We start from the raw sequence: 124,996 nt of genomic DNA, 5'->3' as shown, positions 1-124,996 counted from the left end.
GGATTAAAGCCACTTCTTAGCCCCTTCTCAAACTTTCTCCCCCCCCCCCACCCACTCTTCCAGACGAATGGCTCCAACCACATTCACAGTGCCAGCAGGTACTGCGTGGATCTCACCATCTGGCTAGACTCTCCCTTCCCCATTCCCCTCCAACAGCCAGGATTTTGAGATTTCTGAGGAAGATCTGAGCCACCTCCCCCACTCCCTGGCCTTTCTTTACAGGCCCACCCATCGTCCTCCCCTCATTTTCTCTCCAGTTACACATCCCCCTTCCTTAGCTCAGTTCCCAAGCTGAATCTCTTTTTTGCGCTCTCAGGATTCTGGGAGCCTGTGGGTTGGGGGAAGAGGGGGCTTAGGCACCTGCAATCAAGAACTCAGAACCCAGGCGCCTGGCCCGGGTCTTTAATTAAGCACGGAGGCGGCAGCCGGTTGCCGGATCTTTCATCTTAGGCGCCAGGGAACTTCCTCCACCCCGTTATAGACAGCTCGGTCACTTCCCACCCTTCCCGGTACCAGGGAGGAGCCGGGGAGAGGGAAAGGGGAAAAAATAATTCAGCTATGGAGTCCTGCCAGTGCCCTGCCTTCCAGCCTAGCCGATCTCCCGGTTGTTCCGGCATGGACAGGGGTCTGCTGAACCCCAACATGGGGAGTGGGGGTTATGTAGGATGAGGTCTCGCATTGTGGAGTCATCGTAGTTGGATTCCGTGAGGACTTGAGGAAAGGGCTCCACGGGGACTGAGAAGGATCATGGCTAAGGAACCAGAATTAGAATCAAATATGAGAAAGCCTAGGCATTCGATGGCTAGACATGGGGCAGCAAATAAGACTACTTGGAATGATCTGAAGGCTAGGCCAGGCTTCACCAGAGGATGCGGCTGGGGGGTGGGGTGGGTCTGCGCTTCCTAGCATCTCTTCCCATCCATGTCTATCCTCATCTGGATTTTAAAAAAATAAACACAGAGAAATCAGAGTCGAGCAGACTAGGTGATTGAGGAATTTATTTGAGGGAGGAGAAGTACTCATATTTGTTCTTCCTCTAGGAGAAGGTCTTCAAACAATACCGAAGGGAGCAAGGAAAGGGGAGGTCTGGAGAGGAGAGGGAGGGGCCACAGCCAGACAAAATGGCAACACACGATCACAGGCACTACCGACATCACAGACACAGCAGAGGGTGCAGGAGAGGGGCTCCAGACCCAGCCTCCAACCACCCAGGCCTGGTGGGAGGGGTAGAGAGTGGGGGCAGGGAAGGAGGCAGAGGGATGGGCCAGCCCCACAGACCAGATGACTCTGTTTTCTGTTTAGCTGTCTTTTCAAGGGAGTGGGTAAGGGGTACTTCTCTCTGGATCCCACCCCTCATCCTCTAAGCCATATCTCTCAGATCTCTCCTCAAACCTCAATCCCCAGCTATGGTCAGGGGTACTCACTTACCTTAAGGCTCTTAACCAAGCTCCTCCCACAGCTACCACCCAAACCTTGTTCACTTTGAAACCTACTTTCTTCACTGCTCCATTGGGACAGGGGCTGCCCCTTGGGAAACCACCATGCACTCTCAACACTATCTCCTGCCTGGATTCCTGACCAGGACCTCACCCCAAGTGTAGGCCATTTCTGAACCTCACTTCTTGGCCTGCTCAAGATCCTTTAGAATCAAGTTCAGACATTGGAATGTTCCAGGACACATACCTTCTAGAGCAGCAGATCTCAATTCAAGCCTGCCCGCCCCCCCCCCCCACACTAGAGGCCTCACTTAAAGCCCGCCCCCTCTAGAGCCATGCCCTCCGCCCCCTTCAGAGTTGCACTCCAGAATGCTTTAGGCACCCCGTTCATCAGGTTCCAGATCTAGGATATCTGGAACCTAGCTTCCTGTTGTCTAGTCCTCTCCACTCCAGAGCTCCCTCAAAGAACACTTTCAGTTCAAAGTTGTCCTTACCCCAAGTCCCCTCAATCTGCCTTTCTCACACCTTGGGGTTGAATTTACCCTTCATGGTCTGTTCAAATATTGCTGGAGGAACAAGGCCAGAGTTAGAAGGGGGAAGAGAGAGAGGAGAGAGTCTGAAGTTACCCCACCCTCCCCATACAACCAAGGTCTGGTCCCCTCCCTGTCCCCTTTCCAAAGCCTCCTAACTTCAAGGGACAGGGCCAGGGAACAGATAGGGGCTGAGGGGTGCATGGGAAGGGGTAGGGCTAAGGAGGAGCCCATTCAAGGCTGGGCCCATAGTGCATGAGAGAGGGGAGTGGATGTGGGGAGGGCTCAGACAGATAAATAGATATTTATATATAATATATATATATAAACAGCAAAGACAATTGAGGGTCTCCTGGCTTGAGGGGTGGAGACCTAGGGTACAGGGACAGGAAGGGGGGCAGGCCTTCTCTTGAGCTCTTGCCCACCCATGGGGATGGGGTCCTCCCATCTGCACTGACCTGTAGAGACAGAAAACAGGAAGGAGAGGAGTCTTGATATGGATTATGTCTTCAGGGTCTTCAGGGTCACTATGCCTTTGCCCTGACTTTTCAGTCTACCTGCATGTCTTTTTTGCTTCTTTCACTCACAACCTCGAGTCAGCTTCATCTTAGCTGCCCACACTGAGAAGATATTCCTGATCCTGTTCCCACTGGGTACCAAAGCAACAGTTAAGGTCCCCATCTCCTAGTCCCAAAAGTCCATTAACAGGTACTGTTTTGCCATTGGCAATAGCCTATATTGAGTAAAAGGAAGACCTCTGTCTTTGTAGCAGGTGATAAAATGTCACACAATGAAAGTGATACCTAAGAGAATTATCTAGGATAACACAAGGTGACAATACATGAAGACAGATACATCAAATGGAGTGAGGAAGGAAGAGGAGTGTAGAGGTGATGTCAGAAGGTGGGAAGTGAAGTCCTAGCAAGCCTGTGAGGACTGCAGGTTTACTTCTGGATGAAGCCTAAGGCACTAGGAACAATTTTGTGCAGAGAAGAGTAGAAGGATTGTAAAATATCTCATGCTGTCAGATGCCAGTGGCTCACAAATGTAAATCCTAGTTACTCAGGAGGCTGATATCTGAGGATCATGGTTTGAAGTCAGCCTCGGTAGGAAAGTCTGTGAGTCTCTTATTTCTAATTAACCACACACACAAAAATCTGGAAATGGAGCTGTGGCTCAAAGCGGTAGAATGCTAGCTTTGAGTACAAAAGCTTAGGGACAGTGCCTAGGCCCTGAGTTCAAGCCCCAGGACTGGCAAAAAAAGCAACATTCGTCTACACAGTGTATACTCTGCAAATCTCCTAACATTCCCTTCAGGTTCTGGGGCTGCATGGTCTGAATGCCATTATTGTTTCAGGTAAACTTTGTGGACACCCACACTAAGAGAAGTAAATTGAAAGTGTTAATCACTCCATGTCGGTTCAGAGTAGGCTTGAGCAAGAAAGCTCAGGGATAGTGCACAGGCCCTGAGTTCAAGTCCCAGTACCAACACATACACACAAAAGCCTTATGCTATGTTGGTTCCATTACTTAATAAAGTGTTTCTTAATATTGAGTGCTCTAAGTGATGTATATACAGCCTAAGTCATGGTTACATTCTATAGATTAGTGGAAGACACAGCTAAGAAACCTGTAAACAATGATGATAAGGAAAAGCACAGAGAGAGATAACAAGGGGGATTTGTTAACAGGGTAGTCAGACAAGACCTCATGAGCAAGTGACCGAAAGTATGAAAAGGAGTTGTCTAGGCAAAGATATGTGTGTGGCGGGGGATGGGGGCAAGTTCAAAGGCCAAAGGCCCTGAGGTCAGCTTGTGCCTGGTTTACTAAGATGGACAATTGGACTGAAACAGAGAGAATGGGGGTAAAGGTGGGAGGTGTACTAAAAAAGTGGGAAGGGGCTAATTGTGAGAGTGACTCTAATGAAGACTTCTACCTTTTCCTGAGATGGGTGCCACTATGTAGAGGAGGGCTGTGGCTTGATTTAGCACTCAACAGAATGTACTTATACTGTAACTAAAACAGAATAGGAAAGAGTGGGCACCTGTGAAGAGGTCCAGAGGAGATAAGATGTTGAGAAACTGGAAAACCATAGAGCCAATAGGATTTTAAAATGAATGGGGGCATGCGATGCTTTATCAGACTCCCTGCTCTCTGCACCCACTGACAGAACCTATTTGTTTCTTCCATTTACCTTATTTCTTTTCTCCCCGCCAGTCAACCTTCACATCTTCCCCCTTCTATGGAAAATGATATGTCTGTTACCTTTTAATGAGACAGGACCTCACTGTATACACAAGGCTGGCCGTTTACCACACTGACATTCAGGGGCAAGGGGTGGTCCCGGGGTTTGAACTCAGGGCCGGAGTGCTTTCCCTTAGCTTTTTGCTCAAAGCTAGTGCTCTATCACTTGAGCTTTCGGTGGTTATTTGGAGATGAGAGTCACAGCCTTTCCTACCCAGGCTAGCTTCGAACAACTATCACTCAGATCCCAGCCTCTTGATTAGCTAAGATTACAGCCCTGAGCACCAGCGCTGGGGCTCAGTTGCGCTGTAGGGAGTCTGGCTTTAAGGTTGTTAAAGAATTTGCAGCTTAACAGCTTTAACACAAACAAACCAGTTCCTGAAACTTAAGCATACTCAGGGTCATTTAGATTTTGATATAGACAACAAACTGACTAACACCTCAAAACAGAGTCACTTTAATTTAACCCTTCATTTTCACCACCCAGCGAGAAGGACGGCAAGTCTTTCCCATGTCTCTGCTCCACCCCTTTTCCTCCTTTAAAATCCTATACCATCTTCTCAGAGTTGGGGAAAGGTGACGGACCTACAACTTGTTTCAGCATTGGAAACTCTGCTGATCTTCAAGATCCATCTATTAGCCTTGTCACCTATTGGCTTAGTAATCATTTCGAAAAACCCACCTCCCTTTCCCTTCCTACACTCCCCGACTCCCTTGATATTCCTCACTGCCCATGTCCCCTTGATATCCCTTCCTTTCATTGGTTACTCTGTTCATTTCTCCCTCCCTCTCCCACAGAACCGTGCTTCTACCTTTCTTCCATTGGCTGACTGCTCTGCCCATCTTCAAGCACCAGGCATCAATCTCCATTCATTGGCTAATTTGTCGCTCGTCAAGTAACTCTGCCTCTCTATTAGTTCCTTCAAACTTCCGCCCTTACTCGCCTGGCAAACGCCCTACATACTCCTGAATCTTATTGGTTCACTGGCCCGCCCATCTCAATTTTTGTACCTTCCTTGGCTGAAGCACATGCCCATCACTCACCAGATTACATCTGATTGGAGAAGGAGGTGGGCGCACCCTGTGGGCCGTAGCCTTGCTGCCCGTAGTCGCCCTGAGGCCCGTAGCCACCGCCGCCAGCTGGCTGCCCGTAGTCGGGCTGGTAGCCACCCTGGGGCCCGTAGGAGTCCTGGGGCCCATACCCTCCGGGGCCCTGCCCGTAGCCTGCGTCCCCGTAGGCATCTCCAGGTGCTGGTTGTTTCTCAGGGGCGCCAGGAGGTGCGCGCAGAAACGGGGCAGCCCAGCCGGTCTCTTTGAACACGAACCACAGGTTGCCAACCCAGAGTACCAGGTTCAGGAAGCCAAACACCTGCAGGGAGACAAGACCTGGCTCTTTTCAGTCTATTGCCTTTGGAGCCTCAGGGGCCACTGTGACCTGGCATGTGGAATGGGAACATAGTTCATGAATCTGTAGGCCCCCCTCCCCCCCAGGGTAGTGATTTCTGAAACCTCAGCCCTCTACATATGTTTTTGTTAAATAAACATACACATGCATGTAGTTGCAAGTTTTCCCAGCAATGCAAGTATATAAAAATATGCTCTTGTATTAAAGCATAAACATGTAGAATTTATATATAAAATATATTTTAAAACAAAACAGGGGGCTGGGGATATGGCCTAGTGGCAAGAGAGCTTGCCTCGTATATGTGAGGCCCTGGGTTTGATTCCCCAGCATCACATATACAGAAAACGGCCAGAAGTGGCATTGTGGCTCAAGTGGCAGAGTGCTAGCCTTGAGCAAAAAGGAAGCCAGGGACAGTGCTCAGGCCCTGAGTCCAAGGCCCAGGACTGAACAAAACAAAACAAAAAAAAAACACACTACACCTGGCACTGTATATCATACGTTTTTCTATGCTTAAGTTACTTATATGGCATTCATTAACGTTTCATTTTATAAATTCCATTTTTGAATAGGAAAATTTTCCTCCTCCTCTCCTTCTCCTTCCCTCCCTCTTTCCTCCTCCTCCTCCTCCTCCTCCTCCTCCTCCTCCTCCTCCTCCTCCTCCTCCTCCTCCTCCTCCTCCTCCTCCTCCTCCTCCTCCTCCTCCTCCTCCTCCTCCTCCTCCTCCTCCTCCTCCTCCTCCTCCTCCTCCTCCTCCTCCTCCTCCTCCTCCTCCTCCTCCTCCCTCCCCCTCCCCCTCCCCCTCCCCCTCCCCCTCCTCCTTCTCCTCCTCCCTGTCTCAACCTCTGGTGTACTTGGGACTACAGACTTCCATACTTGGCTGATATTCAGGGTGTGTGTGTGTGTGTGTGTGTACTAAGTACACACCAGTACTAAGCCTTAAACTTAGGGCCTGGCTGCTGTCACGTAGCTTTTTGCTCAAAGGTATTGGTCTACCACTTGATCCACAGCTCCACTTCTGGGTTTTTTTAATGGTTAATTGGAAATAAGAGCCTCATAGACTTTTTTGCTTGGGCTGGCTTTGAACTGTGATCCTCAGAACTCAGCTTCCCGAGCAGCTAGGATTGCAGGTATGAACCACTGGTGCCAGGCAATATCTCCATATTAAAGCTGATGAAATTGAGGGCTCAAATAGCTTCCTTTCACAGAGGTTCTCACACCTAACATGAGAGTTGGAATCATTGTGTGTTTGTGTGGGTGCCAGTCCTGGGGCTTGAACTCAGGGCCTGGGCACTGTTCCTGAGCTGTTTGTCCTCAAAGCTAATGTTCTATCCCTTGAGCCACACCTCTTCTTCTGGCATTTGGTGCTTAATTAGAGATTAGTGTCTCATAGACTTTCCTGTCCCAGCTGGCCTTGAACTGTGATCCTCAGATCTCAGCCTCAGTGCCTGGCCAGAGTTGGAATCTTTTTTTTTTTTTTGGCCAGGCCTTGGACTCAGGGCCTGAGCACCATTGGCTTCTTCCCGCTCAAGGCTAGCACTCTGCCACCTGAGCCACACAGCGCCCCTTCTGGCCGTTTTCCATATATGTGGTGCTGGGGAATTGAACCCAGGGCTTCACCAAAACAGCATGAGAATTTTTTTTTTTGGCCAGTCCTGGGGCTTGGACTCAGGGCCTGAGCACTGTCCCTGGCTTCTTTTTGCTCAAGGCTAGCACTCTGCCACTTGAGCCACAGCGCCACTTCTGGCCGTTTTCTATATATGTGGTGCTGAGGAATCGAACCCAGGGCTTCATGTATACAGGGCAAGCACTCTTGCCACTAGGCCATATTCCCAGCCCCAGAGTTGGAATCTTAACCTCTGCAATACTAGTATGTTACTTACCTTGTGCTGTTTTCTAAGTACTTTGTACACTATTAATTCATTAAATATTCCATGGTGGAGCAGGATCTATTACTAGTCTTCACTTTAAATGCTCAAACTGAACCCAGAAGAGCTTGGTGACTGGCTTCAGTTCACAGAGCTTGAAAGGGGGTAGAACTAGGATTTTATTTATTTATTTGTTTGTTTGGTTTTGTTTTTGTTGCCAGTCCTGGGGCTTGAACTCAGAGCCTGAGCACTGTCCCTGGCCTCTTTTTGCTCAAGGCTAGCACTCTGCCACTTGAGCCACAGAGCCACTTCTGGCTTTTTCTATATATGTGGTGCTGAGGAATTGAACCCAGGGCTTCATGCATGCTAGGCAAGCACTTTTACCCCCTAAACTGCATTCCCAGGCCTCGGGCTAGGATTTGAGCTCAAGACAGTGTAATTCTCAGCCAGTAGGGGGCGTCCAAGTTGGGGGACAACATTTCAAGCCATAAGGAAATTGAGGTGCTAAGAGGATACTGTGTTACATGGTTAAGTTGGGTCTAGGATCCAGATCTCCTAGGTCTAATCTGGGTAGAAGGCCTTGTATATTGGGTCACAGTGTCTACAATTGAAATATTCTGTTGTTGGCCTGCTTCTGCCAGGGAGCCCCCTTGGATTTCTTTTTGTTTTATTTTGCTTTTTGCCAGTCCTGGGACTTGGACTCAGGGCCTGAGCACTGTCACTGGCTTCCTTTTTGCTCAAAGCTAACACTCCACCACTTGAGCCACAGTGCCACTTCCGGCTTTTTCTGTTTATGTGGTGTTGAGGAATCAAACCCAGGGCTTCATGCATGCAAGGCAAGCACTCTACCACTAAGCCATATTCCCAGCCCCCCTCCCCACCCCCCTTGGATTGCTTTTGATTTTCTTCTCATCGTCTCTTTCCCCCACTCTCTATACCAGACTGTATGTTTCCAAGCCTCCCTCCTCCAGCCCAAACAGCTACCACAGAAGGACTTACCACCGAGGTGTTGAGTCCTGAGGTCACAGGGTCTCTCAGTTCCTTACATGTGTTTCCTGTCTGGCGACACACAGTCATCTGCTTGATAATATTCTCTGGGTCTGTGGCCATCTTCACATCCGACAGCCCCTTGGCCCAGGCAGAGGAACTAACTAGCCACATGAAGGCGAACACTGCTGTAGCCAGAAAATCCTAGGATGGGCAGGAGAGAGAAAGAGGGCACCATGAATGGGCTGCTTTGAACTGGCCCTGGGGTTTCTCTGATCATAGACTCTCTTGGGAGGGGAGGTCTCCAAGAAAAGGTTTCTCTCTTGCCTTTCAGGCTCTGAAGCCCACAGCATTTTCCCCTGAAGGTGACCCTCCCAGCCTGAGCTTGTATGATTGTGCGTGACATAGAAGATGTGGGAGTGTGATTGTGTTGCGGGAGGAACTTCGTGGGCTGTTTCCGAATCTGTGAGAAGTGGTGTGTGTGTTTCTACTTTTATCTACATGTGGGAATTTATGTCATTTTATGTCTGGGTTGAGGGTGTGGGAATATAGTTGTGTAGGAATCAGTGTCTGTGTGGCAGGATGACATGCATGCTTGTCGCAGTGAACCTCTGAGTGCTCCTGCCTTTGATCTAGACTGCGTGGTCGTGTGAGAGTTGGCAAGTTTACAGATTGTGGTCTGGTCTGCGATTCTGTGTGGGCTTCGAGCTGAGTTTGTCCCTGTGACTCTTTGACTTTAGGTCTCTGATGCTCAGTGTGGACTCCTAGAGACATTAGTAGCAGCAGCTGCCATCACAGGGATTCTTGGCTGGGAGTTGGGATGGCCTAGAAGCCAAATGAACTGCGTCCATGAGGCCTCCCATCTTTAGTGTCAGGGCACAGTGGGCTGTGAAGACTCACCATCATGGGGCCTTTGTTATTCTCTCGGTACTTGTTCTGCAGGAAAATGTAGGTGGCCAGGGCCCCCATGGAATAGAGGAAGGCAAACACAGCCACAGTGACAAAGAATTCAGCTGAGGAGGAGTAGTCCCCCACTAGGAAGACCTTGGTGGTGCCTCCTCGGCAGTTGGGTGCATCAAAGTACACTTGGTGCAGCCTGTAAAGAGAGGTGGGCAGATAGGCTCCAGCCCCCCAAAGTCCCCTCCCTCTCCCAGATATGGGTCCCCCACATTTAGACTGGGTCCCAGAGAAATAACCATTCACAGAGCACCTACGATGTACCATTCACATGTTGTGGATTGTGCAGAGCATCCTGGTGAGATCGATATTAAGTCATCCAATCCAGCCACTTTTTCTTGCCTCTTATTTATTACTAGAAGTCACCAGGCATATTTCTACCCCAGGACCATTGCATTGATTTTTCTCTTTGCCAACAGGGATGCTCTTTCCTTGGATATCTCCATATATTAGCCCCTTATCTCATTTATGTTTTGTTCTGCTGTCACCCTGAATGAGGCTGTCACAGATCTCACTGTTTACGAATCACTGAACCATTCCTTCTTGGCACACCTTAGCTCCTGTCTTCCTCCATTTTCCTCTAAAGCAGTGATTTACATATGGCACAGCAGGGCTAGAAGAGGGCTTTTCCCTCTGTTTTGTTCTATTTATTAATAGATCCTCTGTGTCTAGAACCATGTTGGTATATAGTAGGTGTTCAGGCAATGTTTGTGGAATGAAATGTAGAGAGGTGGAAACAGGCTTAGAGGCATGTATTCACTTGCAGAAAATCACACAGCTGCCAAGGGAATGACAAGGTTGGGGTCCAAACCTTGTTTTTTCCCCACATTACGTCAACCCTTCCCATCCTACTTCAAGTCCCTGAGAAGAAAAAATTGTTTGCATAGCAGAGTCCAGTGGCTACAAAATAGGAAAAGACAGAAGACAGACAGAATGGAGATGGGGAGGTGAAAAGGACCTTGGAACAGATGTGTGTGTACGAGGTGAGAGAGACAATCTGAGGTGTCTTGTGATAAGGCCTGTACCATGGTGTGATGGAAGAGGGGGATGTGTGTGTGTGTGTGTGTGTGTGTGTGTGTGTGTGTGTGTGTGTGTCAGGGGGAGTGGAGGGTGGAGGAGAAGGATTGGAGTGGGGGCCCCAGAGCTCCGGCCTCAGACTGAGGGTTGGGCAGGATCCTGAGACTCAGAATAGTGCTGACGATCTTTTTGCCAGTACTGGGGCTTGGATTCAGGGCCTGAGCTTCTTTTTGTTCAAGGCTAGCACTCTACCTCTTGAGCCACAGCGCCAATTCTAGCCTTTTCTGTTTATGTGTTGCTGAGGAATAGAACTCAGGGCTTTGTGCATGCTAGACAAGCACTCTACTGTCAAGCCACATTTCCAGCCCACTGATGCTCTTGTATAGCAAAGGCCTTTACATTTATCAGTTATCTATTAAGCACTCTATGTAACTGTCAGAGTTAATGACACCTAACCACTAATTCTCTCAAGTGAGTATTATTATACCTATTTTACAGATGAAAAAGTAGAGGATGAGCAAGGCTAAGTTATTTGCTCAAGGCTGTCCAATGCATTGAATTTAAATTTGGGTTTCTGTTTCTAGTGGGCTAGGTTGGGAGAGGGAGTGTTCAAGGGGGAATGAAGAGGCACTGGGGGATATCATGGCAGTGTCAGAAATTTGCTTGTCAGGATTCAAAGCTCAGCCTTATTTTTTCTAGAAGACTTGTGGGTAAAGGGAAGATCCTCTGGTCTGTGGCCTTAGACTCAGGAGGGGGGGGGGCGTAAGCAATCCATCAGTTTTGTTTTGTTTTGTGGATTCCCAAAGGGGCAGCTGCCAATTGTCCCTCCTTTGCCAAACCCTCTTTAACTGGTTATATCAACAGCCTCGTCCCTCTGCCTCTCAGGCCATGTTCTTCCAACCTCCTCTTTTGTCCATCATTGCTTTGGGCTTGGGCTGGGCCTCTCGGTTTCCACTTTTCCCCTCTCCAACTGAGTCATCTTTTGGGCCTACATTTACCCCTTCTGCTCACAAACCCACTTTCAGCTGGATACCTGGCCTCTTTTCTGAGTCCCCGACACCAATTTCTTTCATTCATTAATTATTAATTAATTTGCAGTGGGATTTGAACTCAGGGCCAAGTGCTTGCTAGGCAGACACTCTACCACTTGAGTTTTTGCTTTAGTTGATTATTTAGATAGGCTCTTGCATTTTTGCTTAGGGTCTTGATCTGCCTTCTGAATAGCTTGAATTAAAGGTGAACACCACCATTCCTCTCTTATTTAACACATACAGTGGAGGGTACGTCTGACATATACCAGGCACTATGCTAAACACTTTACAGATGAGGAAGTTGAGACTTCAGCAGTCCTGTGAGTCGTGGGGGAACCTCAAATGAAATTGTGTTGGTGATCCCATCTTCTCAACCCTCAGGGGGCAGCATCCCCTCCAGCCTCTGCTCACTCTCCTGTAGTAGTACCCAGCACCCATGGGCAGCACACAGCAGGACCCCAGTGAACATTAGGATGGTTCAACTGGGTTTCATCATTCCTAATATCTCAGCAGCACCTTCTCATTGTTCTCTATCACAAATTCCTGTGTGAGGAAGGGTCTCTTCCTAGAATTTCTGTGCATCTGCAATGATCTTCTTTATTAACTGTTGTGTTTGCCATAAGGTAGGCTCCATGAGGGTTGGAAGCTTGGTTTGGCTTTAGTTTCTGTTGTGTCCCCAAGCCCTTTGGGCAGTACTAGCAAACAACAGGTTCTCAAAAAATATATTTGGAACTATTGCATGAATGAGGCTTAAATATTAATTATTGACTAACACATTTTTTGAGTTTTTGAGGCAAGGTCTTACTATGTAGTTTAGGTTGGCCTCAAACTCACAATTCTCCTGCTTCAGTCTCCTGAGTACTAGGATTAGAGGCATGCATCACACCCAGCAACTAACATTAATTGGGCATATACTGCAAGCAAAGAGGGGTGTGTGTGTGTGTGTGTGTGTGTGTGTGTGTGTGTCTTAATTTTCTTTTTTCTCTTTCTTCCTTCCTTCTTTTTTTCTTTTCTTTTTCTATGCAAGTACTCTACTATTGAGCTACTCCCCCAACCCTATCATTTTGTGTGTGTATGTTGGTACTGGGGTTTGAATTCAGGACCTCACACTTTTCCCGAGGCTTGAACTCAGGGCCTGGGCACTCTCCCTGAGCTTCTTTTGCTCAGGACTAGTAATTCTACCACTTGAGCCACAGCGCCACTTCTGGCTTTTTCTGTTTATGTGGTACTGAGAAATCGAACCCAGGGCTTCATGCATACTAGGCAAGCACTATACTATTAAACTACCTTCCCAGTCCAAGGCCCTCACAGTCTTCATTGGCTTTTTCTACACAAGGCTGGATCTCTACCACTTGAACCACAGCTCTCCTTCCAGCTTTTTGCTAGTTAACTGTAGATAAGGGTCTCTCAAATTTCTCTGCCTAGGCTGGCTTTATACTTGTAGCTAGGGTTACAGGAGTAAGCCATTGGACTACCTGCCCTATCCTTTTTGTCTTGTCTATAGCCTGCTCTCTTCACTAGCACAAAGCCAGAGGGTGACAGCTTGTGTCTGTCGTGCTCACCACATGGTCCTAGACATCCAGAACAGTGCCAGGAACACAGCAAATGCTCAGTGCATGGACAGCCATCCCACTGGCCTCTTGAGGTAGGGGCTTGTCAGAGAATAGAGGGAAGGAGGCCAGACCCACCCTGTCCCTAGCCAGGTCAGTTGGGATACCAGAAGGGGGACACACCTGAAGGGATACTCAAATTCAACCTCGATGCTGAGGTCACTCTCGGTCTTGTTGGCACATTCCACACTCAGCCGGAGCTCCCCGTCGTAGCTGCCGCATGTGGCAAAGGCGAAGATGGCAAAGACCTTGGGTAATGGGGATGGGAATGGCTAAAGTGAGCCTGAGGCATGTGGGCGGGGTGCCCTCCTCTGGGCAGATTGGGGGCCCAGCACAGGCAGCAGCAGATGGAGAGGTCTCCCCCCCCTCATCCCCTAATCAGGGCTCATCGGGTCCAAGTACAAGCTGATTACAGGGGTGTGGTTGTCTCTGTGCTTCTGTTCTACCTCTCCATGCTCTGACCTTCCTTCTTTCTACTTGTCCCTGCCTCCCTGTCCATCTTTGTGATTCTCTGTTCTCAATGTTCCTCGACCAGTAATTTTGTCTCTCTATGTATCTTTGTCTTCCCCAACCCCAGAGGTCTCCTATCTCTGATTCTCTGCCTCTCCCTCACCTCTAGGTATCTATTTTTCTCTCTCTGTGAATGCATGTCTTTCTGTATCAGTGTCTTTCTGTTTCTTGATCCTTTTGTCTCTCTATGCTATCTGTCATGCAGGCTCTGGATGTTTCTCTGTCTCCTTTGTGCCTCTTTCTTTTTTTTCCTTCAGTGTGTTGTCTTCTCTCCCGCCTATTTTTTCTTCTGAGTATCTCTTTCTGTCTCTGTCTCTCTCTCTTTCCCACCTCATTTTCTTGCCTCTTTCACTGAGTCTATTTCCCTCTGGATCGCTGTTCTCTGTGCTTTGCTCTCTCCTTTTGCTTTATGTGTTTCTTGCTTCTCTCTCTCTCATCTCTAGATCTTTTTATTTTCTCAGTATTTTCATCTATCTTTACCATTTCCTGTCTCTCATTTTAAAAATATCTCCTTTGCTGTCTCTGGGTTTCTCTAGCTTTGCATTTCTCCCCCAGAAATTTGGCTTTTGGCTCCACCTCCTCCCTTTACTTCAAGAGGGGAGAGGTAGGACATCACAACCTACCACTTCACCACAGGAGGTACCCCTCACCCGTATGTGACGTCACAGCCCATCCATCTTCTGGTCTCCAACCCCTGGGACTTCTTCCATCTTCATTTATTTCTTGCTCCCTGCCCTTCCCCCACCGCTGGTCTTCCAGCTCCCACGACCCTTTTCTCTTCTGAATTCCCCCCCCCCCCATGACCCAGACCACACTCACCCATTGCAGCACCTTCACAAAGCCAAGGGGCTCCTTGACCACCCGGAACTGACCCCCAGCCACGAGCTGAGGAGAGAAACAGTGGGGAGGGGGTGGGGTAGAGGGGAATAGAGAGGGAAGTGAGGGGCAAAGCTGCCAGGCAATGATCCCTGGACATGGGGCCTGTGACCTCCAGGAGGGTTGACATTTGGAGAGGGAGTGAGAAGGAGAAAGTGACACCTTGGAGAAAGAGCAAGCACTAGAGTCTCGGAGAGAAGACCCCCTCCCTCACAGATTCAGGAAAGGAGAGGTCTGGGGCGATGATGAATCAGATAGTAGAAGAGGTCAGAGGTGCAGAAGATGGGGTTGGGAGTCTGTTCTAGTTAAGGTAGGAGGATCTGAAACCCCTAATGGTGAATCAGATAGGGAAGAAGGTTGCGTGGAGAGCGTGAGGAAGGAATTGGGGTTCAGGAGAGTGGGGGAGGGGGTCTTGAGTGGTGAAGGTGAATCATAACAGGGCGGGTTGGTTAGAATGGGGGAGGGGTCTGCAGCGGTAAAGGTGAGTCAGATGATGGTGGTGGGTCTTAGGAGATGGGGATGGGGAGGGGTTGCTATTGGTTAGTGAGGGGCGAAGGTGGTGAAGGATGAGATGGCGGAGAGGGTCTGGATTGATTAAGGTTGGGGAGAGCTAGGACATGGCTCCAGTGGGGGGTGGGGGTGGGGGTGGGATATGCGTTGAGGATGAGGAAACTAGGGATTTTGGAGAGGCAAAAATCGGATCGTTCCCCCACATCTCCTCTCGAATAAGAAGAGGTGGTCAGCTATCGGGGTGCAGTCTCTTTGGGAGGGGCTGGTGTCAGCCCTTCCCCACCCCACCCCCACACCTTCTGTCGCTCTATTTCCTAGCTCATCTGCAGCCCCCCTCAATCTTCCTTCCATTCTCCCCATTCTCTATCTTTTTGCCCCCCTCTTTCCCCAGCCAGCCCCGAGGTTCTTTCTGCTCCTTTCGAGATCGTAAGTACTGAGCTAGGCTTCTGGCGGTCCCCGCTGCGGCAGTGAGGACGGACGGCCCTCGCTGCGGCAAAGAGCGCACTCCTTTTTTTCAACTTCCCCTTTCCTCCCTTCGCCTGCCACAATTTCCCCAGCCCCAGCTCCAGGGAGCAGGTCTCAACTGCCCCGACACCATCTCTTAAAATTAGGGAGTCTAAGTGACCCCCAGGTCCGGTAATCAGGAAGCAGTGGACTCTGTCCTCGGTGCTGAAGCGCATACCTGATTCACCACGTCCATGTCTGCCAGCAGCAGCATCAGCAATGCAGGGGGCGGGAGGTGCTTGCTAGCAAGGGCGGGCGCGGGGCGCAGCGGGGGCGGTGCGCGATCGTTGGAACAGCCCAGGAGGCGGCAGCTCCGCCCCTCGCATCCCGCCCCCCCCCCACCCTGCGCGACTGCGCACAATGAACTCTTCCCCAGTCTCTGGGGCCTTGCTGGTCGCCATACCAGCCTGGAGGCTGGATCTGGGAAATCGTGCTGGGGATATCATTGTGAAAAAACTGCTAGCAGTCTAAGGTGAGGAGGACCACTCATCCCTAAAGTATGACACCTTACTAGGCCTTTAAATTTTTTTTGTTGATTTGTTCACTCATTTAATTCCTATGCAGTAGGGACTGTTAGCCCTGTTTTTACAGATGTGGTAAATTAGTCCCCCAGAGAGATGAAGTGATTTGCACTAGTGACTTGCACAAGGTCACACGGTTAGTAATTGGCAGTGCCCAGAATCTCTGCAATTAAGACAGTTCAAGAACATGAAGTTCCTTCTTGAACATGCACTTCAAACACATGCAAAAAAGTCTCTTCTTCGTGTTACTAAATCTAGGGACATGATGGCTGTCTTGTTGCAAAATACAATAGATAAAATTCAGCTCAACTACACTCATACTGTGAAAAATGCCCATAAAAGTTACTAAGACAGTAAATGCCTGATAACTGCTTTCAGAGGACAAAGAAACTTTTCACTTTCTACGCGTTAATCTTTTCATTTGAAGCACTTGAATGTATGCTTTTTTGTGCTGTCCCTGAACTTTTTTTTTTGCTTAATGCTAGGTAGCACTCTACCATTTGAGCAACAGCTCTACCTCCATCCTTTTTTGGTGAGTCTCACAGGATTTCCCACTCAGGCTGGCTTTGAACTGTGATCCTCAGATCTTAGCCTCCTAAGTAGCCTCCTGCATACCTATTTTCAAAATGAATTGCACAAATATGTAATGAATATTTCCCAGTTGCTGCCTTACTGGTGGAAGCAATACACTGGCAGGATTAAGAGCATGAATTTTGGCATTTAGTTTGCTTGAATTAGAATTTCATTTCTTTTTAAAAAAATTTATTTATTTATTAAACAAAAATTTTTTGACAAGGTGTTGTGCAAAAGGGGTACAGTTACATAGTAGGGCAGTATGTACATTTTAGAATTTCATTTCTAATGTTTGATCTTGAATGTGTAAGATGGTTTAAGATGGTATGTATAAGGTCACTGTACAGATTAAACAAGACAATCACTGTAACAGACTTAGTGAGCACAGGGCCCAAGAAATGGTTTCTTTTAGCTCTTTCAGTTCTCTCGAGTGTAATCACTTCTTACAATCTCCTCTGTCACCTTCTCTGGCTAAGGGACCATCATTTCTGCCAGTTTTAGCATCTCCAGTCTCTTCCCCCTCCCTTCTGTTTTCAGCACAGCTATGGGAGTATCTATTTAAAATGCAAAGTTAACTATGTCATTACCCTACTCAAATCCCTATGATCTCTCATTGTCATACAAACAAACCCCTATCTTGGGGGCCAGTAACCAAGGCTCTGTATGATCTGGCCTCAGGTGGCTTCTTTCCCTTTATTCCTCAGCAGTCTCCCTTCTCCTTTCTTCTGGCCGTTTTCTATTTATGTGGTGCTGGGGAATTGAACCCAGGACTTCATGTATACGAGGCAAGCACTCTTGCCACTAGCCCATATTCCCAGCCTCCCTTTTCCTTCCTTTAATTTTTATTTTTTGGTGAGGGTGGGGTGTGAGTTGGTGGGGGTACTAGGGCCTGGAAGCTGTTCCTTAGCTATTATTATTATATTGTTATTATTAAGGTGATATATAGAATGGCTATGATTTCCTAAGTCAGGTAATGAATACATTTCTTTTTTCTTTTCTTTTTTTTCCCCTGCCAGGTCTGGGGCTTGATCTCAAGGCCTGGGCACTGTCCCTGAACTTATTTCGCTCAAGGCTAGCACTCTACCACTTGAGCCACAGCACTGCTTCTGGCCTTTTATGTTTATGTGGTACTGAGGAATCGAATGCAGGGCTTCATGCATGCAAGGCAAGCACTCTACCAAAAAGCCACATTCCCAGCGCATGAGTACATTTCTTTTTGGACAATGTCACCCTTCTTAGCTTTTTGCTCATGACTAGGTACTCTACCACCTGAGCAGTACCTCCAGTTCTGGCTATCTGGTGGTTAATTGGAGTTAGGAGTCTCACAGGCTTTCCTGTCCAGGCTGGCTTTGAATGGTGATCCTCAGATCTCAGCTGCCTGGGCTGCTAAGATAACGCTAAGATAACAGGCGTGAGTTCCCAGCCTCTGGCTTCCCCTTCACTCTTTTTTTTTTGGGGGGGGGGGAAGTCCTGGGCCGTGGACTCAGGGCCTGAGCACCGTCCCCTGGCTTCTTCCCTCTCAATGCTAGCACTCTGCCACCTGCCGTTTTCCATATATGTGGTGCTGGGGAATAGAACTGAGAGCCTCATGTGTAGGAGGCAAACACTCTTGCCACTAGGCCATATTCCCAGTCCCCCTCCCTTCACTCTTTAACTTGCCCATGACTTGCTGTCCTACTATAAACCAGCCCAGCCACTTCAAGCATGTGTTTCAAGGCTTAGTGTTACTCTCCGAAGTTCCAGTCTTTATTGTGGCTTCCCGGTCAATTTCAATGTGGCTTGACTGACAGAAATGAGAAACCACTGCTGAGTGAGGAGGTGACTTTAAGTTAGACTCTCCTCAGTAGTGGCCCCATCCTCCATCATCCACTACAGTGAGCCCTATTCCTTTGGAGTGGAACTAACTCACACTTCGGGTAAGCCTTGTCACATGTTTAAACCAGCTCAGTTTGCCTTGAGGAAAGCCCGGCATAGCTCCTGGAACACAATAAATGTCTGAGAAGCCCTTACACGAAGGAACAAGAACCCAAAGGTGAGATGATAAGCAAAGGTGGAGCAAGAAGCAGAAAAGGGGTATTGGAGGTTGTGGCTCAAGTGACAGAACTCCAGCCTTGAGCAGAAGAGCCAAGTGAGAGCAGAAGGTTCTGAGCTCAAGTCCCAGTAGTGGCACTTGGGCAGCTATGTGAGAGGAGAGTGGGTGACTCTTCGGAGGTTTCAGAAAGGCCAGGAGGACTCTGAGCAGGTTCCCAAGGGTGATGAGCCCCATCTTTTGTTGACACCTATATTTTCTACTAATGGATTTAGGTTTTTATCTCTTTATCAGGTAGAAGATAGGAAAGGGGAGACAGGGTCATCTCAACTTAGCCTCCTTGAAATTCCTGATACCATAAGACCCTTCTTCCTAAAATACCTCTTATACTAGCCACCTCCAACCTACAGGCCTTTCCACTCTCTTACAGGCTTCTTTATCTATCTTTCCCTTTCTACCTGTCTGTCCTTCCTTCCTCAGTCTGCCCTGACTGACTGAGGAATTTCTACCTTTCCCTGCCATCAAAGCACCTGCCACATCCTCTCCCTCTCCCTTCCTCCATCTCTGCCCAGTGCCCTCCTCCTCCCCCACCACCTCCGCTCTGTCTCCAGCTTTTTTTGGCTGCTGTCTCTTCTTCCTCCTCCTCCCTCCTTCCCTGACGCTGAATAATCAGGCCTAGCTGTCCTGGTTTCTGGAAATACCCATGTGTGGGCAGTAGCTCAGGGCTGGAACTAGGGAAGGAAGGAAGAAAGGAAGGTAGGAAGGAAGAAAGGAAGGTAGGAAGGAAGGAAGGAAGGATAGATGGATCCAGATAACTGGGCAGTCCTAGGCCCCTCAGGGCAAAGATACCCAAATACAACAATGTCTGCCTCCCCCTGGAGAGGGGAGATACAAGATTTATTGAGCATTGGAGGAAGGGTTGGGAATTCAGATGGCGTGAACACAGGCCATCTCATCTCGCAGGTCCTCCTCATCGAAGCGGGAGAGGATGGATTCTTCATCACTGTACAGTGAGTTAGTGCCCTGTGCCAGCAGGTCACTGGCAGCACTGTCCATCTCATCCAGTGTCAGACAACATGCATCTGCAATCTCCTGCTTGGCTAGGGCTACAAAGTGTGGGTCTTGGGCAAAGAGGCCTAGGCCCTCGGAGATGAGTACCTGGGGATGCAAGTGGGATCACTGTTGATCAAGGGCATGGTATGCACAGATGATATGCCTGACACAGAGCATGGAGACTCTTTTACTACCACTTCCCCTTACACCCCAGCCTTCTTGACTACAGCCTCCCTCCCCAGACTTACAGCCTCCACCAAGCTGTCGGCACTGCCCCTCTTGCGGTGGCTAGGATCTGGGTGAGTTCCAGGCACGTGCAGACAGGTAAAGGTGCGAAGTGGACCACCGGATTTGCCAAGGTATCCCTCCCCCGCTGCACCCTCTTCCACCAACAGTAGTGGGGCATATAGGAGTCGTCCCCTCTGAGGAGGGGTAGCCCAGGAACCCTATATCAGAATAAACAGCAAAGGGGCAGGGATTTACAGGTGGTTGTGAGGGTCTGGGACTCCCTCTTGTGAGTCCTATCCCTCTCCCTCAATACACAAATGGAGTAAAACAGAATAGATGTGTGTTGGATCCATTGGCTTACACTTGTCGTCCTAGTTAATCAGGAGGCTGAGATATGAGGATCCCAGTTCAAAGCCAGCCAGCCCAGGCAGGAAAGTCTGTGTCACTCTCCAAATAATCACCAAAAAGCCAGAAGTGGATCTGTAGCTCCAATGGTAGAGTGTCAGCCTTGAGTGAAGAAGCTAAGGGACAGCACCAAGACCTTGAGTTCAAGCTTCTGTATTCACACATTCTTTGCTGGTCTTGGGGCTTGAAATCAGGGCCTGGGTACTGTCCCTGAACTCTTTTTTTTCTCAAGGCTAGTGCTCTACCACTTGAGCCAGAGCACCACTTCCATCTTCATCTGAGTGGTTCATTGGAGTTAAGGAGTTTCACTCACTTTTTTGTCTGGACTGCTGGCTTCAAACTGTGGTCCTCAGATCTTAGTCTCCTTAGTAGCTAGGGTTATAGGCATGAGCCACCATGTCCTGCCCATTTTTCTGTTTTTGTTTTTTTCCAGTCTTGGTGCTTGAACTCAGGGTCTGGCACTGTCCTTGAGCTTCTTTATGCTCAAGGCTAGCACTCTACCATGTGAGCCACAGTGCCACTTCCAGCTTTTTCTGTTTAGGTTTTACTAGGAATCGCATGCTAAGCAAGTACTCTACCACTAAGCCACACTCCCAGCCTTCATCTTTTCTTTATTTCTATATTAAGTGTAATTTAAATTTATTTTTATTATTTTTCCTTTGTTTTATTTTTGGAGACAAGGTCTCACTATATAGGCCTGGCTGTCCTGGAGCTAGTGATTCTCCTGCCTCAGCCTTAGAGGCATACACCACCATGCCTAGCTTCTTTTCCCTTCCTTCCTTCCTTCCTTCCTTCCTTCCTTCCTTCCTTCCTTCCTTCCTTCCTTCCTTCCTCTTCCTTCTTTCTTTTTTCTAGTACTGGGTCATAACTCAGGACCTCCCTTGTTCAGTTAGTTTTATTAGCTGGAAGTCTAATACTTGAGTCATGCCTTCAATCAAGCTTTTGCTGGGTATGTTGGAAATGGAGTATTTCAGAGTTTTCTGCCACGACTGGCTTTGAACCATGATTATCAGGATCTCAGCCCCCCTAAGTAACTAGAATTATAGGCATGAGCCACAGGTGCCCAGCTTAATTCTCTTTTCTTTTCTCTCTTTCTCTCTTCCTTCCTTCCTTCCTTCCTTCCTTCCTTCCTTCCTTCCTTCCTTCCTTCCTTCCTTCCTTCCTTTCTTTCTTTCTTTCTTTCTTTTCTTTCTCCTCTCTCTCTTTATCTTTTTTTCTTTCATATCTGGCTGCTTTCTTATTTGTATTGGTGGAGATGGTACTCAGGGCCATCTTTTACCATATAAAGCAAGTGCTCTACCACACTGAGCTCCACTCCTAGTTAGAAGCTTCATTCCCTTCACATGGCCTGGATTTAAATGTCACCTCTGCTACCTAACAGCTGTGTGATCTTGGGTGGATAAAGTTCTCTTGGCTTCAATCCCCTCATCTGTAAAATTGGAGCCATAACACCTATCTCACAAATACAAAGAGGATTATGTGCCCTCCTTTACATGTGTCCCATTCCGCTGACAGCCTGATGGGTAGTGTGTTCGATAAGTTCAGCCTAGGCTTCCCCACCCATGTAGACCCCAGCACCTCACCTGAGCTCTGCCAGGCCCTGCGTTCCGCCCACGATGATAGGTGCCTGGGATGGGTAAATCTTCACAACTTCCCTGGCGCTGCAGACACTGGATGGTGAAGGAGGGCTTCCGGCCTGGCAGCAAAGAACAAGGTTAATGCCTCTTTAGTTCTAGTTCTGATAGTCCGTAGGACCTGTAGGACCTGCCCATACTCTTTTATTGTGCCAGACCTGAGGCTTGAACTCAGGGCCTGGGTATTCTCCCTAAGCTTTTTTTTGCTCAAGGATAACACTCTATCTCTTGTGCCACGGCTCCACTTCCAGCTTTTTTGTTTTTTGTGGTTAATTGGAGATAAAAGTCTCAGGGACTCTTCTGCCTAGATTGACTTAGAACTTTGATCCTCAGGTCTCAATCTCCTGAGTAGCTAAGATTACATGGGTGAACCATTGGCATCTGGCCCCTCATTCCTACACTTACCTGCAGGTGTGGGGGGCAGCAGACGTCGACGTGGTACGTGGTGCCCATTTACATATCTCTGGGATCGGTGAGGTGGCAGAAGGACTGGGGGTGACATAATACCTGTCTGCTCATCTAGGTAGGAGAGCCTGTGCAAAAGGGACAGCCAAGTATGAACCGAGGTCTGGGACTCAGAGTTGGAGGTTCCACCATAGTCTTGCCCTCCCTGCGTGGTTTCTTATGTGACATTCCCAGGGTACCGGTCAGGGACTTCCTCTTCTTCATTCTGACTGTCTTGACCTTTAGTAACCTTGGGCTGAGAACTTCCTTCTTCTGGAATAGTGAACATGAGAACCCCAGAGTTTCTTCTGGAAAAGGCAATGTACATTAAGCAAATCAACCCAGTCAGGCACCAGTGGCTCACACCTATAATCCTAACTACTTAAGAGCCTGAGATCTGAGAATCTAGGTTTGAAGTCAGCTTGGAAAATCTATGAGACTGTTATATCCAATTAACCAACAAAGAAGCTGGACTGGAGTTGTGGCTCAAGTGGTAGAGTGTTAGCCTTGAGGGAAAAAGCTAAGGACAATACCTAGGCCCTGAGTTCAAGTCTGAGTAGTGGCATAAAATAAAGCAAGCCAGATTTCCCCTTCCCCCAATACATGTTTCTGGGTTTCTGTTTCCCATGCTGTATTCATTTTAATGTGAATATGGAGCCAATAGTGGTAGTTTGCCCTGTAATCCCAGCACTCAAGAGGCTGAGGCAAAAGGATCTTGAATTTGAGGCCATCTTGGGTTACATAGACCTTTTCTCAAGAACAAAACAAAAACAAAAAGCACCTGACACCAGTGGCTCATGACTGTAATCTTAGTTACTACATAAGGCTAAGATCTGAGGATCAAAGTTTGAAGTTAGCCTGGACAGGAAAGTCCATTGGACTCTTTTTTGTTGTTGTTGTGGGCCTTGAACTCTGGGCCTGGGAGCTGTCCCTGAGCTCTTCTGCTCAAGGCCAGTGCTCTATCACCTGAGCCACCGTGCCACTTACAGTTTTCTGATGGTTGATTGGAGATAAGAGTCTCACAGACTTTCCTTCCCTGGGCTGGCTTTGAACCGTGATCCTCAACCTCCTGAGTTGCTAGGATTATAGGCATGAGCTACCAGTGCCCAGCAAAATCAAGATTAAAAAAAAATTGCCAGTCCTGGGGCTTGATGGACACTAACTTTGACCAGCAAGAAAAAGTCAGGGCCAGTGTTCAGGCCCAGAGTTCAAACCCCAGGACCTGCACACATACCAAGACAGCAAACATAGCTAGGTGCTGGTGGCCCAAGCTTGTAATCTTTGCTACTTAGGAGGCTGAGAGCTGAGGATCGTTATTCAAAGCCAGATTGGGCAGGAAAAGTCCATGAGACTCTCATCTCCAATTAACCACTAGAAAATCGGAGGGGCATTGCAGTCAAAGTAGTAGCAGACTTGAGTGAAAGAGCTCAGGGACAGTGCTCAGGCCCTGAGTTCAATCCCCATGACCATAAACCAAAGCAAAATATGGGCTTAACTTTCAATAGATATTTGTCTCATTGAAAAGACCCAAGTGGGCTGGGAATGTGGCTTAGTAATATAGAGTGCTTGCCTAGCATGCATGAAGCCCTGGGTTCGATTCCTCAGTGCCACATAAATAGAAAAAAGCCAGAAGTAGTGCTGTGGCTCAAGTGGCAGAGTGCTAGCCTTGAGCAAAAGAAGCTCAGGTTCCTGAGTTCAAGCCCCAGGACAGGCAGAAAGGAAAAGGCCCCAAAGTTTCAAAAAAGAACCTTAAAGTTGGTCTGTTGAAGAGACAGCATCAATGTGACAATCATAAGTGTTTGCAGGGAGCACAGGTAGGTATTTGGTATATACTATGTGTCGCGCGTTATGCATTTCATTATCTTATGAAGTAAGTGCCATTCTCTGTTTGTTTGTTTGTTGCCGGTCCTGGGGCTTGAACTCAGGGCCTGAGCACTGTCCTGGCTTCTTTTTGCTCAAGGCTAACACTCTGCCACTTGAGCCACAGCGCCACTTCTGGCTTTTTCTATCTACATGGTGCTGAGGAATCAAACCTAAGGCTTCATGTATATGAGGCAAGCACTCTTGCCACTAGGCCATATTCCCAGCCCAAGTAAGTGCCATTCTCATCCTCATTTTTCAGATGAGGAATTGGAGATTGTTGAAACAAAATGTCTAGCCCAAGTTCACTTAGCAAATGACAGCCACTATTTAAGTTCAAACCCAATTGGCACTATACCATATGCTTTTTATTGCTCTTTTCATGATTCTCTCACTCAAGTCCTCTAAACAATTTCATCCCTCCTACATTTTCACTTTAAGGCTTCTATGCCCTCATTCTAAGTCCCCCAATATGGTGTCTAGCTTTTGTCTACCCTCACCCCCTTTCCCAGATGCTTGACTATACCTGTGGGGCTGTGATGCAGCCTCAGGCATACTGGGCGGTCTGGAATTTGGAGCCCCCACATCATCATCACTAGGCCCGGGAGAGAGTGAATCTGGGAGACCTTCCCCAACAGGCAAAGACACAGAAATCCTGGAGCTCCGGCGAGATGGAGATTGAGAACCCACAGGGGCCTGCAGAAAGGCATGAGACTGAGTTCTATATCAGTGTTACTTCTAAGTCACTTGGTTGGTGACTTGTCTTTAACACCACTCCATGAGTTCCCCAGAATTTTCCAACAGCTAACGGTAGGTACTCAAAAAAGGTTTTTTTTCAGCCAGATGGTGGAATCATAGCTATTCAAGAGGCTGAGATCTGAGGATTGTGGTTTGAAACCAGCCCAGGCAGATAAGTCTTGCTATGGCTTAAGTGGTTACAGCACTAGCCTTGAGCACAAAGGAGCTCAGGAACAGTGTCCAGGCCCTGAGTTCAAGGTCTACAAGTGATGAAAAAAAAGTTTTTTTCCATTGTGAGCCAAGTACTGGTGGCTCATGCCTATAATCCTAGCTACTTAGAAGCTGAGAGCTGAAGACCATGGATCAAAGCCAGCTTTGGGAAGACAAATCTCCCGAAACTCTTATCTCCAATCAACTAGTAAAAAGCTGGAAATGAAGATGGGCATCAAGTGGCAGAGTCCCACCCTTGAGTGTAAAAGCTATTTGAGAGCTTGAGGTTCTGAGTTCGAGCCCCAGTACCCAATATGTTTTCATTGTGAAGGGGATTCCTTTGGGACACAGTATGAAAGTCATGTAGGAGTTACAAGGAATATTTTAAACAATTTTTTTGTTTTGATTTATTTTCCTTCTTTTTTTTTTGGGGGGGGGCAGTCCTTGGGCTTAGACTCAGGGCCTGCGCACTGCACTGTCCCTGGCTTTTTTTGCTCAAGGCTAGCACTCTGCCACTTGAACCACAGTGCCACTTCTGGCCGTTTTCTGTATATGTGGTGCTGGGGAATTGAACCCAGGGCTTCATATATATGAGGCAGGCACTCTTGCCACTAGGCCATATCCCCAGCCCTACAAGGAATATTTTTTTTTTTTTTGCCAGTCCTGGGCCTTGGACTCAGGGCCTGAGCACTGTCCCTGGCTTCTTCCCGCTCAAGGCTAGCACTCTGCCACTTGAGCCACAGCGCCGCTTCTGGCCGTTTTCTGTATATGTGGTGCTGGGGAATCGAACCTAGGGCCTCGTGTATCCGAGGCAGGCACTCTTGCCACTAGGCTATATCCCCAGCCCTACAAGGAATATTTTAAACTCCAAAGTTCCTGGGGAAATTAAAACATGTCCTCACTTTGTATGTTTCTGGATCTTTCTGAGCCTCCTCCTCGCCTTCATGTCCCTCTTCTTCCTCCTCTTCTTCCTCCTCTGTGTCACAGGTGAGAGCTTGCCGAATCTCAGGACCCAAGTCCTGTAGGCTCCTTAGACCAGCCTATGGGGGTGAAAACAGCCAATAACCCAGGGAAATTGGCAGCTCAGGGTCTACATTTTCCTGCCATGATTAAAATTTATATGCATACAGGGGCATACATACAATGTGGGTTCTCAACCACTCCTGACTCTCTATTGGGTCTGGGGTCTGACTTTCCTCATCTATGACATAGGTTTCATGAGATCAAGAAATAGGTCAGTCCATCACTGGTGGCTAATTTTTGTAATCCTAGCTTCTCAGGAGGCTGAGATCTGAGGATCATGGTTCAAAGCCAACTCTGGCAGGAAACTGTGATTCTTATCGCCAATAAACTACTCAGAAAGGCTGGAAGTGGTGGGGTGGCTCAAGTGGTTTGAGAAAAAGAAGCTCAGAAACAGTGCCCAGGCCCAGAGTTTAAACCCCAGGACTGGCATAAAACAAACAAATGAACAAATAAACAACAAAAACAGAAAAAAAGAGATGTTAGCCTGCACACTCGCACAGTCATACTATGCCTTGTCCTGAACACCTGAAGGACAGAGGATGTGCTGGGTGGGGCTTCTGTTCCTAGTAGGCCCTTTTCTTTCCTCCTCCGGAATTTTCGGAAATAATCTTGGATCAGGAATGTGGCATAGAATTTGCCCACAGTGACCTCCTCCTCTGGGGACAAAGGAGAGAGGACAAAGTTACACAGAGATCCACTGCCCCTCCACTGCCTCTCCAATTCCTACTCAAAAGCAAGAATTGCCCCTTACCCTAGGGCCAATGCTCGTTTTGTGATGGAGAGCAGACATCTGACGATATGAGGAACCGCCCAGGATCACGGATTAGGGTGGGCGGGCACTCACCGTCTGGAGGGGGGATGACTTCATCTAACAGCTTCTGCTTTATCCGCTTCCAGATTTTTTTGATGACCATCCGTAACTCCTGGTTGGCTTGCTCCAGGTTCCCTGCATCGGGAGCAGAATGACATGCAGAAGACATAGGAAGAAACTTTGTAGTTGCCCCTAAGTGTTAGTGGGGGCTTGATAACTTTGTTCAAAACTGACCATCACCCCCATCAGAAAAGGTGGGGACATCAGGCCCGGAGCAGCCAAGGTCAACCATTTTGAAGGTATCAGAACTAAGGTTTGGGTCCTTTACTTTATGAGTTTGCTCCAAGGACTCTTCTACTCTTTTATCTCTACTTTTCCTCCGATTTCCCACAGTTTTTGCTTTGTTTCCCCCACCCCCGACTTTATTTCTTTGTACTGGTATTAGGGCTTAAACTTGGGGCCTGAGCACTGTCTCTGAGTTTCATTTGCTCAAGGCTAGCTTCACTTCTGGCCTTTTGGTGGTTTATCACAGATAAGTGTCTCGCAGACTTTCCTGACTGGGCTGGCTTTGAACTGCGATTCTCGGATCTCAGCCTCCTGTATAGCTATGATTACAGGTGTGTGCCACGCTTTTATCTTCATTTCTTATCCATTCCCCACACATTCTGCCTTTTTTTTTCCTTTTTATGGTGCCACCCCTGAGGTTTGAACTCAGGGTCTGGGCACTGTTCCTTAGCTTTTTCATCAAGACTGGTACTCTTCACTTGTGCCACGCCTCCACTTACAGCTTTTTGGTGGTTAATTAGAAAAAGAAGTCTCACAGACTTGACTGCTTGGGCTGGCTTTGGGCCATGATCCTCAGATCCTCAGATCCTCAGCTAGAATTACAGGCTACTTATGCTGGTAAGCCACCAGCATCCAACTCACCTTCTGTCTTGATCTTCAGGGATGTTCGCACCAGGGCAAAGAGTGTGGCATTGAATGTCACCGTCCCATCAGAGTTGAGAGGCACATTCATTGCCACAAGTCTCTGCAAACACCAGAATGCATTCTGAGAAAATGCCAGTTATGTAGACAAGAGTGCCTAGGCTCAGAAACCTTAGGGGATGTGAGCAAACAGCTATCCCCACCCAATCCTTGTCCCACCCTATCTAGTACAGAACCCTCCCAAAGACCAGAAGTGGACAGGAGAGGTGGAATACAAACCTTACAGGCTACTCGGTGTGGGCACAGCTTCCCAAATCCCAGGGGGGGCTGGATACGTCTTAGCAGGGCAACCACATCCAGGTGCTTGATGCGGCCCCTGGGGCAATTGGAGGAGGTGCCACTGAACTGGCAATACCCACTCCAGCCCTTTCTCAGACCCAACTAGCTCATTATCACCTCCCATACTAACACACTAAAAGTCTTTCAGGGAAGAACGGGAGGATAGTTGGAGAGGACACAGGACAGGCAGAGTAGAGATCTGGTGGCATCTATTGGCTAGGTAATAGGATGCATGGTCAGAGGTTCTGGAGCTAAGGGACTATGAAGGGCATTGCAATGTCCCCTGGAGATTCTAGGTAAAAGGTTAAAGGGCATACTTGGCCCCAGGATCATATTCAGACCAGATCCTCTTGAATTCATCAAGGTGATGGGGGCCCAGGATGGACCAATCTCTGGTTAAATAATCAAAGTTGTCCATGATCACAGCCACGAAGAGATTTATAATCTGTGGGCCAGTGAGCAAGCAGGGGTTAGATGCACTGAAGAGTCAGGTCATGGTGGGGGTGTGTGGAGGGAGGCTGGGACAATCCTAAATTATCAGTAGGTCATGAGTTTCTGGGCGGATTGTATTATCATGCCAGTCCCCTCAAGATCTGGGATGCTTGCCTCACTTGGGCATCCCTGGCCCCCCTGGAGGCTAGCCCCATGGCAGTGGTGGTGGCTGTGGGGGAAATGGTTCTCACCAGGAAGGCACAGAGCATGAAGAAGCTAATAAAATAGGCAATGGCAAAGTTGCTACCACAGGTAAACTCCTCGCCAGGACCAAAATCCGACTCTGGGTCACATCGGTTTCCAGGAAGGCTGGCGAGCATTATCTCCTGCCATGCCTCACCAGTGGCACACCTGGAGGGTGGAACACAGGAGTGGTATTTTGTTGGAGAGGTTATGCAATCATGGAAAGTAGAATTATTGGGGATTGGGAGAGTGAGTTGGTAGCCCACTTCTCTCCAGGGGTTACACCTGGCACCCACATTATGATACTTTAACAGCTAGCATGACCATGTTGATCATAGTGCTTTTGGGGGGGGTCGGTCCTGGAGCTTGAACTCAGGGCCTGGGCACTATCCCTGAGCTTTTTTGCTCAAGGCTAGTGCTCTATCACTTGAGCTACAGCTCTATTTCCAGCCTTTTGGTGTTTAGATGAAGATAGGAGACTCATGGACTTTGCTGCATGGGCTGGCTTCGAATCAGGATCCTCAGATCTCAGCCTTCTGAGTAGATAGGATTGCAGGCATGAGAAACTGGTACCCAACTGATAGTAATTTTTTTTTCAGTTATCTTGCCTCTTACAGATGAAGGCACTATGGATTCAGTGGGTGGTTGTATCTTCCAGTCAGAAAAGGAATGTCTTTGACCAAAATAATTTAATGATTTTACCCAAATCATACCATGGAAAGGTTGCAGGCTATGTGGAACCCAGGGCTGCCCTATTCAAGCAGTCTGGGACCCAGAGAGGGTGTATGGAAACCTAGAGGCATGCTGGTGACCAAAGTGGCACAGGGGAGTGGGAAGTTGTCACCTGAACAGAAGTAGCACAGCCTGTGGGAAGGTTTGGAAGTTGTTGTTCCGGTTGATCTGTGTGCCATCCTGAAGAGCCACCTTGCCAAACATCTGTAGGCACACATGCGCTATGTCAGGGGGTGAACATATGCCTCTACATGTTCCCACCCACTTTGCACCTGCTAATAGGTAGAAAGTCCTTATAATGCTTACAAGCAGGCATGGAAGATTTATTTCAAAAGTATGTTATAGACTGACCATCTGGTTTGTCTGTTCTCCTACCCACCACCTCTGCTTTGGGGCTATTCCTACCCAATTGCTCCCCTTCCTACAGAAGGGGGCCAGAAGATGTTACCTAGGGTCTCCTCTTACCTGCATTCCAATGACAGCATAGATGAAGAATATCATTGCTATGAGAAGAGCCACATAGGGTAAGGCCTATGGGGATAGGTAGAGGATAGACACTTAGGTTCAGGCCAAAAAATATGTCTCAGAATTCATTGTTTCCCTAGCCTAGGCCTGTTGGGAGATGAGTTCATCATCAAAATATCTAGGACTGGGCTGGGTATAGTGGTGCACATCTCCAATTCCAGCTACTTGGGAAGCAGAGATCAGGAGGATTGAGATTCAAGGTTAGCTCTGGCAAATAGCGAATGAGACATCATCTTGACAAGTAAGCTAGACATGTGCTGGACACTGGTAGCTCATGTCTGTTATCTTAGCTACTCAGGAGACTGAGATCTGAGGATTGGCATTCAAAGCCAGCCTGGGCAGGAAAGTCTGTGAGACTCTTATCCCCAATTAACCACCAGAAAACTGGAAATGGAGCTGTGGCTCAAAATGATAGAGTGCTTGCTTCAGCAAAAGAGCTCAGGGACAGCACCCAAGCCTTGAGTTCAAGCCCCACAACTAACAAAAAAAATAAGCTGGACATGGATGTACCCCCTTTAAATCTCAGCTACATAAGAGCATCATAATCCAATGCTAATCGGGTAAGACCTCGAGATCCTATCTGAGAAATAACTAATGCATAAAAGGACGGGAGTATGACTCAAGTGGTTGAGCACCTGTCTAGCAAGCCCTGAGTTCAAACACATTACCAATAATAAATAAAGTATCTAAGACTACCAATTAAATAGAATATAGTAAAGTTATTGAAGCCAAAGGCATGTTGGGAATTGAGAGCCCAGGAAAAGAGAGAAAGCTGGAAATAGTAGAGTGAAGTGGGTATTGCATGCTGGAAATGTAGTTCTGAGGTAGTAAAGGGTCAGGCTGAGGGGTGTAGAGGCAGAATATGGTCAAATAGATGGGGTTGAGGATTACCTGGAAGGATTTGATGAATGTCCAGAGCAGTGTGCGGATCCCTTCTCCTTTACTGAGAAGCTTGACTAGCCTCATGACTCGGAAGAGGCGAAAGAAGGTGATGGATATACGTGAACTGTCCTCAGAGCTCTGTGAGTCAGGATACAGCAGTGATGCTTTGGTCACTCCTATCCCCACTCAACTCCTTTATTTCATGCTTTGGGCCTCCCAACTGCCAAATCCCTCAGAACCCAGATCCCAGAGTGGTTATGGAGTATTTCTAAGAAGGACTCTTAAGACAAAAGGGAGGGAAGGTAGAATAGCAGAACAAGAGAGTGTTTCTTTTGGGGAGACTACCTCTCCAAGGTGGCCACCATTCTGGAAGGACATATGGCCAAAACAGGGATGACAGAGGAGATGATGGGAATAGATGTTCAGTTGTGCAAGGAGAGAATGATGGACCAGGTACAGGGGATGATGGAGGCGGTTATGTGGTAATGGATCAAAATGATTGTGGAAATAGTTGGTAATAGGGGTAGAAGGGCAAGGATTGTGTAAAGGAGGTAAGGGAGGAATGACATTGAAGGAAATGATGGAGCCAGTGTTTCACAGAGATGATGGAGATGAGAAGGAATGGACAACCCAATGTAGAGATGGAACCAGCAGCATTGTCAGTTGAGGTGATTCGGCCATGGAGTACCCAGTGGAGAAGATGTTGGAGTCAACAGTGTAGACAGTGGTGATAACATAGCCAGGAAAGAGCCAGTATTAGAGACGATGGAATTGATGGAGGAAATGGAGCCAATGGAGTAATCAGAAGTGACGATGGAGCGCAAGGCAGAAACCAATGCAGATGATGCAGCCAATGGAGAGGGTGATAGAGATGATTAAAAGAAAACAAAAATAAGAGAAGAAGCATTGCAGGAGATTGTACAACCAGTGCATACATTACAAAATAGTGGAAGGGAGTTGGTAGAGGAAGGGAAGCTTCATCTGAGCCCAACATGGATTCTAAAGAGATAGAACTAGAATGAGGAGTCCTAAGTCTCCAGGAGTGGGGAGGATGTGAATGGGAGCCACCTATCTAGGTGAAGGAAGGCCCCGAGGTAGAGATGGGCAAAGGTTGGTGTGGGGGGGAGTGGTTAGTAGAGAGGGCAATTCTCACATTGACTTCGGTGACGGCGATGTCCACTACACTGCCCACCACAATAAGAGCATCAAATGTGTTCCAGGCATCAGCAAAGTAATGCTGTGGGTAGAAGGAAGACAAAGCATTGTCTTTTCTCAACTATCTTCCTGGGGTAGGGGGTGGCAGCTGTGGCAGAGGGAATTAGTGAGGTAGAATCTGGCTTGGGCCACATGATAAGCATGAATCTGGATCCTTCTTTCTTCCTAGTCCCATGATTACCTGATTACTGCCTCCCTGAATGTTCTGCGATGAGCTCCACTCCTAAGGAATACACTACCAGGGTAGGGGTGTACCTTGGGTTTGAAGGCAATGATTTTGAGCACCATCTCGATAGTGAAGAGGCCAGTGAAGACCATGTTGAGGATATCCATGGCGTAGTTGAAGGGAGCAGTCTGTTCATAGTGCTGGGAGAGAAAAGCAGATGAGAACAGAGACTGAAGCAGCTATTTGGTAGGAACGAAATAATCCTTGTATTATATGCTTGTCATTATAGATACTGGAAAGGCTGCTTCTTGATTACTTTTCTTTTTTTCTTTTTGTCAGTTATAGGGCTTGAACTCAGAGACTGGGTGCTGTCCCTGAACTTCTTTTTTGCTCAAGGGTAGTGTTCTATCATTTGGAGCCACAGCACCATTTCTAGTCTTCTGGTGGTTCATTGGAGATCAGAGTCTCATGGACTTTTCTACTTGGGCTGGCTTTGAACTGCAATCCTCAGATCTCAGCCTCTTGAGTAGCTAGGATTACAGGGTGTGAGTAGCTAGGATTACAGGCATGAACCACCAGCACATGGTCTGCTTCTTGATTTCTAACTATTCTTACAAACTGGCAAGGCAAGTTTTGTTAATGAAAAATAAACGTAAGTTGGTTGTTGTTTGACAGCTTCTGTGAAAAATATTTTGTCTTTCATTAAAATACTCAAATGAGGATAGTGAGCTCTCTTTCTCCTTTTTCCTGCCTTGATTGTGTTTTTGATATCTGCAGCCGCTGTCTTGAGAGCAAAAAGCAATAAGCATATAAATGACAGCCAGCTTGCCAAGAATGGTGGAGTAGAAACATGGCCAGAACCTGTATCTTTGGCTTGCTGTCCAAAGGAAAACAATCTTTCTCTAATGCTTCTCATTATGTGAGAAGCAAAATTCATATCCTATTTCATTCACTCCAAGTGTGTGTGTGTGTGTTTACATTTTAGAATCTCTGAAATTGGTGGGGTGTTTTACAATAATGACCATGAACCATTGTTTTCACAATGCAGTGTATAATTATTGGCCTTTGATTTGGAAAAATGTGGTAAATGTCTTAATATCACAAGTCTCTATCAGTTGGGAGGTTTTGTTACTTGCAGCCCAAAGCATCCCCAGTTACTTGTAGCCTAAAGCATCTTCAAGGGTTACCAGTGGAGAGAAAGAACAGGGGCAAGTATGACAAGGATCAGGATGGGGAGCTCAGACCTGCATGGCTAGGGCAACCGTATTGAGTAGGATGAGCAGGAACATGAGGTACTCAAAGGCAGCAGAGTTCACAGTGGCCCACACCCGATACTGATGTGGGTTCTTGGGGATGTATCGGCGAAGTGGCTGGGCCTTGAGGGCATACTCCACACACTGGCGCTGCATGATGGTAGAGGGCATGAGTAAGCAGGGGAGTCTCAAGGTATGGGGATAGGAGTTGGTAGTCATGAGGAGGGAGTGAGAGGTCACCTGGTTCTTGTCCAGCTCACAGTTTTGATATTCTTGCTCTCCCTGGGCACGGAAGGTGATGATAACAAAGCCCACAAAGATGTTCATCATGAAGAATGCAATGATGATGATGTAGACAATGAAGAACACCGAGATCTCCACGTGGTAATTGTAGATGGGGCCTTCATCTTCTGCATGTGCATCAATGGCCTTGTATAGCAGTCTGTGGGAGTGAGCATGGAGGAAGGGGAGGAGAGTAGGGGTGGGGACAGGTGAGGGAGTATCTTAACCCCATGCAACCTGCTTCTAGACCTCACACATACATCAGAATCTTCCATGTGGCACCGCAAAGGCTCCTATGTTCCCCACCTAACTATTTGGGACTCCCATACATGTTCTAAATACCTCTACCAAGCCCCCAAAGGTCCCCAAATCTCTGTCATAGCCCCCTTAAAAATCTCAGAAACCTTCATACAGCCTTCTAAAGGTCTCTAGCTAGACTCTCAAAGATCCCACAAATCTCTGACGTTTCCATAGAACTCCAAATACCCTTACTCAGCCACATGGCAACCCCTATGAGCTCCCCCAGGGTTCTCCTATAAGTCCTTAAAGATCGCTAAATTGGCCTATTGTCTCAGATCCTCTGATCCATCTCCCCTAGAAATCTCCAAGTAGCACCCTGAAGACTTGGACTGTTCACAGAAACCCATGAGCCCTCTGCTATATCTCTTGATGGACCCCCTCCCCATCTCCCATCTCTTTTCAACCCCCCATAAATCCTATCCAGTCATTTCTAAACTTCCGTTTAGTCTTTCAGAGACTTGTATTAGGTTTCTGTAGACTCTTACCCCAAATCCTCAAAGCATTTCCAGTCTGCTTTAGGGAGACCTGCCCTCCCACCTCCCATCAGTCCTCTGATACAGCCACCAGTCTCTAAAGACCTTTAGTACATGTTTCCATACATTCCTACGAGATCCTCAACCTATTTCTCAGACTTTCACCCAGTCCCTGGCCATCCCTAGGGCCCTGCTCTCACGCAGGCCAGCCTTCGAAGGTGGATACAGTGAACAGGGCCATCATGGCTGAAAGGACATTGTCAAAGTTGAAATCACTGTTGACCCAGAGCCGCTCCCGAACCAGGGGCCGTGACACATCTCCATCAGGGTAGATGAGGAAGGAGCCCCTGTGGATGTTGCAGATAGAATAGGTGAATGAGGAGAGGTGGGGGTGGGGAGGCTCCAGTAAAGGGTCTGAGGTTTCTAGCATGAAGGCAGCAGGCATAATGATAGAACTACACAGTCTGGATTCAAGTCCTATCTGCCATTTCCTACTCTTTGCTCCACATCCAGCCTGTTGCTGGTTATTTAGAGATAACAGCCCTTTGGATTTGTCTGCCTGGGCTGGCTTTCTCAGATCTCAGCTTCCTGAGTTGCTAGGATTATAGGCGTGAGCCACCTAGCATCCAGCAAGTAGCTACACACTGTGCTGGGCTTTCCACACAGGAAATTTAGACTGTAATACACTTTTCAAGCAGGCACTTGGCTTCTTCTCACAGCAACTCTAAAAGATAGGCACCTCTTCATCCCTGTTTTTCAGCTGAGATGAACTAGACGCCACAAGGCTAAAAAATGCTATGAATCACATTAATTTCAGCAATATCTGGCTTCATGGATCTTTTTTTCTGGGGGGGTGTACTGGGGTTTGAACTCAAGGCTTGGGTGCTCTTTTTGGGGTTTCCCCCTCAAGACCAGCCCTTTACTCTTTGAGCTACAACCCCTCTTCCTGCTTTTTGGAAGTTGATAGGAGATCAGAGTCTCATGGACTTTCCTACTTAGGCTGGCGATCCTCAGATCTCAGCCTCCTGAGTAGGTAGGATTATAGGCATGAGCTACTGCTACCTGGCCCATAGTTTCATTTAAAAATATTAATAAATTGCAGTACAGAGTGTTTGTACTCAGGGCCTCATATTTGCTAGGCAAATATTCTATTCTTGAGTCATGTCCCTAGCACTTTTGCTTTTAGATTCTTTTTTTTTCCAGAAAGAATCTTATGCTTTTTGCCCAGACAGGCCTCTAACTTCAATCTGCCTATCTACAGCTTGCTGAACAGTAGATGTGATAAAATCACATGTCTTGGTTTTTTTTTTTTTTTTTGCCAGTCCTGGGTTTGGACTCAGGGCCTGAGCACTGTCCTTGGCTTCTTTTTGCTCAAGGCTAGCACTCTGCCACTTGAGCCACAGTGCCACTTCTAGCCGCTTTCTATGTATGTGGGTCTGTGGAATCGAACCCAAGGCTTCATATATATGAGGCAAGCACTCTTGCCACAAGGCCACATTCCCAGCCCACATGTCTTGTTTTTGAGACAGGATTTTGCTAACTTTGCCTGAGATGGATTCATACTGTGATCCTTCTATTTCCACCTCCAGAAAACAACCCATGCTCTGGAGCACTGCCTACGAGAGATGTCTCTAAAGAAAAGAATTGAAACAGAAAAGACATTCCTAGGGGGCCAGGAGTGGTATGTAGGTAACTCTGAGGAATATAGAGAGGGATCTTGGGAGCTCATGAGGGTGGCTTTTTAGGCTTGATGACATCAGAAAGTCTCTGTAATTCTTTTTTTTTTTTGCCAGTCCTAGGCTTGAATTTAGGGCCTGGGCACTATGCCTGGCATAGATTTTGCTCAAGGCTAGCACTCTACCACTTGAGCCACAGTGCCACTTCCGGATTTTTCTGTTTATGTGTTACTGAGGAATCGAACCCAGGGCTTCATGCATGCTAGGCAAGCACTCTATCACTAAGCAACATTACCAGTCCCTGTAGTTCTTCTTCTTCTTCCTCTCTCTCTCTCTCTCCCTCCCTCCTTCTCTCTCTCTCTCTCTCTCTCTCTCTCTCTCTCTCTCTCTCTCTCTCTCTCTCTCTCTCTCTCTGTACTGGTCTTGGGGCTTGAACTCAGGGTCTGGGTGCTGTCCCTGAGCTTTACCATTCAAGGTTAGCTCTCTACCACTTGAGCCACAGCTCCTCTTCTGGTTTTCTGGTGGTTAATTAAAGATAAGAATCTCACAAACTTTCCTTCTCAGGCTGACTTTGAACCACAATCCTCAGATCTCAGCCTCCTGAGTAGCTAGGATTACAGGTGTGAACCATAGGCATCTGGTAACCACTCTAGTTTTTGGAGAGTTTGGGGTGGTATTCTGGATTTTGGGGGGAATTTGTGGATCTTGAGGACTTAAGGAAATCTAGAGGTTTCTATAGTTTTTGGGTAGAGGCTCTATGGTTTTCAGGGACAGGACCTATGGCCTCTTGAGGGGTTCTGGGTTCCATGGAGGCAAGGCCTTTGGCACTCACTTGCATTCTTTGGGGGTGTGTTTGGCTTCATCAGTACAACTGTAGAATTTCCCCTGTAGGGAGAGAATCACATCTGTCTCAGCAGGTTCCCCCTCTCCCCTGCATTGACCCATAGCTGGGCCTCCCCATGGTGTTTTCCCCACCTTGAAGAGTTGCACACCAATGCAGGCGAACATGAATTGCAGGAGCGTGGTGACGATCATGATGTTTCCAATGGTCCGAATGGCCACGAACACACACTGTACCACATGCTGCAGGCAACCCCACACATGGCCCAGTGGGTACCATAGGCTGTGGTGACCATGTGGCAGAGCTTCTGGTTATAGATACAGCTCAAGGACTTGGGTTAAGGACATGCAGTGACTAATCAGAGATGTATGGTCAGAAACACAGGGTCAAAGGTAGTGAGTGACATGGACTCACTCATGCGGGTACTAGCTAAGAACAAGTGTTTCCTAGGCCAATGTTAGCGACCTAAATTAGATAAATGTGACCACTAGGAAGGAATATATGGTCCAGCACTTGTAAGGAACAAATCAGCCCTCAAAGCCAGTAAAGAATGTCTGGCTAAGTCGGGTACCCGTGGCTCACACCTGTATTCCTAGCTACTTAGGAGGCTGAGATCTAAGGATCACAGTTCAAGGCCAGCCCTGGCAGGAAAGTCATGAGATTCTTATCCCCAATTAATCACCAGAAAACCTATAGTGGCACTGTGGCTCAAAGTGGTAGAGTGCTAGCCTTGAGTGAAAGCTCAGAAACAGTGCCCAATCCCTGAGTTCAAGCCTCATGACTCACAAAAAAAAAAAAAAAAGAATTTCTGGGTTACAAATTGTGTCCAGACTATATGGTCACACATCAATACAAAGGGCCACTTAGATGAGTGAACCTGGCTCCAGGGGCAGGGTAGGGCCTGGCTGAGGTGGGCTTACCTTGAGTCCTTTGGCCCTATTGATGGCTCGGAGGGGCCGCAGCACTCGGAGAACTCGAAGAATCTTCACTACTGAGATGGCGCTGGAGCTGGAGAAGGGGAGATCCTCAGCCCCTGATCCAGGCTGGTCTTGGTTATGGGAGAAGTGGAGTGGCCAAGGGGATGTGTTACTTACTGGATGCCAAAAGAGATGAGAGATACACTGACCACAAGCAGATCCAACAGGTTGAACCAGCTACGGCAGAAAGAGCCACGGTGCAGGAAGGCCCCAAACACTGTCATCTGAGAACCAGAGGACATTGGGTTAGACACCAAACCTAATGATCATTAGGGGGAGGAGACAGGAATTAGAGTGCAAGGCTTTGAGGGTAGGTGAGGAGTGTGATAGGATGACAACTGAGGATATATTGCGGGGGAGGTTCTTTAGTCACCTTTAGTAGAATCTCCACAGTGAAAATGGAGGTGAAGGCATAATCAAAGTACCCTAGAATCTGGGGAGAGGGTGAGAAAGGGGGAAGCCACTGTAGTGACAGAAGAGGTTAAAAGTGGATTATGTGTGTATACACCTCTTTATGTAAGCTTTGCCTTTTTTGTGTGCCAGTCCTGGGGCTTGAACTCAGGGCCTGGACACCATACCTGAGTTTTTGTGCACAAGGCTAGTGCTCTACCACTTGAGCCACAGTTCTACTTCTGGCTTTTTTGTGCTAGTTCTGAGGCTTGAACTTAGGGTCTGTACACTATCCCTGAGCTTTTTTTGTTTAAGGCTAGTACTTTATCACTTGAGCCACAGCTTGACTTCCAGCTTTTTGGTAGTTAATTGGAGATAAGAGTCTCATGGATTTTCCTGCCTGGGCTGACTTCACACTGAGATCCTCAGATCTCAGCCTCCAGAGTAGCTAGGGTGCAGGTGTGAGCCACAGGCATCCGGTTAGCATTACCTTCTCTACCTCTCAACATCCTGAAGACTTTTCTACAATCCAAAAGATTTTCCCATCAGAGTTGACACCTTCAATTTGAACTCCTCTACCCAATTACATGAATGCCCTTGTGCCTGCTTAATCTATGAGCACAGATCCTTATCCTTCCCCTCCATCCCTAGTTAAATCCTGATTCTCTGTCTGGTACTTTCCCAAATGAGCTGCATACATGATAAGGGCTACTGCTTCAGTAGTCACTATTATTATTATTGTTACTACTACTACTATTGCCAGTCCTGGGGCTTGAACTCAGGGCCTGGACACTGTCCTTGAGCTTCTTTTGCTCAAGGCTAGCACTCTACCATTTAATCCACAGCTCCACTTCTGGCTTTTTCTGTTTACGTGTACTGCGGAATTGAATCCAGGGCTTCGTGCATACTAGGCAAGCATTCTACCACTAAGCCACATTCCCAGCCACCATTATCATTTTTTAATTTAAGTTTTGTTTTTTGTTATCTTTAATCAGTTGTGCAAAGGGAATTCAATTCAACATATCCTTTTATGAGTATAATGCCTCTTGATCACTGTCACCCCTTTAGTAGCCATCGTTATTGATTCTCTTTCTCAGTCCAGTGAGGTGGTTTTTCCATGTATCCACTATGGCCCTGGCTTGTATCTCTCCCTGTCCTCCCACCAGCTCTTAGCCCATAGGCTTACGTGGTTTCGGAAGGAGTGGGCTCGGATGGGATCCTCAGCTGCTAGGGACACACTGCTGAGGATGATGAACACCAGGATAAGATTGGTGAAGATGTGGTGGTGGATGAGGGTGTGACAGGCCTTCCTCAGCCTGAGGAGTGGGGAAAAGGCTGTGGTTAGAAGCTGAGACCACATTGCTGACTGAACCTAAGTGATACAGCAGTGCCCCTTTGCAGCCTCAGTAGCTCTATGGCCCTCCACCTGCCCTACCCTCTCCTGCCTTGGTCACACTCTGCTCTCAACACTCACGGGTTGGTTTGGCTGAGGCAGAAAAAGGCACTGCCCTCAGGGATGGGTACCACTTTCTCCTTGGGTACAACTTCCTGGAGGAGTTCCGCATGCCCTGCACCCTCTTCTTCCTCTTCCTCATCCTCTTCCTCTTCCTCCTCTACACCTGGCACTGGACAAAGAAGCAAAGAGCAAATTCATTGAGAGTACTTGATGTAAATCAAATGGAATGGTGCTTGTCAAACTCTTGCCCTTCCTTGCCATACTGGCAGCTACTTGGGAAAGGGATTTTAGTCTGTTTTGTTCAATGCTATGTGTACATCCCAGAGAAAAGTTTCTGGGACACAGCTGGAACTTGGTACATCCATGTCCAGTGAATGTTGTTTATACACATACTTCGATAATAAAGGTTCTGAGAACCAGGTGCTGGTGCCTGAAATCAAGCTATTCAGGAGGCTGAGATCTAAAGATGTAAAGGCAGACAAATCTCTGACACTTTTATCTCTCATTAACCAGTAAAAAGCTGGAGGTGGTGATGTGACTCAAGTAGTAGCAAGCCATTGTGGAATGGAAAAAGCCAAACGAGATCTTGAGTTCCAGCCCCATTATCCAGTACAAATATATTTTTTATTTAGTTTTTATTTATATTTATTTATTTATTTTTGGCCAGTCCTGGGCCTTGGACTCAGGGCCTGAGCACTGTCCCTGGTCTCTTCTTGCTCAAGGCTAGCACTCTGCCACTTGAGCCACAGCACCCCCTCTGGCTGTTTTCCATATATGTGGTGCTGGGGAATCGAACTGAGAGCTTCATGTGTAGGAGGCAAGCACTCTTGCTACTAGGCCATACTCCCAGCCCCAAATATATTTTTTAAAAAAGCTCTGAATAGGTAAAGCAAAAATTCTCTTCTTTAACCTCAATGTTTAAAAGTGTTGGTGACTACGAAGTAAGCCTGTTTATTATTTTTTTTTCAGGATGACCTTTTCATGTTGGAGATGAAACACAGGCTTTTCTACATGTCAAGCAAGCACTATGCCATTGAGTTGCACCTTAGTCCTATTTTTGTGCCAGTTCTGGGCCTAGGTATTACCCCTGAGCTTTCTGTTTTTTTTTTTTTTTTTGGCCAGTCCTAGGCCGTGAACTCAGGGCCTGAGCACTGTCCCTGACTTCTTTTTGCTCAAGGCTAGCACTCGCCACTGGAGCCACAGCGCCACTTCTGGCCATTTTCTGTATATGTGGTGCTGAGGAATCAAACCCAGGGCCTCATGTATGCAAGGCAAGCACTCTTGCCACTAGGCCATATTCCCAGCCCCTACCCCTGAGCTTTCTGTGCTCAAAGCTAGCACTCTATCACTAGAGCAACAGCTCCACTTCTAGCTTTTTTGGTAGTTAATCGGAGATAAGAGTCTCTCCTGCTTGGGCTGGCTTTGAACTATGATTCTCAGATCTCAGCCTCCTGAGTAGCTAGGATTACAGGCATGAACCACTGATGCCCATAGCCTTTTTTGTTTTGTTTTGTTTTGGTTGGTCATGGGGCTTGAACTCTGGGCCTGGGCACTTCCCTGAGCTCTTCAGCTCAAGATGAGTGGTTTACCACTTGAGCCCCAGCACCACTTCTGGTTTTCTGGTGGTTCATTGGAGTTAAGAGTCTCATGGACTTTCCTGCCTGGGCTGGCTTTGAACTGTGATTCTCAGTTCTCAGCCTCCTGTATAGCTAGGATTACAGGTGTGAGCTACCAGCACCCAGCTAGCCTGTTTTTATTTTTTATTTTTGAGATGGGTTCTTGCTATGTAGCCTAATTTGGCCTTGAACTCAAGATCCTCCTGTCTCTACTTCATAAGGAATGGAATTATAGGCATGTGCCACAACACTTGGTGCCTTCAGAATGATCTAGGAAAACTTGTTCCCCAGAGAGGAGGGTGTTTGAGGTCAGGAGCTATCTGCCTGTGTTCTATTCTGAAGAGCCACACATCCTCCACCTGTCTACTTGCCTGCTCCTTTACTCTTTGCACCATTCTCTTCTTCCTTTTCCCCACCAGGCACCTGAAGAGAGGAAGATGGGAGTCATTCATGGTGGGGAAAAATTTATAGGATGCAAGGGAGGAATGCAATAATAGAGTATAGCTTAGGGAGAGCATAGGTATTAAGGCCAACACACAGAGACAGGTATGGGGGAGGGGAGGTGTCGGCAGAGCCCAGTCTTCTAACTCACCAACCCGCCATTCTCCTTGGGGGCATTCCCCTCACTGCTCTTCTCTCTGTGTGAAGAAATAGGAAGGTTGTTTTGAAAGGGTAAGGGGAGGGATAGAAATGGAGGGAGAAAGGGTGAACAAATGCAGCAGTGGTACTCAGGGGACACTATGTTGAAAATGAAATATACAACTTGTGGGTGGGGCTGGGAGGGAAAAACTGGGAGAGAGCAAAGGAAGGGGTGACATTGTCCAAAAAGAAATGTACTCTTTACATGAATTATGTAAACTGTAACCCCTCTGTACACCACCTTTAAAATAACAATAAAATGTGGTTTAGTGGTAGAGTGCTTGCCTAGCATGCATGAAGCCATGGTTCGATTCTTCAGAACCACATAAAGAGAAAAACCCGAAAGTGGTGCCGTGGCTCAAGATATAGAGTGCTAGTCTTGAGCACAAAGAAGCCAGCAACAGTATTCAGGCCCGGAGTCCAAGACCCAGGACTGGCAAAAATAAAAAAAAATTAAAAAATAGGAAAAAAAAGAAATGCCTGTTGCATACACAAGTGCTAGAAGCTTGTATGTTAAAGTGTGGATTACTAGGGTGATTGGAGTTATCTCTGGTGGTGTGGGATGTGTATGAGGCTCCTCAGTCAGGGAAAGACTGGTTTAGAGGCAGAGCCAGAGCTCACCTGCCCTTGTCCTTGGTAGTGCCTGCATCCCCACTGGCCAAGTTATCCACAGCAATGGCAAGAAACACATTCAACAGGATATCTTGGATGAGCTCAGGCTGCAAAGTTGGGAAAGGAGCCTCCCTGCAGACTTCCAAGGACCCCCATCCACTTCCCAGCCTGCTCCCAGCTAGCTCCTCAGAGCCCCAAGGATACAGTTTCCACAGATGAAGAGAATGATGAAATAGACGCACACCAGCATCCCTGGGAAGAAAGGGCCACCGTAGGCCATGATACCATCATACATGACCACGTTCCAGTCCTCCCCTGTTAGGATCTGGGAGGGGATGAGAAGTCACTGTGAAGTTCTTTGGGACCTTCTGTAATTCCATGATAACCCTCCCCACCCTCCAACACACCCATCTCTGAGTCTCCAGGCTTCACCTGAAAGACAGTGAGGAGAGCCTGGGGGAAGGTGTCAAAGGTGCTTCGCTTGGTGTGTGTCTGGTCAAAGTTGAACTTGCCCCCAAACAGTTGCATGCCAAGAAGGGAGAAGATGATGATAAACAGGAAGAGGAGGAGCAGCAAGGATGCGATGGATTTCATGGAGTTGAGCAGGGATGCCACTAGATTGCTCAGAGATGCCCAGTGCCTGCAGCAGGGATACACAGGGCAGAGCTGGCATCCTGTCCACTGAAAGCCAAGAGCCAGGGTAGTGTTCCTGGGTCAATCTAGATAGGTCATGGGAATCTGGGCACTAGTGGCTCAAGCCTGTAATCCTAGCTACTCAAGAGGCTTAACATCTGAGGACTGAGGTTGGAAGCAGTCCAAACAGGAATGTCTGTGAGACTCTTATCTCCAATAAACCACCAAAAAACTGGAAGTGGAGCTGTGGTTCAAGTGGTAGAGCAACTGTTTTGAGTGAAAAAGCCAAATGAAAGCATAAAGCCCCAAGTTCAAGCCCCAGTATTGGCACATGCATACAAAAGTAAATAACTAGGGGCTGGGAATGTGGCTTAGCGGTAGAATGCTTGTCTACCATGCATGAAGCCCTGGGTTTGATTTCTCAGTACCACATAAACAGAAAAAGCCATAAGTGGCACTGTGGCTCAAGTGGTAGAGTGCTAGCCTTGAGCAAAAGAATCTCAGGGTCCTGAGTTCAAGCCCCAGGACTGGCAAAAAATATAAATAACTAAAATAAGCTGTGGGGTCAAGGTTGAAGGCAATTTGTGGGCTGGAGTGTGGTGAGAGTGAAAAATGAGGGCACTGCTGAGCTTGGGGTTAAGGTTAGCATTAGGGTTGTCATGAGAGCTTAAATTAGGATGCCTGTGTAGTTGGAAATTGGTACAGCTAGAATTGGGTTTCAAGCTGTGGATGGAATGGTGGTTTGGGGGTATGCATATTGGATATGGAGCTGGGATAAGGTGTGGTTGAGAGTTGATTTAGGAGAGGGAATGAGAGGAGGTTGGGGGGCTGAGGCAGGAAATGCACTTGGAGATAGGGTGAATGTTAGGAACTAGGGACTTGTTTGAGGCTTGAGAATGACATTGTACTTAGTAGTGATGGTTGAGGCTGGGAGTTAGGGATGAGGTGAGAAGCAGGAATGGGCTTAGAATTGGATGGTAGGATTGGAAATAGACCTGTGAGTGATGCATGCTGGGGAGTTGAGGTTAGAGAATGTGCTATACTTTGGGAGTTGGGGATGAGTATGGAGTTGAGTTTGAACATAGCCGTGGGAGTAATATTGGAGCAGGAGTTGATGTTCAGGAAAGGAATGGAAATGTAGTAGATTTTTCTTAATGGACTCTCCTGTCCACGAAGGGAGAAACTTTCACTTACTATTTATTTTTGTGTGCCAGTATTGGGATTTGAACACAGGGGCTTAAGCTCTTGCTTAGTTCTTTCTGATCAAGGCTGATACTCTACCATTCAAGCTACATTTTCACTTCTAGTTTTTTTTTCTGGTTAATTGGAGATAAGTCTCTGGAATTTGTCTGCCTAGGCTGGCTTTAAATTTTGATCCTCAGATCTCAACCTTCCTGAATATTTAGGATTACAGAAGCGACCCACCAGCATCTGGCTGAAAGCAGGAACTCATGTCCACTTTGATTCCTGGTGTTTCCCTAGGGCACAGACCCAGCAGGCAGTGGATTCTCAGTGTATGTTTGCTAAATAAATGGTGAGGCAGATAAAATTCTCACTGCAGATGAGGTACTGCAAAGCAGTCTGCCTATGGATTTGTATTGGGATCCCAGTCTCCCCGTCCCTGAGTACACACCTGGTGACCTTAAAGATCCTGAGGAGACGCACACATCGGAGCACGGAGATACCAAGGGGCTGCATGGCCCCTACTTCCACCAAAGTGGTCTCCAGGATGCCCCCGCAGACCACGAAGCAGTCAAAACGGTTGAAGAAGGAGGAGACATAGACAGAGGGCCCCAGACCATACAGCTTGAGGAGCATCTCCACGGTGAACAGACAGAGCAGCACTTTGTTGGCATACTCTGTGGGGAGAGTGGCTGGGTGACTAGGCTGGCCAGCTTCTGGGTGACAAGGGGAGAGTTGGGGCCATGGATGATCTTGGGGCAACTGGTATCAGGCCAGTCACAAGCTGGAGATGGGGATGTGGTGAGGCTTGGAAGGGCCTAGAGCTGGGGCAAGGAGCAGAGGTAGGCTTGGAGTGAGAGTTAGCCTCTGAGAGTTCAGGAAAGCTTCAACTCAAGGGTCAAGCATTTTCTAATTTTCTGGTATGATGCTCTATCTCAGGGCCTGGGCACTGTCCTTGAGGGTGTGTGTGTGTGTGTGTGTGTGTGTGTGTGTGTGTGTGTGTGTGTGTGTGTGTGTGTGTTGCCAGTCCTGGGGCTTGAACTCAGGGCCTGAGCACTGTCCCTGACTTCTTTTTGCTCAAGGCTAGCACTCTGCCACTCGAGCCACAGTGCCACTTCTGGCCGTTTTCTGTATATGTGGTGTTGAGGAATCGAACCCAGGACTTCATGTATACAAGGCAAGCACTCTTGCCACTAGGCCATATCTCCAGCCCTTTAACTTTATGTTTTTCTTTGTATTTTTTGTGCTGGAGATGGATTCTAGAACCTGATGCTTGCTAAGTACATGAACTACTGAATTGCACTCCCAGCCTGGAGTCCAATGTTTTGTTGGGACTGGGGCTGGCTTAAGGGCTGGAGGTACAAACAAGTTCAGTAGTCAGGTTTAGGGGTCCTAAGGAATAACATGACTTATTAAACATTCACTTACTTATAAAGCATTTGCTTTATAGGGGCCCTGTGACACACTAAGCACTTTCCATTTGAAGCTACTTCATCCATGTTGTGGATGAGGAAACAGGCACAGAAGAGTTACCTTGCTAGGACATCATGATGTTAAAGGGCTTGGATTCTTGGGCCAGACTGCCTGGGTTCTAATTCCAGGTTTGCTTTCCTTCCTTCCTTCCTTCCTTCCTTCCTTCCTTCCTTCCTTCCTTCCTTCCTTCCTTCCTTCCTTCCTCCCTCCCTCCCTCCCTCCCTCCCTCCCTCCCTCCTTTCTCTTTCTTTCTTTCTTTCTTTCTTTCTTTCTTTCTTTCTTTCTTTCTTTCTTTCTTTCTTTCTTTCTTTCTTTCTTTCTTTCTCTCTCTCTCTCTCTCTCTCTCTTTCTTTCTTTCTTTCTTTCTTTCTTTCTTTCTTTCTTTCTTTCTTTCTTTCTTTCTTTCTTTCTTGGCGCTGTCCCTGAGTTTCTTCTGCTTAAAGCTAGCACTCTACCACTTGAGCCACAGGGCCACTTCTGGCTTTTTCTGTGTATGTGGTACTGAGGAATCAAACCCAGGAGTTCATGCATGCTAGGCAGGCACCCTACCACTAAGCCACATTCCCAGATCCCCAGATCTGCTTTTGAACAAGCTGAGTTTCAGGACTTAATCATCCAGCATCTTGACGATCAATACTTTGACTCTTAGTACTCAATTCACACAGATTGTAGTGAAGAGTTGAGGCATGTGAAATGCTGAGAACAGAGGTCCATGAAGACAGCAAGTTCATCTATGAGTGTAAGTGACAAGGTAGGCTGGGACGGACTAATGTTTCTGTATTTATGTTGGCAGGAAGACAGTGGGCTTGGAGGCTTCCTAGACAATACTGCATTTGAACTTGTAGATTGAAGGAAGCAGGGGATAGGAGAGAGAGAGTTGGCAGGCTGAGGGGGGCACCTTGAGTCTGGGTGAGCCATAGGGGTTGCCCATGGTGCTCTGAGGCAATAGTCAGTGTGTTGAGGAAGACAAGCAGCAGTACAGCCCAGTAGCAGGCATTGGATTTCACAGCTCGCCGGCAACGAGCCCGGAGGCCCCGATTAGCTCTGCGGAGGCGGCGGCTGGGAGGAAGAGAGTCCACCATTAAGATCACCTACATAAGCCTGAGGAGCCTGGGTGGGGGAGCCAATAGGCCTTGGAGGACTTGGCAGTGGGAGGAGTCTCAAAATCACAAGGCTAAGGAGTTGTGTAAAGTTCCCAACTCACCACACCCTGGTTTTCATGATCTTGTTTCTGGAAAAGAAAAGAAGACAAGGGGCTGTCATAAAGGGATGAAAAGAGTCAGCAGGTGGGCCCAGAGGTCATTGGCTGAGGTCTAGGCTTGAAGCTAAAGCAAGGACTAGGGTCAGGGTCTTGACTGGCCTGGGATCAAGTGCTGAGGATTGCTAGGCACCAGTGGTTCACGTCTGTAATCCTAGCTATGCAAGTGGCTGACATCTGAGGATCTTATACCAATCCAGGTAGACAAATTTGAGAGATTCTTTTTTTTTTTTTTTTTGCCAGTCCTGGGGCTTTAACTCAGGGCTTGGACACTGTTCCTGAGCTTCTTTTACTCAAGGCTAGCACTCTACCACTTGAGCCACAGCACAACTTCTTGCTTCTTCTGTTTATGTGATACCAAGGAATCAAACCCAGGGCTTCATGCATGCCGGACAGGCACTATACTGCTAAGCCACATCTCCAGCCCTCTGAGAGATTATCTTCAATTAATCAGCAAAGGTCCAGAAGTGGAGCTGTGGCTCAAGTGGTAGAATGCCATCCTTTGGTGAAAAAGCTCAGGAATAATGCCTAGGATCCTGAGTTCAAGTCTCAGTATAGGTGTGTACAGGTGCACACATGTGCACATACACACATATACACAAGCACATGCACACACACACAGCTGGAGATCCTTACAGGCAGCGTGTACAACTGTCCAGAGTCCCTTCTTCTTCATCCTCATCTCCTGGAGTGTCTGCCACTGAACCAGTGTCACTGGCCGGGAGGCTAGCTGTGGGTAAAATGAAGACAAAGGTCAGCACCTGAAAACCATAGGTCCTGCTTTTTCCTTTTCTCCTCTGCCTTCCCATCTCTGCCTGGGCTCCCACCATGGCTGCTGGTGGAGTGGGTTGAGCGAGTAGAGTGACTAAACCAGCGCAGACGTCCACGCCTCCTATTGGTCAGTTCAGATAGCTGTGGTCCTGTGGGGACAAAAAGGAAAGTTGAAGAGGATGACCTGGGATAGAGTTAGGACTATGTGTAGGGGAGGGGGTGCTATGGGGTGCATCTGAAGCTTGGAGTTCTGAGCTAGAACTGGGGGAGCTAGAGTCTAGAGGTGGAGCTTGACTCTCAGGCAGCATTTCAGGAGAGTGGGCTAGAGCTGGGGCAGGAATGGAGTAGGGGATGAGCCAGGTTGGGATTGCCTACGATGGCCAGCTCGGCCCTCTTCAGCCACAGAACCAAAGTTGCCCTCTGCTGAGGGATCCTCAAGGTCCAGCTCTTCAGCCTGTGTGATCCAGTCCAAATAGCCTCGCAAGTCCTCTTCCATCTGCTGCTTCTCCCGAAGCTTTTGGAAATCACCTCGTGCTTTTGCTTTTTCTCTCTCCTTGGAGAACTCCCTGAAGGAGGAGGTGGAAGTGTAGGTGAGGGAGCCACCTCAGCACCCTCACCTTCACCATTCCGGCTACATGAGATTCCTAGCTGTTCATTGAACATGCCAAACATATTCTAGCCTCTGAGCCTTTGCACTAGTTGTTCCTGTTGCTTGGGAGGCAATTTCCTGAAATAGCCACACGGCCTACTCCCTCAACATTGTCTCATTTTTATTCATATGTGGCTTAGTGGTAGGGCGCTTGTCTAGTATGCATGAGGCCCTGGGTTCTATTCCTCAGTATCACATAAACAAAACAAACAAAAAACATATTCTTAATGAATCCTGTTTCGGTGCCTGCCTCTCTCTCTCTCTCTCTTTCTCTCTCTCTCTCTCTTTCTCTCTCTCTCTCTCTCTCTCTCTCTCTCTCTCTCTCTCTCTCTCTCTCTCTCTCTCTCTCTGTGCTGGTACTGGGGATTGAACTCAGGGCCTCACTTGCTTTTTCTGCTCATGGCTGGCATTCTGCCTCTTGAGCCATACCTCCACTTCTGTCTTTTTGCTGGTTAGTTGGAGACAGAGTCTTGTGGATTTGGTTGCCTAAGCTGGTTTCAAATTGTGATCCTCAGACTTTAGTTACTGAGTAGCTAAGATTATAAGTATGAGATACTAGAGCCCATCCTGATGGCTGTTTCTGATGGCAACATCTTCACATTCTTTTATTCTTCTTTTCTTTTTACAGCACACATTCCATATGTCTGTGTATATAATCCATATACTTACTTATTATGTATGATGTGCTTGTTTATCTCTCCCCACCAGAATGTAATATCCAGCAAGGCAGAAGTTTTTTTTTTTGGGGGGGGGCAGTCCTGGGGCTTGGACTCGGGGCCTGAGCACTGTCCCTGGCTTCTTTTTGCTCAAGGCTAGCACTCTGCCACTTGAGCCACAGCACCACTTCTGGCCGTTTTCTGTATATGTGGTGCTGGGGAATCGAACCCAGGGCCTCATGTATACGAGGCAAGCACTCTTGCCACTAGGCCATATCCCCAGCCCAAGGCAGAAGTTTTTATGTCCTCCCATTACATTCCTTTAAATTTTTTTGTTGGTTATAGGGCTTGAACTCAGGGCCTGGGCACTGTCCCTGGGCCTCTTTTTGTTCAAGGGTAGTGCTCTACCACTTGAACCACAGTGCCACTTCCAAATTTGAGTGGTTAATTGGAGATAAGAGTCTCATTGGGACTTTTCTGCCCAGTCTGGCTTCGAACTGCTATCCTCACAACTCAGCCTCCTGAGAAGCTAGGATTACAGGCATGAGCCACCAGCACCTGGCTTCTGTTACATTCTTTCAGTGTGTATGTGCTGGAACTGGGGCTGAACTTAGGGCCTTGAACTCTCACTTGTCTTTTTCATTCAGGGCTAGAACTCTACCATTTGAGTCCTACCTCAACTTCTGGCTTTTTGCTGATTAATTGGAGATAAGAATCTCACTGATTTTTCAGCCCAGGCTGAATCTGAACCCATATCATCAGACCTCAGCCTCCTGAGTAGCCAGTATTGTAGGACTCTACCAGTATCTAGATTTCCTACTACATTACTTGTAAGCCAGTCCTAAGGATTGAACTTAGGGCCTAGGTGCTGTTCTTGAGCTTTTTTTTTGTTCAAGGCTAGTGCTCTACCACTGTAGCTACACTTTTGGCTTTGTTTGTTTTTGGTGCTTAATTAGAGATAAGAGTCTCCCAGACTTTCCTGCCCAGGCTGGCTTCGAACTGCAGTCCTCAGATCTCAGCCTCCTGAATAGCTAGGATTACAAATGTGAACCACTGGTGCCCAGCAGCTATTACATTCTTAAAGTAATTTCTCCCATTGTAGATGTTTAAGATTAAATGAAGGTGTGTTTCAGGATGTTTTTGAACACATAGGGGTGTTAGCTTAGTGGTAGAGCTCTTGCCTAGCATGCATAAAAAAAAGAAACCAGCAAGCAAACTTCTTGCTAGATGGGTTTTAAAGATGCCTAGGAGTTTTCTGACACACACACACACACACACACACACACACACACACACACACACACACACAAAGCAAGGGAATGGGCTATGGTGGGGAGTGGACTGCAGAAGTGGAAAAATAGACTGTCTAGGCTTCTTACCCACTCAAGACACCAAGCACAAGGTTCAGGACAAAGAAGGACCCAAAGATGACAAGGCTGACGAAGTACACCCAGGGTAGCTCATAACCCATGGCATCTTGCATCTGGAAAGAGAGAAGAGAGCATACATCCCTGAGGGAGTATAGACAGCCCCCTCTCCAACTAGGGAGAATGGCCGGGTCCCCTTTTGAGCTGTTTGCTTGCTTGTTTATCTCACCCAGTAGAGGACATCAGTCCAGCCTTCCATGGTGATGCACTGGAAGACGGTCAGCATGGCAAAGAAGAAGTTGTCGAAGTTGGTGATGCCACCGTTGGGCCCAGGCCAGCGCCCTCGGCACTCTGTCTGATTCAGCATGCACACCCGACCAGAGCCTGAAGATGCACAAGGTGACGGATCCTCCTCTGCCTCTACATCTGTGGGAAAAGTGGAGGTCAGGGTTATGAAGCACGGCCACTAGCAGGTTATGAGATGAAATCCCTGGCATTCAGGAGCCTCTCACATAAAGTTTAAGTCAGAAGTGAGGAGCTGGTGGATCACACCTGTAATCCTAGTTACTCAGGAGGCTGAGATCTAAGGATGGAGATTCAAAGCCAGCCCTGGCAGGAATGTCCGTGAGGTTCTTATCTCCAATTAACTACCAGAAAACTTGAAGTGGCACCATGGCTCAAAGTGGCAGAGTGCTAGCCTTGAGTAAAAAGAGCTCAGGGACAGTGCCCAGGCCCCACATTCAAGCCCCATGGAAACAACAAGAAGAAAGCAAATGAAAGTTTGATCAGGATCATTGAGTTTTCTTTTCCTTTTTTTTTTTTCCAGTTCTGGTGCTTGAACCCATGGCCTGTGTACTGTCTCTGAGCTTCTCTTTTGCTCAAGGCTAGCACTCTGCCACTTGAGCCACACAGCATCACTCCTTGGATTTTCTGTTTTTGTGTTACTTAGGAATTGAACCCAGGGCTTCATGCATGCTAGGCAAGCACTCTATCGCTAAGCCACATTCCCAGCCCAATCCTAGAATTTTCTAAGGCATGGGCAACTCCTAGCTCCTCCTCTGGAGCCAAATTCTCTGAGGGACAGCTGAGAATCTCACCAGCAGGGACCTGCTGGGTGCTGGTGGTTCACATCTGCAATCCTAGTTTCTCAGGAGGCTGAGATATGAGGATCTTGGTTTGAAGCAAGTTCGGGCAGACAGATCTGGGAGACTCTTATTTCTAACTAACCAGCAAAAATGTGGAGATGTGGTTCAAGTAGCAGAGACCCAGCCTTAAGAAGAAAAAATTAAGTAAGAGTGTGAGGCCATTGATTTCAAGTCTCAGTACAAATGTGCATGCATTCACACGCACCTGTCCATGTGCATGTGCGCACACACATACACAACACTTTAATGGTGAAGCATGTACCTGAACCATAGAGTATTGTGAATTTCGAGAGTCTCTTAAAAAGAGGACAGAGTTTAAACTGAAGCCTGAATCAAGGGACGGTTATGAAGGATAATGTCTTAAATGCAGAGCAGGGTCTTGGCTACTTCTTGAGTCATATCTCCAGCTCTGTGTATTTCTGGTTGTTTTGGAGATACTCTGGTGAACTTTTCTACCTGGGCTGGCCTCAGTCACTGATCCTCTAGAGATCAGCCTCCTGAGTAAGTAGGGCCTGAACCACTTGTGGCTGGTTTAGAGCCAAATCCTCAATATAGGGGTGAGGCTTGGTTATCTATGGGTAGAACCTGAGCCTGATGTATGTGTGTGGGAGGGGGAGGGGAAGTCTTGTGAATTTCAGCGTGTTTACATCAAAGAAGTGAGGGCCTAGGATTCAGGGATGGTGAGCTGACTGACCAGATCCCAGGAAGTAACATGTCTTGTGCATGCGTCCGAGGAACAGCTCCAATCCAATAATGGCATAAATGATAATGACGAAGAGCACCAGTAGTGCGATGTGCAGCAGGGGCACTAGCGCCTTCATGATGGAGTTGAGGACTATGTGCAGGCCTATGGGGAGGGAGAGGTGGGGTCAGCGCAGCTTCCTCTTCAGCACCATCCACACCTACAACCATGAGGAACCTGCCACTTACTCGGGACTCCAGACACCAGTCTCAGTGGCCGCAGCACCCTAAATGCCCGCAAAGCTTTCACATCGAAGCCCCCTGGCTTCCCCCCAGTATGTGGCGCGTCGCCTGGCCGCCCGGATCCCTGTTCCAGCAGCACGCTAAACAGCCTGATGGAGAAGCATGGGAAGGGCAGGGAGAATATCAGGTCTTGGACTTCCTCTTCATCCCTCCCTTCTCATCAAAAGCACAAATCCCAGCTACTGGAAGAGCAAATGACTTTAAATATGCTAATATTCCTCATTCTGGCTACCAAATAGGGGCTCTCTGATGCCAAAGCTTCCCTGAGTTTGGAATTTAATGGGGTTAGGCGTAGGAAGTCCCCACGCTCTGAAGATGCACACCCGACCACGACGATGATGAAATCAAGTAGGTTCCAGCCATTGCGGATATAGGCGCTGGGGTGGAGCACCAGCCCATAAGCTATGATCTTGAGCACAGTCTCCACGGTGAAAATGACCAGAAATACGTATTCCACTTGTTCCTGGGGGCGGAGACAGTGGCGGGGAAGGAAGTCCAGGAGTTATTTGGAAGTGGAGTCAGACTCGGTTCAGGTAGAGGATGGAGGCGCATATTTTGGAGGGTGGGATCAGTAGATCAGAGAGGGGCGGGACCTGGCTGGAAGGCTAGAGGTGTGGCTCTAATAGGATATAATCTGTTGTGGGACCATGAGGGATGGGACTTACCAAGTTGTGGTTGGCAGTGTTGGAGTCATCCTCAGGGAAGGGGATGTAGACTCCCAGGGCCACACAGTTGGCAAAGATGGTCAGCAAGATGAGGATGTCAAAAGGTCTCAGGTAGACACAGTCAAGGACCCAGGCAGACCAGCCTTAAAACAGCCACCTTCCCTTGGAGCCCTTCCCACCTGGTGCTGACCCATGACTTGTAGGTTACTGGTTATGATTCTCAAAAGCTTGACTAGAGCTTTGACTTTGACCACCTTTCCCCAATTGCAATAGAAATTCCCAACTCTTGCTTTAATTTGATCTTTGATTTTCTTTTGCCAGTCTTGAACTGAAGATCTGGACACTGTCTCTAAGCTTATTTTACTCAAGGCTAGTGTTCCACCACTTAAGACATAACTCTACTTCAGGCTTTTTTTGGTGGTTATTTGGGGACAAAGAGACTCATGGACTTTCCTTCCTGGGCTGGTTTCGAATTGCAATCCTCAGATATCAGCCTCTTGAATATCTAGGATTGTAGAAGTGAGCCACCAGAGCCTGGCATTCATGAGTGTGTGTGTGTGTGTGTGTGTGTGTGTGTGTGTGTGTGTGTGTGTGTGTATGCCTATGTAGTCCAGGTTGGCTTTGAACAGGAAGTCCTCCTGTTGCAACTTCTCAGGAGTTGGAATTACAGGCATACAGGCCTGCACTACCATATCTGGTTTAGTCCTTGACTTGATCCCTCCCCCCCGCCCCCCCCCCCGTTTTTTGCTATGCTGGGGATGGAATCCGGAGTATTTATTTGTAGGTAAACATCCTACCACTGGATTATAACCCATTCCAGGAATTCTCAGTCCTCAGCTTTTGACTCTTGACCCCTGGTGACTTGGCCCCTTTCCATTCCAGTCCTGATCCAATGTTTGACTCTTGGTACACTGATGACTCTTACCCTTGAATCTTTCAGGATACTTCCACTCCACTATGCTGATGCAGGACTGACGAAGAGGATTGGCTAGAGTGAGGCAGAAGAGTGCTCGTGGTGACCTCTGGGCACTGGCCACTGCCACTGTCTTGTGCTTATTGTGCTGTGTCCTTCGCTTAGGAGTCTCTAGGCCTGAGGTCCCACTGACATCACCTCTCTGGGCTGGAGGCCCTGGGCACAATCCCCATTCTGGACCAGGGCCTATCCCATTGGCTGGACTGGGTTCGGAGGCGGTATCTGTGTAGCGAAATAAAATCATAGGGGGATAGGACATTGAGGCAATCAGCTACTTCTTACTTGATCCTACTCCTCTATTTGAAGGAGAGAGAGAGAAGAGCATGCAAAATTAGGGAGAGTTGATATACTTGGGCTTAGAATTGAGTGGTAAGACTCAATGTTGGGGCCAGGTGCCAGTGGCTCATGCCTGTAATTCTAGGTACTCAGGAGGCTGAGTTCTGAGGCTTGAGGTTCAAAGCCAGCCCAGACAGAAAGTCCCAGAAACCTTTATCTTCAGTTAGCTAGCAAAATGCCCAAGGTAGAGGTGTGGCTCATGTGGTAGAGTAACTGGCTTGAGGGAAAGAGCTAAGGGACCATGCCTAGGCCCTGAGTTCAAGCCCCAATACTGGCACACACACACAAGAAAGAGTTAGTGTTGGAATAAAGATTAGTATGCTGGGAATGTGGCTTAGTGGTAGAGTGCTTGTCTAGTATGCATGGGTTCGATTTCTCAGTACCAATACACAGAAAAAGTTGGAAGTGGCATTGTGGTTCAAGTGGTAGAGTGCTAACCTTGAGCAAAAGAAGCTCAGAGACAGGCTGGAAATGTGGCTTAGTGGTAGAGTGTTTGCCTAGCATGCATGAAGCCCTGGGTTCAATTCCTCAGTGCCACGTAAACAGAAAAAGCCAGAAATGGAGCTGTGGCTTAAATGGTAGAGTGTTAGCCTTGAGCAAAAGAAGCTCAGGGACAGTGCCCAGGCCCTGAGTTCAAGCCCCAGGACTGGAAAAAAAAAGATTGGTGGGGTAGCCAGGTACTGGTGGCCCATACCTCTAGTTTTAGCTGCTCAGGAGGTTGAGATCTGAGGATTACAGTTTGAAGCCAGTCTAAGGAGGAAAGTCTGAAATGCTTATCTCAAATTAACCACCAAAATGCCAGAAATAGAGTTGTGTTTCAAGTGGTAGAGTGCTAACCTTGAACAATAACAATATCAACAACAAAAAGCTGAAGGAAAGGGCCCAGGCTCTGAGTTCAAGCCCCAGGTGTGGCATGTGCATGCACACACACACAATATTATCATGTAGTGGGTATAAGTTTATATAGCTGAATACAAATTTAAAGTTAAATTGTAGTGGCGTATTTTAGATTGGTGGAGTTGGATTTAAATGTAGCTGAGAGTGGAGTTTGATTAATATTTAGGCATAGGACTACATATTTGAATGAGTTGATGAGTTGAGATTAGAATCAGAAACAAGGATAGAGTTGAAATTGAGTTTTGAGTGGCACTTGAGTTTTGCTTTGGGATCATCAGCTAAATCCATCTCCATTTCCCATGACCTTGTTTCAGCCTCTGAGTGTCAATACTTTAGCCAGGTTAAGACTCCTAGCTTTGTAGGAAATAAGCTATCTGAGTTTATATCCTGACTGTACCTTTCAGATGCTGTTTGTTTTCTTGAGTAAATATGCTATCTTTGAGCCTTTTTTTTTTTCCTGCCAGTCCTAGGGCTTGAACTCAGGCCCTGGGCACTGTCCCTGGCTTCCTTTTTGCTCAAGGCTAGCATTCTACCACTTGAGCCACAACACCACTTCTGGCTTTTCCTATATAAGTGGTGCTGAGGAATTGAACCCAGGGCTTCATGTATGCAAAGCAAGTACTCTACCACTAAGCCATATTCCCAGCCCTCTTTGAGCCTTTTTTCTTATCTGTATAATGGATATGATAATACTGGTACTTGCATTATGGTGGCCATAAAGGGATTAAATGAGTTGAATATTCAAAAGAATACCTGGCATGCAGTATTATTATTATTATTATTATTATTATTTTGGTCGGTCATGGGGCTTGAACTCTGGGCTTGGACACTGTCCCTGAGCTCTTCAGCTCAAGGACAGCACTTTATGACTTTGGGCAGCAGTGCCACTTCTGGTTTTCTGGTGCTTAATTGAAAATAAGAGTCTCACAGACTTTTGAGCCCGTGCTACTTTGAACCGTGATTCTCAGATCTCAGCCTCCTGAGTTGCAAGGATTACAGGCCACTGGTGCTTATTATTCCTATTTTAAAGATTAGGAATGTGTCTATGAAGTCTAAGCTAGGCAGCCACTTGGAGTCATAGCTCACACCTGTGATCCTAGCTATGCAGGAGGCTGAAGCCTGGAGGATCCTGGGTTGAAGTCCGGGCAGAAAAGTTTGTGAGACTTATTTAATATGTAAAATGCTGGACAGGAGACATGGCTCAAGTGGTAGAGCACCAGCCTTGAGCAAGCAAGCTGAGTGAGAGCTCATGTCTCTGAGTTTAAGTTTGGGTAGCAGCACAAATAAACAACCCCAACAGCACAAATAAACAGAACAAAACCCAGTAGTCAATGTGACTCCCAGAGCCCTCCCTGATTACTATTATATTCAGGTGTGGGTTCTTGTTCTATATGCCTTTTTTTTTTTTTTTTTTTTTTTGCCAGTCCTGGGCCTTTGACTCAGGGCCTGAGCACCATCCCTGGCTTCTTCCCGCTCAAGGCTAGCACTCTGCCACTTGAGTCACAGCGCCACTTCTGACCGTTTTCTATATATGTGGTGCTGGGGAATCGAACCCAGGGCTTCATGTATATGAGGCAAGCGCTCTTGCCACTAGGCTATATCCCCAGCCCCTGCCTTTTTTTTTTCTTTTTGCCATTCTTGGGGCTTCAACTCAGGGCCTGAGCACTGTCCCTGGCTTCCTTTTTGCTCAAGGCTAGCACTCTACCACTTGAGCCACAGCACCATTTTCGGCCTTTTCTGTTTATGTGGTGCTGAGAAATCGAACCCAGGGCTTCATGCATGCAAGGCGAGCACTCTAAGCCATATTCCCAGCCTCTGTATGTCTTTTGTAAGAAGGGTCTTTGCTCTTTCTGGAAAGTCAGAGACCATTCTTACTAGCAGTAGTGGCATCTAGGTGAGGTGTTGAGGTAGGAGTTAAGTCAATTTAGAGTTCATGATAAAGTCTGAGCCATGTGCTAATGGCTTATACCTGTAATCCTAACTAGTCAGGAGACTGAAATCTGAGGATTGTGGTTCGAAGCCAGCCCAGGCAGGAAAGTCCATGAGACTCTTATTTCAATATAACCAGCAAAAGCTGGTAGTGGAGCTGTGGCACAAGTAGTAGAGTGCCAGCCTCAAGCAAAAACGTTAAGGGATAGAGAAAGAATACGAGGCCCTAAATTCAAGTCCTAGTACTGGCACACACACACACACACACACACACACACACACACACATACACACACGCACTAACAACAACAACAAAGTCCCTAAAATAAAAGATAAAATCTGTAGCCACAAGAAAGGTTTGAATGCTCAGGGGAGAGGATGGTTCTTGTTGGTAGGGCTTGTATTAGGGTACACTTTGAGGCTGAATTTGGTGTTAGAGTTGGTGTGGGCGCTAGGAGAGGGGTCAGGGTTAGGCTTGATGTGGGTTTCACTTAGGAACAAAGGCTGTGGATGGGACTGAGGAGACATGGGGGACAGAATCTGGGTCAGGCTGAGTGTCCTGGCTCAGGTGACTATGAGGCTGTGTTTGGGACTGACAAAGCTTTCTGAGGGGTAGGCTCCAGGAGGGTGGGTCGGAAGGATGAGGATAGAGCAGAGGCTTGCTCCAAGGGTCTACATGGTTGGATGGCTGCTCTCACCTTTCCTGCCTTCGGATTCCGACATCCTCCTCTCCAAGTTGAAGGGCCATCTGCATGGAGCCCCCCTTTCCTCCCCCAGCTTTGAGGGGATTAAGGTCATGGGGCGGGGCACTAATAGTGCCAGTTGGGAGTGTAAGCTGGGCACAAATGGGACATGATTAAATGTTTACCGACTACCTAGCCACATTAGTCAGAAACTAGAATCAAAGCGTATGATTTTTCTAAGAGTATTTGAAATTTGAAGTAGGGAAAAATCTAACATATGTGCAATAGCTCTGGAAAAAAGCATCCCTTACTAAATATTAAAGGAGACCTAAGTAGAGGAAAAAATATATAACATGTTCTGATTGAAGTACTCATTATCATGAGATGTCAATCCTTTCCAAAGTGATGTAGAGATTCAATGTAATTCCAAAGAAAAGTTGAAAGAATTTTCCAGTGGGACATGGCAAACTAATTCTGAAATGTATATCAATGTAGGAAAGAAAGCCAAAATCCTTTGAAAAAGATCATGATGAGTAGATGTCTGATATCAAGGCTCATTATAAAGCTGCAGTAATGAAGAACAAAATATAGTTCAGAAATGGAGACATATATATATATGATATATGATGAGTGTTGACACTACAGAATAGTAGAGAAAAATAGGCTTTATTTACTTGCTTATTTTATGCCAGTTCTGAGGCTTGAACTCAGGGCCTCACATTCTCTCTTGGCTTTTTTGCTAAAGCTGGTGCTGTACCACTCGAGCCACAGTTTAATTAATTGGAGAAGAGAGTCATGGACTTTTCTGCCCCTGACTGGCTTTGAACAGGGGTCCTTAGATCTCAGCCTCCTGAGTAATTAGAATTATAGGCACGAGTCATCAGTGTTAGCCTTTTTTCCCCCCTGCCAGTCTGGGGCTTGAACTCAGGGCCTGGGTGTTGTCCCTGAGCTGCAGTTTTTTGCTCAAGGCTAGCTCTCTACCACTTGAGCCACTTCTGGCTTTTTCTGTTTATGTGGTACTAAGGAATCGAACCCAGGGCTTTATGCATGTGAGGTAAGCACTCTGCCACTAAGCTATATTCCCAGACCTAGTGTGAGCCTTTTAAATCAGCAGTGAAGTTTCTTTTTTTTTTTTTGGCCAGTCCTGGGCCTTGGACTCAGGGCCTGAGCACTGTCCCTGGCTTCCTTTTGCTCAAGGCTAGCACTCTGCCACTTGAGCCACAGCGCCACTTCTGGCCGTTTTCTGTATATGTGGTGCTGGGGAATCGAACCCAGGGCCTCATGTACATGAGGCAAGCTCTCTTGCCACTAGGCCATATCCCCAGCCCCAGCAGTGAGGTTTCATTGTGACCTTTCCACAATGTATACAATGTATTCTAATCAATGGACCCCCCTCTATCACTCTCCCTCCCCAATTTCCAAAAACAGCTGCCATGTTTTTCATTGTCCCATTTTCATACATACAAACTACTGCTTCGATTATATTTATCTTCCTTCCTTCTCCTCAGACCAACCCCCTGCCACTAGCACCCATCCTCCCAACTCAGCATATAAGCTTTTTAATACATAGTGATTGCAAAATTACTATTCTTTGGAATGTATATGTGTAACACACAAAAATAAAACATGTATTAACTGGCTGAATACTAGTAACTATAACTCTCAGTGTTTTGTTTTTTTTTCTTTGAGACAAAGTCTCACTGTGTATCCTAGGCTGACTTGAAACTCATAATTCTCCTGGGTCAGCCTCCCCAGTGCCAGGATTACAGGCATGTGCCACCACATAAGGCTTATGTAGTGCTTTCTTATTGTACTATGTGGAAGGCACATAATACAGCATGCTTAGCAGAAGGAAAACATTGTTTTTTTTTTGTTGTTGTTGTTTCGTCAGGGTCTTTGTGTGCAACCCAGGCTAATCTTTCTGCTTCAGCCTCCCAAGTGCTGGGATTCCAGATGTGTACCACCACACCCCGTTTAGTAGTTGTTTTAATCTTAGGAAGGAGGTACTAGCTACTAGCCAGAGTCCCTTGTTGCTAGATAAGGAAAGCAAGACACAAGGTGCAAGCCTTCGATTTGTGATAAAACTCCAGCCCCTCATTTGGGCATTTTTACAGCCTAAAAGACGAATGCTGCCTTAAATAAAACCCTGCTAGGTCCCGCTCTTGCCCTCCCAGCACAGTTCCTTTTCCGCGAGGAAGAACCCAACTAAGGCTTCCAGCAGTGATTGCGTCTCAAAGCGTGCGCGCGCACGTTCACACCCGCCTCCAGGCAGCCTGCCTCAGCCCGGGTTGCTCAATGGAACTACACTTCCCATTCCTCCCTGCGCGGCCATCGCGAGTCCCGAGCACCGAGCGGGCTTGCTACAGCTGCATTCTACTTTCTCAGATCCGGTCCTGGACCGGGCCCCGACACTGAATCAGCTCCACCATGGAGGAGGCAGACCGAATCCTCATCCACTCCTTGCGCCAGGCTGGAACGTAAGTACACAATCCCCACTGGTCTCCAAATGCTTACATCCGGGACTTCAAAACCTGGGACCCTGTTATCCCGGAACCTTAATGTCCGGGACACCTTGATTGACATCTAAGGCTCCAACTTCCAGGTCTCTAAGATCCCTTCCCGCCTACATCCTGACATCTGGGGTCGCCCAAGCTCCTAAGCATTTTGATCTCGACTTGCGGCAAACCCAAGCTTTAGGATTCAGACACCCCGAGACTTTACAACCTTGAAACCTCAAGTCCTTGAGACCTTGGTATCTGGAGCTCCTAAGACAATTGCACCTGGAGGACTAGGGAATTAAAAACGTCACATCCCTGCTTTTCAGGGACTCCTCAAATCCCAGGGGATGGATACCTGAGAACCTTTGAACTTTAGTCCCCAAATATTTGGGGACTAAAAACACCAGAACCCTAAAATCTGGTGACATCAATAGTGGATCACTCTGACACAGAAGGACTTCGAGGACCCCAAAAATCTATACCAAAATCTAGGGTGCCTGATTTTTGTGTTGTTTGAAGCCGAGATGTTGGTGTCCAGGGACCCTGACATTTAAAACTCTTGAAAATCCCTGTCTCTACAGGCAGCCATCTCCAATCCCTAGCAGATCTGATCTCTGACATGCAGAGAACATCAGGGGACCCAGAAATATAGAGACCATGATAATTCATGAGGTTCTTTCACTTTCTCAGAACCCAGAAATTTGGGACCTTGAAGCACTAGAGAAATTGGAGGTTTTGCTGAACTCAGATTCCTTACCTCCACCATTCTTTTACATGAGAAGGAAGTCTTAGGATCTGAGGATTTACCTAGTTCTTTGTTTTCCCAAATCAAAGTCCAAGTCACTAACATCTAGGATCTGCTGGACCTTGGGCGTTGTCCCCCACCCTCACTCCAGTTTGAGAGCTTCCTCTTGAAGGACACTGTATAGTCCAGCCTGCTCCCTGTTTCTAGGATACTCCCCAGTGTTAAGCCTGCCCTTTTCTTCTTCAGGGCCATCCCTCCAGATGTGCAGTCCTTGCGAGCCTTCACCACTGAGCTAGTTGTAGAGGCAGTGGTCCGATGCCTGCGTGTGATCAACCCTGTTGTGGGCTCTAGCCTCAGCCCCCTGCTTCCTCCAGCCATGTCTGCCCGGTTCCGCCTGGCCATGAGCCTGGCTCAGGCCTGCATGGTGAGTGTCTTCCTTCTAGTCCACACACTTACTTCCTCCTTTACAAAATAACCAAGCTCCTGGGAAACTGTTGCCTTTCCTCTCTGCCATCTCTCTTTGTGGTTTAGCTTCACAAGTGGTTAAAAGCTGTTGGCCCCTGTTGCCAGACTGTAGAGTTGTTCAGACCCTAGCTCTACCATTTACTCTTTGACTTAGGCCTCAATTTTCTTATCTGTGGAGATCATAACAATAAGGTTGTGGGGATTAAATGAGTGACCCAATATATACCAAGGCTGCCCCTGGCTCTCACATTTTAAGTTTAGTTTCATGACCTCACCTACCCACCCATAGTGTCCATTTGGCAGTTCCAAAAAAGCTCCTCATTTGGTCACCTGCGCCTAAATTAGTCACTGTGAGTTCTGATTGGTCCAGTCCATGTCATATGATCCCTATAAGACACTATTATTGACTGCTCCTTCAGGGTCTCATATGCTAGTTAACTAAAACTGTATCTGCTTGCTACATTCTCCTATAGCAAGAACACACAGCATGCCTCCAGCAACAGTTCCAAAAATGTTTCAGTGATGAGTCAAACAAAGTACCTTTCCAGTGAAGTACTCACCCCTCCTCAGTCTGGAGCTTTGTCCAGTTACTGTAGTATAAGAGCACTGGCTGGGGGCCAGTGACTCACACCTATAGTCCTATCAGGAAGTTGAGATCTGAGTATTGTTGTTCAAAGCCAGCCTGCACAGGACAGTCTATGAGACTCTTATCTCCAATTAGCCATCAAAAACCTGGAAGTGGAGCTGTTGTTCAAGTGGCACAGTACCTTCCTTGAGTGAAAAAGCAAAGGGAGTGTCCAGGCCGAATTCAAGTCTCAGTACTGATATACACACACTCCTGGGGAGTTGCTGTAAAGATTAAAGATGAGTTAAATAACTAAGGGTGCAGGTCAATTTTCCAGGGCATGTTTTGCATGCACAAGGCCCACATGGGGGAAATAAAGTAAAAATTCAGTTAGCATTTTGTTGTGTCAGTCCTGAGGCTTGTACTCAGGGCTTGAGTGCTGTCCCTGTGTTTCTTTTGCTCAAGGCTAGCACTCTTAACTACAGGGCTACAGAGCTATTTGGGCTACCACTTTACTTCTGGCTTTTCTCACAGACTTTCCTGCCTGTGCTAACTTTGAACCTTGATCCTCAGATCTCAGCTTCCTGAATAGCTAGGATTACAGTTGTGCAGCTAACAGCCTCTGGCAGTTAACATTTAAATAGCCAGATAGAGGTGATCTGGCTTTTTACCTTCCAGCAACTTGTGGCCATCCAATGAATTAAACACTTCCCACACCCAGTTAATATGTCTTGAAGGCAGTAGAGCGACTCCAGTGAAAAAATCCATTTAGACAAAGGGCATAGCATGGTCAGAGTTGTTAACCTTGCCTCACTGCTTGTGCATTCCGACTCTGTTTGCTGCCCATCTCTTCACTTTCAGATTCACTTCACTGTCAGGAATTTCCTGATTCTTTTGTCTGTGGCTCTTGGTGGCTTCTAGAGGCAGGCAGTCCCTAGCCCGGGGCTATGTCCTCAAGGATGGCAGGCAATCTAAGGGAGAAATTAGGTGTTTGGTCAGGCTTGGAGGATTCCTAGTGTTAAGTACCAATGTGGGAGTGAAGCTTTTCTTTCTCCTTCCCCTTTTCTCCCTTCTCCTTCTCTCCTCCCCTCTCTGCTCTCCTTGCATTCCATCCCTTGTGCTCCCTCTCTTCCCCTCTCATTTAGCTCATGCTAACTTCAGCGTGGGGGAGACCATCTGGCTTTCTTGGTGGTTAAGCTACATGAATTGTTTGCCAGCAGCTTGCAGCAGCATTGCTTCATTTTGGTCCTATAAGTGCCTTGCTCCTGGTACCCATTTGTATGCCTAAGCCACCTCCCTGTTGGTAACTGTCACTGTACATACCTAACTCCTGGGGTGAGTTTCTGTAGCCATCATAACTCTGATCTCAGATGTCAAGGGAAAAAAAAGACCCAAAACAAAAGCAACCTAGCAATGTAGCATATAACCCAGTGGGTTTCGTATCTTTTTGGTCATGACTCTTCTAAATAAATACAGTTGCTCTGTGACCCAGAACAGATGTATAAATGTATTAAAGATTGCTTTTGAGTGTTGTGCTAGTAGCATAACACAATTTACATGTCAACCCTCTGGAGCAGATCCTTTTGGAATCCTTTTTTTAGATGAAGAAAGCACAGCACAGAGGTTAAGTGATTTTCCTGAGGTCACATAGTTGGTATGAGGCAGAGCTTAGGTCTGAATCTAGGAAGTCTCTATTGGGGTCCATATAGCTCTGGACCAACAACTGTGGCTAGGTGGATGCTGATGGCTTCTGCCTGTAATCTTACTACTCAGGAGGCTGAGATCTGAAAATCATGGTTCAAAGCTAGCACAGGCAGACAGATACCTGAGACTCTTACCTCCATTTAAACACCAAAAAACTGGAAGTGGAAGTGTGACTCAAGTGGCAGGGTACCAGCCTTGAGGAAAATAGCTTAAGCTAGGACTGGAGGCCCTGACTTCAAATCACACACACACACACACACACACACACACACACACACACACACACACACACACACCCCAAATAAACCTCTGGCAGAACAAGGCTTTTTTTTTTCTCTCTCTGAGTCTGTTTGCCAATCCCATACAGATCCCTTGGAAGTATTTTCATTCTGAGCTATTGTGTTGCTGGTCTCTCTTATTAATCTGTTTATTTTGTTTTATTATCATTTTTTGGGTGGTGCTTGGGATGGATCCCAGAGTCTGGCACACTCTAGGCATGTACCATTGAGCCACATCCCCAGCTCTCCTGTTTATTTTTGGGCACTGTATAGAATGGGCAGAATTGCTGTCTAAAATACAGACTCCAGATATTTTTCCCAATTTACTATTATTATTATTATTATGACTTTACTAATTACATTTTTTCTCAAAATTATCTACTTTCCATGTAGGCAGAAATTCCGTCTTCTCTTTTGTGGCCTTTGGATCTTGATTCATAGTTAGCGAAGCCAGAGCTTTAATGTCCTTTCTGGCTCTCAGTTAGCACTGACTATATTCACACCCTGGCCGACCTGGGGAGGGTGGTGGTTGGAAAGATAGTGGAAACAGGCGTAGGTCCAGGGACTTCCAGGGCAGGAGGATCCTGTCTGCCTGGCTGATAGGGGCCTACTTCCCCAATCCCAGGCATTGCCACCTGATTAATAACTGATAACCTCCAGGATCTGGGTTATCCCTTGGAACTTGGCTACCAGAACTTCCTGTACCCCAGTGAGCCTGATCTCCGGGATCTGCTTCTCTTCTTGGCTGAGCGCTTGCCCTCTGATGCCTCTGAGGATGCAGACCAGCCTGCAGGTACGCCGAGGGTGGGGGTAGGGGGTGGGGAATGGAGTGTGGTTCTGAGGTTGATGAGTGGAGATTGTAGTGTGTCTTTGGGAGAGCTGTAGGATTGAGGGGCGGGGTCAGAGAGGGAATGGATGCAAGGCTTGGGGCTGGGGAACTAGATAGATTCAAGTGGTGAGTGGATATAGTGGAGGGACCTTCCTGACTCCTCTCCTGGATCCGCCTTGCTCTTTCTACTCACACCACATGGGCATTGTTGGAGCTCCCCAATGTACCAGGCACACTGTCCAGTCTCAAGGCCTTTGTGTCTGGGTTATTCTTCCCCAGATATCCTCATGGTTAACTCCTTTAGCTGTGTATAGTTTCCACTCTGATGGTACCTCATAGGCTTTCCTTGACTGCCTCACCTGACCATGGTTTGAAAGTGTACTTAAAATCCTACTCATGAATTCTCTCCTTTACTAGCTCACTAACTGACTATATGAGGGTGGGGGACCTTTCCTATTTTGTTTACTTTGACCCTAATATCTGATATGGAGCCTAGTACATATTCCGTGTTTGTTAAAACCTGAGTATGAGGGGCTGGTAATATGGCCTAGTGGCAAGAGTGCTTGCCTCGTATACATGAAGCCCTGGGTTCAATTCCCCAGCACCACATATACAGAAAACGGCCAGAAGTGGCGCTGTGGCTCAAGAGGTAGAGTGCTAGCCTTGAGCAAAAAGAAGCCAGGGACAGTGCTCAGGCCCTGAGTCCAAGCCCCTGGACTGGCAAAAAAAAAAAAAAAGTATTTGTAATAAAATAGCTTTAAAAAAAAAAAAAACAACAAACCTGAGTATGAGAATGCTAGCTGGATCGATCTGCATCTCTAGATGAGGGGTCAGGAGCCATAGGTGGTTTCTTAGAGTGTGTACTTTGGGAATTGGAGCATATCACTTGATGACTACTTCTCCCCCACCTGGCCTAGGTGACTCAGCTATTCTCCTTCGGGCCATTGGAAGCCAAATCCGGGACCAGCTGGTTCTCCCCTGGGTCCCACCTCTCCTTCGCACCCCGAAATTGCAACATCTGCAGGTGGGATCCCTGATTCCTATATATCTATGCTTCTTTCTGCTTTGCCTACCCTGTCCCCATCCGGTTGGATGGGTTGTTGACTCTTGTCATACTTTGTCCTGGAAATTCTGACTCTGTTTTTCCCTCCCTCCAACACACACACGCCAGGGCTCGGGCCTCCAGAAGCCTTTCCATGCCAGCAGGCTGGTCCTGCCTGAGTTGAATTCCAGAGAAGGTGAGGCTGAGGCTGGGAAGAGGCCGGGAAGGAGGGGACAACTGTGTCTAACTGTTGCCATGTGGGAAGGTTGGCTGATTTTGTTCCTGATTTTAGAGTCAAAGGAGTTCCAGGCAAGTCTCATGCTGCTACCAGCTCCCACGCAGGTGCTCCAGCCATCTGGGAGGGCAGCCTCACTCCTTGAGTGCCATGCTATTCAGCTCTGTCAGCACATGGGCCGTGATCATTCAGGAGATGAGGATTGGGTACGCCGGACATCACGCCTCCCACCCCAGGTACTGCCAGATGCTTGCTTCCCTGCTGTTGAGGCTCCTGCTGCTGGTGACCCTAGATTTGTTTCCTTTTGGACTTCTACCCTTCCCTCTTCCCCTCTTTTTCCCATTGCTCCCCCCTGCCCTCCACATGTACTTATCTGGTCCCCACCTGGAAGAACACAGGAGTTAGAATGGATGCATGTGGGACAAGTTGATCTCACTTCTCAAGCCTTTATTTTCTGTTCTGCAAACTGGAGTAGCAATTGTGTGCAGTGATCTTGACTGCCAGGGCAGTTAGGATAGGTTACCTTCCTCCCCATCTCTACTAGTTTCTTCCAGTTCCTGAATCTCTCATTCTCTAACTCTTCTTGTCGGCGATGCTCATGGTTTCCATATCTAGGTTTCTGCCTGGTCCCTTCCTATCACTGTCTCTGTCAGTCCTTCCTCCTTACCCTCTCTCTGTATTCTCATTTTTATGCTACATCTATACTTCCCTCCCTTTGTGTCTTTTCCCTCTGGCCCTCTGTCTACTTGTTTATCTGTCCCCCACTCCTTCTGTCCACTTATCTGTCTTTTTTGGTATGTTCCTGTCTCCTTGGTTGCCACTTGTTCATCGTGTGTGTGTGTGTGTGTGTGTGTGTGTGTGTGTGTGTGTGTGTGTGTGTGTTGAGGATTGAACTCTGTACCTTGTGTTCCCACTTAACGTTTTTGCTCAAGACTGGCACTGTGCCACTTGAGCCACACCTCCACCTTGGGCTTTTTGTTAGTTAATGGAAATAAGAATCTCATGGACTTTTCTGTCCTGGCTGGCTTCAATCCAGGATCCTCAGATCTCATCCTCCTGAATAGCTACGATTACAGGCATAAGCCACCTAGCTACCACTTGTTCATCTTTGCTTTTATTTTTTAAACTTACAGGAATTGTCTTATATAAAAGTAGAGAGAATATTCTAATGATTCCTATATACCATTTTGCCATTCTTCCTGTATACTTTCTCAGTTCCTTTCCTCTTCCATCATCGTCAATATCGTCATCTGGTACTGACTGGCATTTGAATTGTGGGCCTTAAGCTTGGTAGGCATGTGCTCCACTGCTTGATCTTGCTCTCAGCCCTTCTCTGTATTAAAGTATATCTCAGGGTTAGAGAGATAGTTCTGTGGTAAAGTATTTGCCTAGTATGCACAAGGCCTTGGATTGTGTCCCCAGTACCAAGCCCTAGAATATCCAAGGTATACAGTTGCAACTCTTAACTACTTAAGACTGTTTCTTGAACTGGGTTCCAGTGGCTCACATTTATAATCCTAGCTACTCAGGAGGCTGAGATCTGACATGGTTTGAAGTTAGCCTAGGCAAGAAATTCTGTGAAACTTATTTCCCATTAACACACACACACACACACACACACACACACACACACACACACACACACACACACACAGCTATTTCTTGGGCCATGTGCTGGTGTTTTTGTTTTTTGTTTTTTTTTTGGCCAGTCCTGGGGCTTGGACTCAGGGCCTGAGCACTGTCCCTGGCTTCCTTTTTGCTCAAGGCTAGCACTCTGCCACCTGAGCCACAGCGCCACTTCTGGCCATTTTCTAGATATGTGGTGCTGGAGAATCGAACCCAGGGCTTCATGTATACGAGGCGAGCTCTCTTGCCACTAAGCCATATTCCCAGCCCCGGTGTTTTTGTTTTTTAAGACAGGGTCTTACTGTATAACTCAGGCTGGGCTGGAGTTGGAGAGCCTCCTGCCTTAGCCTCTCATGTGCTGGGATTCCAGGTGTGGACCACTACACCTGGTATGGCTTATTTATTTACTTTTTGTGTAGATACAAGGGCTTGAACTCAGGGCCTGGAGCTCTTTGTTAGCATTTTCTTTTAAGGCTGCCACTCTATCAGTTGAGCCACATCTCTACTTCTGGGATTTTACTGGTTAATTAGAGATAAGAGTCTCTCAGATTTATGTACCTGGGGTGGCTTTGAATCATGATTTTCAGATCTCAACCTCCCGAGTAGCCTAGGATTACAAGTGTAAGCCACTGGTGCCTAGTTTATTATTTAAAAAATATAATCATTGCTGGGTGCCAGTGGCCCACGCTTGTAATCCTAGCTACTCAGGAGGCTGAGATCTGAGGATCGCGGTTCAAAGCCATCCCAGGCAGGAAAGTCTGTGAGATTTTTTTTTTTTTTTTTTTGCCAGTCCTGGGCCTTGGACTCAGGGCCTGAGCACTGTCCCTGGCTTCTTTTTGCTCAAGGCTAGCACTCTGCCACTTGAGTCACAGCGCCACTTCTGGCCATTTTCTGTATATGTGGTGCTGGGGAATCGAACCCAGGGCTTCATGTATACGAGGCAAGCACTCTTGCCACTAGGCTATATCCCCAGCCCCAAGTCTGTGAGATTCTTATCTCCAATTAACTACCAGAAAATGGGAAGTGGCATTGTGGCTCAAGTGGTAGACTGCTAGCCTTGAGCTGAAGAGCCCAGAGTTCCAGCCCTACAACCGACAAAAAAAACCAAACAAACCCATTAATCATTTCCACAATGAAATTAATGAAGATCTCAGTACAATCTAACACACAATTTTTTGCCAATCCTGGGGCCTGGCACTGTCCCTGAGCTCCTTTTTGTTCAAGACTAGCACTCTACCACTTGAACCACATCATTCTGGCTTTTTCTGTTTATGTGGTGCTGAGGAATTGAACCCAGGGTTTCATGCATGCTAGGCAAGCACTCTATCACTGAGCCACATTCCCAGCACCTAACAGATTTTATGATCAGATTTCCTCATAGGTCTTGCAACTGTTATTATCTCCCCCTTGTCTCCCTCTCCCTCTCATTTCACACTGTCCCTTTCTTTGCCTGGCATCTTTAACTCTGTTTCTGCTCTGTCCCACACATCCTTTCTGTGTGTGTCTCTGATTTGGGGAGGGGGGGTGTCTAAGGCTAGTTTCTCCCCTTGCACATCTTTCTTCAATGTGAAGAGTGGGTGAAGTGTGACTCTGGGGAAGAGGTGCCCATCTGTTCCTAGGGTGCTTCTAGGCCAGTAGGGCAGGGGAACAGGTCAGGGGCCTGCCTTGTTGGGAAGGCTGATAGGTGAGTATGAATTGTCTAGTGGTCTCTGGAAGCAGCAGGGCCTTTGGGGCAGCAGATCTCCATCACCTTCCTTATCCCTTGCCCATTCATTCCAGGAGGATCCCCGGGCTCCTTGGCAGCGGCTACAGAAACAGTTAATAGAACATTTGCGCCAAAGCTGGGGTCCACTTGGAGTCTCCTCACCAACCCGAGATCTGGGAGAGCTGCTGCAGACCTGGGGGGCTGGGGCCAGGACAAGTGTCCCCAAGGGCTCTCGCTTCACACATTCGGAGAAGTTCACCTTCCACCTGGTGGGTGAGCTTGAGTAGACACAGGGTGTGCTAATGGGGCATAGCTGCCTTGAAAGTTGCTATATGTATAAATGCCACCTTATTCACACAGGTTCCTCTGTCTCTACTGGGTAGTGGTGGTGGGAGGGGTTAGAGGGCTCCCCTAACCTCAGAGGACTTCAATGAAAAAAGGGAAGATAAGTGGACACCATGTGTGGGGGTGGGTGCTCCTGTCACAAACCCTACCTTTTCCTAGGCACTTTTTTTTTGGTCATGGGGCTTGAATTCAGGGCATGGGCACTATCCTTGAGGTTTTTCCGCTCAAACACTTTGTACCACAGCACCACTTCCGGTTTTCTGGTGGTTAACTGGAGATAAGAGTCTCATGGACTTTCCTGTCTGGGCTGACTTTGAACTGTGATCCTCAGATCTCAGCCTTTTGAGTACTTAGGTTTACAGGTGTGAGCCACCAGCGCTGGGCCCTAGGCACTTTCCTTTGAGCTTATTTTCTCCTAGATTCTCACCCAGAGGAGCCTTTGTCCTTCTCAGGGTCAGAGTCAGGAAGGTTTTTTTTTTGGCCAGTCCTGGGGCTTGGACTCAAGGCCTGAGCACTGTCCCTGGCTTCTTTTTGCTCAAGGCTAGCACTCTGCCACTTGAGCCACAGCGCCACTTCTGCCCGTTTTCTGTATATGTGGTGCTGGGCAATTGAACCCAGGGCCTCATGTATACGAGGCAAGCACTCTTGCCACTAGGCCATATCCCCAGCCCACAGGAAGGTTCCCCCCCCCCCCCCGCATTGGCAGCCACCCTAGTTTGAGGTCATGTATAGTACCTTTACCCCCAAGTCATAGTCTGAGCTGTCAATAGTTGAATGGGTATGGGTATTGCCTGGGGATGCTTTGGGGTTTTGAGGCTGGGTGATGAGGAACAGGTTCTACTGTGGCAGCCAGGATGCTCCTCTTTTCACTGCTAGGAGCCCCAGGCCCAGGCAGCCCAGGTGGCAGACATTCCAGCCACCTCCCGACAACCTGAACAGGTGAGGAGAATGGTGGGGCAAGGGGAGATGGGCCCTTTGCCTATTTACTGGATCTGACACCTCTACTTCTACTGGCCTGTGCTTCCCAGGACATGAAGGCAGCTCAAGAACAGGAGCTAGAGTCTCTTCGGGAACATCTGGAGGGTGTGAAGCAGAACATTGAAGAAATTGAAGCCAATATGAAGACTTTGGGAATCAGCCTTGTGCAGGTGAGAGGCTGGGGCCTCTGACTGGGTCAGACCGAGCATAGGGCTTTGGGGGGCTAAGAGGTGATCTGTAGAGATCAGTAGATGCTAGAGGACTTGGGGACCTCTAGAGCTCTTCAGGGCACCAGAGAATAGGTGGAGGACATAGAGGATGTAGGGTTAGGGGCTTGGTGGGCCTTGTAGGTGAGTGTGAAGGTCTATGGGCATTGGTAGAGGAATGTGGGTCTGGATACCAGGGGCTTGGGTGGGGGGCTCCTCATGACCATGAGCATGGCACTGGAGTCCAAGAGGCCTATAGCGATTAGAGGCCATGTAGTGATCTGTGGGGGCTGAGGGCTGTGATATATGACTGGGAGCTGGGCTGCTGGTGTGCCAGGTAGAGACTGAATGTCGGCAGAGCAAGCTCAGCATGGTGGAACGGGAGCAGGCTCTGCGCCTGAAGAGCCGGGCGGTGGAACTGCTGCCTGATGGGGCTGCCAACCTCTCCAAGCTGCAGGTGGGCCAAGGCTGAGTCTGGGCTGGCCTGGGGAAGGGTGAGGGTTGGATGGGCCCAGCCTGTGTGACATGTTTCCTTGACTCTCTGCCAGCTGGTGGTGGAGAGCAGTGCCCAGCGGGTCATCTACCTGGCAGGTCAGTGGGAAAAGCATCGGGTCCCACTTCTTGCTGAGTACCGCCACCTCCGAAAGCTTCGGGATTGCAGGGAGGTAGGTGGTGGGGTCCTGGGTGTTGAGTGTGGAAGGTCTGGTGCCTCTAGGTGGCTATCCTTGAGCTCTGCTCACTGCCCTCTGCCCATGGGCTCCTGGCAGCTGGAATCTTCTCGACGGCTGGCAGAAATCCAGGAGCTACACCAGAGTGTTCGGGCAGCTGTGGAAGAGGCCCGTAGGAAGGATGAGGTCTATAAGCAGTTGGTAAGACTTGTGTTGGGGGCTTTGGGTGGCAAGGGTGGGTGGGATATAGATCCTGGGGGAATGCTTGCCATGTTCCTGTTCAGGTGTCAGAGTTGGAGACTCTGCCAAGGGATGTATCTCGGCTGGCCTACACGCAACGCATCCTGGAGATTGTGGGCAATATCCGGAAGCAGAAGGAAGAGATCACTAAGGTACACAACTGAGCCCTGGCGAGTGGGTCACAGGCATCCAGGCATAGGGTGGCCAAACAGAGACCTTACACTCTTTTTTTTGCCGGTCCTGGGGCTTGAACTCAGAGCCTGGACACTCTCTCTGAGCTTCTTTTGCTCAGGGCTAGCATTCTACCACTTTAGCCACAGCACCATTTCCAGCTTTTTCTGTTGATGTGGTACTGAGGAATGGAACTCATGGTTTTGTGCATGCTAGGCAACTACTCTACCACAAAGCCACATTCCCAGCCCCCACTTTTTTTTTAAATGCCAGAACTGGAGCTTGAACTCAGGGTCTGGGCACTTTTCCTTAGCTTTTATTTTTTGGGTGGGGGCTCTACTTCTTGAGCCACAATTCTACTTCTGGCATTGCATTTTGCTGGTTAATTGGAGAGAAGAGTCTTCATGAACTGTTCTGCCTGGGCTGGCTTCAAGCCCTGATCCTCAGATCTCAGTCTCCCGAGTATCTAGGATTATGGGTATGAGCCGCTAACACTTGGCAATCTTACACTCTGGCAGCAAAGTCCAGCCACACCCTGACATAGGACAGCCACACACAGTCTACCCTAGCCACATTAACACAGGCCCTGAGTGGATGTGAGTACATGCGTATAATGCATAAGAATACTCACTCTGACCCAGACATTTGCTCATGGCCACCCTGGTGTCTGCTAGATCTTATCTGACACGAAGGAGCTTCAAAAGGAAATTAACTCCCTTTCTGGGAAGCTGGACCGGACGTTTGCAGTGACTGATGAGCTTGTGTTCAAGGTTTGGGGCACACTAGCCTGGTGGGAGGGTGCAGGTGGGGCTGGGCTATTGCCTGTCTATCTACTCACAGGCTAGCTTTGCCTTGGGCCCTCTGTGAGTCTGTAGGCACACCCATTTATGCATGTGCCAGGTGAAGGCAGGGGTGGGAGAGGGTGGCCCTGTGAGACATGGCGGTGGCAGGGGAAGTGGGAATAGCCTGCTGATATCTTCAAGATCCCCTTTGCATGGTCAGGATGCCAAGAAAGATGATGCAGTTCGGAAGGCCTACAAATATCTAGCTGCTCTGCATGAGGTGAGAGGAACAGTATGCACCAAGGGGAAGTGGAAAGGGGGGTTAGCTAGGGAGGGGCCAACAGAGGCGCAAACTTTCTGCTCCTGCTGTCCCCAGAATTGCAGCCAGCTCATCCAGACCATTGAAGACACAGGCACGATTATGCGGGAAGTTCGAGACCTTGAGGAGCAGGTAAAGTTAGGGGGCTGGATGGCAAGCATGACAGGACAGGGGAAGCTCCTTGCTTTATGTTGAGAGAGGCTGTGGGACAAGATAGCCTACAGCTAGTGGCTCAGCCCTGATCCTTAGTGCCTATGCTTGATATCTGGGACCAGCTAGTGGCCTACTCTGAGTCCTTTCTGCTTCTGCCCTGTAGGGTCCTCATGCCTACTCCCAGAGCCAATGGCAGATATCGTGACTTGGGGATATTTCAGATGAGGGGAAGTGTATGTGTGAAGGAGCAGGCCACTTTGGGGGTGCAGGGGGTTACACAGTGGCTCTAATGGAGGAAGGATGGTCAGCAGGGGTGGGGGTAGGAGCCCTGAGATTGTATGTGTATCCCCCATTGCCTTAGATCGAGACAGAAATGGGCAAGAAGACTCTCAGCAACCTGGAGAAGATCTGTGAGGACTACCGAGCCCTTCGCCAGGAGAATGCCAGCCTCGTGGGCAGAGTCCGGGAGGCCTGAGGATTCTTGATGGAGGTTTCCACAGCTACAGACAGAGACTTGAGGTGTTGGAGGCAGTGGCTAAGCACTTGCCCTAGCTCGTCCCTCTGTTTATCATTCAGTTTCTCCTGCTGGGACTCACTTGTCTGCCCACCATTATCCAGCTTGTTAGGGGTTCAACTGCAGTTTATTTGGGTGGGCTCTGGGGGGGGGGCATGGAACTCTAATAAAGGTGGGGCTCTTCTGTAGTCCAGGCTGAGGCATGGATTGGGCCCAGGACCTAGGAGGGAGGGGGGAGAGGCAAGTGAAACTTGGGGTATATTATGGTCAGTCTGTATCTTCATGGGACTGGGTGGGGGGCTCATGTGTGCACATTGTATGAGATGTGCAGGGGAGTTCTACAGTCTGGGTCTGTGACTGGGCATATGTATTAGGAGCTGCATGAGACTGTGTATGACCGGTTATGTGTCTGTGTGGCTTTCTAGGACCTGTGGTCCTGAGGGTACTGATGCTGCTTCTGTGTGATGCCATACCTGTGGGTGCAGAGCTTGGGTGGGTGGGTGCTTTGGGTCTGTGAGTTGGACCAGTCTATCTGTGTCTATGTAGCTTTGGGGGTATTTGAGGGTACCCAAGATGGCTCTTTATTGAGGGCTTGGTGGGAGGATCCTGTGTCTGTCACTTTTCCCACCCTGAGGCCATCTGTGAGTATCTGAGGCAGGCTGTGTGTATGGCTGGGTTCAAGGTCTCTGTTTGGCTGGAGGGTCCACGTCTGGATGCTGGGGTGGGGTTTGGGGGCTAGACTTGGACTGGCGCTCCTCTGAGCAGTGTTGGGGTAGAAGATAAGATCCAGGATGGCAGCCAGCTTGGGGAGCCGACACTCTGGAAGGCAAGGTTGTGGATACATCCCTTCCTGGTTTCTATAGGTATGTCCAAGGTCTGCCCCTCCCTGCCCCCATCATTTCCCCCCCTTTGAGCCCCTCTTTTGTCTTTCTTCCTTTCCATGTTTGTGAGATCAGGGGCCAGGAGTAGAATTGGAGCGCCTGCTGGGCCTCTGGCTTCTTTTCTTGCGGAATTCAAACTCATCCACGGTCCACACAGCTCCCTTCTCACTCTCCACCCGCACGAAACACTTGTGCAAGCTCAGGTTGTGGCGGATGGCATTCTGTGGAAGGAGGACCAGCCAGCCAGGGCCAGAGCCAGGGCAGGCAATCAGTGATCCACTGATGGTAACAGATCCAGTCATTCCCAACTTCCTGCTTCTTTCCCATATGCCTGAGAGCCCAGCCCCATGTCTGCCTGCTGCTGTGCTGGGGTGGTACTTGAGACCACCCCAGCCCACCAGCACCTCCAGAGGCACTCACCTTCCAGGTGGCAGGGTGGTTTCGGAAGAAAGCGAACATGCGTGTGAACCAGCGGTAGATTTCATTGAGTGTCCGCTGCTTCTCAGGAGCTTCCAGGATGGCCTGGATGTTGGAGTGGGATGGGGTGAAGAGAGTGTCCCCCAAAGTCAGGACTGAGAGGGATAAGTCTATCCTGGGCCCTTTGAACTGGTGGTGGAATTATGGAGATAGGGGAGGGGTGGGAAAGATGATGTATGGTGGGATATGGGGTGGACAACTGAGCCATTTAGGCTCAGAATTGGACTTGCAGCGGCCTGGCTGGTGCTTTTGGAAAGGTCTGATGTGAAGCCAGCAAGAGGGATCATATTTGAGAAATGGCTTGGGACTCCACAGAGGGAGGTGGCAGTTTAGGAGGCAGACCCCCTCCAAACTGGAGCTTGAACTCAGGGCTCAAGGCTGGTGCTCTACCACTTGAGCTACAGATTCACTTCTGGCTTTTTGTGGCTAAATGGAGATAAAAGTGTCATGGACTTTCCTCCCTGGGTGACTTTAAGCCACGATCCTCAGATCTCAGTCTCCTGCGTAGCTAGGATTACAGGTGTGAGCTACCACTGCCTGGCTCCCCTCCCTACTTTCTTTTCCTCCATTGTAGACCTGGACTGTCCTGGCTTACCCAGCGGATGAGGGTGGCATAGGTGAAAGGCGGCCGCATATTGTGGAACTTGAAGTAGTCCATGTTGTGGAAGAACTCTGGGAGAGAGCAGGGAGGAGTCAGGCCCCATCTAGAACCCCCTCACTCCCCATTCCACTCCCTACCACTGGTTGCAGAGTATCTGATGTGTGTCTCCTCTCTGTCCCACTCTTGCCCACCTCAGTCTCCCTGAAATTGAAAGGAATTATCTTGCCCATGTGAGCAGTCAAGTGGCACAGCCAGGATGATACTCAGGGTTCTGATCCTTGTTAAACCCACAGCCCAGTTCTGGAGTATGGGAGACAGATTGATGACCTTGGGCAAATCCATCCAAGAGAGGGTCCCTGGGAATTACTTAGCTAGATCCTTCCCTTCTGTTTTCTTTTTCTCTTTTTGGTGCCAGTGCTGGGGCTTGAACTCAGGGCCTGGTTGCTGTCCCTGAGCTTTTCTGCTCAAGGCTAGCACTCTACCACTGAGCCACAGCTCCACTTCTGGCTTTTTTTGGTAGTTAATTGAATCTAACAGTCTCATGGACTTTCTGAGACTGGCTTTGAACCATGATCCTCAGGTCTCATCCTCTTGAATAGCTAGGATTATAGGCATGAGCGTAGTTCCTTTCTGATAAGACTGGAGTAGCTCAGTCCCAGAATGGTTGAGGCATGGCCCCAGTTCTCACAGGACACAAGGTTGGAGCTAGATATTTGGGACCATAATAAGGAGTGTCCAAGCCGCAGAAATCTTGAGAAGCATTGGCAAGCAGTTAACATTGTCCCTAAGGGCTGAGTGATGGTAGCGGCAGTAACAAGAGGCAATATGGAGCTTCTCTGTACCTCCCCCCAGCACTAATTGGGATTTGGGGAGTAGAGTAATTGGGTAGTGCATGGATCACTCTTACCTGGGAAGGTGCTGTTTCCATGGCTACCCCAGAGGTGTCTCCGCACAGCAAACAGGCTATCTGAAGCTTCTTGGGGTCCTGACCAGGCTGGGACGGTGCTGCCCTGGGTGCCAGAGGCTACAATGCAGCAGGAGCCCTTGTCTGATGGTTCCTAGGGAAAGCAGAGTTGGGGGCTGGTGACCCAGAAACTTAAACTTATTCATCTTATTGTATGTTTTACTTTTGGCAGTACTCCAGTTTTCTGATAGGGCTTCCCTTTTCCTTGTTGTTTAATTTTTTGCAGGCACTGGGCTTGAACTCAGAACCCTGTGCTCTCGTTGTACCACTTGAACCACACCTTCACTTCCAGCTTTTTCTGTGTGCCAGAAATGGGGCATGAACTCAGGGCCTGGGTGCTATCCCTGATCTCTTTTGCGCAAAGCTAGTGCTGTATTACTTGAGCCACAGTTCCATTTCCAGGATTTTGTGGTTAATTGGGAGAGTCTCATGGACTTTTCCTGCCAGAGCTGGCTTCAAACCATGATCCTCAGCTCTCATCCTCATGATTTGCTAGGAAGGAGTACAGGAGCAAGCCACCAGTGCCCAGCTACTTCTACTTTTTTGCTGATTAAATGGAGATGAGAATCTCTTGGATTTGTCTGCCAAGATTGGCTTGGAACTTTAATTCAGAGCTCAGTTTCCTGAGTAGTTAGGAAATAAGTAGGCATTAGCCACTGGTATCTGGCTTGGCTTTTATTTGCTTACTTTAAACAGGGTCTTTTTTTTTTTTTTTGGCCAGTCCTGGGCCTTGGACTCAGGGCCTGAGCACTGTCCCTGGCTTCTTCCTGCTCAAGGCTAGCACTCTGCCACTTGAGCCACAGCGCCGCTTCTGGCCGTTTTCTGTATATGTGGTGCTGGGGAATCGAACCTAGGGCCTCGTGTATCCGAGGCAGGCATTCTTGCCACTAGGCTATATCCCCAGCCCTAAACAGGGTCTTAATACGTTGCCCAGGTTGGTCTTAAACTCCAGGGCTCAAGTAATCCTACTTAAGCCTCCTGAGTAGTGAGATAATGGGTGAGTGAGACTGTGCCTGGCTTAAAACTGGTTTTATTTTTCCCCCATTTGTTTTTTGAGGTGCTGGGAGGCCCTTATGCACACTAGGCCAGCAGTCTACTTGCAAGGTACAACCTCAGCTCTTCCCTCACCCTTTTTTTTGCCAGTCCTAGGGCTTGAACTCAGGGCCTGGGCACTGTCCCTGAGCTTCTTTTGCTCAAGACTAGCGCTCTACCACTTGAGCCACAGCACCACTTCCTGCTTTTTCTGTCTATGTGGTGCTAAGGAATTGAACCCAGGGCTTCATGCATGCTAGGCAAGCACTCAACCACTAGGCCACATTCCTAGCCCCTGAGTATTTGTGCTCAAGTGCTAGCTCTGCCTCATAGTGGTGTCAGGAGGGTTGAACAAGCTAAAACGAGCGTAATATTTAGAAATGGTTCTGGTTTCATGGGCATGTGGCCAGTGGGGTTATATGGGAACTCACATTTTAGTAGTCTAGGGTTCCTAGCTTGAAATTTGAACACATCCCTGCCTTGTCCTTTTGTACCAGGCCTGATGAGTTATGTAGCTACTGCTGTGGGGACAACAGTCTGTCTTCCATAAATGATTGGCTGCTTTTCCTTTGAAAATACAGAATCACAGTGATTGGGGATTGGAGGGTCAGAGTAGGTATACGATGGGAAAGATCTCCAGCTCAAGCATGTAAAGAGCTAGGCATGACTCATACACCTCACGGTCTATGTGAAGAGACATCTTCTTTCATGCCCACCAGCAGTCCAAGTCCACTGCCTAAGGGGTCTGAGGTGGCTCACCACAGCTGACTTGGTCAGTGCCATTTTCCCAGCCAGGTGAGCCTGCATAGCACCCAGTTTCTTCTTCTCCAGCTCCAGCTGTGGGGACAGCACAAAAGCAAATCTTTGTCTAGGCTTCGGCTTTCCTTGGGAGCATCCCCCTCTCCCTCCCTGCTTAGGAAGCTTCTGTCCTAGGTGAGTCTGGTTCTTGGCACAGGGGGGCCTGCTGCTCACCCATTACCCTCCATCTCCCCTGTCACCTGTGGTCCTTACCTGTTGCTCCAGAGACTGCACTACCTCTTTCTGGAGGAGACACTGCGCTCTGCCCTTCTCATCCAGGAGGTGGTCTGCCTGGCAGTGCCTGAGTAGGGGGAAGATGCTATGCAGCTGATCATTGCAGGCCTGGCCTTTTGATTTGGTGGGGGATAGCCCAGACCCTCTGGGAGGCCTGTCCTCAGTGCCTTAGCTCCCCTCCACTGTCTTCCTCAGGCTGTTTCTCATTTGACCTTCCTTCACCATCTGCTCTTGCTACCTAATGCCTGCCAGGCCTGAGCTCACTCCTTGAGTGTGGCCAGGGTGTGGAAGATGATGTTTGAAGGGTGGTAAGAGTGGAAGTGGTATTCCATGTTGGGACAGCCTGTGCAAAGGCCCAGCTGTGAAGAATTGCTGCTGATAGGGATTATAGAGAAGTGGAGGTGTGTGTGGGGAGAGAAAAAGAGGGAGGGGGAGGGGGAGAGAGGGAGGGAGAGAGGGAGGGGGGAGGGAGAGAGAGAACGAGAACACAACAAGGAAGCGGAGGCAGCGTCACCACCTAGGGAAGCTGGAGTTTTAGGATTCAGTTATGTGCTCTGTTGGCGTGAGGGATTGCAGGGCAAAGCAGGAATGTAGATTTTGAATTCTGACTCATTGGGTTAAAATCCCACCTCTGCCACTTAGGAACAGAGTGATCTTGATCAAGACACTTACCCTGTTTGGTCTCAGTTCCTTTGTCTAGGAAATGGAGTAAATAGCAACACATAACTTTAGTATTATGTCCTGTTACACAAATGAGGAACGAGGCCCAGAGAAGTTATATTACTTGTCCAAATTCACCCAGCCAGGAGTGATGAAGATAGGATTTGAGTCTAAGTCTAGCTTTTCCCTTTTTCATCTTACTACCTATCTGGAGGCAGCTTGAGTTGCAGTCTGCACTCCAGACCTCTGTCTGCCCACCAGAAGCCCCTGGACTAGGGTGGGCCTGGGCCACTCACTTGAGAAAGTCATTTGGTTCCTCGAAGACCTTCTCACATCCAGGCCACTTGCAAACACCATTTGCCAGCAGTGGGTAGAGCCCTGAGGGTGTGCCTGAAAGAATGCTGATGGAGGGGATTGGACAACTGAGGGTATTAGGGAAGGAGGCATAAGATGAAAAGGTTATTTCCGGCCCTGCCTACTCACCTGTCCTTCCTGGGTGCACCTGGGCTTGGGAAAGTGCAAAGCAGGGCTGGTTCCCTGGATACCCACTCCAGACTGGCCACATTGATCCCTGGGGATTAGTGACAGGACACTTTTGTTGTGGGCTGGACTGCAGCCTCTCCCCATCCCAAGTCTAAAAGACAGACCCTGGCAGGAGATCCTACAGTTCCAACAGTCCAGGGCTTCTGGCAGAGCAGTTCTTAAGATGGCCATTGGCAAATGCTGGCATTTTGACTTAACTGTAAAGATCTGTGGTTCTCTGATATTTGACATTCAGTGTCTTCAAGAAACCTGACATTTTTTGGAGGTTAGAGTTTCCGTGACTCTTTTAAGATTTGAGCCCCCCCCCCCAGACCTCCAGAGGGCTGAAATTCAGAACTGTTAAGATTGTACATGTTCAAGGATCTGGGGACTTTGGGGGTTCTTTGAATCTATGGGGTATGGGTTTAGGGATTACCAGGTGGCAGGCCAGGCCGAGCCTTGAGAGAAAAGACCCCAGTGGTGGCAGTGGGTGGTGGGAGGCTGATCATGGCTGGGCTGTCCAGTGGGCGCACCTGTAGCACAGGAGTCCGGGTGTGGGTATCCACTGTGGAGAGCTGGGAGACACATAGGGGCCATAGCTCAGCCTGGCTCAGGGCCATTTCCCATAGCTCTCCCCTCTGCTCCCCCCTCCTGGTCAGTGCAGGATCCCCACCTGGTGCATGAAGTGTGGTCTCTCCTGGAGAAGTGCTTGCAGGTGAGGTGAGGGGCCCAGTTGGGCCCCAGAAGGTGCCACCATGACTAGAGGTACTGTGGGCAGCTGGAAGGAGAAAGAAGGTGCCATGAGTTGCCAACCTCTTCCTCACTATTCTGGGGTCTACTTCATTTGTACTTCATCACAGCCATACATGAGAGGTACTGTGATCATACCCATCTAACGCATGTGCCAACTGAGGCTCACAGAGGTGGAGTGACATTTTAAGTTCATAGTGAGGAGTGGCAGAGTTGATCTCAACCCTGTCACCTCACCTTTTTGGGCCCCATTATCTCTTCTTGTCCCACTGAGATGAGGACATATGCCCGTGCCCATGGGACTACAACAGGGTCTCCTCCTTTTCTGAGACAGGGATTGGGTGGTCGCAGAGAGCCTCAAATTGTTTGAGGCCTAGCAAATGGGGACTTTCTTGGCCTTGAAACATCTGCATAAGTCAGAGACTTGCTGCCTGGGACTCAAAACCACTTCCTGTGCCCCAGCCAGCCCCCCTCCCACCCTGAGCCATGGTAAAGGTCGGCACCTGTAGACCCAGGTACCCCACCCTGTCTGCCCCATTCCAGGCCCTGGGCCTCACCTGCAGCTGTGATGGTGGCAGGGGGTTCGAGGAGGAGGCATAGGCCCCATCTCGCAGGTCCCAACCCTGGAAGATTCCTCCAGGGCCTCTGGCCCCCAGGTGATCAGAGGTCCTGGGTGCAGCCTTCCAGCTGGAAGAGGTTACTAGGGATGGGTCGAGGGCCAAGGAAGGGGCCGTGGGTTTGACTGGCCTAGGGTTGGGCATTGGGTCCTTGTTTGAGGACAGGCTGCAGGGATGATAAGAAGGAGTCACATGTATTAGGGGTAGTGTGAGATACTCAAGTACCTGGACCACATGGACATTTCTCTGGTCAGTGCAGGTGTTGGCTTGGGTGACCCAAAGGTCCCTGTAACCACATTCCATCCAGCTCTGGCTCCTACGACTGCTTTTTATGTGCACGCATGTACACACACACACACACACACACACACAATATCAAGAACACAGGAATGCATGTAAAGCCCCTCTCCCTATGCATGGAGTCCAGTACTCTGCTCACTGGCACACGCCGATACAGGATGGTGGTAGGGCTACTGACTTCAAGTTGGAGTCAGAAGTTGCTAGCAGCTTGGATGTAGGGGATGAGAAAGGGAGAGTCAAGGAGACATCTGGGTTTTAGCTTGAGCAACTAGAAGGACACAGCTGATGCTAGAAGAGATGAGCGGGTAGGGTGGTAATCAGGTGTGGATGAATTCAAAGAGTCTGGCATTAGTGGCATTAGGTATGTGGGTAACCTAAAAGTGGATAGCTAAATACAGAGTATGTAGCTCAGGGCTAAGCAAGGACATCATCTCTGGATATTCTGCACATCGCTGGCATGGCTGGTTGTCAGAGAGAAAGTGATGTCAGGCTTTCTTAAGCCAAGGCCTCACAGCCCTCTAAAGAAACTGAGCCTGTTGATACATTGACTTTGTAGCTTGCTGAACTATAAGCTGATACATTTGTGTGGTTTAAGTACTTGGATTATGATACTTTGTTACCAGCCTGAGCAAACAGCCACTTAGCCACCAGCCCCACTCACTCCATTGCTCCCTAGCTTTGGCTCATGCTATTGACTCTGCCTGGAATGCCCATAGGTCTTCCCCTTCCCCTGTCTATGCCATTCAAGGATTGCTATTCTGTTTTCCTGAAAAGCCTCCACAGTGGCTACAAACCCCTCTGCTGGACTCCACTGCCTTTTAATCTTTTTTTTTTGGTTGGTCCTAGGGGTTAAACTCTGGGCTTGGGCAATGTCCCTCAGCTTTTTGGCTCAAGGCTAGGACTCCATCACTTTGAGCCACAGCGCCACTTCCAGTTTTCTGGTGATTAACTGGAGATAAGAGTCTCATGGACTTCCTCACTCTGGGTGGCTCTGAACTGTGATCCTCAGATCTCAGCCTCCTGCATAGTTAGGATTACAGGTATGAGTCACCAGCACTGCCTGCCCCCACTGCCTTATGCTCCCTGAAGTGTATGGCCTCAGTTTCTCAGCATCCTGTAGTCTCAGTCAACAAGGAAGTCAAAGCTGGAAGGAACTGCCCAGTCCAATTCTCATTTTGCTGAAGAGGACACCCAGGTGCAGTGTTCCACAGTCCCATAGTAACTTGCAACCATTAGTTCTTTCTCCAGAAGTATACTATGCCCATTTCATAAGGTTCCTGCTCCATGTGCATGTGTGCATGCATGTGCATGTGATTTCCTGTCCTACAGCACAGCACTGGGATGAACACACAGCTGCTGACAGGGGAATACAGGTGGGTCCTGGGGAGGGGGAAGTCACTCCATCCTTTCTTTGCCATCACTTCATGAGCGTTGTCAGAGCTGTGGTGCTCATAGAGATAATGTGCAATAATCGAGAGTAGATCCTTAGTTTCTCTGGGGTTAAAACATTAGTGTGAGGATCATAAGTCCATCTACAAAGGGTGAGAACACAGCCTGGGAAGGGGGGTGCTGAGATGAGGAGGCGAGTGGATAAATGAAGGCAAGTGTGACATGGTGTTTTGCTAACCAAAAGAACAGCAACGATTACCAGCAAATCACTAGAAACCAGGAGAGAGGCCTGGAACAGACTCTCCCTTGCAGGCCTCAGAAGGAACCCTTTTTTTTAACCACATATTTTTTTTGGCCAATCCTGGGGCTTGAACTCAGGCCCTGGGCATTATCCCTGAGCTTCTTTTGTTCAAGGCTAGCCCTCTACCAATTGAGCCACAGTGCCCACTTGGGGCTTTTTCTGTGTATGTGGTACTGAGGAATTGAACCCAGGGCTTCATGCATGCTAGACAAGCACTCTACCACTAAGTTACATTTCCAGCTTTCCTACCCACATCTTGATCCTGGAATTGTTGCTTTCAGAACTATGAGATGATACATTTATATTGTTGAAGCTACTTGGTTTGTGATACTTCGTTACAGCAGCCTGCACAAACACATACCAAATATGATGAGTATGAGGACTGTCTTCCACCATGCTGGCCTAGCCTACGTGACTGGCTTGTGGTCACTTCTTAATGTACCTGGACACTTTGTTAGAGCTTATAAGATATATCCTCCCTAAACACGGCTGGAAACTGCTTGACTCTGGGAAATACAATTAATTTCTCAGAAGACCTGGATATAGTCTGTCTGGCGGGGGGGGGGGGGGGGTTACCAGGAGGGCCAGGCTGGCCAGTTGGCTTCCTGTACTGTCTGTTGGGGCGGCCCTTTCTGACTGGGTTTCTCAGAAGCTGCGTAGAGAAGATGTTTCTAGGACATAGATTATATTTTCCTATTGGAGGGTCTACATCTAGGCCCTGTTATCACAGCCTCCAACTTGCCTGGGTTTTTCTGCCATTGACGTCATGGCAGCCGGATGCACTGGGCTTCATCTGTACTGAGGAGGAAGAGAAGGGGGTAGACATTCCACCCCACGGGTTTTGTTCCGAGAAGTGGCTAGCCCATCCTGTAGCCGCCTTGGCCCAGGTAGGATGACGTGGGTGCTAGCGGATGTGGTGGGTGACATCCATCTGGCCATGGTGCAAACTGGATCTGTCCCAGGCCTTTCTTGGGTTACAAAAGGGCCCTTAATTGGGAGTTTAGCGAGCGCCAACCATGCCCTACAGATATTGAGACCCCTGGGGTCGTCTTCAAATAGCCCAACACCAGAACCTCAGAATTGTAGGACATCGTTTATTAGATTCAAAGGACCCCAGAATCTCAAAACATATTCAGCAGAGTTTACTGATCCAAGTTCTCAACACACATAGATCAATGTCCCTAGTTCACAACAAATGGACTACCAGAATGACAGGGAAGCTCACAACTTCAGAGGGCCTCCTGCCTAGTAGGCCTGGAATGGCAACAAGTTTCTTCCTCTAGCCTCCCTCCTGAATGCTATGAAAGCAGAGAATCAGAAAAGCTCTTTTCCAGCCCTGAGCCTGGGATCAGGCAGTGTCATCATCCAGCTCTAACACTCTTCAAGTTTATTTCTATATTGGGACAGTGATAGGCACCATCTTCCAAATGAGTACACATGAACTGCTGAGCAAAATGGCGGTGGTTCATAAATGGACATGTACAAGGCCTCAGACTGTCTGCCTCAGATGATATTTCTGAGCTTGTAGCACTCTGCCAGAAATGGGCACAGTAGGTGGAAGAGGTTGAAGCTGACTGGCCATGTGGCCTGGGTCTCACAGAGGGAGCCCACCACTGGGCTCTCTAGAAGAAGTCTAGGATAGAAGCCCCTAGGGACTTGCACCAGTTCTGAGGAGACAGACAGACTGCCTGCCTGATATCCTTCTTTCATTACCGTCCTTTCACCAACTGCTCAACCTATGGGGCCCAAGACTTCTAGATTTTGTGAGTCTGGGCCCCATACCATGACTGGTTCACCCTGCTCAAGTCAGGGTATAACCTGTGAGAAGGCAGAAAGTAGGAATGGCAGCCAAGGTTTCACTTTGCTCACTTTAGGGGTTCACAGGGGGTAAATTGAGGCCCACAGTAAGGAAGAGACATCCAAGCAAGATCCCAGTGAGCATTCTGAGATTTGGTCTCAACTATGCCAGTGCATGTCTGTGAGGCCTGGATCAGGGCCCTCCTACCCATGTCTGGGCCTTAGTTTGCCCCTTCCATACAAGGAAAGAGAGAAGATATGAGACAGACAGGACAAGGACCTTTTATTTGGGGTTTGTGTGAGTTATGTAGAGGGCTTTGAATTCAGAGATGCCTCTCTATTCAGGGGTACAGAGAGACAAAGACAAAATGCATACACACATGGAGAAATGGAGGGTCAGAGACAAAGAATAAGAGACACCGATGGGGCTGGGGATATAGCCTAGCGGCAAGAGTGCCTGCCTCGGATACACGAGGCCCTAGGTTCGATTCCCCAGCGCCACATATACAGAAAACGGCCAGAAGCGGCGCTGTGGCTCAAGTGGCAGAGTGCTAGCCTTGAGCGGGAAGAAGCCAGGGACAGTGCTCAGGCCCTGAGTCCAAGGCCCACGACTGGCAAAAAAAAAAAAAAAAAAAAAAAGAGACACCGAGATGGAGAGAGACCTGAGGTCGGACAGAAATTGATACACAGTGAGAGACATAGAGAATGAGAGATATGGAGGGTTGTTGAGAGAAACAGTGACACAGAGAGACAGAATTGCCTCAAATAGGAACAGTCACTGGCCTCTAGTTGGAGGACAGATGTCAACTGCAAATAACAAAGACCAAGGAAGAGCAAGGTGTTGGGGACACCCATGGCTGGATATTGGATTGTACTGCAAAGCAGTAATCAGCAAAGTAATGTTGTCCTGGTACAAAGAACACACTGGGGAATAGAACAGAGTAGAAAGCTTGGACACAAACTTGTGTAAGCTTGGTATGGAGTTTGTGATGAATACATTATCTTAACATGGAGAACAGGGTAGGCTGGATTAACAAATGATTATGAGATAATTAGGGGGAACATAAGGTATTGGATGGATAATCAATCCATTTTCCCACCAGCCCCTCTCTGCCCAATGTGAAATGTCACCATCATCATATGCTCTAGAATAATTCCCAATCAACTACAGAGATACATCTTAATGTCTAACATTGAGTGTGTGTTTATCATGTATCTAGCCCTGTGCTAAGTACTTATTATGACTAATACATTTAATCCTTTACAAAAAACCCTTTGAAAAAGATACTATTTCAATAATCACCATACGTATGAGGAAATGGAAGTACACACAGATGGCTTGGGGTGAGTCTGGATTTGTTCCAGACAGTCTGGCTCCAGTACCCACACTTTTAACCTCTACAGTAAGTGGAAAAAATGAAGCCATAAAGAAGACTAGAAGCCAAGGCAAGGTGAACATTTATCTCATTATCAAGTGGGAAAGGACTTTCTAAGCACAAAACCAGAGACAGAAACCACACTAGAAAAAAAGCTAACCTATTTGAATATAAAAAAAATCCTAAGTATCACAAAACACCATAAACAAATAGGAAAGGCACATGATAAAATGGGAGAAATATTTTCTAAATTCCCATGGCCAAAAGAAGGTTAATATCCTTTTCAAATAAAGAGCCGTGACACTTCTTTGTACAAGTACTTCAAGGTAATAAAAATATTTTTTAAAGAGCCATGGCAAACCAGTGAAAGAAAAAAGATGAACACTCTATTAGTACTAAGGATGTAACAAGAAAACCCTCCAAAGGGCAAGTGGCTAATAAGCAGTAAAAACAATCAAGGAATACAAATTTCAATAGCTCAGTACATTTTCTTGTTATATTCTGAAAGGATTGAAAAAAGGGGTAATATCCACCCAGGATTAGATTGAGTACAAGGCATATAAAACAACATCTTTTGGAAGAACAGTTTACGAAGAGGGTCAGAAACCTTAAAAAATGTGCATCCTTTCTTCCCCAGCAATTCCATTTTCAAAGATCTAAGGAGCCATGCTGGGATGTTTATGGGGAAAAATGAGAGACAACCCAAATGTCCAATGATCAGCACTTGATCCATTCAGTCACAATGCAGGCCAATGTGAAGACAGTCATAACAGACATGAAAGATCCTGTGTTCAAATTTTAGTGGGCTATAAAACTTATTAGTTGAATAAATTACATGCAAAACCACTAGAGTGATTCCAATTTGGTTATAAATACTAATAATTAACACTTAATGAGCATTATCATGTACCAAAGTGGTAAGCCAGAAGAAATGAGCTCATCCTAGACCTGAGGGGCCTCAACTCCTGGATATGGACTCTGGTCACAAGCATACAATTCTGTGCTAAACCATGGTTGCCCATAGCGTGAAGTGGCCCCAGGAAAGTCTCCTCTCATGCGATGCAGACCCAAGGTCAGTTAAATAAATGCTCAGCCTAACCTGATTATCTTACAATCCTCCCGCTACTGGGGCAAACAGAACTGATGCCCATTCTTGGAAAATATAAAGCTCAACTCACTATAATTAAGCCCTATCTGTGTCCAAATCTCTGTGCTGGATTCTGGGTGGGAAAACAAATGAAGGAGGGTGAGCCAAATGGAGGAAAGGTGATGAATGGAATGTAGCCAAGATGGAGGAGTTAGGCAGGGGAGATGATCAGAGCCTGGAAGATAGAGGGACAGAGAGTATGAGTTCCAGGGAAACAGACAGATAAATATCAAGAGAAAGAAGGGGACAGAGAAACAGAAAGGACGAGTGAGCAGTGAGAGAGGGAATAGGGAGGCATTGAGAGAGAAGAGACACATGATAGATACAACTGAAACTTCAAGTTACATCTGGACGGCATTTCAAATTGTTCAAAGTTCTGACATCCATAAAGACTGGCAGTTGACATATTTAAAAAATTCACGCTCATCTACACACCTATCAGTTAATTGATTGATCTTTGCACCTGACCAAGCATTGATGGAGTACACTGTATCTATCTAGCAATTTATTGACTTCAAAAATTAAAAAACATCTTACCTGGTTGGTTTACAAGTGGCGTGTCTAGCTGTAGAGAGGGCTCCTGGCCCCTCAGAGCTTACCTCTCTGCCATCTCCTCCACTGGGACCCGCATCTGATAGGAAAGAGTAGGATAGGGACACTCACCTTGATGAAGCGGACTGACAGAGAAGGATGAGCCTGGCTTGTGGGAAACTGTCACATATCAAAAACAACTTTGCTTTTATACCGAGAAGAAAAACCACTGCGTGGAAGCCACAGACCTCTCTCTTCTAATAATCCAATTTTTCTGATGAGTATGTATGCTGATAATCACAGGGTGTGGGGGGGTTCTCATAGGTTTTTTTTCTCTCTCTCTTTTGCTTGCTCTGTTTCTTTGCTTCTTGATTATGAGACTTAAACGGAAATTTTGAAATTTTGGGTTTTTTCTTTGCCCTTTACAAGTCATCTGAAAATATGATTTCTTCCCCTTACCACAGAGGTGAGAGGTATCAATGAGATAACAGGGCCCATGAGAAACCACAGTTTTTTTTTTTTTAAACAAAAGCATGTAGAGTCAGAAAAAAAAGAAGGGAAAAGAACTCAAATCACAGGGGTATCCTGAGGCAGGCAGAGACACTATTCTGTGTGTAGAAGATATTTGAGGGTCTCTAGCTTAAGAATAAATCCAAAGCAAAGCTTTGTCCTTCCAGCCTCAGTGTCCCTAGGTGGAATCAAGATGGGCACCACCATTTGTGGTGTGTTGTCCAGGGTGAGGGATCTCTGGACACCCCTGCAATAACCTTTCCTACAGATGGTGAAGAACGTGGAAGGTACATTCATAGGAAAAATGTGGGGCATCCACCCCTGTCCCCCACAATTCATGGAACTGAAGATCTAAGAGTCTTTGGTTCCCAGAATCCACCGAGAATCACTGAGCGAAGGAAAGGAGGAAAATCTCGCTTTACATATCTTAGGGTTTAAGTGCTCTGGTGCAGTTGCCATGCTACCTAGAAAGTCCTGAGTGGCCCCCAGTATTAAAGCATCCAATTTCACAAACAAAGGCTGGAGTGTAGTTTAGGGGGTAGGGTGCTTGCAAGGCCCTAGGTTCAATGTCAAGCACTACAAAAGCAAATCAAAAAAGAAAACCACACACACACACACACACACACACACACACACACACACACACATTTCTTTTGAGTGTGGTGATACATGCCTGTAATTCCAGCACTTAGGAGGTTAAGGCAGGAGGATCACATCTTCATTAGCATCTTGGACTACATAGTATGACTCTGTCTCAAAAAACAACCACCACCATTAGGACAAAAGAGAATGTTACAAAGAAGCGAATTCCTCTAACCCTTTGTCCTGTCAGGAACAGCATAACTTGATGTTTCTGATACCCTTTGCCTCCACAATATTATACCCCCTGAAAAGCTTCAGTTTGTAAGGATGTAGGATTCCAAACATGTACCATCATCTCAGTAGCTCACATTTATCTCAAATTTTCCACATGCCAGACATGCTTCTTACAAACAACTATATTCAATTCTCACCAGTCTTTTGTGGTCCATCTTGTCACGACTGCATTGCTGTTACACAGATGGAGAAAATGGAGGCATGAAGCAGTTGAACAATTTTCCCAAGATAACAGAGCTGGCAGATCACAAAGGGTGTGTGTATTCTGTTTTCCTTAGTGGGTAACCTTTGGAGCCCCCAGTTTTCCTGAACCCCAAAGTCTCAGGTTTGAAGTTCTGTCTGTCATGATAGAGTGGCTGTGGGATTTGGAGATTCCTCTGGGGGCTTGAGATTTGTCAGGTTTTAAGGTGGTTCATTATTTGGCAGTTGCATGTCTTCACTTCAGCATGTACCCACTAATCAACATGGGAGACCAGCCTCCAGGTGCTTTTCCTGATGAACACAGGTGAGGCTTCTAGTTCCCTGCTCTTCAGTGCTCTTCATGGCTTGGTGTTGTTTGTAGTCATTCACCATCCATTCTGGCCCTTCTATAAAACTGGCTTCTGGCCTGGGGAAGAGAAGTTGGAAACAGCCTTTTTACAAACCTTGTGGCCAAGAACCACCCCTTTGCCCCTTCCTTCATCTGCTCCTTCTCCCCCACCCCTCCCATACTCTTAGCACTCAAAAAAGGAAAATGTCTTTCTTTAACTCAATTTACTTTCCATACCTGGCAAAAGACCTAAAAAGAACCAGCCCATAACAATTAAAAGAAAATGTTACCAGGCAGGTAGTTCAAGGGTGTAATCCTAGCATTTGGGAAGCGGAGGCAGGAGGATTGTGTGGTTGTGAGTTCAAGGCTGGGCTAGATTTCATAACAAGGCCCTATATAGAATGAAGAAAGAAAGGAAGGAAGGAAGGAAGGAAGGAAGGAAGGAAGGAAGGAAGGAAGGAAGGAAGGGGAGGGGAGGGGAAGGGGAGGGGAGGAGAGTGGACAGGAGAGGAGAGGAGAGAAGAGGAGAAGAGAGGAGAGGAGAGGAGAGGAGAGAAGAGGAGAAGAGAGGAGAGGAGAGGAGAGGAGAGGAGAGAAAACGAAAACCCAACCCCCTTTAACCATCAGTCTGAAACAACTAAAACAATGTTCACTGGTTGGGGCTTCTGAGATGGTGAGATACACCTAAGACCCAAAGATGGCTCATATGCATGCTTGCTGCATGGTGGAATGCAGATTCTCAGCTTGGAGGTCTGAACGGATTTTGTATATAACAGACATTATTACCTGTGGGAGGAAGCAAAAGAGAGGGCGAGGAACATTCTTGTCAGGAAGGAATCTGGGGAGCGAACTGTAAGCATGATCCCAAGGTTAATGATCCCCTGCTCTTTGTGGACTTGGGTCTGAGCATTCCTTACACATCCTGTGTAATTATAAACTGAGGCCCCATTCCCTTCCAAGTACCTGTCTCTGACTGGGATAGGAGCTGTTTATTTCCTTCAGAGTCCTTATATTTTCCCTGACCATCTATCCTTTACTAACACTTGCTCCATGACAGTGATTTCCAGAAAGATGGGAGGAAAGCAAGAGGCTAAATTGGTCAAAGGTTTCCCAAGAGCACACTTGAGTGAGGTTTAGGGTGTGGGAGGTATAATGCTACCTACGGAAAGCCAGGATTTTTTGCAGAACGAAGGCTGGGGATCAGGTGGTTAGAGAAGGGCAGAGGTCACTACCTGTCCGGTGTCTTGGACTATATCCTCTTGCACAGAGGATTCTGGGGAAGGGGATTGGGAGGGCTAGGAGGTGGGGTGAGGGAGTAGGATTAAATAAGTTGAGAAAACATCCTCAGAGAAGGTTTCCTTTGACAAAGACTTGGAGGAGGCAAGGGAGGGAAGCATGTGGAACTCCAGAAGAAACAGCCAGTGGAAAGACTTTGAGGTGAGAGTATACTTGATTTGTTCTAGGTATAAGAAGGCTGGTGTGATTACAGTGGAATGACTGATAGGAAGAAGGGTAAGCGATAAGGACAGTGAGGAGACTCGTGAGGTTTCACCATGAAGGAACTTTTAAGCTAAGAGAAAGACTTTGGCTTTTACCCTGTGTGAGGAGGGATCTATGGGAGGTTTATGAACAGAGAGCATATGCAAACTGTCAGGATTTAACAGGGTCATCCTGGCTGCTGAATATAGAGTGGAGTGCAGGGGGTCCAGGGGTTTGAGTGACTGGTGACAGTGCCAACAGTGGAGGTGGTGATGAGCAGGGGGATTGGAGAAATGTTTTCGATAGAGAAACCACAGGATTTGCTGAAGAATGAGTGTTTGGGAGGGGCAGACCAGGACACAATGTCTCTAATGGGTGGGCAGGATGAAGTTCCTGTACTACTTGCCAGCTTGAACTTTTATGTGAGAAAAAAGAAAACAAATTCTATGTTATTTAAGCCCTTGTTATTTCATGCCACCTGTAGCTGAACATATTCCTTCCTGACTCATGACACTATTCTGAAGAGATGAGAGTCTCTCTCTCTCTCTCTCTCTCTCTCTCTCTCTCTCTCTCTCTGTGGGGGATGCTGTGAGGGTTAGATAACTGCATTTTTGGAACGGCAACAGATGGCAGGCATTCAGTAATTCCTTCCAGAATGGAAGGGAATTCTATGAACGGGCATGTTTTGATTTCAGAAGTTCTAGCTCAGCTCCTCACTTCCCTTTTCAAAGGGGGAGTGAGGAGAGTAACTAGATGGAGGAAGCAGAAGGAACAGCACTCTAGGGAGAGAGAGAAAAGAGTAGAAGCAGAGCTGGGGAAGAAATAAAGGAGGTTTTCAAGTGTGTGTGTGTGTGTGTGTGTGTGTGTGTGTGTGTGTGTGTGTGTAGCTAGCCAGCTTCTGTAGGATATGCAGTGTCAAACTGGCTAAGGACAGGTTTTGATTTGTAGCTGTACTAGCTACTGTCAACATGCCCAATTTAATTCTTGGTGGCACATAGAATCAGTGTTTGCTGAATTGAAGGTAGAAAAAGCTAATCTGACCCCCCCCCCCCAAATCATTTGGTCACTCATCCAACAATGGTGCCAAGTCTTGGAGAATGGTGAGGATCAGTGAGAGATTTTTAAGCCAGCAAGAAAAAAATCAGGGGGGCATTCTTAGCTAGTAGTACTGCTCATGGCAAGAGAGACCTGATATCTGCAGGGAGAGTCACTTTTTGCTTTCTTTGGTCTCACACTAGGGTGCAGTCTCTGCCTGCAGGGACTCTGAGCATTGCTGGGGTAGTGGGGATTTATGAAAGGTTAAGGCGAAGGTATATTTTCCTCCAGAGGAATATAATCTGCCTGTATTCTATAGGTCTATTGCTGGATCACCCAGTAATGTGCCTCTGCCAACGCCCTGTCCTCCATTCTAATCTCCTTATTGGCTACTCAGGCCTTATTTCAACTACCTACACTGGCCACTGTTGGCTCGGTTCTTTCCCATCTTACCTCCAAATCCTCCTTTGTCCGGCTACATTATATAGCCTCGGTATTGGTTAACTCCAGACTAGCACTGCCCTTTGAGGGCCAACAGCCCTCACCATGGCAACCCTATAGGCTAGCTGCATTCTCTTCCTCAGTCCTAGCACCTCCCCATACCAACTAGCGCTTTCCCCTACAGCCCCGACTCCGTAGCTGCTCACACACCGCCTCTTGGCCTCCTTTTGGTCTATGTATTGGGTAACTCTGCCCTGGAACCGCCCTTTGAAGCCGCAGTGCATGCTTGCCAGGCTCTCCATTGGCTAATTGTAGCCATTTTCGTCATCTTTCCTTTACGTCATTGAAGCGCGGTTGTTCATTGGCTGTTCTCTGTCTTTAGTTTACGTCCCACCGCCTACGCAACCCGCGGATCTCCCACATTTCGGACCTCTGGGTTCGTTCCCTGCTGTTACCACCTCTCGTAACCATTCCACTTTTCCTGCTACTTACACTACCGATCCCATTCAGCTCGCATTAGTTGTTTCACCTCTCTCTGCATCCTGGGTCCCACAGCACCCATACTCACGCCTCCCCATTGATTCCCTAATCATCTCTCCTTCCACCCCGCCCACTCTCGGTCATCTCCATTGGCTGCGTGCTTTGGCTCTCCAGTCACCCACTTACGTCACTCGCGCGCCGTTACCCATTGGCTTTTTGCTATACCAGTCTTCATCTTGCCGCCTACGCCCCCTTGAGCCTTACCTCCCAGTGCTGGCCTTCTCATTGGCTGCTTGCCTCTTTAGGCCCTGCCCCCGCCGGTCCCGCCGCCGGTGCCGTCGGTGCCGCCGCCGCCGCCGCCGCCGATATGGCGCGCACGGCCCCTGTGGAGCCCCCGCTGCGGCATCCTGCGCCACCCTCGCCAGCGGCGGGTGAGCCCCGTGCCTCGGTCGAGGCCACGGTAGCCCCGCGGAGGGTGCTGTTCGCCGACGAGGCCCTGGGGCTGCCGCTGGCGCAGCTGCGCCGCTACCGGCCGTGGGGCGGGCCCGGGGCGGGCAAGATGGCGGCGGCGGCCGGGCAAGATGGCGGCAGCGGCGGGGCTGACGAGGACGACGATGGCGAGGATGGGGATGAAGGGGAGGAGGAAGAGGAGGCCTGTCCTGATCCCTCGCCACCATGCCCTGTCCCCGCTGGCGGGGGGTTTTACTTGGTGCCCACATTTTCGCTGCCGCCCGCGCCAGGCCGTCTGGAGCGCTTGGGGCGCGTCATGGTAGAGCTGGAGGCGCTGCTGCCACCTCCTGGAGCAGTTCCCGGGGGTGCCGGGGTGTGGGTGCCTGGGGGGCGCCCGCCGGTGCTTCGCGGGTTGGTACGCGTGTTGAATCGTTCCTTCGAGAAGGCGGTGCACGTGCGGGCCTCACACGACGGCTGGGCTACGTTCTGCGACCACCCAGCGCGCTACGTCCCGCGCAGCGCACCTGGGGCAGGAGCGGGAGGACCAGGAGCAGGAGACCACATTCTGGATCCAGGGCTCGACCTGGGCCCTGGACAGGCATCCACCTCCTCGCCCGACGACGGCGGCCGCACTGACCGCTTTGCCTTCCAGCTGCCCTTTGCTGAGGGTGCGGGCGATGGGGCGCGCCTCGACTTCGTGGTGCGCTATGAGACCCCCGAGGGCACTTTCTGGGCCAACAACCACGGCCGCAACTATACAGTTCTGCTCCGGATCGCACCCGCTCCCACACCCACTGATGCCGAAGGGCTGACCCAGCAGCCACAGCTGCAGCAGCTGGAGCCACAGACTGAGTGCCAGGGTCCCGTGGAGGCTGAGGCCAGGCAGCTGAAGAGCTGCATGAAGCCGGTGAGGCGCAGGTAATGTCTGCCAGCGCCACCTCCGCCAACCAAGGGCTGTATGTTAGAGTGGATGAGAAGCATCCCGGCCCAGGAGCCCATCCGGCCTGCTCCCCAGTACAGGGAGGAGGGTGCATTCAGTCAAAGAGTAGTGGAGGACAATTGTGCTAGGCATTGTTTTTTATTCCTGGGGTTTCATTCATTTGTTGAATTCCACTGTCAAGTCCCCCAACAAAAGACATCTTCCCTGCCTTAATGGTCATGAAAAGGCTCTTTTGGGAGATACTTTGAAGAAAGTAAGCAGAGAAGATGAATAGGGATATGGTTAGGTGTTGAGAGGAAAGGAAAATGCAGTAAGGTACTACTTGGGAGGGGATAGCAGCTTTAGACATATTATGGTAGAGCTTTTGAAGTAAGGCCTGGATGATGTGAGTTATATGAAAGAGAGTTGGTAGAAAAGGGAACAGTGAGGATCCTGATCAGGTACCATTTAAGTTGAATCCTGAATGGTTAGGAACAGTTATGTGTATGTATGGAAGGAAGCTGTTCTAGGTAGAGAGAGAAGCAAGTGTAAAGATCCTGAGGTGGGAATTAAGCTTGGTGTGAATGATGGGCAGTGTGCTGGATTGGAGAAGTGCAATGTGACTTGATCGTATGGCCAAGGGCCTTGCCAATGTTGAGTAGGGAATCTGATTTGCATCTGACAGCAGGAAATCAGGGTTCCAGAGGTGGCAAAACTGGTTGAGGAAGTGATGGTGCATGGCTTTTAAACTTCAGCCATGTCTGACCTTGACATCCAAGTATGCTTTTTACTGTTATGCTGTTATCTAGTCTGAAGCCTCTTGTAGGGGTAAGGGACTGAAGCCATTCATAAGGATGCAGTACTTTTGCCAGATGCAGAATGAGATGGGATGTGGACTTGAAGCTCATGTCTGTTGTTTTTCTTTTTGGTGCTACTGGGGTTTGAACTTGCCCTCATATTGACCTGACAAGTGTTTTGCCACTTGAGCTATGCCCCAAGCTCTTCATGTCCTCCCTTCCTGATTTTGTGCTGGCCCTGGGGCTTGAACTCACACCTTGGAATTGTCCCTGAGCTTTTTTTGTTGTTGTTGTTCAAGGCTAGTACGCTACCACTTGAGCCACAGTCCACTTCAGCTCTTTTGTGTGGTTAATTGGAGATAAGCGTTAAAGGACTTTTCTGCCTGGACTGGCTTCGAACCCTGATCCTCAGTTCTTAGCCTCCTGAGTAGCTAGGATTACGGGCTCGAGTTACTGGCACCTGGCTGTCCCTTGTGGGTTTTTTTTGTTGTTGTGTTTTGTTTATTTGTTTTTGGCATAGCTCCCACCAACCATTTAGGGGCTTGGAGAAAGAACTAGTGACATCCCAGGAGATCCTGATACAAGATTTTTTTTCTAGGTTTCCCCTATTAGGCTATGAGTTTCTTCAAGGGAAGCAGCTGCTATGACTCTTTGTGTAGTTATCTAAGTCAAGCTGGGATCAATAAATTCTCCTTAAAATTTCCCTGCCCCTGGGAGGACTGGAAATGGGAATGGGAAGGGAAAATGCTCTTTTGGTCTTTGGGTCTGCTTGAGTAGAAGCTGCTGGCTGCAGCAAGGTGTGAGATCTGCTGGTCCTGGTAAGTTTGAGTGGTTTAGAAATGTCTTTCTTCTCACTTGGTGAGCAGAAGTGCCTGAGTTAAATGAGCAAGCAATCAAGCACCACTTGCCAACCTGAACCCAACCAGAGCCTGAGACTTAGTTGAAAGGAGGCAGGCAGCATGACTTTTTTGTGTGCCAGTCCTGGGGCTTGAATTTAGATTTGAGCACTGTCCCTTAGCTTTTTCGTACAAAGCTGTTTCTCTGCCACTTGAGCCATAGCTCCACTTCTGGCCTTTTCCTAGTTAATTGGAGAAAAGAGTCTCATGGACTTTGCTGCCCAGGCTGATGTTGAACTAGATCCTTAGATCTCAGCCTACTGAGTAGCAAGATTACATGTGTGAGCCACTGGTTCCTGGCATGCTTTCTGTTTTTCTTTTTTTTGCCAGTCCTGGGCTTGAACTCAGGGCCTGAGCACTGTCCCTGGCTTCTTTTTGCTCAAGGCTAGCACTCTACCACTTGAACCACAGCGCCACTTCTGGCTTTTTCTGTATATGTGGTGCTGAGGAATTGAAGCCAGGGCTTCATGTATACGAGGCAAGCACTTTACCACTAGGCCATATTCCCGGCCCCTTGTTTTTCTTTTGAAAAACAGTATTGAGAATGAATTGTGGAATCAAGATTGCCTGGGTTCCAATCCTAGCCCTGCCATTTTCTGATTGTGAACTTTGCCAACTCCCCCATATCAGTATGGGGATGGACTCAGCCTAGTACTCCCACTTGGCCTCTTCTGCTCAAGGCTGGCACTTCCTACTTCTAGCTTTTCGCTGGTTAATTGGAGATAAAGTGCCTTGGATTTGTCAGCCCAGGCTGGCTTTGAACCTTGATTCTCATCTCTACCTCTTTAGTGGCTTGGATTATAGGCATGAATCACTGGTGCCTGCTCTTGGCCAGTTCTTAGCAGTATGCCTCATATAACTATCCTCAACTACAAAATAGATGCTTATGGCTTTTTCATGGGAGGTGTAAAACTCTTAGAACTGAGCCCAATTCAAATTAATGCCATAGAGGTGTTAGGTAATATTCAGGTACTCAATGTATAGTTCTCTTGAGACTTCTAAATTCCCATCAACTGTGTGGCCTTATCTCCATCTTCTCATCTGCTAAAGGGGGGATGATGATCACTATGTGGTTGTGTTGGTTATAGAAAACATGGGCAAGGCAATAGGTGGTAGCTGTAAAAGGCAATGGTGGCCAGCGTATGTCAGCTGAGGGCCAGGTGCATGTACTATGTGCTTAAGTACTGTGACTACCCACATAAGAGGGGGAACGAGTTCAGAGGTGCTATCTAGCTTGCTCTAAGTCACTCAGCTAGTGATTGATAAGAACAGAAGAAATGCTAGGGACATTGTTTATGAAAAAAAATACTGGTCCTTGTGACGGCCTAGCTGGTCTGAGGGCAGATTCTGTTTTCATTTTTGAGTGTGTGTGTGTGTGTGTGTGTGTGTGTGTGTGTGTGTGTGTGTTTTGCCTGTCCTGGGGCTTGAATTCAGGTCTGGGCACTGTTCCTGACCTTCTGTTATTGCTCAGGACTAGCACTCTACCACTTGAGCCACAGCACCCCTTCTGGCTTTTTCTGTTTATGTGGTACTGAGAAACAACCCAGGCCTTCATGCATGCTAGGCAAGCACTCTACCACTAAGCTACATTCCCAGTCCCTCTGAGCTTTTTTGCTCAAGGCTAGTGCTCTTACCATTTGAGCTACAGTTCTACTTCTCCACTTTGGGTGGTTAATTGGAGATGAGAGTCTTTCCTGACTGGGCTGGCTTTGAACTGAGATGTTCAGATCTCAGCCTCCTGAGTAGCTAGTTTAAAGGCATGAGCCACTGGCACCCAACCCTTTTACCTAAAGAAAACTTTTAAATTGTTATAATAGAGGTGATGTACAGAGGTGTTATACTTTTATAAGTCAAGTAATAAGTACATTTATTTTTGGACAGTGTCACCCCACAAGTTGTGTAGTTCGTTTTCCACATAGTGTCCAGTGAGTCTTTTACCTCTTTCAAGTACTTTGTTTTATTGAGGTGTACTAATGTCAGGTGTATTGATCCTAAGTGTATGCTCCATGGATTTGTACCTGTGCAAGCACTTGAATAACCACCACTCAGATCATGGGGTCGAGCAGTTCCAGTGCCCCAAGAACCATCTTCATTTCTATCATTTTCCCCAAGTTGTCATCCTTGTCAGCTCTTGTGAGAGCCCAGTCTGTAAGTGTGACAGTTTGTGTAATGGAGTTTGGTCATTTTCTAGAGTATGAAAGGAAGAGAACAGAGAAATCAAAACCTCGCTGGGCCAAGGTGGGTGGGAAGGGTGTTTTTCTTTTAAAAATACATGGGTGGTTTTAAGGAGAAATAGAAGTAGCTCATTTAGGCAATTGTTTTGGTAGCTAGCCCCAGGTTTGTGGTTCCTAACGTGACTTGTGATATTATTTTAAGTGGGCAGATGGCTTTTTGATAGCTTCTTTATCTGTTGATCTCGGCTCTTGCAAAAGGGGAGGCTGGTGCTCACTGCAAGATCAGCGATAAGGTTTACTTTGTAGGTTGGTGGCTTCCTTGGCGAGTACATTTCAACTTATTGTTTTAAAACCTGCGTGCTGCTGGTGGCTTGGAGTGCTGTTGAAGAACAGCCACGCCCAGCAATCCAGCCCAGTGGGAGCCCTGCTGTAGAGGGCTTTGGAAGATGTTGGCTGCATGCCTACTGTGCACTGGGCCATGTCAGGTGGGGATGAAGACTTAGTGGCTTTGGGGATGTATGTAGTTCAGAAACTTGAATGCTTTCCTTGGGTTGCAAGACTAAACTTTTTTTTTTTTTTTTTTTGCCAGTCCTGGGGCTTGGACTCAGGGCCTGAGCACTGTCCCTGGCTTATTTTTGCTCAAGGCTAGTGCTCTGCCACTTGAGCCACAGCGCCACTTCTGACCATTTTCTGTATATGTGGTGCTGGGGAATCGAACCCAGGGCCTCATGTATATGAGGCAGGCACTCTTGCCACTAGGCCATATCCCCAGCCCCAAGACTAAACTTTTGACATGGCTTGGTCAGTGCCTTAACAAGTTTTGTTGAAGGCCTACTATGTGCTAGGTACAGTGCTAGGTTCAAGCAGAGAAAGATGCAGGGAGCTGGGTGGGAGGGGCAGGTGTAGAGGGCTTGTGTGAGAATTCATCAAGCCATTGCTTTTTACTAGGCACGTAGCTGAGTATTTTTGTACAAAGTTTTGTTTACTCCTGATAGTGGTACCTGTAAGCTAGACTGTTTTTAATCCCTCTTTCCTGGATGAGCAAACTGACGCTCCCAGAGTCCAAAGTTCCAGGGCTGGTATGCAGAGGGACCCTTCAGGTATGCTTTGGCTTACCACTTGGAGGAGATGTCCTATTCCTCTAAAAAATAAAGACTAATAAAGTCTGACGTGGCCTTCAAGTAACCCTCACCTTATCCCCTAATCTGATCTCTGTTGGCTAGTCTTTCCTTAATTCATTCTGTTACTGTCACCATGGTCTTTCTGTAATTCTAAGGGGTCTTGCTCCTTTCTGCCTTTGGGCTTTTGCTCATGCCCTTTGTTTCACAAGGCATATTTGTCCTGTACTCCTCACTATTTCCACAGGGAAGCCCGTCCACCTTAACCTACTCAGGCCTCTTAGTTTTTTCCATAGTGCTGGTCAACCCAGCAGGTAGGTCCTGTTAGAGAATACCACATCGCCTCAAATTCAGGATCCTCTTCTACCTTACCTGGCAGACCTATAGTTTTGTGGGTTTGGATTTTTATCCACTATTCTCTTTCATGTGATTTTTTCAAATGCTCTTTACCTCTTACTTCCAGAAACAAAATAGAAACAATAAGAACAGAATTCTCTATAATTTTCAGAAAGGCTGTGCAGACCTCCCCACTGTTGGGTTACAGGCAAGGAGAAGCTCCTACTCTTACTTTCAGGTCAGTTCCCCCTCCACTGCTCTAGGATCCTGGTTTCTGCCACTTAATTCAGAACCGGAGATCATTGATCCCCTTTTCTGTCCTGAAAGTTTTTTCTGTGTTCATCATCTGGTCTTCTGTTTTGATAGCCTCAGACCAACATCTTGATCTCTACTGAACCACCTCTGCCCTCTGGGCCTGACCAGTACCTCATCACCCTTGTCCTTTTACTGCTGCACCTGCGTGGAGAATTTCTGGCACTTCCTCTACTCATTCACTCCACTTGTCAGCCCCCTGCATGGAACACACTCCATAGAGGATATATGGTTTTCTTCTTAAAATGGCTGACTTTTACTTAGGACACTTCTCTCCTTGGCCTTGGGGTCCCTATTTGCTGCCTTTCCTCAGCTCTGATCCTTTTCTTTCTCCTTCGTCTTTGTTTCACTTCCTGTATTCAAACTTTATCTTTCCATTTGACTAAATCCCAGAGATTCCCACTATACTCACCGCATTTAGTGCTACATTTGTCACCTCCTTACAGGCTCCTGAGCAGCCTCTTACTTTTCGAACACATGCTTCACACATTTCTTCCTTTCCTTATTGTTTGCTGACCCCATGGTGGTCTGGGCCCAGGCCTGGGCCTGGGCCCATTGTTCTAGGGCATTCTTTCCTTTTCTAAAGGCACTGACTTCAGTTAGTAGTAAGCCCTTCACTAGGGGATTACTGGTTGACTACCCTGCTAGACTGTAAACTCCTTGAGGGGTAGGGACCCAGTCTGCTTTTGGTCACCACTGTATCCTCACAGTCCTGCCACAGTGCCTGGCACTCAGCAGGTGCTCAATAAATGTTTGTTGAAAGAAAGAGTTTGAGTATTTTTTAATGTCTTTTCCCCACACCAAATTGTAAGCTTCCTAGTTGGGTTTGCTCACCCTAATGTCTCCAGGCCTAATACACAGTAAGGCCTGAGTAGATTTTAGGTGAACAAGATCCAACTTGATATCTGAGGTGGTACTTAGGGGCAATGTGAAGAATTCATTGGAAGGGGGTGGGCTGGGTTGTCAGTTGTCTGGAGAGAGAATTCAATGTAAAAGTGATTGATCCCCTTTTATTCCACAGAAAACTCAATGCATCCTGTGTAATGATGTGACCTGAGGTCATACACTGAAAAAGTGGCAGAGCCCGAATCTCAGCCTGCATAGTTGTACTCTAGTATCCCAGGTCCTCACTGCTGTACTGGGATGGGTGATCTGTCTTACCAACTGGGCAAGTTGCCTTCTTTTTAAGGGCCTAAGTTTCCCTCAGTGGCAGTTGGGAAGGAATTACTGCTAAGCATTTTACAGATATGTTGCTAGCCTATTAAAAGATTCAGTGAGATAGTTACTACTGTTATCCCCTCCTTAGAGATGAAATGGAGGCACACAGGGGTTAAGTAGCCTGCCCCTGGTGACCTAGCTGATATGTGGCAAAGCTGGAATTATTTGAAACTGCATTTCCTTGCCATTTATTGAAATGCAAAATCAATTTACTAGGCTCTAACACTTAAAAATGGCATAGGAAGCTGGGTGCTGGTGGCTCTTGCCTGTAAATCCTTGTTACTCAGGAGGCTGAGATCTGAGGATTGTAGTTTGAAGCCAGTCCAGGCAGGAAAGTCCATGAGACTCATCTCCAATTAATTACCAAGAAAAAAAATCCAGAATGGAATTTGTGGTTCATGTGGCAAGAGTACTAGCTAACCTTGAGCACAAAAGCTCAGGAATAGTACCTAGACTCTGAGTTCAGGCCCTAGGACCAGCACCAAAAAAATGGCATAGGAAACATCAGAGTATATCACAAGATACAATAAAGGTAAGTATTGTTCCTTTCAAAGAGCAACTATTCCTTAGTTCTATATGTTTGTATATTCACAGGTATGGGTGTACTGGGTTATGAGGTACAGTGGCTTTTCTGTTGGCTATAGCCAAAAGAATTGTCACAATAAAAAGCTCATGGCATAATAAACCGCTCTCTCACACACTCTTGCTGGAATGTTCACAAATCCTAGTTGAGCCTGATACACTCAGGGAAGGCAAGTCAGTGCCCTACATTACTTGGCTTTCTCAATTGCCTTTAAACCCCATTCTTTTCAGAAGGCACATAGCCCCAGGGGACTGGGATTCCAGGTATTTGGGAGGAAGCTTCCTGTAGCTACCTGCACCCAGAGAGTCAGCATGATCAGGTTGTCTCCATGGGAGCTGGGTGCTGCTGAGTTTCCCTTCGAGGTTCAGTGCCTGACCACTTAGGGTAAAATGCTTTGCCACCCAGGTGGTGGCAGTGGTGGCAGAGTTGTGATTGCTTTGAGTTTTACTTTGTTTTTAACCATAGGGCTTGTCAGCCTTCTTTGACTGACAACTCGATCTTTCTGGTCATTTGTCTCAGCTGGCCTGGGCTGGGGCCAATACCATCTCTTCCCCAAATCTCACTCTAGTATCAGATGCTGACTGAGGTCAGCATTCATTAAGCTTCCTGGTGGCAGAAGGATGTTGATGCCCATCAGAATGACCCCCTTCTAGGCTTGACTAGTGCTCACAGGCACCTAAATGCGGTGTGCCAAGGCATTCCAGTAATATGTGCCCTGGCCCATCTCTGTCCACTGTCCTTGAGAGGATGCCCTGTGAAATTTGTAGGATTGGTACCCAAAGAGCAGGTTTGCTTTCAAAATTTCACAGGCACACTGTAGGTAGTTTTGTTCTTAATCTACCTCCTCATTTTTCTAAGAACTCTGTTACAGATCAGTGACTTCAGTGAACACTTGTATTCTGTTTGCCTTACTGTCCTTATTGCAAATGTCCAATCTTTTTTTTTACTGTAAAAGACACTCCAAGGATATGTACAGAGAATGAATTTTACATGTAATATTTTATAAGCCCACAGTTACATATTTTGTTTTGTTTTTGTTTTTGTTTTTTTTTTTTTGGCCAGTCCTGGGCCTTGGACTCAGGGCCTGAGCACTGTCCCTGGCTTCCTTTTGCTCAAGGCTAGCACTCTGCCACTTGAGCCACAGCGCCGCTTCTGGCCGTTTTCTGTATATGTGGTGCTGGGGAATCGAACCCAGGGCCTCGTGTATCCGAGGCAGGCACTCTTGCCACTAGGCTATATCCCCAGCCCTGTTTTGTTTTTTAAGCTACTTTTTGTCTTTTTTTTTTAAATACTGGGGATCAAACCCAGGACTCTGCACTTGCTAGGCACTGTGGGCTATATCCCATGCCCAGTTTTAGATTTTGTTCACTTTTTTGTACCAGTACTGGGGCTTGAGCTTAGAGTATTATGCTCTCACTTGGCTTTTTCTTTTTGTCATCAGTTGTGGAGCTTGAACTCTGGGCCTGGGTGCTGTCCCTGAGCTCTTTTGCTCAAGGCTAGCACTCTACCACTTTGAGCCACAGCGCCACTTCCGTTTTTCTGGTAGTTAATTGGAGATTAGAGTTTCACAGACTTTCCTGCCTGGGCTGGCTTTGAACTGCAATCCTCAGATCTCAGCCTCCTGAGCTAGGATTACAGGTATGAGCTACCAGCACCTGGCTCTGGGCTTTTTCCCCCCTTTTTTACATAAGGGTAGTGTTCTGCCACTTCAACCACAGCTACACTTCTAGCTTTTTGCTGGTAGTCTCATGGATTTTTGCTTTGAACCTCAACCTTCAGATCTCAGCCTCCTGAGTAGCTGGGAGTACAGGCATGAGCTACCCATGCCAACAAACCTACAATTTTAGACACTACCTTCAAAATAGACTCTCAGTTTACAGTTCCTTAAGCCATAGTTTTCTGCATTTGTGAAGGCTTTCAAGTGACTTGACATAGTAATGAGAAGGCCTACATTGGAGGTGAACATTAATGACCTGTCCCTCCTGTTTTCATCCTGATTTTCTCAGAGGTTGAGAGAACAATTTATATGCTTCTGCTGACTTCATGGATTTTAGAATGGTCTCAATTGCTTGACCTGACTTTTGAATGCCCTCTCTTGCCTTCCTTGGTTGTTGAAGAGATTCGCTTGGGGGCTAAAGGATTCCTGTCTTTTTTTTTTCTTTTCTTCCTGCAACTGTATTGAGTCCTTTTCCTGCTTCTGGCTACTTCCTGAATTCTCTTTTTATCTTCACATCTCTGATGGTAGTAGATTTTATTTTATTTTATTTTACTTTATTTTGTCAGTCGTGGGGCTTGATCTCTGGGCCTGAGTACTGTCCCTAAGCTCTTTAGCTCAAGACCAGTGTTCTACCACTTGAGCTACAGCTCCACTTCCTGATAGTAGATTTTAAAAGCCCAAATATTGCACGTCAGGATTGTGCTACATGACAAGGAGGCTTGCCTAGTCTTGTCCCTGGAAGGACTTTCTGTCTGTTCAAGACTATTCTTGAAGAAGCTTGTTTTAGAGAATCCTAAGTTTTTTTTTTTAATGCCAAGATTAAAAAAAATGAACTCAGTACCATCCAGCAGAAATTGTTATTGAAACACAGATCCAAAGGCCTGGATTTTAGACCCACTAAGGGAAATGGTAAAGGAAACAGGCACTTAGTTCTGAACTTTACTTTCTTAGCTGTAATGTGTGGAACTTGCTGGCTGGGCTCCCAGAGTTGTCTACCACAAGCCACATAGTATTTTGATTCAAATACCTCTAGTGAGATGCATAGCCTATTGAGAAAGACAAATTTTCCCTTTCAAAATTTCTGGCCTCTGGATCCATATACCTGGTTCAAGCTTCTTTCTCCAGCGCACGAATGGAAGGGGTGTGTAGCTCTTGCCTCATGGTATCCTAATGGTGTGTCCCATGGAGCTAGGGAATGGAATGAACATGTAGACAATAGGCAGGTCTAAAGCAGCCTCAATGAAGGAGGTGGAAAATATCTTGTCTATTAATGATTCCTCCCTCTATCAACTTCTAGATTGGGTTGGAGATGGTTTTAGGTAAGACTCTAATCTTCCACATCCAAGGAACAGCAACTTGTTGGTTGAATACAGTTGGTTTTGATCCCGTTCCTGCATGACCCTGAGCCGTGTCCTTAGACTTTTTCATCATCTATAAGATAGGAATAACAGTAGTGCCTATTTCGAAGAATTAAAAGTTAACTATCGTGTGTGTGTGTGTGTGTGTGTGTGTGTGTGTGTGTGTGTGTGTGTGTGTGTGTGAGACCAGGGGCTTAAACTCAAGGCCTGGGCATTGCCTCTGAGCTTTTTTTGCTCAAGGCTAGTGCTCTATCACTTGGGTCACTGGTTCATTTCTGGCTTTTTGTTCATTGGAGTTAAGAGTCTCACAGACTTTCCTGCCCAGGCTGGCTTTGAACTGCAACCTTCAGATTTCAGCCTCTTAAGTAGCTAGAATTACAGGTGTGAGACACCAATGCCCAGCTAAAAGGACCAATCTTATAGGGCACGGTGAAGATTAAATTAATATATTGAAGCATATCAGCTGATGACATTCTGTTTCTGTGACGATAATTGGTTAGGTATTTTCATAGTTTCAACTATTGCCACAAATATTAACAGTGTCTTGCTGCCTCTTAGGAAGAAAAATGTCTGAGTGGTTTCCTCAGCCTCCCTCAGACTTCTGAATGTTTAGTTAATACTTCCCTCATTGGCTTTATCTGTAGATATTAGATACTTGTGTAAGAATAAGAACAGTGATTTCTCCATGATGAGGTACCACATCTGGCAGGATCAGGCTGAAATATGCTTGACTTAATACCACTCAAGGGATTTGACATGGTTTGGTGAAGAAAGAGTAAGATCAATCAATATATCCCACCTATTTAGTCTTCACCCTGTGCCAGGCCTTGATGTCTGACTTTCCATTTCCATTTCCTTTGATTCCCCCTGTGCTCGATGTACACATCCTGGTTTTTCTGTACTCCATGTCGGAGGTGAGGAGGTTATAAGACCTTGTAAATTGCTATGAGAATGTAAGAGAGCCGGTGCAGAGACCCACTCTTCTCTAACTCCCTTCCCATTCCCCATTTCCCCCCTTCTCTCTGCTGCTTCTTGCATCTGACAGCTTTCACCACTTACTCTTTCATGGAAAAGAAGGCTTTCATCACAGGCAGAAACAGATCCTAAATAAATAAATGATCCAAACATGTTGATAAGACTATGCCCAATGCTATTTGTTGACGTTTGCTTTGTGACTGAATAATAGAGGAAACAACCTGGCTGCTCAAAAGGAAGGGAATGGCTACGTAAATTATGGTGAGCCCATATGATATAAGCATTAAGCAGCCATTTTCAATGTTTGCAAAAGCCTATAATGATGTTTCTTACTGTTAAATGGACAAAGCCAGCTGTGAATGCATGTCTGCAGAATCTAAATGGTTTCAGAGAATGTCTGGAATGAAATTTTCCACATGGTAACAGTCATTGCCTCTGGCTGATGTGTGCTTGTTTTGCATCCCACGTCTTTAGATTTTCCTGTATTTTGTAAGCTTCCTACAATGGGCGTGTAGGACTTACTTGATCAAGATACAAAAAGAGGCAGAAGAGTAACAACAGCCGTCAGGTAGAGTTGGGCCACCACAGAGGTGCAGAAAGTGCCTATGCGTGGCAGAACTGACCTCTTGGGATCTCCAATTTATGTGCTCTTTTCTCTTCCCTACAGGCCTTATGAGGAGGAACTGAGGATGAAGAACATGGATGATAATACTTCTGCTACGGGTAAGTACTTGGCAGTCTTTGGGAATTCTACCCACTTTTTATATCCTAATTTTTGAGTGTGTGATGGGAATTGAACCTAGGGCCCTGAACATACTATGTAAATGCTTCACCACTGAGCTATATTCTCACAGCCCTCTGCTCTTCTTTCTTACCATTTCTTTCTTCCTTCTCCTTTTCTTAGGTTTCCAATGAATAGGTTTGTGATTGCTTAGACTACCAAAAAAGCTCCAGCTATCAACTAGCCAGTCTAGCAGATTTTCTTTTTATTTGAGTTTTGACATGTTATTATTAAGTAGTTTTACAAGGGGGTTATAATTACATAAGTTGGGTTATGAGTACAATGTTTGTGGGACAGTGTCACCCCTTCTTTTGTTCTCCCCTACTCTCCCCTCCCATTCCTATCTACCCGCATAGTTCTTTTTTTTTTTTTTTTTTTTTTTTTTGCCAGTACTGGGGTTGAATTCAGGGCCTGGACACTGTCCCTGAGCTTCTTTTGCTCAAGGCTAGCACTCTACCACTTGAGTCACAGCACCACCTCTGGCCTTTTCTGTTTGTGTGGTACTGAGGAATTGAACCCAGGGCTTTGTGCATGCTAGGCAAGCACTCTACAACTAAGCCATATTCCTAGGCCCTAAGTTTATTTTTTAATAGTGTACATTGAGTATATTAGTAGATTTTCTTAACTAAATTAGGCCTATTTGCTCAACTGTCTTGTCCCAATATTTCCCCTTCTTCTCTCCATCAGAGTGTCTTGATGTCCAAGAGCGAGTGGGTCCCCTAGTGGCCCCCACCCCACTTCGTCCATGGCCCCAGATGACACTTCAGGTAAGCAAACTCTTGAACCCTTGGGATAGAAAGCCTAATACGAGGTTCATCTTGTGACCACAGCTGGACTTAGTGGCAGGGGTCTTTAGCTCTGAGTCTACCTTATTTGGGAAGAAAAACCAGAAGCTGATGGTTGATGGGGGACAATGTGGTAACTGGCTTGGACTTAGAGAAATTTCATTTGTTAATTTAGCAAATATTTAGAGACTGCTTGTTACGTGCTACTGGAAACGAGAACAAAAACAATATCTTCCTGGGGCTTATGTTTCTAGGGTAAGAAATGATCAGATAAATTTATGGTATTGTAGGCATGTATTTTTTAAGGCAGTACTGGGGTTACTCAGGACCTTGGGCTTGCTAAGCAGGCTCTCTTACCACTTGAGCCACACTTCCAGCCCCAAATATACAGTGTTTTAGATGAAAATGACTGCTAATAAGAGGGAGAGAGAAAGAGTGGGAGAGAGGAGAGAGGCAAGAGGAGAGAATGGGAATGTGGGGAGACATTGCGACTTTAGATTGGGGGTCTGGGAAGGCTTTAGATTTCAGGGAAGATTTGAAGATTAGAAAGAACGCTATGTGGATAACTAGGAGAAGAGCATCCCAGGCAAAGGTGAAATGCCTGAGGTGGGGACATGACTAATGTGCGTTAGGATCAGTCAGGAGGCTGATGTGTTGCAACACAGTAAATGAAGGGCAGAGGGGTAGGAGGGTGGTGGGTGACAGATTGGACAGGGTCTTGGAGACCAAGGCTAGGACCATGGACTTTGCTATGAGATAGGGCAGGGGAGCCATAGGAGGGCCATGAACAGTGAAGGAACATGATCTGTAGGGTTTCATAGGCTTCCTCTGGCAGCTTCAATGAAAATACACAATTGGTGGAGGGTGAAGGCAGGGGCACTGGGGAAGAAGAGACCATTGCAGTAGTCCAGGCTAGCTGTGACTGTGGAAGCAAGGAAGAAGGAGATATTCTGAAGATGTGTGTTATAACTTAAAAAACTTTTCAGCTGGGTGGCTCACACCTATAATCCTAGCTACTCAGGAGGCTGAGATCTGAGGAACACAGTTTAAAGTGAGCCAGGACAGGGAAGTCCATGAGAATCTTATCTCCAATTAACCACCAAGTTTATGGAAGTGGCTCTGTGGCTCAAAGTGGTAGAGCGCTAGCTAGCCTTATGCTGAAGAGCTCAGGGACAGCACCCAGGCCCAGAGTTCAAGCCCCACGACTGGCCCTCCTCCCCCCTTTTCATATGTGTGTGTGTTTGTGTGTGTGTGTGTGTGTGTGTGTGTGTGTGTGTGTGTGTGTGTAAAAACAGGTGCTAATGGCTTATGCCTGTAGTCCTAGCTACTCAGGAGGCTGAGGTCTATGGATCACAGTTTCAAAGCCAGCTCAGACAGATAAATTAGTGAGACCCTTATCTCCAATTAACCAGGAAAACATCGATGTATGGATCAAGTGGTAGAAAGCATCAACCTTGAGCAAAACCCCAAGTGAGAGTGGGAGGTCCTGACTTCAAGCCCCAGTACCTGTACCTAAATAAAAGAAGAAAAAGAAAAAGTAAAAAGACTAGCATAATGAATTTCAAGTACTGTCATCAAGTTTCACATGTCCCTTCCTACTTCATACCTCTGTTTTTCCCCAGACCCTTCCTTCCTTCCCTCCCTCTTTCCCTCCCTTCCTTCCTTCCTTTCTCTTTTCTCTTATTTTTTTCTCTCTCTGCTTTTGTGCTCAAAGCTAGTGCTCTGCCATTTGAGCCACAACTCCACTTCCAGATTTTGTTTTTGGTGGTGAACTGTAGATAAGAGTCTCATGGGTTTTCGTGTCCAGTCTGGTTTTGAAGTGTGAGCCTCAGATCTCAGCATCCTGAGTAGCTAGGATACCAAGAGTGAGCCACTGATGCCAGCCCCTCCAATTTCTTACAGAAGTATTTGGGAAAAAAATCTAGACATCATCCCATTGATGATAATTTCTACCTCAGAAAATCAAGAATTGTGAAAGTAAAGCCAACCCCCCCCCCAATAAACTATTGTAATAATCAGATCTCAGAAAATTAATATTTCTTTGTTTCATCAACATTTGGCCAGCATTCAAATTTCCTTGTAAGTGTTCTGGGATCTAAACAAGCTTGACACATTGCAGTGGGTTGATTTATCTCTTCAGATTAAAACCATTTTTTTTGCCAGTACCATGACTTGAACTCAGAGGCCTTACTCACAGTGGCACTATAATACTTCTTGAGTCATGCCTTGAGCCCTGCTTTTGGCTGGTTAATTGGGGATGGAGTCTCACAGACTTTACTGCCCAGCCTGGCCTTGACCCTTCACTTTTTGCTCTTAGTCTTCTGAGTAGTTAGGATTATATGTATGAGTTACATACTATTGACTTCTTCAGATTTTTTGTATGCTAGTTCTGCGGCTTGAAATCAGGGCCTGGACACTGTCCCTCAGCTTTTATGCTCAAGGCTAGCACTCTATCACTTGAACCACAGTCCCATTTCCTTTTTTTGGTATTTATTTGTAGATAAGAGTCTCATGAGCTTTCCTGCCCAATCTGGCTTTGAACCACAATTCTCAGATTTCAGCCTCCTTGAGTAGCTAGGCTTACAGGTGTGAGCCACCAGATCCCAGCTCCTTCAGATTAAAAAAATCAGCAGCTCTCACTTTCATTTTGTGTAATTTCTGTGTCCTGGACCTGGGGCTTGCACTAGTGCCTGAGCACTGTCTCTGAGCTTTTGTGTTCAAGGCTAGTGCTTTACTGCTTGAACCACAGCTTCACTTTTTGTCATTTGGATGGTTAATTTGAGATAAGGGTTTCTTGGGTTTGTCTGCCAGGGCTGGCTTTGAACTGCAGTCCTGAGATCTCAGCCTCCTGAGTGGCTAGGATTACAAGCATGATGTACTGGTGCTTGGTTCTTGTAGTTTGTCTTTTTTTTTTAAGGACACCTCATTTGCCTTGTAGAGTTTTCCATAGTTTGAGTTTGGCTGATTGCATACAGGTGGAGATGTGATTCTTTATTAGTTCCTTAATTTTATGTAATTAATTTAGCTTTTCATTGTTACATTTAATTAATTTAATTTGGTAGGCCATTACTTCTATGACATTTATTCAGTGTAATATTAAATTAATTTAAATGGAATTAACTCCTTTTAATTCTAAGATTCCCATTTCCTAGAATTGGTCTCTAAAGAAAAAACTACATAAATTGTTTGGCTACCTTGACATGTTTATACAGAAAAAAAGCAGTATAGATATTTAATCCCCCCCCCCATTTACTCACCAGTATTTAATAAAAATGATCTCTAAGCATGACTAATCAGGATTTTTGTGTTTTGTATGTCATGAATTCTAAACATATCCGGAGACTTTCAATGCATTGCATTTGTTTTATTTTGATGCTTACATTAAACTATTCCTGGCAAATAGGAGATTCTGGGGCCTGGATGATATCCTTGAGGTTTTTTCTTAAGGCCACTGCTCCACTTCCTGCTTTTTGGTGGTTAATTGGAAGTAAGAATCACATGGACTTTCCTGCCTGAGTTGGCTTTGAACTGTGATCCTCAGATCTCAGCCTCATGAGTAGTTAGGAATACAGATGTGACCTACCAGTACAGGGATGATTTTGCTATTGTAATATAGATGACAGAGGCTTTGGAGTTTAGAGCCTTACAGAGGGTGCTTTTAGTTGTGTTTATCTGGAAACCTCTATGAGACTGGGTGTGGCTCTTATCAATTTCTACTATCTCTTCTTGTCTCATCCTTCCTCTAACTTGTTCCCTTTTGCTTCTCATCTCACCCCACCATGGCTCCAGGTTTCTGAAGTTACAGGAACTGGCAACCCCTCAGAAGAAGGTGCCATCAACAGAAGCAATCCGCCAGTGATTTTTACAGAGGTCCTCCAGGCACCAGCCATCAGGATACCTCCCTCCACTCCTTTCTGTAGCCTGGCTGGCTCCCCAAGAGATCAAGCCTCTGGGCCTGATGCAAGTGAAGTGGCCACTGGGCCTTTCTTGGAGCCTAGCCACCAACAGGTGGAGGCCTCTTGGGATGTGTCAAATGAGAGTGGAGGGGGTCGAAAGGACCACATGGCGGGGGCTATTATGGATGAACCTACTGGGGGTCTGGAGGTCCTGAGTGGGTTGGAGGAGCTGCTTGGCGAAGATACCATTGATCAGGAGCTGGAACAGCTCTATCTGTCCCACCTGAGCCGCTTGCGGGCTGCTGTGGCTGCAGGTGTGGCAGGGGGTGGCGGGGAGGGCCCTACAGATGGGGGGCTATCCCCTAGCCATCCCCTGGGCATACTCACGGACCGAGACCTGATCTTAAAGTGGCCTGGCCCCGAGCGGGCCCTGAACAGTGCCCTGGCCGAGGAGATTACTTTGCACTATGCACGACTGGGGCGTGGTGTGGAGCTTATCAAGGACACTGAGGACCCTGATGATGATGGGGAGGGTGAGGAGGGGCTTGCCATCACTCCCTCCAGTCCTGAAGAAGACAGCCCCAAGGAATCGCCTCCGGAAATCCTCTCTGGGGCCCGTTCTATGGTAGCCACTATGGGAGATGTGTGGTTCCCATGGGCAGAAGCCTCTGTATGTGACAGCTCTGTGGTGTTGGGTACAGAAGGTCCATTCCCTGGGGATCCAGAGAAAGGGATGGCCAAGGACATCAACTCTTTATACACAAATAGAGTCGTAGGTGGGGAGACCATGTCTTCAGGGGAGGCCGGGACAGAGGCCCGGATGGAGGTCACCACTGAGTGGGCAGGTAGCTCAGTTGCAATGTCTGGCAAGGAGCCAGCTGTTCCAGTCCTTCTGCAGGAGCAGAATTCCACCCCTCTGTGTCCCGTGGGGGCTGATGTCTGTCTTTCTAGTGTGGCAATCTCCCAGGATGAAGAAGGTGCAGGCCCAAATCTTGAGTCCCCAAAGAGGTCTCCCACCCCAGAAGCCCCTGCAGAATGTGGGTGTGGATTGTCTTCTCAGCTCCGGGGCCCCTTAACCCAGACTCTGGGAGTCCTGGCTGGGCTGGTGGTAGTCCCTGTGGCTCTGAACAGTGGTATGTCCCTCCTGGTGCTTGCGCTGTGCCTGACTCTGGCCTGGTTCTCGTAGGGGTTGCTTGTGGGATCAGCAATAACAGGCTCCCCCCTTACAGTCCCCCTGCTCTCTGGGGTCTGGGAAGGGTCAGTCCCTCCACCACCCCCAGAGGGTTGAGATGACATATATGCCATGGCCTGTGCAGTGAAGGACCTTGGTCCTCTGCTTCCAAGAGTGGTTGACTGGAGAGGGGCCTTCCCTTTCCTGTCTTGGAGTTCTCCAGGGATGGTGGATGGAACGAGTGAGAACTTTTAGAATGGAACCAGGCATGTCCTTCTTCCCCCCACCCATGCCCTCGAGCCTGTATTTATTTTTGTATAATTCTCTGGATGAGGGAGAGTGGTCGTGAGCTGGTCTTGGGGCACAATTACCCAGAGATATATTTATTAACAGCCAACCTGTGCAACCTGCTGGAGCTTTATTTTTAATTTAATTTATATAGAGTACCTATTATTATATGCCACAATAGAGCTCTATGAGAAATGATTTGTCTTGCTGTGCAGTAGTCTCCTGTTTGGGCCTGAGTGTGTAGGGTGGTCATGTCCCAGGGGGAAGAAGATTGTGGGGAGTTGGGGGTGGGGGAGGGTAGACATGGTCCTGCTTGTTGCTGCCTCTTAAATGTGTCTTTGAGGATCTGTTGTCTCCTCACCTCACAGTCCTAATACATGTGGTCTTGTGGTCTTTTTACATTCTGCCTATGGGAGCCTGCCTCTGTGTATATGGGTGGTGGTGGTGGGAGCCATGGAGGAAGAATGGGGGCCACATGAAGGCTTGCTCTCAGTCGTGTGGCTTGAGTGGAGGTTGTGATCTGTTGTGAATGTGAAGACTGCTTACAAATCAGCAGTAAGGTTTTGGGGTTTCTGAAAAGTAAAACCAACCCCGAGCAGCCTTTGACACCAGGAGGGTGACCCTTCAAACCCCCAAGATAGAGAAGGTCTCAGAAAAGACAGAAGTAATGTGCTGTGAAAAATTTCTATCACCAGTTGCTGACAGACATTGCATTTCTACTCAAAATAGGAAACTCAGCTGTTTGAAAGAAAGGATAGATATATTTATTGCATGCAAATAAAAATTACTTTGCATAGCAAAAGAAAACACCATATATTTATTTACTTCCCTTTATTATTATTTTTGTTTGTTGATTTGAGCTAGGGTCTTATGTATTCCAGACTGACCTTGATCATGTGATCTTCCTGCCTCAGCCTCTTAACACTGCAGAAAAACTGCTTAAAACAGATATATACAGATATATACACAGCGGCTTTCTTTAGTCATCTCTCCTCCAGTGCTTCAGTCTATTTCTTAAATAACCCAATCTGTATTTTATTTAAAACATGTTTTGGGGTTTTTTTTTTTTTTTTTGGCCAGTCCTGGGGCTTGAACTCAGGGCCTGAGCACTGCCCCTGGCTTCTTTTTGCTTAAGGCTAGCACTCTGCCACTTGAGTCACAGTGCCACTTCTGTCCATTTTCTGTATATGTGGTGCTGAGGAATCGAACCCAGGGCCTCATGTATACGAGGCAAGCACTCTTACCACTAGGCCATATTCCCAGCCCCTGGGGGTTGTTTTGGTATCAGGGTTTGAACTCAGGACCTTGCACTTGTTCTCCTAGTGTTCTATCACTTGAGCCATACTTCCAGCCCTGTTTTTGTTGGCTATTTTGGAGATGCAGTCTAGTGAACTTTTCTGCCTGGGCTGGCTTCAAACTTTGGTCCTCCTGATTTCAGCTTCCTGAGTACTTAGGATTACAGATATGAGCTAAGTGGCCCTCTGCCAAATCTGTGTTTCCCCTCTCAAACCATTTCAGCAAAAGTGCTGCAATCACTGATTGTTTTCATACCATTATACCAACAGTCAAGTCTCAGACCTCATCTTCCATGACCTCTGGGAGCCTTTCATACAGTTGATCATCTGTGCCTTGCAGCTCCTTCTTCGCTTGGTTTCCAAGCTTTTTCCTTCCTCATTGGCTACTCTTCTCAGACAATGCCCATCACTTAGTAGGTGCTCAATAAATATCCATTGAATGAACTACATGAAGGAACAAACAAATGTGCACAGGAGAATACAGAGCAACATGGCTAGAGAGTTTAGTTGCTTCTTTAGTGGTTACAAGCTCATTTCAGCTTTATGCATATTGATAGATCACCTCTGTTGTGCTCTGTGGACACAGTGGAGGAGCTCACAGTCCAGGCAAGAGAACCTCAGTGTATCATAGTCAGTGTGCATCAACAGTGATGAGTCCTATTTGTTGTGCAAGCCCAAGACTTGAGGTTTAATCCAGTTCAAGGATTCTGGATATCTTGGAGGATATAGTTCTTTTTCTGTGATTTCAAAAGCAAAAAGGAATCCTTCAGGTAATGGAAGGGAGAAGAGAGCTCTCCAGTCAGAAGGAATAGCATCAGAGAATCTGGAAGCCCCAAATAGCTAATGAGAAATGAAGCACCCATATCATATATGTTTCTTAAGGAGACTATTCTAACATTACATATCTATGTTCAGACGTGTCTCTGGCCTTCCATTGATGTCCTGACTTTTTTTTGGTTTCTGAGATGGGTCCTCAATATGTAGCCTAGGTTGGCCTGAAACTCACTAACCCAGATAGGTCTCAAACTGCTGATCCTCCTGTCCTAGACTTCTGACTGCTGAAGTGATAGACCACCATGCCTGCATTTAATGTGATAATTTGATGATTGTCTAAAAAGGCGACTTTGTGCCCATTTGGTTGAAAAGTTAAAGTAGAAGCATTCCTATAGACATACAGTTTTCCAAAAGTATCTCAGAATGGTATGAAAACTTGAGTAGTTTTATAGCCATTGAAGAAACAGACTAGAACTAGTAGCCAAAATCCTTCCCACTCAGAAACTCTGGGCTCAGATGGCTTTGTTGTTGAAATGCTCAAGGAACAAATAATTTCATTTTCAAAAAGCAATTCCAGGATGTTGAAAAAGATCATGCCTGATTTATTTTGAAGGGTCTGATACAGTCTTCATTGTTTTAAAATATCATTATTAATGGAAAATAAGCTGTTCATTTCTTTCTAATATAATTAAAAACCATTGAGCCAATAGGATATTGAGAAAAAAACAATCTCAAGAACATATATACAAATATTCTAAGCCAAAGACAGAGGCCTAAATTCAACTTAAAAAGTAAAGATAGCTTGGTGCTGGTGGTTCATGCCTATAATTCTAGATACTCAGGAGGCTGAGATCTGAAGATCATGGTTCCAAACCAGCCTGGGCAGGAAAGTCTGTGACACACACACACTCTCTCTCTAATTAACTACTCAGAAAAAGCCAGAAGTGGAGATATGGTAGAGCACTATCCTTGAGCAAAAAGACTGAATTCAAGCCCAGGACCTGTTCACATGCACACACACACACACACACACACACACACACACACACACACACACGTTTAAGATGACCAAGTTAGATTTACCAAAATGTAATATCATTAAATATTTGAGCTCAGCATGATTTTTCTCAATAGCAGATTAAATGGAAAAATGCTACAGTTATCTTAATGGATAGGGACACAGGGATAAAATTCAATATCTATGATTTAAAAAAATCTTATTGGCTCATGCTTATAATCCTAGCTACTCAGAAGAATGAGATCTGAAGATCATTTTGACACCAACTCAGTCAGCAAAGTCTGTGAGACTTTTATCTCCAGTTAATCACCATAAGCAAACTGTGGCTCAAGTGGTGGAGTGTGAGCCTTGAGCAAATAAACTCAGGAACAGCTCCTGGGTCCTAAGTTCAAGCCCCATGACTGGCACACACACACAAAAAGAATCTTAGCAAGCCAGGTGCTGGTGATTCATACTAGTAATCCTAGCCAGTCAGGAAGCTGAGTCTAGGAGGATTAAGGTTCAACGTTAACCCAGGAAGAAATGTCTGTGACAATCCATTTTCATGTACCAGCAAAATGCTGGGCTGGAGGTGTGGTTTAAGTGGTAAATCACCATTCATGAATAAGTTGAATGAGAATGTGAGACCCTGTGTTCAGGCCCTGGTACTTGAACAACAAAACACAAAATCTTAGCAAAATAGTCAAATGAATTTCTTAGTATAAAGGGTATCAACACAGATTTCCAGTAACTATATCCTTAAAAGTGAAATATTTAAGCTTTGGCATGGGACATGGCAAGGATGCCTGCTAGCACCATTTGTACACAGCATTGTCCAAGCCAGCACAATAGGTCAAGGGAAGCTGGCAACTGGTTGCTCACGCCTGTAATCCTAGCTACTCAGGAGGCTAAGATCTGAGGATCATGGTTCAAAGCCAGGTCAAGCAGATAAGTCCTTGAGATTCTTATTCCCAATTAACCAGAAAAAGAAGCCAGAAGTGGAAGTCTGGGCTCAAGTGGTAAAATAGAAGCCTTGAGCAAAGAAAGCTAAGCAAGAGTTGAGGCCCTGAGAAGCCCCAGTCTATCATGCGTGTGTGCATGCACGCACATGCACGCACGTGCGCGCACACACACACACACACAGTCAAAGCAAAGGAAAAAGACATTCAGGCATTGGAAATGAACAGAAATACCATTATTTGTAGGGGATACCATTATGTATGTAGAAAATCCAAAATAATCCATGGGCAAATTGTTAAGTATTTAGCTGGGTACCAGTGGCTTGTCTATAATCCCAGTTACTCAGGAGGCTGGGAACTAGAGGATCTCAGTTGGAAGCCAGTCTGGGAAGAAAAGTCCATGAGACTTCTTCTCTAATTAAATAGGAAAATACAGCCTGGAGGCATGGCTCAAATGGTAGAATTCCAGTTGTGAGTAAACAAGCAAGTTGGGTGAAAATGTGAGCCCTGAGTTCAAAGCCCTGGTACCAGAATAAAAGGGATTTCTGTACACAAAGTCAATATTTAGAAATCTTTTACATAGGGTGGGTGGGTATGGCTTGGGGATAGAGCAGTTGCAGGATCTGTAAGGTTCTGCGTTCCATCCACAGCACTGCCAAAAATGTTCATTTTTTTCTTTTTTGTTTTGCTGGGAATGGAGCCAAGGGAGTTGAATGTGCTAGGCAAATGCTTTAGCACTGAGTTACATCCTCAGCCTCTCTGTTGGCTTCACATGTCAACAATAAAATGAATTTAATAAGCTATTAATGAATTATTTAGAAATGGGCAAAAGAGGGTAAGATTTTTCTTGGGGGGGGGCAATAAAAATCCATGGCCAACTGGGTGCGGGTAGCTCAGACCTGTAATCCTAGCTACTCCAGAGGCTGAGATCTGAGGATTGTGATTCATAGCCAGCCTGGCAGGACTGTCCATGAGACTCTTTCTTGTTTGTTTGTGGGTTTTTTTTTTCCAGTCCTGGGGCTTGAACTCAGGGCCTGAGCACTGTCCCTGAGCTTCTTTTTGCTCAAGGCTAGCACGCTACCATTTGAGCCACAGCGCCACTTCCAGCTTTTTCTGTTTATGTGGTGCTGAGGAATCGAAGCCAGGGCTTCATGTATACGAGGCGAGCACTTTATCAATAGGCCATATTCCCAGCCCCTCCATGAGGCTCTTATCTCCAATTAACCACCAGAAAACAAGAAGTAGAGTTGTGGCTCAAAGTAGTAGAGCATTAGCCTTGAGCAAAAATTGCTCAGGGACAATGCTCAGGCCCCAAGTTCAGGCCCTAAGATGGTACACACACACACACACACACACACACACACACACACACACACTCCTTAAAACCTGATTGAAAATTTTTTGGCAGTATGGGATTTTGAACTTGGGGTCTTGCACTTGTAAAGCAGGTACCATATTGCTCTGAGAGACTTTTAAAATTATTTATTATTATTATGATCTCTCTAAGTAGTTTTACAAAGGGGTTTCAGTTCAACAAGTCAGATTATGAATGCAATGCATCTTGTTCAGTGTCATTCCTGAAAGACTTTTAAAAAGACCAAAATGGATTCAGAGGTTCATTGCATAGAATATTCAAGGTCATAAAGCTGTTTGTAGTCTCTAAACTATTTATATTCAATGCAAATCCATTCACAATTCTAATGATTTTTATGCAATTGTAAATTGTGACATATTAATTCTTAAATTGATGTAGAAATGCCAATATTAGCTAGGATATCTATACTTATTATAATGCTATAGTAATCAAGATGGTGCATTGTTACAATGAGAATAGACAAATAATCACTTCATGGCTATTTGACTAACATCAAGTGAAGAGTAGACAAATAAGATGAGCAACAAAGACTCATGCCTGTAATCCTAGCTACTTGGGAGGCTGAGAATGGAAGGATGGTTGGTTGTTCAAGACCACTCTGGGCAGAAAAGTTTTTGAAAACCCTTCTCAACCAATAACGGAGTGCAGTGACATGTGCTTGTCATTCTGGCTATTTGGGAGGCTGAGACCTGGAGGATTGAAGTTTTAGGCCAGCACCCTGGTTTAAGACTCTGCAAGACTCTGGATCATGGTCTAGGCATGCCACCAGGGCAGGAAGTAAAATACTACTCCCAAAATAACTGGCACAAAAAAGGGCTGGAGGCATAGGTCAGAGACAGAGTTCCTACCTAGCAAGGGTCAGGCCCTGATTTCAAACTAAAGTACCAACAATAAAAGGGAGTAAACAAGGCTAGAGATGTGGCTTAGTGGTAGAGTGCTTGCCTAGCATGCATAAAGCTCTGGATTCGATTTCTCAGTACCGCATACACAGAAAAAGCTGGAAGTGGTGCTGCTGCTCAAGTGGTAGAGTGCTAGCCTTGAGTGAAAAGAAGCTCAGGGACAGTGCCCAGACCCTGAGTTCAAGCCCTAGGACTGGCAAAAAATATTCAGTGAGAAGTAGAGTAAGGTAACTGGGACTTCTTTTCAGGGTTCAGCGTCTTACCTTCTATCCTGGAGGCTACAGAGGCTCCAACCATCCTGTTTGGGAAGGTGACACTGTGTGGAATTGTTTATCTTGTATCCAAATGGTATCAACAGGGTAGGGACCACTTAGAAAACAGACACAACAAAGCTGGGTGCCAGCAGCTCATACCTGTAATCCTAGCTACTTGTGGTTCAAAGCCACTCTGGGCAGGAAAGTCTGAGGCATTTATCTCCAATTAATCACCAGAAACCTGGAAATGGTTGGTTCAAAGTGGTAGAGTACTAGCCTACAGGGAAAAAGCTCAGGGATTGTGCCCAGGCGGTGTTCAAGTCCCATGACTGACAAAAACAGCAAAAATAAACAGATAAAACTTGCTCATCTTTTTCTCAGATGATAAAATATGTCTCTTCCCAGGCTTCACAACACCCATCATTCACTGGGATATATGAGTTTGAGAACCTCATTTAAAAGCCAGGTACCTCACATCCTGGTTATAGGACTATGAGCAAGTCACTGGTCTTCACTGAGCCTCTGATCCTCATTCATAAAAGGGAGCTGGCTGGTGCCTACCAGGCAGGAGGCTTGTCAGCTTAGAGGAACACAGGTCATGTAACCTCACTCAGTTATGTGCAATCACTCAGCATAGCAGGGCAGGCAAGCCCAGAGGCTGGAGTGACACAGTGTGGGATTGAATTGCCCTGTGGGTCACTTGATGGGCAAATTAGCTCTCTGTGCCTGCCTTGGTTCAGATGTCATGAGGATGAGATGAGATGACACTGGAGAGTCACACTCAGTGCATGGACCAGAGAAAGAATGAATTCATGCACACTATTGTCTATCTTCTCCAGTCGTCGTTCCCCATGACACCCTGCCCATCCATGAGTGTGTAGGTTATTATAATGGGGATGATATGGAGGGTTGAGGCTTCCCTCTATCCAGGGTGCTTTCCTGGTCTGGTCCCTTGTGGGTCCCTCACATCTTCCCTGGAGGATCTGTACCATTTTCAGTCTCCCCATCACTGAGGTTGACAGGGGGATGGAGTTACTACCCCTGCATCTCAGGGACACTATCTTGTAGGTCACAAGGCTTGATGTTTCTGGCACAAATGGCCTGGGAGGGAGGACGGAAGGGGAAAGATGCCTGTTGCAACCTGAATTAGGTTCCTGTTGCTGATGTGACAAATTAACGACCATGGGTGAACACCACACACGTTCTAGAGTTAGAGGTCTCAGGTTGGCAGGCTGTGCTCCAGAAGGCCCAGAGCAGAGGGAAATCCTTCCCTTCCCTTTCCAGCTTTTAGAGGTCACCATGATCCTTGACTCCTCCCCACTTTCTCCATCATCTACTGAGCCACTTAAGCCAGGGTGCCCATCCACAGGGGACCACAATATGTCACAGTTAATTGACATGGAGTGATTCTAGTAGCAATAATTACAACAATAGTGTCAGCACTTACCCCACACTTATGCTTCTAGATATTGGCTTATGGAATGCTTATAGAAATAAATTAGTACAACTATTTGGAGAGTAATTTGTCAATGAGTTGTAAAGCTATAGTCTCAGCCTATTGCTTAGCAAGTATCTTCCTTCCCTTCTCTTCCCTTCTCCTTCCTTTCTTCCTTCCCTCCTTCCTTTTCTTTAGTACTGGGTTATGGGTTTTTTTCTTCCTGGTCCTGAGGCTTGAACTTAGGGCCTGGGTACCATCTCTGAGCTTTCTCACTCAAGGCTAGTATTCTACCATTAGAGCTAAAACTTCACTTCTGGCTTTTTGGTGATTAATTGAAGATAAAAGTCTCACAGAGTTTCCTGCCTGGGCTGGTTTCAAACTGCAATCCTCAGATCTCAGCTTCCTGAGTATCTAAGGATTATAGGCATGAGCCACCAGTGCCTGGTTCTATAGTACTGAATTATGAAGTGAGGGTTGTGCTTGCTAGGCAGACACTCTACCATTTGAGCCATGCCTCCGGCCTACATGTGGCTACTGAGTACCTACCACTAAGCAGTGAAAACTGAAGTATTTTGTATGTCTATAGTCATGTTGTATTCTAAATTATGTGATATATGATATAGATTCCATCACTGCGGAGTATATGTTGAAATGACAACATTCAGATCTGATGGACTAAATAAAATATATTCTTGAAATTAAAAAGAGAAAATATTTACATATATTTGAGTAGGTTTGTTTTTTATTGAGATAGTCTCCCTACGGAGCTCAGGATAGCCTTGGATGCTCAGTTCTCCTACCTCAGCCTCCTGAATGCTAGGATTAGAAGCGTGTGCTATTATACCAGGATAGGCTTTCAAAAAACTAAACATAAAAGTCTCTAAAAAAGTCAGTGATGATGGTCTTTGTGATTCTTAGTAACACATTCCATCTTATTTTTTCACATATAATTAATAATATTCTTATTAAAGTATAGTATTGAGACCCAGTAGTTGCCAGGTGCCAGTTACTCATGCCTTTAATTATAGCAGCTAGGGGGTGTGGGGTCTGAGGATTACTATTTGAGGCCAGCCTGGCAGAAAAGTCATGAGGCTTTTAGCTCCAACTAACCCCCAACATGCTGAAGTAGAGGTGTGGCTCTAGTGGTGGAACACCAGCCTTGTATGAAAAAAAGCTCCGGGATAGTGCTTAGGCTCTAAGTTCAAGCCCCACTACTGGCATACACATAACCAGTAGTTCTTGTTAGGTGTGATGATACATACTTGTACTCCCATCATTTGTGAGATGGAGGCAGTAGGAGCATAAGTTCAAGGCCAACCAGGGTTACATAGCAAAAAAGAAAAGACCTTTCAATGCTTAAATGGTATTACCAAATGGCCATATAAGCCCCAAATGCAGCAGAGGTGAGAAAACTTTATAGTGTACTTTCACCTCATTGAACATGAAGCTGCTCCTTTTGGGTATTTTTTTTTCTATTTCATTGTGAAGCAGTCCTATCCACAGTTCACTCAAATTATTTTTTAATTTACTTAAAAAAATATTTTATTGAGATTAACTACATATATTTCACAGTACACATTTTAACCTTCACAATGATGAAAATCATCATTCTTTTTTTTTTTTGCCCATCCTGGGGCCATAGCATGGCTTCCGGTTTTTTCTGTGTATGTGGTGCTGAGGAATCGAACCCAGGGCTTTATGCATGCTAGGCAAGCTCTCTACCACTAAGCCATCATCCTAATCTACAAAGCTTATGAATTCTATGAACTTTAACAATAAAACCATTTCTCTAGATTAGGTGATATGTACATTTCTTTCCTTTTGCTTAGTATCATCTGTTCCCTCTTTCTCTCTCATTCCCTCCTTCCCATCACTGCCCTTGAGTTTCTTAGTTCATTTTCATCAATGTTCATTGCAGCTATTGGGGTCCTCTGCTGTATTTTTTTCACCCACTTTTTACTCATTCTGTGCCCTTCTCCCTCGAATGTGCATCAGCATACCCCACATATGAGGTAAAGAATATAGAGACATCTAAAAATAATAGGACAGTTTCAGAAGAGGTCTTTTGTTTCCTTATCTTTGGGTTAATTTACTTTTGTTGTAAAGGAGATGTACAGAGGGGTTACAGTAACATAAAGAAGGTGATGAGTACATTTCTTGTCCAACATTGTTACCTCCTGCCTCATTTGTCTTCCACTTTCCCTTCCCCCTGACTCATCCCTCCCCCAAGTTGTAGCGTTCACTTAAATTATTTTTTTTAATTTGACCATTTCTATCATTTATAATATCTGTTTCAGATCATAGTTCTACTACCTTTTCATTACTGCTTGAAGCCAGTTCAAGCCAACTACCCCAACTATTCTGCATTTTTCCAATTTGCTTTTATTTATTTTTTAGTACTGAGTATTGACTTCAGGGCCTCAAGCTTGCAACCACTCTACCATGTGAACCACGTCCTCAGTCCTATATTTACTTTTAAGCAATGAGTTTGCTAGTGGCAACAATTCTGCATAACAGCTGTGTTAGTCACTTGTTGCCACTGTGACAAATACCTGAGAGAAAACATTTAAAAGGAGGAAGTATTTGTTGTGACTTATTGTTTCAGAGGTTTCAGTCTGTGATTGGCTGGCTCTGTTGCTTCTGGACCATGGTGAAGAAGAGCATCATGGCTGGGCAATAGTGACTCAGACCTGTCATCCTAGCTATTCAAGATGTTGAGATCAGAGGATTGCAATTCGAAACTAGTCTGGGCAGCAAAGTCCATGAGACTCTTATATTCAATTAACCAGCAAAAAGCTATAGTAGAAGGTATGGCTCAAGTAGTAAAGTTCCAGCTTTGAGCAAAAGT

At 47.1% G+C, this 124,996-nt stretch overlaps 5 protein-coding genes across 9 annotated transcripts; 2 read left to right on the top strand and 3 right to left on the bottom strand.

The window, feature by feature from the left end:
- Nucleotides 1-980: 980 nt before the first annotated feature.
- LOC125343319 (synaptophysin) lies at nt 981-15,696 on the bottom strand. The gene is made up of 7 exons (XM_048335658.1): nt 15,661-15,696; nt 14,412-14,477; nt 13,206-13,330; nt 9,368-9,563; nt 8,480-8,671; nt 5,255-5,579; nt 981-2,424 (listed from the first exon to the last, which is right to left on the bottom strand). The coding sequence occupies exons 1-6, from the start codon at nt 15,694-15,696 to the stop codon at nt 5,259-5,261; spliced, it is 936 nt and encodes a 311-aa protein (XP_048191615.1). The 3' UTR covers nt 981-2,424; nt 5,255-5,258.
- A 3,836-nt stretch (nt 15,697-19,532) lies between these two features.
- Nucleotides 19,533-58,628, bottom strand: Cacna1f (calcium voltage-gated channel subunit alpha1 F). The gene is made up of 48 exons (XM_048335611.1): nt 58,604-58,628; nt 54,716-54,965; nt 53,771-53,876; nt 53,429-53,568; nt 53,052-53,194; nt 52,816-52,968; nt 51,206-51,402; nt 50,989-51,092; nt 48,680-48,870; nt 48,361-48,453; nt 48,170-48,263; nt 47,480-47,506; nt 47,174-47,334; nt 45,254-45,479; nt 43,420-43,627; nt 43,192-43,312; nt 42,997-43,078; nt 42,329-42,374; nt 42,108-42,159; nt 40,139-40,289; nt 39,851-39,980; nt 38,648-38,707; nt 38,392-38,498; nt 38,218-38,305; nt 37,432-37,539; nt 37,289-37,341; nt 34,981-35,127; nt 33,966-34,167; nt 33,717-33,875; nt 32,562-32,672; nt 32,245-32,328; nt 31,437-31,457; nt 31,101-31,229; nt 30,150-30,215; nt 29,797-29,888; nt 28,961-29,120; nt 28,595-28,722; nt 28,218-28,314; nt 27,939-28,041; nt 27,045-27,146; nt 26,726-26,856; nt 26,080-26,217; nt 24,756-24,925; nt 22,570-22,677; nt 22,331-22,458; nt 21,875-21,987; nt 19,907-20,104; nt 19,533-19,763 (listed from the first exon to the last, which is right to left on the bottom strand). The coding sequence occupies exons 1-48, from the start codon at nt 58,626-58,628 to the stop codon at nt 19,533-19,535; spliced, it is 5,934 nt and encodes a 1,977-aa protein (XP_048191568.1).
- A 2,146-nt stretch (nt 58,629-60,774) lies between these two features.
- Ccdc22 (coiled-coil domain containing 22) lies at nt 60,775-74,799 on the top strand. Of its 2 annotated transcripts, XM_048335627.1 has the most exons (17): nt 60,777-61,065; nt 62,078-62,255; nt 65,504-65,636; nt 66,590-66,696; nt 66,844-66,910; nt 67,007-67,185; nt 70,355-70,549; nt 71,502-71,564; nt 71,654-71,773; nt 72,147-72,266; nt 72,358-72,474; nt 72,577-72,678; nt 72,762-72,869; nt 73,563-73,658; nt 73,891-73,950; nt 74,047-74,121; nt 74,504-74,798. In XM_048335627.1, the coding sequence occupies exons 1-17, from the start codon at nt 61,016-61,018 to the stop codon at nt 74,615-74,617; spliced, it is 1,884 nt and encodes a 627-aa protein (XP_048191584.1). In that variant the 5' UTR covers nt 60,777-61,015; the 3' UTR covers nt 74,618-74,798. The 2 variants fall into 2 exon arrangements, with proteins under 2 accessions (XP_048191585.1, XP_048191584.1); XM_048335628.1 differs by lacking the exon at nt 73,563-73,658 and having other exon boundaries at nt 60,775-61,065; nt 74,504-74,799.
- Nucleotides 74,800-74,938: 139 nt separating this feature from the next.
- Nucleotides 74,939-83,414, bottom strand: Foxp3 (forkhead box P3). Of its 2 annotated transcripts, XM_048335639.1 has the most exons (11): nt 82,133-83,414; nt 81,499-81,603; nt 81,262-81,400; nt 80,787-80,874; nt 80,600-80,704; nt 79,623-79,710; nt 79,371-79,448; nt 77,523-77,673; nt 76,610-76,686; nt 75,958-76,059; nt 74,939-75,758 (listed from the first exon to the last, which is right to left on the bottom strand). In XM_048335639.1, exons 1-11 carry the CDS (start codon nt 82,493-82,495, stop codon nt 75,609-75,611), a joined length of 1,446 nt encoding a protein of 481 aa, XP_048191596.1. In that variant the 5' UTR covers nt 82,496-83,414; the 3' UTR covers nt 74,939-75,608. The 2 variants fall into 2 exon arrangements, with proteins under 2 accessions (XP_048191596.1, XP_048191595.1); XM_048335638.1 differs by having other exon boundaries at nt 74,939-76,059.
- Nucleotides 83,415-92,297: 8,883 nt separating this feature from the next.
- Ppp1r3f (protein phosphatase 1 regulatory subunit 3F) lies at nt 92,298-115,176 on the top strand. 3 transcript variants are annotated; one of them, XM_048335617.1, is made up of 4 exons: nt 92,298-92,385; nt 107,904-107,959; nt 108,705-108,784; nt 112,592-115,176. In XM_048335617.1, the coding sequence occupies exons 2-4, from the start codon at nt 107,926-107,928 to the stop codon at nt 113,882-113,884; spliced, it is 1,407 nt and encodes a 468-aa protein (XP_048191574.1). In that variant the 5' UTR covers nt 92,298-92,385; nt 107,904-107,925; the 3' UTR covers nt 113,885-115,176. The 3 variants fall into 3 exon arrangements, with proteins under 3 accessions (XP_048191574.1, XP_048191573.1, XP_048191575.1); XM_048335616.1 differs by lacking the exon at nt 92,298-92,385 and adding an exon at nt 94,724-95,751; XM_048335618.1 differs by lacking the exon at nt 92,298-92,385 and adding an exon at nt 107,712-107,804.
- Nucleotides 115,177-124,996: the final 9,820 nt, after the last annotated feature.

The sequence above is a fragment of the Perognathus longimembris genome, chromosome 28 (assembly GCF_023159225.1).
Source record: "Perognathus longimembris pacificus isolate PPM17 chromosome 28, ASM2315922v1, whole genome shotgun sequence".
NCBI classification, from domain to species: domain Eukaryota; kingdom Metazoa; phylum Chordata; class Mammalia; order Rodentia; family Heteromyidae; genus Perognathus; species Perognathus longimembris.
This window is presented reverse-complemented; position numbering and strand designations above follow the sequence as displayed.

What these genes read in the sequence shown, in the direction of transcription:
- LOC125343319 (XM_048335658.1), bottom strand. Translation starts at nt 15,696, where the DNA reads ATGCTGCTGCTGGCAGACATGGACGTGGTGAATCAG. An exon ending in TTGTGAAGGTGCTGCAATGG is followed by an intron (nt 13,331 to 14,411) that starts GTGAGTGTGGTC and finishes CCATTACCCAAG; the next exon opens with GTCTTTGCCATCTTCGCCTT. An exon ending in ATAACAAAGGCCCCATGATG is followed by an intron (nt 8,672 to 9,367) that starts GTGAGTCTTCAC and finishes TGCCCATCCTAG; the next exon opens with GATTTTCTGGCTACAGCAGT.
- Cacna1f (XM_048335611.1), bottom strand. Translation starts at nt 58,628, where the DNA reads ATGTCGGAATCCGAAGGCAGGAAAG. An exon ending in AGAGGGCCGAGCTGGCCATC is followed by an intron (nt 48,454 to 48,679) that starts GTAGGCAATCCC and finishes TTGTCCCCACAG; the next exon opens with GACCACAGCTATCTGAACTG. An exon ending in ACCTTCGAAGGCTGGCCTGC is followed by an intron (nt 34,168 to 34,980) that starts GTGAGAGCAGGG and finishes TCACTCCCACAG; the next exon opens with ACTGCTATACAAGGCCATTG.
- Ccdc22 (XM_048335627.1), top strand. Translation starts at nt 61,016, where the DNA reads ATGGAGGAGGCAGACCGAATCCTCATCCACTCCTTGCGCCAGGCTGGA. An exon ending in CGAAATTGCAACATCTGCAG is followed by an intron (nt 66,697 to 66,843) that starts GTGGGATCCCTG and finishes CACACACGCCAG; the next exon opens with GGCTCGGGCCTCCAGAAGCC. An exon ending in TGAGTTGAATTCCAGAGAAG is followed by an intron (nt 66,911 to 67,006) that starts GTGAGGCTGAGG and finishes TCCTGATTTTAG; the next exon opens with AGTCAAAGGAGTTCCAGGCA.
- Foxp3 (XM_048335638.1), bottom strand. Translation starts at nt 82,495, where the DNA reads ATGGAATGTGGTTACAGGGACCTTTGGGTCACCCAAGCCAACACCTGC. An exon ending in CACTGACCAAGTCAGCTGTG is followed by an intron (nt 77,674 to 79,370) that starts GTGAGCCACCTC and finishes TGCTTTCCCTAG; the next exon opens with GAACCATCAGACAAGGGCTC. An exon ending in ATGCCACCCTCATCCGCTGG is followed by an intron (nt 76,060 to 76,609) that starts GTAAGCCAGGAC and finishes TCCAACATCCAG; the next exon opens with GCCATCCTGGAAGCTCCTGA.
- Ppp1r3f (XM_048335616.1), top strand. Translation starts at nt 94,751, where the DNA reads ATGGCGCGCACGGCCCCTGTGGAGCCCCCGCTGCGGCATCCTGCGCCA. An exon ending in ATGAAGCCGGTGAGGCGCAG is followed by an intron (nt 95,752 to 107,903) that starts GTAATGTCTGCC and finishes TCTTCCCTACAG; the next exon opens with GCCTTATGAGGAGGAACTGA. An exon ending in TGATAATACTTCTGCTACGG is followed by an intron (nt 107,960 to 108,704) that starts GTAAGTACTTGG and finishes TCTCTCCATCAG; the next exon opens with AGTGTCTTGATGTCCAAGAG.